The 115,192-nt window shown below is 32.3% G+C and overlaps 12 protein-coding genes, 1 long non-coding RNA gene and 1 pseudogene across 13 annotated transcripts; 5 read left to right on the forward strand and 9 right to left on the reverse strand.

The window, feature by feature from the left end:
• Positions 1–12,272: 12,272 nt before the first annotated feature.
• Positions 12,273–13,500, reverse strand: LOC110603979. The gene is made up of 2 exons (XM_021741989.2): positions 13,173–13,500; positions 12,273–13,072 (listed from the first exon to the last, which is right to left on the reverse strand). Exons 1-2 carry the CDS (start codon positions 13,338–13,340, stop codon positions 12,539–12,541), a joined length of 702 nt encoding a protein of 233 aa, XP_021597681.1. The 5' UTR covers positions 13,341–13,500; the 3' UTR covers positions 12,273–12,538.
• Positions 13,501–15,549: 2,049 nt separating this feature from the next.
• LOC110603981 lies at positions 15,550–16,366 on the reverse strand. Its single transcript, XM_021741992.2, has 2 exons — positions 16,161–16,366; positions 15,550–16,077 (listed from the first exon to the last, which is right to left on the reverse strand). The coding sequence occupies exons 1-2, from the start codon at positions 16,323–16,325 to the stop codon at positions 15,550–15,552; spliced, it is 693 nt and encodes a 230-aa protein (XP_021597684.1). The 5' UTR covers positions 16,326–16,366.
• Positions 16,367–18,653: 2,287 nt separating this feature from the next.
• LOC110603486 (trans-resveratrol di-O-methyltransferase) lies at positions 18,654–20,143 on the reverse strand. The gene is made up of 2 exons (XM_021741228.2): positions 19,190–20,143; positions 18,654–19,097 (listed from the first exon to the last, which is right to left on the reverse strand). Exons 1-2 carry the CDS (start codon positions 19,955–19,957, stop codon positions 18,795–18,797), a joined length of 1,071 nt encoding a protein of 356 aa, XP_021596920.1. The 5' UTR covers positions 19,958–20,143; the 3' UTR covers positions 18,654–18,794.
• A 1,916-nt stretch (positions 20,144–22,059) lies between these two features.
• LOC110603866 (trans-resveratrol di-O-methyltransferase) lies at positions 22,060–23,925 on the reverse strand. Its single transcript, XM_043951898.1, has 2 exons — positions 22,616–23,925; positions 22,060–22,491 (listed from the first exon to the last, which is right to left on the reverse strand). The coding sequence occupies exons 1-2, from the start codon at positions 23,384–23,386 to the stop codon at positions 22,189–22,191; spliced, it is 1,074 nt and encodes a 357-aa protein (XP_043807833.1). The 5' UTR covers positions 23,387–23,925; the 3' UTR covers positions 22,060–22,188.
• On the reverse strand, positions 23,924–24,507 carry LOC110603868 (histone H3.2). The gene has a single exon (XM_021741848.2). The coding sequence runs from the start codon at positions 24,424–24,426 to the stop codon at positions 24,016–24,018; it is 411 nt and encodes a 136-aa protein (XP_021597540.1). The 5' UTR covers positions 24,427–24,507; the 3' UTR covers positions 23,924–24,015.
• Positions 24,508–28,460: 3,953 nt separating this feature from the next.
• On the reverse strand, positions 28,461–30,263 carry LOC110603982 (annotated as a pseudogene).
• A 147-nt stretch (positions 30,264–30,410) lies between these two features.
• On the reverse strand, positions 30,411–30,981 carry LOC110603867 (histone H3.2). The gene has a single exon (XM_021741847.2). It carries the CDS (start codon positions 30,919–30,921, stop codon positions 30,511–30,513), a length of 411 nt encoding a protein of 136 aa, XP_021597539.1. The 5' UTR covers positions 30,922–30,981; the 3' UTR covers positions 30,411–30,510.
• A 6,096-nt stretch (positions 30,982–37,077) lies between these two features.
• LOC122722136 lies at positions 37,078–37,473 on the reverse strand. Its single transcript, XM_043952068.1, has one exon. It carries the CDS (start codon positions 37,471–37,473, stop codon positions 37,078–37,080), a length of 396 nt encoding a protein of 131 aa, XP_043808003.1.
• A 3,441-nt stretch (positions 37,474–40,914) lies between these two features.
• Positions 40,915–41,675, reverse strand: LOC110603983. The gene is made up of 2 exons (XM_021741993.1): positions 41,580–41,675; positions 40,915–41,520 (listed from the first exon to the last, which is right to left on the reverse strand). Exons 1-2 carry the CDS (start codon positions 41,673–41,675, stop codon positions 40,915–40,917), a joined length of 702 nt encoding a protein of 233 aa, XP_021597685.1.
• Positions 41,676–46,443: 4,768 nt separating this feature from the next.
• On the forward strand, positions 46,444–50,672 carry LOC110603722 (transcription factor VOZ1). Its single transcript, XM_021741599.2, has 5 exons — positions 46,444–46,619; positions 46,964–47,228; positions 47,604–47,753; positions 49,015–49,537; positions 49,684–50,672. Exons 2-5 carry the CDS (start codon positions 47,001–47,003, stop codon positions 50,226–50,228), a joined length of 1,446 nt encoding a protein of 481 aa, XP_021597291.1. The 5' UTR covers positions 46,444–46,619; positions 46,964–47,000; the 3' UTR covers positions 50,229–50,672.
• Positions 50,673–60,922: 10,250 nt separating this feature from the next.
• Positions 60,923–62,634, forward strand: LOC110603405 (cyanidin 3-O-galactoside 2''-O-xylosyltransferase FGGT1). Its single transcript, XM_021741129.2, has one exon. The coding sequence runs from the start codon at positions 61,030–61,032 to the stop codon at positions 62,404–62,406; it is 1,377 nt and encodes a 458-aa protein (XP_021596821.1). The 5' UTR covers positions 60,923–61,029; the 3' UTR covers positions 62,407–62,634.
• A 12,089-nt stretch (positions 62,635–74,723) lies between these two features.
• On the forward strand, positions 74,724–77,494 carry LOC110602099. Its single transcript, XM_043952069.1, has 3 exons — positions 74,724–75,536; positions 75,648–77,104; positions 77,191–77,494. Exons 1-3 carry the CDS (start codon positions 74,724–74,726, stop codon positions 77,492–77,494), a joined length of 2,574 nt encoding a protein of 857 aa, XP_043808004.1.
• An 11,470-nt stretch (positions 77,495–88,964) lies between these two features.
• On the forward strand, positions 88,965–89,432 carry LOC122722063. The gene is made up of 3 exons (XR_006348943.1): positions 88,965–89,058; positions 89,190–89,282; positions 89,367–89,432. It is a non-coding gene; the product is annotated as an uncharacterized LOC122722063 (long non-coding RNA).
• Positions 89,433–99,175: 9,743 nt separating this feature from the next.
• LOC110603032 (28 kDa heat- and acid-stable phosphoprotein) lies at positions 99,176–102,405 on the forward strand. Its single transcript, XM_021740680.2, has 8 exons — positions 99,176–99,469; positions 100,602–100,639; positions 100,818–100,898; positions 101,012–101,098; positions 101,181–101,215; positions 101,385–101,470; positions 102,009–102,074; positions 102,155–102,405. The coding sequence occupies exons 1-8, from the start codon at positions 99,403–99,405 to the stop codon at positions 102,187–102,189; spliced, it is 495 nt and encodes a 164-aa protein (XP_021596372.1). The 5' UTR covers positions 99,176–99,402; the 3' UTR covers positions 102,190–102,405.
• Positions 102,406–115,192: the final 12,787 nt, after the last annotated feature.

Below are 115,192 nucleotides of genomic sequence, written 5' to 3' on the forward strand. Positions count from 1 at the left end.
CTTATTTATGATAATCAAAACTAAATATTTCCCAAGAGGGGATTTTATAGAAGCTGTTGAAAGTACTAATCTCAGGTACGTTTGGATGAGTGTTTTGCAGGCTCTGGATCTGCTAAGGAAAGGTCTTACTTGGAGAATCAGGGATGGGCAGATTGTAAATGCATAGGGAATGCCATGGCTAAATAGGAAAGTTAATTTTTTTAAGGTAATTTTTTTCTTGGAAACACCTTGTACAGAGAGTTTAGAGGGTTTTAAGGTATCAAGTTTTATTAATAAGGATGGGTTGGGCTTACCTGGAACCTTAATCTGCTTGTTGCTCTCCCATCTCTTGCTGATGTAGAGTGCATCACTCGGCTTCCTCTTAGTATGAATCAATTGCCCGATAGACAGATTTAGCATTTCACAAACTCTGGTATGTATACTGCTAAGTTCGGGTACCATGTGCTTGTTCATTTCGACGCTAATTTCAATCAAAATGTATTATCTAGAAGATAGAAATATTTATGGCGAGTGACTATTCCTCCTAAAGTTAAGAATTTTTTGTGGTGAATTGCTCATGATATTTTACCTAGTGTTCGAACAGGAGCATACAGAGAGAGAAGAAAACATTTAAAATCTTTATTTCTGTAAAATGAGAAAAATTACAATGTCTGGAAGTTTTGCTTTCTTATATATCCCGACATGAGCACGTGACCAACACGTGAGATCACATAATACATACAAGATACAGAAGGCAAGTTTTATGTTTCACATCTCCCATTGTATATTAATAAAACGCTGCTTATTAACTAAAACGGAGCAGTTCTTTAAACTCAACACCCCCTCCTCAAGTTGAAGCCGGGAGAGGCAAAAGATTCAACTTATGTGCCAGATAGTTATGACGGCTTGCTAGGAGTCCCTTAGTGAAGATATCTGCCAATTGCTCTTGGGTAGGAAGATATCTAGGAGAAATAAAGCCTCGTTGAAGTTGGTTTCGCATAAGATGGCAGTCAATCTCGATATGCTTCGTGCACTAATGGAATACTGGACTGGCAGCAACGTGCATGGCTACTTTGCTGTCACAATGTAGAGGTATGGGCAGTTTAATGAGTACCCGCAAGTCTTGCAAAATGTAACTAATCCAAAGAAGTTCACACACAGTGTTAGCCATGGCACGGTATTCAGCTTCAGCGGAAGACTTGGAAACAGTAGTCTGTTTCTTTGTCTTCCAGGAGATGAGACAAGGTCCCAAATATATACAATACTCAGATAGAGACTTGCGAGAGTAAGTGCAAGCTGCCCAGTCAGAATCACAATAGGCACTAAGAGACAAATCATCAGTCACAGGGAAATAAAGACCCTGGTGTAAGGATCTCTTAAGGTAGCGAAGGACATGAAGAGCAGCCTCCCAATGGGGCTTTCGAGGCTTATTCATAAATTGACTTAGATGTTGGACAGCATAGCAAATGTCTGGCCTTGTTAAGTTAATGTAAAGGAGTCTACCAAGTAACCTTTTGTACATTTCAGGCTCAGAAAGAGGCTCCCCTGAGTCAGGGGTCAGATGTAACCCTTGGGGCAAGGGGGAAGATGCAGGTTTGCATTGAAGCATGCCTGCATCTTTGAGAACATCACAAATGAACTTTGTTTGGCTGATAATTGTTGCATGTGAAGATCTTGCAACTTCTAGCCCTATGAAATATTTCATAGGTCCCAAATCTTTAATGGTAAATTTTGAATGTAAGGCCATCTTGCATTTATTAATAGCATCTACAGAATTCCCAGTTAATATAACATCATCAACATATACCAGCAAGATCAAAAACACAATGTCAGTATGCTGTATGAAAAGACAGTGGTCATGAGAAGACTGCACAAAACCCAAAGTCTTAATGAAGGCTGTAAATTCAATGTTCCATTGCCTAGAAGCCTGTTTAAGGCCATATAAAGACCTTTTAAGCTGACAGACTTGACCAGGTTGGGCCTTGTAATAGCCCTGAGGAGGTACCATGTATACCTCTTCATTCAAATGCCCATGTAAGAAGGCATTATTGATGTCCAGCTAAAAAATGGGCCATTTTTTTACAGTTGCCAAGGCAATAAAAATTCTCACTGTGGTGAGTTTTGCCACGGGTGAGAATCTGTTCTTGTAATCCAGCCCCTCAATTTGGTTGTATCCTTTAGCAACCAACCGGGCTTTATACTTGTCTACTTCCCCATTAGGCTTGAACTTCACTTTATATACCCATTTACAGCCTATGGCCCTTTTATTTTTAGGCAAGCTGGTAAGAGTCCAAGTATTGTTGTTTTCTAAGGCTTGAAGCTCTTGCTCCATGGCCTCAACCCATTGAGGATCCTTGGAAGCCTGTGAGTAGGTGCAAGGCTCATGAGCCTTGTTAACATTACAAATGTAAGACCTATATGAAGGGCAAAAAGACAGAGATGTTGTTTGTAAAGGATCTACATAATCCTGCATCCAAATGGGTGGTTGTCTAGTCCTTTAAGTCCTTCTAGGTGAAGAACAGACTTGAAGTTCAGTGTTACTATGGCTTTGGTCATTGGTTCGGGTTCTCGAGCAATCAGGCTCTATTATAGGCAAAGGAAGCACATGGCCCTCACTGCTATCACTATTGTGTTTGAAGGGGAAGATGTCTTCATGGAAGACTACATCTCTACTGATAAAAAAACAGTTGTCAACAATACTGTATAGTTTGTAAGCTTTATAGGTGTTGGCATATCCTACCATAACAGCCTTAATGGCCCTTTCTTGGAATTTGTCCTTTCTTGGAATTTGTCCTTTCTACTGCCCACTGTGGTGGAATATCATAGGCATCCAAATTTCCTGAGATGGTGATAATGGGGTAAGGTTCCATAGAGCCTTTCATAGGGTGTGGTCCAATTGAATTGCTCCATTGGCATTCTATTGATGAGGTAAGTAGCTGTCAGAATGCATTCTGACCAGAATTGCACAGGGATATGGGATTGAATTTTTAGGGCTCTAGCAACGTCTAAGATGTGTCTGTGTTTTCTTTCCACAACCCCATTTTATTGGGATGTGTAGGGACAGGCCCTTTGGTGTATGATACCTTTATTTGTGAGCAAATCAGTGTAATCATGACTCAAAAACTCTTTTCCATTATCTGTTCTGATAATCTTGATGGTTGTGTTGAATTGAGTCTCAACCATACTAATGAAATGTTTAGTTATGCTAAGGGATTGACCCTTAAAATGCATCATGAAGATCCAGACAGCCCTACTATAATCATCAACAATTGTAAGAAAGAATCTAGCTCCAGTAATGGAGTTGGTCCTATATGGTCCCCATATGTCAATATGGATGAAATCAAAGGGTGGAAGCCAAAGTCTGACTTTTGGAAAAGGGAAGTCTGGCTTGTTTGGCTAAAGGGCAAACAGGATAGCAAATCAAAGTGCTATTACTAATGTTTATGCCTTTGATATGTAAGATTTTATTAGCAGAGGCATGTCCTAATCTATCATGCATATCAATCATGGTCAAAGCACATTTTTCAAGGTTCTTGCATTGCACAGAATCATCTTTATTAGAATCAATCATAGTATTTATAAGAGTATGAAGATTGACATTCTGTTCCATGATTTGATTTAAGCAATATCTAATATCAATATGAGAGAAACTCATATAATCCAGCATGAAAAGACCCTTTTGTTTCTTTTCTATTGCCACCACCTTCTTATTCAGTAGGTCCTGTATGATACAGTAGTTATAGCATATCACAAAACAGTATCCATACTTATTTATCAGTTGACTAACAGATATCAGATTGTAATGGAATTTTGGTACATACAAAACATCCTCCAAAGTTAATTGATCAAAGAGAATCAATTTTCCATAATAAGATACCTGTGTTGTGTTTCCATCAGGAAAACATACAGTTATGTGTTTGTGTAAAGGATGTAAGGAAGTGAAAGAAAGTCTATCTGAGCACATGTGATTTGTGGCTCCAGTGTCAATGATCCAAGTAACATCAATATTTAATTGAGCAGAACAATTTTCAGAAGTATTGGGCTTATTAGCAAAATCCATGAAATGAAATTCAGATTCAGTTGAGGTGCTTGGAGTTGTTGCTCCTTTCCCTTTCACCAGTTGATTAACTTCTTGCTTCAATGAACTCAACATTGAAGTTAGTTCATTAATTCTAGTTGAGGTGTCAAAGTGATCTAGAGGGTTGTCCTTTACAGATTTAGTTCCCTTGACTGTAGCCACCATTATGGTATCTTTAGAACCCCTAACTGGATGAGTTCCAGTTTTGTTCTTAGATTTGAACCAATTTGGGTACCCAATGAGTTTAAAACACCGCTCTCAAGTGTGCCCATCCATGTTACAGTGGGTGTAGTGGGCCTTCTTAGTGTCTAATTTTCTAGACCTGGTTTGACTCTGTGAGTAACTTTTATTTAGAAGCACTAGAGATTCTGAGTTGTCATTCATGGACCCTAGAACCTCCCTTTGTGATTCAAATTTAACAACCATGGAGTATGCCTTATTTACGGTTGGCAAAGGGTCCATTCCCAAGGTTTGGTCTCTTACTGACCCAAAGACCTCATTCAGTCCCATTAAAAATTGCATGAGCTTGTTACGATTGGTTATCTCAGCAATGGCTCTGGACGCCCCACACGTACAGGTGGGGAGAGTTTCCATCGAGCCAAGCTCGTCCGAGAGCCTCTTTAGCTTGGTAAAGTAAACTGAGATATAAGCATTCTCTTGAGCTATGAGGGAGATGTTTCTGTGCAACTCATAAACCATGGGTCCGTTACATTCTCCAAACCTCTCACTGATCTCTAGCACTACAAAATTTACCAGATTAATAACGGAAATTTCCGTTACTAATTATTAAAAATCCGTTACTAAAACTATTTTGTAACAGATTAGTAACAGAAAATTTCTGTTACAGTGAACCTCGTTGCTAATGCATTAGTAACGGATTTACCAATCCGTTACTAATTTAGAGTATAACAAGCTTTTGGATATCTCCCAGTGACTTGATCCATTTCCAACTCTGGCCGATTGCATATCACATTTAGGTCTGCCCTTGACTTAGCATTATCCTTTGTCTTTCCCTCAACACTCATTATAGTGTTGATTATATTTTCAAAGAAATTTTTCTCAATGTGCATTACATCAAGATTGTGCCGAATCAAATTACTTTTTCAATACGGTAAATCCCAAAAGATACTTCTTTTTCTCCAACCGCATTGCTTTGATAGACGGGAATTTATTTCAAATGCATCTTCATCTATAACTCTCTTAAACCCCAATTCGTCAATCTGTTTCAGTACTTCTTCACCAGAAATTGGTGGTTTAGCTTTCTTAATAACAGATACATTCTTCCTAAAAGCTATTTTGTTTCTTCTAAAAGAATGGCTAGGAGGTAAAAATTTACGATGATTATCAAACCATGATTGTTTACCTCCTCTTGTCAATGTGAACGCATCACTATCTTCCATGCAATAAGGACAAGCGGTCCGTCCTGCAGTGCTCCATCCAAATAACATAGCATAAGCAGGAAAATCACTTATAGTCCACAGTAAAGAAGCTCGCAAGTTGAAATTTTCTTTATTAAATGCATCATATGTTTCAACTCCATTATCCCATAAATCTTTCTGCTCAGTTACTAGGGGTTGTAAATACATATCCAACTTATCTTTTGGATTTCTAGGCCCTGGGACAAGTATAGTGAGAAACATATACTCACCTTTCATGCATAACCATGGAGGTAAGTTGTACGGTGTCAGTATGACAGGTTATAATGAATATTGCTGACCAGATTGTCCAAAGGGTTGAAAACAAGTTAATGTTCATGTTGGGCCTCTGGAATATAATTTAATTTTAGTTTTATAAGCTGAAAATATATGTAGTTAAATAAAAAAATAATTAAAATTTATTTTATACTAATTATAACAATATTATAAATTAAATTCTAGTTTTTGTAGCAATAAATATATATATATATTGCACTAAAAATTATTAGCAAAGAATTAGTATGATTGGCTATTGTTTTATGTATCTGTTGACAAAGATACTATGCTTCTTAATTTAGTTTAAAAGAATAAAAAAAATCTGAAAAAAAAATTTCATTTTATTACTTTTAAAATTTTATTCCATATTATATTAAAAAATGAAGTTATCCATTGTAAATTTATTTTTTAAAAAAAAGCACATAGCTTTGCCTTATGCTAAAAGATCATGAAACACAATACCAAATAGTTCTTGAGGCAAACAAACCAGCCAATTATGAGCAAATTTGTCTTTGGAACTGAATTTAGCTATAAACTCTGCTGCTTTATTAGCAATGCTATTGATACAAGAGAAACTGATAAAATAAAAGGAGTTAGAAAGGTGTTTTATGGCTAGAACAATGGCCTTAATATCCCAAGGGCAACTTTCTGAACAACCATTCAAAGTAGAAATTAAAATTTCCGAATCAGTTTCTAAGATAATAGATTGAAAGTTCCATTTCATACCCAACTTTAAGTCATGCAATATAGCTAGAGCTTCACTGTTAAAGAGAATCGACAGAAAAAATTAAAATCTTGATCATCAATTAACTCCTTATTATGATTCTTAATAATGGATGCAGCATATGTCTTCTAAGAGGGATCAGTCCAAGTAATATTAGAATTAACCTTCATAAATCCTTGGGAGGGAGGTCTCCACCTACCAGAATTAACCACATAACTTGCATATTGATGATTAAAAGAATTCACATGATGAGCGCTATCTAACTCTCCCAAACTTTAATTGATTATGCATGGAAATGATCTGTTGTGGGTCTGGTAGCTTATTTTAAAACATAGCTTTACATCTAGCTTTCTAAATATACCAACAAGTTAAAGCTATTATATCCAAAATGTATGGTTCAGTCTGAAAATTCTCAATAATATCATTCCACCATTGAAAAAAGTTTGAGAAGCCTACCAAATTAGACTTGTAATAACTAGAATCAGCAAGTCAGACTAGATTTGTATAGGCACACTGTCAGAAAATTCAAAAAGTCATTTAACAACTTCATTCTAAGGTTCATGTTTGGAGCTTTGAAAGAGACTTTACTATAGATTATTTTATGAGATAATTACTGTGCCAATGTGGAAGAATTCTCGATAATATCATTCCACCACAGAATTGGAATGCATATATAAAAACAAGGGTTTCAACTGCCAAGGCCAGTGGATCATACTGCATGCATAACTGCCAAGAAGCGAGCTCCGGCAGAAAGACTATAATTAGTAAAGTCTTAACACAGAAACAACAAATTTTAATTTATCATTTTTGAACTTCAGAACAGCAAAGGCTTAACGCAGACAACAAATCCAGAATAACAAGAATTGCCATTCAGCTCTATTAGGCAACAAGTCAGCAGCAATATCCTAAGCTTGTAAATCTTTTGATATCACTTCTTCCATGTCATTTTTTTTTGTCAGTTTGGTTACTGGTTTCCAAATCAAGAGAACAGATAACAATTCCAGAATAGAACAGATAGTCATAAATCCAGAGAAGAACAGAACATACAAATCGTAGGGGAATCAATCCAGAATAACAAATCCAAAACACGAGCAGATCTTGTTTTTTTTTTGGGGGAAATCCAAAACAAAGTAGAATAACAAATCCAAAACATGAGCAGAATAACAAATCCAAAATAACAAAAGTAAATCTTAAAGAATGAAAATAGAGTACCTGGAGAATGGAAAATGCAGATTTTGAAGAAGAGAATAATAAATGAGCAGTAGATGCGATGTACCGACGGGAGGGGAGGGACGACAATAGTGCCTTCAGAAGGGAAGCTGGGATGTACCGACAATGATGGAGGGAAGCTGGGATGTACCGACGATGATGGAGAAGCTGGAATGTACCGATGACGACGATAAATTTGGGCGATGTACCGACGATGATCAATTTGGGCAACGATGTCAATGGGTCCGAGTCAAATAAACTACTCAAAAAATGAAGAAATGCTTATATGTATGTATTCTTAGCGTTAAAGAGGGAAGCTGAGATTGATGGGGAGAGAATTAGGGATTTTGGGGAGAGAATTAGGGATTTTGTTAATGAAAGCTCAGAAATGTGAATAACGGGAAGGGAGAAAGAGGGAAATCCTCAAATTAGTAATTTTACTTTAGTAACGGATATAATCTGTTACTAACTGATAAGTTAGCAACGGATATTACAATCCGTTACTAAAATACGTAAACAAATTGCATTTCAGTAACGGATTTGGATATCCGTTACTATACAATGAAAATCAAAACCATTTAGTAATGGATTAGTATCCGTTATAAAAATTAGTAACGGATTTGGTAATCCGTTACTAATTTATTTCCTACACTAATATCCGTTACTAATCCGTTACTATTTAGAAACCGATATTATCCTTTACTAATTTCCATTATTGATCCGCTTTTATCTTATAGTGTAGCCAGAGATCTCTGGCCGATGTAGTGTAGATAAATCCATCCATCAGTTCTTTGGAGATGGAATTCAAGATCCAAGATGTGACCATGAAATCACATCTCTTCCATTATTCATAATCCTCAGATTCCTTACTCGGTGCCGAAACTGTTCCTTCGACAAACCCTAACTTCATCTTGGCACCCAGGGCTATCCTAACAGCCCTATTCCAAGATCAGAAGTTAGATCCTACCAGAGATGCAGAAACTAAAGTCATACCTGGATGATCGGATGATTGGAGACTCAGAGGATCTCCCATTCCTTTGTCCTTGCTTAGCCCCTTTTCGGACCCCGTACTCTGCTTTTGCTCTTTGCTACTGTTTCCAGTTCCGTCATCGCTGGATCTATCGAGGACACTCAGTAGAACTTTCATGCAGAACACAACGCGCCGCCGTGAGCCAACCCTAAGGCTCTGATACCATGTTTGAACAAGAGCATATAGAGAGAGAAGAAAAACATTTGAAATCTTTATTTTTGTAAAATGAAAAAAATTACAATGTCTGGAAGTTTTGTTTCCTTATACATCCCGACATGAGCACGTGTAGGGATGGCAACGGATCAGGTATTTTCGGGTACCCAATCCGACCGAACCCTAATAGAACGGATTTGGGTAGTTATAATCGGGTTTGGGATGGGTTCGGGTTTTAAAAATAATACCCGTTGCGGGTTCGGATTGGATTCAGATTTTATGTACAGGGTACCCACTACCCGAACCCGTTTATATAAATAATTAATTTAATATAAAAAATATATTTTATAATAATATTTATAAATTTTTTTATATATTTTTATTTAAAAATTTAAATTTAAATATACTTTAGAAATATTAGATTTTTTAAATGAAATTTATTAATGAAAAATATTTTTTATATAAATTATTAATTAAAATATATAAGATTAAATGAGTTGGGGTTTTATTCGGATAATAATAATCGGGTTTGGAACGGATTCGGATAGTTTAAATTAATTTTTAATCAGGTTCGGAACGGGTTCGAATATTACTAATATAAATCGGGTTCGGGTTCGGGTAGTTTAATTTTTACGGGTACCCTACCTGTTTACATCTCTAAACACGTGACCAACACGTGAGATCACATAATACATACAAAATACAGAATGTAAGTTTCACGTTTCACAACTCTCATTATATATTAATAAAACGCTGCGTATTAACTAAAACGGAGTAGTTCTTTAAACTCAAAACCTAGTAAAGTGAATTTAATATCTAAAGGCTTAGATGTTTCTCATGAGTGTTCTATTTGTAATGAGGTAGAGAATGATCTTAGGATGATCTTCATGTTTGATACAAGTGCCCAGTTGCTCAGCAATGCTGGGTTTGTTTGGATAACAATCAATTGTCATCTTTTCTGAATTATGTAAGTGATTTGCTCTCTTTTGTTTTTTATAGTAGTAATAATAAAATGCAGAGTAAATATTATTTGTATTGTGGAGCTTATGATATGAGAGGAATCAGAGAGTCTGAAATAGTAAAATTCAATCAACTACGCTTATTGTGGATCAGACTCTCAAGTTTTGTTATGAGTGGACCCATGTTCAAATATAAAAATACATGAAATAAATTGACTTTTAATATTTGAAATTTAAAAAATATTTTATTATTAAAAATTAATATTTTATTAAATCAGCATTTATTCAAAATTAGATACCAAATGCACGAACTTACTCGATTAAAAATTTAATAAAATTATTTAAACTGCACTCCGAGGTTTAGTCTGGTGGAAAGTGCACTCTTTTAGCCTTGTGAGGTAAAAGTTCGACTCCCCCACCCCCTATTTCAAAAAAAATAAAATAAAATAAAATAAAATTATTTAAACTTCTTTCAATAGCTGAGTGGGCTTGTTACCTTGTTTTTTGTTTTTGTGTGAATCGACTGCAATAAGGGCCCAGCTGGCAAATACAAACCCATTTGGGTATTCATTGAGTCCCACCAATGATTTGAGATGGCCCATTGTATTTTTTTTTTTTTTGAAACATAGAATGCATTAGATTAATAATTGATTTTAATATTATTAATCAAATCATACTAGAATTAAAAAATTATAATATGTTTTATATTAAAAATTAATTTAATAATAAATAACTGAACTAAATAAATATATTCTTACAAAAATTAATAAAAGATTAAAAATTTCTAGAGCTTATATTGTGACAACATATATTATTATCATAATTCATGAAAAGCGTAACATTTTGAAATATTTAATCAATAATTTTCAAAGAATATTTTGCCACGCATTTCATACACTATATATATATATATATATATATATAAATTCAATTAATAAAAAATATAATTAAAAGGTAAGAAAAATTTAATATATTTAAAGGATAAGTTTAAAGAATATTTTAACATGCAATTCCATTCACTCCATCTAGAATCAGTATAACTTGTATTCTTCAACACAGCATCTATCATTGCCTTCCAATAGCAAACTTTCTTGCTCATAGAAAAGAGGAATTTTTTATATTATCCTTTGAGTAGTTTTTTTTCCATACTCTTTAGATTTTTTTTTATTAATTAAATTTAAATAAATTTTTTTAAATAAAATGTTTTATTAATTTTTAAAACTTATTTAATTTAATGATTGTAATAAATATATCAAGAATTATCTCGACAGCAAGAAACTCTAATTATTATAAAGATACAACTAAATTTTACCAAGATGTAGATATCTTATAATATTTGGCACTTACTTGCTCAGATATCACATTTGTTGTGAATAAAATTGCACAATTCATGCATTCACAAACAATAAATTATTGGCAAGCAGTCAAGTAAATTTTTCGCTATCTAAAAGGGATGATTGAGCATGATCTTCTATTTTTTTTATTAAATATTAGTAATTTAATGGCACATTTCGATGCCGATTGGGATGGTGACAAATCGGATCGTAAAAGTACGTTTACCTAGATTGTTTATCATAAATTTAATATTATATCATGATATTCTAAAAAATAAAAGACTGTCAGCAGATCGAGTACAAACTCTAAATATCGCACACTAATCACTATAACATCCGAAATTTACTGGTTACAATGTTTATTTGGAGAGTTTCTGATAACGATTCCAAAAATATGATGCGACAATGTTGCAGCTACATACTTAACAGCAGATCTTATTTTTTACTCAAAATCAAAACATTTGGAATTATATTTTCATTTTATTCGTGATCAGGTATGTTAAAAATATCTTGTTGTGTCTTATATTCCAATGGTAGATCAAATTGCAAATGAAAGATAAACTAATGATTGTTCTTCCGATTCGTTTCCGGGAGAATTATAAGAATATATAACTATATGTTCCCAATTTAAATTGTTTGTGTATATCTTCTCATTGTACGATATTTTATATTTAAAAATTTTTAATAAAGTAAAAATAAATATGATATATAACTATTATTTTTAATAAAATAAAAATAAATATGATATATAACTATTATATAAAAATTTTCAATACCGAAGAAATATCAATCTAAAAACCTAAAGTTTATTGTCTTCAGTTTCTTTAAATTGAAAGTTTATTTTTATTAAGATTCAAGGGTTATTTAGTTTCTCAGTTCAAAGTTTTATTGAACTATTATTGTTTATCTATAAAATGATTAATAATGATATTATAATATAATTTCTTTTATTATTAAAATAAATACTAAATAATATAATACGATGATTTATCTTAAAACGGCAGTAATTTTGAAACGTAAGAATTAAGAAAATACATTAATTAGATGAAGAATAGTTGTAAGTTTATTTATCTTAATGGATGGTCATGCAAAACTTAACAAGTAATTAGCCAATTGGTAATAAACAACCACTGATTTAAAGCTACATAGACGAGTAAGAAACATTCCTTTGGTTCAGATAAAAATAAATGTTAAGATCAAAGGAGTGATATAGAAATTAGCAACAAGAATATAATTGAATTGAATAGTAATTACTTGTTTTTTCCGACTCAGATTAATAGCAAAATACCCGTGAACTGATTATTACAGAATTTTAGTTCACAGAAAACTTGATCACTTTACCATACAAAACCAAGAAGTTCTATCAACATGAACAGACACCTCAGCTAATCTCTGCAACCCTTTTGGCCATCTTGCCGCCGGGTGGCCGGTACCGGTGCAACGGAGTTGAATTGGTGTCAAGATAATGAAGGATAACGACCAAAACAACAGAAGAAACAAACATAGGTATGGGTCCAAAAAACCACAGCAACAAATCAAGAGCAAAATACAATGCTCGAAGTCCAAGTGACCAAAAATCACCTCCTTTTATGACAGCCACCTCCACCATTTTTGGAGGAACGTCACTGTCTGGTGTGCTTATGAGATAATTAGCATGTACGAAATGTCTCGCAGATTGAATAAAGCATGAGAAAGCTAGAAGAAAACAAGTGAGAAGGCTTATGTACTTGATGGACATGGTGGATGGTCTCGTGTCGCCGTAGATTATGTCACTTCTGAAAATGTTGCTGGAGTTGTTTCCGATCCAGGCTCCGATGAGTGAGCTGAGAGTTAAGGAGACTGAAGCTAAGAAAGTTGCCGCCGATGTATTGGAAGCTATTACAGTTAGAGCAATTGCAATATCTTTCTTGTCACCCTGTAAAGCAAATATCAAAGCTTGTTAAGGATCCATGCTATGGTTTCCATGTAAGAAAGAGAGACAGTGAGAGAGAGAGAGAGAGACTGTGTGTATTGACCTGCATGATTCTTACAACCCAAGCTTTTTTGTCATGGTTGTCCAGTCCCATGACAGTGGTCTGAGGGAAATTAAGGTATCTGTAGAGAAGGTAGAGGTGATAAGCAAACATGACCAGCAACCCACCAGGAACGAATATCAAATCAAGATAATCCTTATTGAAAGCCATGCTTCTCCTTTCTCTTTTTTCTTTTTCTTTCCAAGAATCAAGAGCTTTGTTCTTGGATTTTTGTTTTTATGATATAAATTTGCTGCCATAAAAGGATTTGTTGGTGGCATGAGATGGCAGATTTGACTTCTTCCATTAGGACTGCAACAACAAGTTGCAATATTTTATATCAAAGTGATAATATAGATTGAGTAGGCATTTGGACAAGAAGTTCACAAGGAGATGGTTGATGTGTTAATATATGCATTAAATCTTATGATAATTTGCAGGATTTTTGTTGGTGGTATTTAACATCAGAAAAATTAAGAATACAAAAAAAAAACAAACACTAAAAAATAATTCAAGATCGAAGGGGAACATGGTAGAGGCTCAGATATGTGATTAGAAAACGTTTAGGTAGAGCCCTTATTACTCAATCTTGGATGGATATTTTTGTAAACTGCAAACTTTCTAATCTGCATGCTCCAGTTTCAGATCATAGCCGGATCCTTTTAGAGACCAATGTATCACGGGACTATTGTTTGCCTTGGAGGTTCAGGTTTGAGAATTATTGGTTTCCTTTCCTTTTATTTTTTACTTAGTTAAAGTTGTGTGGGATGGTTCAACAGATAAGTCTATTGAGGAAAGAATAACATTATATGCGCAAAGGCTACAGGAGTGGTAAAAAACTGTTAAGGGCATTTCCGGAGGGAAGCACATCTGATCCATAAGAGGCTTGATGAGGTTCTGTGTAGGGAAGACGATGTGTCTACAACTATGGTGCAACAGTTGAAAATAGACTTGAATAAGGTGTTAACGAATGAGGAGCTATTCTGGAAGTAGAGGTTTAAAGTGTTTTGGCTAAAGGAATGTGACTTTGATATTTTTTCATGCTCATGCCTCTATGCATAAAAAAATCCAATTTTATTGAGGCTTATATAATTCGGGTGGTGTTTGGGTAACAGATAAAGCTAGTATGGAGCGTGTTGTTCTACAATATTTCAATGAATTATTTTCTAAGCTATAGCTGCTTATATTTACGTGTTACAATTAGTAAATATCAAAAAAATTTAATTTTTACCAGTTATGTGAAGATAGGAAAACAACTAAGTGATCTTTCTACTAAAACGTTAAATAGGTCTTGAATAGAATATTTTTATAATAAGTTGGACATGATAACATCAATACTCCAATTTTAAAAAAAATATTAGAGTGTGAATATAATTTATATATAATTAAAAGAGATTACATAATTATAAGTTAATTGATTAATAAAGAATTTTTAGGATTTAGCCTAAAATTCTTGTGTATCATTTATTACCAAATTTCTATTAAAAATATTTTAACCTTTAATTGAGATATATTATTACTGATGAAAGATATTTTTCTATATATTCTTAGTAAAGCTTATTGAACAAGTTTTCTTATTCTCTTGCATTGACAATTAAAATTGGATTATTAATCCATTTAATTGGAATTGAAATCATGTACCTCTACTGTTTATTTTCTTCGGATTTTATCCTAATTAATTTGTATTCATTTTCATTTAATTTAACATTATTTTATTATTAAATAATTTAAATGAAAAATCTTAACATCTTTCAGTAAAAATGGAGAAATTATAAATAAACGTAGATAACAATTATGAGTAATATAATTCATTTAAAAAATCGATAAATAAAATTAGTCGATTTTTGTTTTACTTGTTTTTTCTCATATATTAACTTATTTTTTATTACAAAATGAGAGTTTTTCTTTTTTTTTTTTAATAAGCATGGACGAGGGATATATGATAATTGCTTGTAAATAATAAAGGATGAACTTCAACTGGGTGGCGTGTGTAATAAGAAACAAGCTAAGTCAACTTAATTATACCAAAGAATATGCCAGTTAATCAACAGAATCTTGTTAAGCTTATGCCAGTTTGGTTGCTTCTAATCAAGGAAACAATACTGCCCACTCCTTAACTCTTGTACCTTAAAAAATAACTAATAATCTGCCAGAACACATGCTTCTGCAATTGCTGCTCATTACTCAATGCTCAATTCTTCCATGATTTATCAACAAGTCAATATAGAATTGGATGCAACAGACAAAAAAATATGAGCAAAATGAGATATTGTTTGATATAAACTCTAAAGTATTAAAATAATAAATTTAAAAATAGTACGCTCGCTCGCAGTAAAATATAAAAATACATAAATATTAGACTTTTATGATCTAATTAGCTCTAAATTAATATATTCTTTTGAGTTTCTTGCTCCACATAGACATTATGCAATGTAACAGTGTAAATATCATGGTAATAGAGGATTATAACCATGAGAATAGAGGAAACAAACATGGGTATTGGACCAAAAAACCAAATGACCATAATAAGAGCAAAATAAAGAGCTCTAATCCCAAACAACCAAAAATCAGCTCCTTTTATTACAGCAAACTGCAACTTCTTCACATGATTTTTCTTGTCTAGTGAACTCATGAGATAGTTTGCATGAACTAGATGCCTTGCAGCCTGAACAAAGCATGAAAAAGCAACAAGCAGACAACCTAGAAGGCTTATGTCCTTGATAAAAATGGTGAGTGAACTTGTATCACCATAAATGCTTATGCTTTGAAACATATCATTGGCTGAACTCCTCCCAAGCCATGTTCCAATAAGAGAGCAGAGAGTTAGAGAGATTGCGGCTAAGTAAGTTGCTGCTGCTGTGTTGCTTGAGATCACATTTACAGCTCTATCACAGGCTGCTTCAACACCCTGTGTATAAAGGAGATGAGCAAAATCTAAGACAAGAAGCAAAGTTTTCTAAGAAGAAAAGGAGAGAGAAGTGTTTGACCTACCACAATTGTTTGAACCCATTGTTTCTTGTCTTTGTTTTCTAGGCCAATGAATGTAGAGTCAGAATCATTGAGGTGTTTGGAAAGAAGGAAAATATGATAGGAAAATATGATCAGAAACCCACCAGGGACTAAGATCAAATCAAGGTACTCCTTGTGGAAATACATGTTCTATAATTTTCTGTGTTGTTTCATCTACTGCCAGAGAAGTTCTGAGGTTTCTGAAGTCTTGAAGTTTTCTTTGACTTCCTAATATACAAGTGCAAGCCAGGAACCTCTCAGCATATGCTTTTTTTTTTTTTATTTAACCACGTAAACTCTCAGTCTATTGTATTTAAATCCCGGCTCGCAATTGGCTCATTAAAAAAATAAATTGCTTCCATAAAAATATATTCAATTCATATGAGAGAAAAGTACTAAACTACTCATCCGTTATCAGCATATTCTTTTTCTTTAACATAATTTAATACATGTTTATGGAGAAAACGTGCATTTTTTATTTCCTGGCTGCACATGGTCTTATACAACATTTCAAAATAAATTAATGAAATAACTAAAACTCTCAGTCTGATAAAAAAAGGGCAAACAGATATATTTGTATATACGGATCTGCGTGATAGAGACAATGAGACTGTAGTAGAATGACAGTTATTCATCGTTAAAGGACAAAAGAAAAAAAGAATAAAGGGGAAGACGCGACTTCTAAAAAAAACTTAGACACTCTCTTATAAACTCTATTTTCTCTGAATTTTAGAATATCAACAATAAATCTGTAAAGAATTACTCCTGGAATAAATAAATCTCAATTATGGAATTTCAGTTTAGGTTCACCCCCCCCCCCCACCACATCTTTGCTTAAAATATTGTAGCTTCCTTTGATGTTAATTGCGCTAAACCAGCCACCATTCTTCGTGGGCTACCTTTTATTCTTCTTCTTAGACAACTGGAAATAAATAGCATAAGGTTTTTTTTTTTTTTCATCAAACATAATCTAAAAAGGCCGAAGTCCAATATAAATACAACAACACCCGGCCCTTATAGGATAGACATGCCCCGGCCTGAAAGTCTGAAGAATAGAAACTCAAAGCCTACAAACTAAAGACCTATACAAAGAATAACTCTCCTCTCCCTACAAACCTAGCACCAAAAGATTATCCAACCAAAGCAACTGCAGTCATAATTGTGGGCTGCCTTACTTTGACTTTCTTCTTCTTAGATTAGTTAACTTGGAAAAAAATTGCAGGGGATTTGGGCTTTGGAGAATCAGACTTGATCATGATCTCAATTTGATATATGAACACTAAAATTTTTTATATTCACGGCTAAAAAGGAAATTATTCGGTGTATATTCTATTGAAGAAAACTTAACTAAACCGGTTTATGAATATGTTTATTATTCATAAACATGGGAGGAAATAAGCCTAATTAGTAGAGATACATCATATGGATCGAAGCCCAACAAGCTAAAAAACCAACCAAATAGATTCAAGAAAGAATTGGGTATTTGGCTCAGACCAATATAAATCCTAAAATACCAAATAAGAATATGTTTATTTCAACCTAGTTTAAGCATCTGGTTCCACTAAACACAGCGTCGGTTCCACCATATCCGCTGCGCCGTTTGCCATTCTCAACCTCCAGGACTCGTAAGCCCATCACCAAAATTACTGAAGCACAAATTTAGGAAAAGGCGAGACATGCATGCCAAGAGAACAACACAATAGAATTAAGTAAGGCCAACAAAGTAAATCTATGCCTAAACAGAAAACTAGATGAACAAAAGAAAAACAGAACTGGTTGTAAGAACCATCAATAAACTTCAAGGAAGCCAGGAACCATAGGAGTTGAAACTCAGCGAGGCTTGGCATAACTCTTAACTTCTCACTCTCATATAGCTACAAATATGAAGGGACCTGCGTCTTCCCATAAGCAATGAATACATTTTTTAGATATCATTATCTTGCTCCCCTTAAAACTTCCTAAAACATCAACAACTGAAGTAACAGCTGAATCATATAGAAAACGTTCGATATAGACAGTGATGGAGCCAGGAGCTTTCCTTTGGTAACGCACCGGCTGCGCCGCTGCGACACCTTCATCTCTTTTCTCTTTGGTAACGTACCGGCTGCGCCGCTGCGGCACCTTCATCTCTTTTCAAAGCATTTTCTGGTTGCCGGTACGGCACGTGCCCCTTACCGTACCTTCCCTTCACCCCTGGGCATAGAGAAAAAACAACACATGCAGACATAAATGCTCACCTAAATACAAACTTGCAGAAAAATAAAATTAACTAAAATTATGTACAACGACCCACCCCACGTTGGGTAAAATTCACATTAGGAGGAGATCTCCTTTGCCCTTAGAGGCGGGGAAGGCCGAATTGCGGCGGAAAAAGAAGTCCTTGAGGGTAGGTAAAGAAAAAAAAAAGAGATAATTAATGAAAGAGACAAATAAGTGATGGAATCAACACAAAAAATTAAATGGGTCAATGTGAAGTCGAAAAATCGCATAAACTAGCGCAAAATAAAAGTCATTTTCTATGTTAAATAATTAACATAAGCATATTACAAATTATTTGCTCAACAACTTAGCAATCCTGAAGGAACAAAGGAGCACCTCATATAAAATTGTGACACCCTACGGATAAACTTCAATAATGGAGTTTAACCCACAAGTAGCTGTCATTTTATAACTACTAAATCCAGCCTGCGAGAAAAGCCTTGCCCATTCTTGCTCGTTTCTCTCTCTTCCATTGCATATAATCATCATTTGCAGGTCTGCAAACAGCTTTGTTTCTGCTAGATTACTTTCATCTTTCTTGTCATTAATCACCATTTCTACAATTATCACTTTTCCTCCCTTCTCTGAGCCTGCAATAGCTTCTCTGCATCGATTCAAAATCTTTATGCAGGCCTCGTCGCTCCAGTTATGCAGAACAGACTGCAAAGAACTCATTATCACCATCGAACACTTAAAATTTTTCCCTCAATATATTGAAGAAACAAATGGGTAATGTTATAAAATTTGTGTACCTTGATCAGAACTGCCTCTGCAGAAGGAACAGATTCAAACATGTCACCACCGACAAACTTCAAGCTTTTACTCTCTTGTATATCTGCAACAACTTGTGGGAGGTCCAAGACTGTGCATTCCATATGAGGGTATGCATCAGCAATTGCACTGGCTAGAGTTCCTGTTCCACCTCCTACATCTACCAATGAGGCAACTCCCTCAAAAATTTCCTTATGGTCCTTAACAACCAAGCTCACCAGTTGAGAATCACAGGCCATGGCCTCGTTCAAGAAATTGATAAACTCATGATTTTGCTTCCCATACTCCCAAAAATTCATTCCATGATAAGTTTCAAATGCTGTGAGCTCATTCCCATGGAAACAATCAGCAAGAGAAAACCATGGAGTTATCAGAGCGGGGTCTAAAAATGGAAGAACGGCTGCAGACAAGCTGGTGGGGCTGTCTTTGAGCAAGAGACTAGAGGAAGTTGTAAGAACATAACCTTCTTCTTCTTTATTCTCATGTACTTTGGCTGTAGCAAAGAAGCCAGAGTGCACCAGTACCCGCATAACGCGCTGCAGACAGTTAGCTTTTATCGGAGGAACTTGAAGATGAGAAGCCAGATCTGTAAGGGTAATGGGTTGGTTATGTTTGTGGATAATGTCAGGAATTCCGAGCTGAACAGCACATTTTAAAGACATGGATTCCATGTAGTGGTACATGTGTTTGTATATGTGGCATTGAGCTTGAAATAACTCATTAGTTCCAAGCTCTTGATCTAACTCCATCTCTGATGAAGTTTTCAACCTTGTTTGCTCATGAAAGTTTGGTGTTGCTGTTTCTGCTTATATAATACAATCTTGCACAGTAGAGCATAGAAAATTGAAGAACTTGGCGTAGAAAAAGAAGACATTATCTTGCGTAAGAAATAATTCTTGACTAAAAAAAATAAAAAGGTTTGAATATTTAAGGTTTTTTCTACTTTCTTATTCTGGTACATGTTTGCTTTCCTTAATTTTCCACTCCAAGATGGAGAGGTGAGTTAATATGGTTTGATCTTGAAAAAAGAACCTGCGTTTTCCTCCACCATAACATGTTTATTAAATACCCAAAGACCCAATAGCAATTTTCTTTTATTAAAATTCTTTGGTCACACCTCACACCGTTGATATGATTTTCTATAGAATGTGATGTCAAGATGAGTCGCATTGTCTTCCAGGGAAGAAATTGGGAAGAAGATCGAAGATCATAAACAAACACCCAACCCCCACCTAACTCACAACTTAGAAGGGACTAACGTAATTAATAAGCTAGATTTCTTAATATTTTTAGGTTGGTAGTCGGTTACATGGACAGGAATTCTGACATTTTGCTGATTCTTGGAGCAGCATAACTTGACTGCCAAGAAAAAATTGCAGTGTTAGAATTTTCAAGTCATTTGAATCACTAAGATGTAAGAAAGAGACTAGTCCATGTACAGCAGCAAGGTAATTTCATGACAAAATACTTCCCTAATTCTAGGCCAAATACATAATTGAATAAAAAAAGTATTCCGAGTGAGAGAAATTCTTATATCATTAATTTATTAGCCGTACATATAAGAATTTTTTTAAAATTAAAAAATTAAAAGTAGAAATTTTTTGAGGGCTACGTTAAGCTACATTCACTAGAAATTAAAAAAAATCTCTCATAAATTTTAAATATATTTTATGCCTAACTAGGATTTAACATCTAGCTTACCAGCACAATCGCCGATGGAATCTGAAATTGCCAACTCTCTGACACTTTTCTTTCCCCGTAGCAGTCTAGCCTTCCGAGGAAAAATTGATACCATTTTAAACGAAAAGACCAAATAGAAGAGGCCAAGAGATTGTTAACCCCAAAATTTGGGTATAGATTGGCAGTGGAGCTGAGAATAGCAGGGTATTATTCAAAGATGGTGGAAGACAAGCCACAAGCCGCGGATTGGCCACTGAAGAAGCAGATTTTTTTTTCTTTTTTTCGTTTGTCTAGAAGAGGCAGATTGAGCATTCGATGAGTGGAAAAATTAATTACTTGTTTCTGGTATCAATTTTTTCACACTCTGCCGCATTTTGAGAGCAGATTGGGTCATGAAAATACTAAATTGTAATTTAAAAGAAAATTATTTAAAAAAGTTATTTGATTATAATAATAAAACGAGGGTATTAATAATATTTATGTATAAAAAATTTTGTTGTGTTAATAATTTTTTTGAAGTCTTGAACTTTATAAAATATATAAAAAATTATTTTCTTAAAAAATATTTTACATAAAATAACATAGATGGAGATGGTACCATTTGGGATTTGAATTAATTATTTTAATTAAACAAAGGTTTTACCTTTTTTTCCTCTAAACCAATGACAATATAGATGGAGATCTTGTTATATAAGCAGAGCAATTTCTAAAATATAAGATAAGCAACAAAATCTGGTGATTAAATAACATATTTTTGTTTGGTAAATCTATGAATTAGTTTTAAATCCGTATTTTGGTTGGGTAAAAACAAGTCACAATCCATCAATTTCACAAAATCTATCAGTTGACATATATTTTGCTATTCTAAAATCCCTGAGGTGGGATTTTATAACATCATTCTTTTTCGATGTACGAGGTAATTTTGTAAATATTTATTTTATTTTATAGATTTTATCACTAACCAAATAAATGGGATTATGTAAATTCATTGAATTAGACAATTATAGAAAGACAAATTTTAAGTTCTTTCTATTATGAAATATACCATGGATTTGAATATTGTTAATCCAACCATGAAGCTATTATAAAAATAGCAAGGAAAATTGATTTTTTCTTTGGAAGCAAACAGTAAGACTAAAGCCCAAGCAAAGCAATCTTAACTACCAATAATGACTTCTGTTTGTAAATTCTTTTATTTCAAATAAAAATTTTGCATGACAAAGGTTCCATTGAATTCTTACAAAATTCTTGATTCCAAACAGAAGTATCAAGATTTTAAGAAATGGGTTATCTTCACCCTTCAAGGATAAACTTCAATTATGGACCTTAAACCAAGTAAGGGGGTTATCTTGTAGTGACTGAAACCTGCTTTCAAGAATAGCCCTTCCCATTCTTTCACCGTTCTTTCTTTTCCAGAACTCACGTACATCATCAGCATGTCAAAAAGGAGCTTTGTTTCTGTAAGTTCATGTCCATCTTTCTTCTCATTTATTACCAAGTCTATGACAATCACCTTTCCTCCCTCCCCTTTGCTGGAAATGGCTTCTTTGCATTTCTTCAGTATTTTCAGACATTCCTCATCACTCCAACCATGCAAAATTAACTGAGGAACATTCGTTTTCAGCATAATTTGATTAACAAAATCAATAATCATACTATAACATAGCTAGATATACATAACCAAATTTGTAGATGAACTTAATTCTTGAATAAACACAGAAGCATACCTTAAGTATGATGGCATCTGCAGAAGGGATGTGTTGAAACATATCACCTCCAACATAATTCAAGTTCTTGGTGCCTTGTAAATTGGCAATGACCTGAGGAATTTCAAGTACAGTACATTCCATATGAGGGAATCCCTCAGATATGATCCTAGCAAGTGATCCATTACCACCTCCCACATCAACCAGGGAATTCACCCCTTCAAAAATTGGCTTGCAGTCTCTAATGACCAAGTTCATCATCTGAGAATCACTGGCCATAGCTTCATTAAAAAGCTTGTTAAATTCAGGGTTCCTGCCATTATATTCCCAAAATGTCATTCCATGTGCTTTCTCAAACACAGTAACCTCATTGCCTCGGAACCAATCTCCCAAGGAATGTCCCGGAGAGACAAAATCTGGCTTGAGCAATGAATTAACAAAGGGTATCAAGGAATTGGGGTTATCCTTGACAAGTAGCTTAGAAGATGGTGTTAGAACATAAGCTTCTTGTCCTTCTTGACCATTAGGAACTCTGGTGGTAGAAAAGAATCCAGAGAACACCAGCAGACGCATTAACCGATACACACAACTGATTTTGGTTGGGTGGACGTGAAGTGCTGAGACAAGCTCAGGAAGTATGATGGGTTTGCCATGGTTGTAGATTATATCCGGTATGCCTAGCTGAACTGCACACTTGAGGGACATAGAATTCATGTAGTTGAATATGTGATTATACAAATGAACTTGAGCTTGCAGCAATTCATTTGCTCTGTTGCAATGAATGGAATCCATAACTATGAAAGCACGAAATTCCTCAAGCTCCTTCAATATGGTGTGATGGAAAGTGGGAAAACCCCCTATTTATAGAGAAAGATTGCTAATAATTGATTAAAAAAATACAATTTCATAATTACCTTTGAAAACCGAGATGAAACTTATTCGTAAAGCTGGTTAACGCCAAGGCTTCCAATTGGATAGAAGACTCTTGAATCTTGTTCATCACAAGTCTTACCATCATTTCTCCTTTTTCAACAGCAGCTAATTTCCAAGTCATTTCCTTGGATTTTGCCTAAACTGACCGGTGCTTTTAAGTTAAGACTCCCATCCAATATTATCATTAATCCCCAAATCAGAAATTGGAAAATAAGTGCAAACCATCAATTTACCAGAAACAAACTCAAAATTTTAAACAAAACATATGGAAGAAGTAAATTCGAGTTGCAGTGCGCTGATTTCTTAGTATCTCTACAATAGAGCATTGTATTGGAACTAGTTATTAGTAGAAATCAAAGCAAAATCTACCACAAGTTATAACAAATGCACAGAATCGAACGAAATCTTCAAATTTCCATTCACATCAGAAAATGCCAACATGTAACCACTAAATAGAGATCATAAACACGATCACAAATTTACTACTCTTAAGCACGCTCGCCTCTGATCCTTCTCGCTAGCTGAATATCCTTTGGCATAATAGTTACTCTCTTGGCATGAATGGCACACAGATTGGTATCCTCAAAAAGTCCGACGAGGTACGCCTCCGCCGCCTCTTGAAGAGCCGCGACGGCAGAGCTCTGAAATCTGAGATCAGTTTTAAAGTCTTGTGCGATCTCGCGGACAAGGCGTTGGAAGGGGAGTTTTCTGATGAGGAGCTCTGTGCTCTTTTGATACTTTCGGATCTCGCGAAGAGCAACGGTTCCGGGTCGGAACCTGTGCGGTTTCTTGACTCCACCTGTTGCCGGTGCGGATTTTCGGGCTGCTTTGGTTGCCAGCTGTTTTCTCGGTGCCTTTCCACCCGTGGACTTTCGCGCTGTTTGTTTGGTGCGAGCCATGGTAATCGGATCTTTTAAAAAGGAGCGGTTAAAGTTTGGAAAATTCGGGTTCTGGTTGAGTGGGGCAATACTTTAGTTTGAAAAATGGTTCGTATTTATAGGAAACGGAGAAGGCATATTGGCCGTTGGTTGAATTGGGTATCTACGGTTGATGTTGATTCAGGGGGATTGATGACGTGGTAAGGTCAATTGGCGGGGTTTGAAAAATTACGGGCGCGGGAGATTATGGATCATGCGATTCCTGTGTTTATCGACGGTCGTGACTGAATTTGGTGTAGCGTTGCAGATCCATGACGTGGCGGATTAAGTTTGAAAAATTGCCGAGAGGATGACGGCAGAAAATGAAATAAAATTGATTACATATTCGTGAATTGTGATTAAAAGATAAATCAATATAGAAAGAAAAATTCAGACGATTATAATGTCCAAAATTAAAAGATTTAAACACTTCAGGAGTGGTCAATTTCAGGTTAGACAAAATTCGTCCTCTTGACTTAAAGGTAAAATTTTATAAGTAAGTTACCGTTAACGGTTATAATTTAGCAAATTTTCTTTATATTTTTTATGACGAGATTCTGGACTAATTAGTTTGTGAAAATTTTTTATCAACGAACCGACTATAATATTACCGAATTATCAAGAAATATCATATTTATTTTCGTCTCCTTGTATAAAAGAAGAACGATTATAAAAATAAATATATGTTATTTTCTATCACCAATACTCTAAATTCTAAAAATTATATTCTTTCCCTTCAACCTACTTATTTGAGAGTCAAAGTGGCTGTCGTAGGTACCTATCATCTCACATTCTCTTTCTTGCACGTTCTTATCACATTTCAAACCCTACAGATAGAAATAGAAAAATTATTAATTTTAAATTGTATCATTCTACAGTTAGAGTAATTAGTTTCAGGATAAGTACTAGCTTAACCTCAAGTTAATTAGGAAATGTGTTAACTTATCTATAGTCGCTTGACACATAATCGCCTATAAGTAAAGCACTAAAAATTGTGTTTAGATGTCCAACTTGCATTTCATATAGAGTTATACATGCAAAGACATAGTTAAAATAAAAATGACTAGTAATAATATTTTAATATTTATAAGCTGTAATAATTAAATTATAGAAAATTCAAATAAGAAAACAGATATATTTTAAAATAAAACATCTAATATGATAAGTAGGTCGGAATCAAATTACTATCGAGAGGTGTTTAAGGGTTTCTTAATATGTTAGTTTGAGGTATTTATTAAAATCGACATATTTACCTAAATGAAATGAACTTTTAAAGGTTAAAAGTGTAATTTAGTAAGTCAATTTATAAATATTGAAAATTTAAAAACTAAATTGAAACATGTCAAAAAATTTAGTAGGTTAAAGTGAGAATATGGAAAATTTAAAAATAAATTTTAAGTTTGGTCCTCCATCTTTTTCTACTTTTTCACCTAAACTCTACATGTGTCACCTAGCCATACATGAAAGACATGACTAAATATGAAAGAAAAATGTTGTCTTCTATTTTCTCCATATTAGTTGTACCTACACAAAAAAAAATATTTTGTCTTCTTATCTTCCATTTCCATCATATTTCTCTATTAAAACAAAATTTTCATCAATGCAAAATCCTTTCCTAAATGAAATAACCAGCAAAGAAACCATAGTAAATGAGGAAAGAATGAGAGAAGTTTATGTGTTTAAGTGGTAAGTGATATAAATTGAGTAATTAAGTTAGGCAAACATATTCTTTAATATTTTCAATTAATTATATATTGTTAAATGAATTAAAATTCCTATTTTTTCTTATTCTTTGTAAAGAACAAATTCAAAAGGAGGAAAGTACATCAAAGGGAAAAGGCACAGAAAAAGAGTAATTAAGGTATATCTAAAGTTTTTGAAAAGAATTGTGCAAAAGGTTTGGTGTTTGTATAAATTTCTATTTTTCTTTTGATTTTTTTATGAATATGTAAAATTAGGAATTGGTTTTTATTGCTATAAATATTTTTTTGATTGTATGGATTTGTAATATTAATGTTGAAATGATGATTGGAATGATTAAAATAAATAGATACAACATGGGATTTAAAAACGTAAAACTGACATAATAGATTATAACAAGACAAATTTTGTTGGAAATCTCATAACTTATTGTGTAATCATTGAAATTAAGTTTAACATGTACTAAATGAAAGGTAAGACAAAAAGCTAAAACTTTTCTGAAGTAACTAAATTCTGAATCTGTAGTAATTGTATGTAAATTGCTAGTGAACCTAAATTGTTACAGAGGAGATTGTGCATCCGGAACAGTCTGTATGACTTAGACTATAAAAAGTATATCTAAAATTTTGTACAAGAAACTTAAGTTAAAATCTATATGCAAATATATGTATACGATATGTTTTGTTAGATTAAAAACAGATATCAAAACTGTACTTGTTAGAACCTGATTGGATAATTTGCAAAGAAAAATTCATAATTTAAGTTAGAAATATTAGAATTAGATGTAGTATATATTGTCAAAAATTTAAGATATAAATACACAAAATTTATGAAGAAATATAAGTTTAATTATGTCCGTAAAACATTTAGAAATTTGATATAATTTCAGACAAACAAACTTAAATCTAAATGTTGATTTAAAAGAAATTGACATGTTAGTTTTGCAATCAAATTACCTAAAAGGAATTGCCATTGATCTTATCGGAGAACTCTTTCTTTTCATTACCATACTTTAATAACTACATTGAAGCACGCATGCCTATCTTTCTTCTTCCCTTTAATTGTCTTAATCGAACAATGATTTGAAGGAGACACTTTGCCATTGTAACTACTCCCAGTTTTAATAGGTACGTTGCGCAATAAAAAAAATATAAATAAATTATTATAAAATCATATAAAATTTTAATTTATTTTAAAAATAAAAATTTTTAAAGTTAAAAATATTAAATTTTTTTATTATAAATAAAATAATGGTTAAAAAAACTAATTAAATGAAATTCTTACGAAAGTTTTAATTTCAAATAAATAGTTAATCCATTAGTCTCTTACTTTTAAGAGACGAAAAAAAGGATGAAGAATTAGTTGAAGAAGGGCAGATAGTGAATGGACGAGGGCTTTCTGGTATTTTGCACTTCAAACATTCTAAGAAGGAGGGAAGGAGACAAAACTATTCAATTCATTAATCGTGCACAATCAGGGTGAAAATTTATAATTCATCTGATATCCCCATCTATCGCACCAGGTGAAGCTTTCTTCTTTTTTGTATTTGATTCTTTTTGTCTTGGTTCTCGGATTGAGTTCTGGCTTCAACTGCAAAGATTCATGAATAATGACTGTTAAAACTAAGATTTTCCTTGTGGGAATAAAATGAAAGAAGGAATGTATAGATGCTAGTTGATTGAGGTGTCCATTCTAGTTAGGAAACAAAATGGTAAATCATAAATAATGGTTATTTATTTGGTTGGGTTAAATAAGCCAGATATTTTGAGATTCTAAAAATCCCTTACAAGAGGTGGAATTTTATAACATCATTCTTTTTCAAAGGGAATTTACAATTTTTTTTTTTTTTAAAAATACCCTTAAATTTTATGGATTTAAATTTATCGAATTAGACAATTATAAAACAATACGACGATTTGCTCCACTGATGTTTGAATTTGAAATCTCTCAATTTTGAAAACAATATCAACGTACTAAAGCCAATTGGTTATAGAACCACCAATTTTAAGTTCTATGTATTTTGACAAATTCCATGGATTTGAAAGTTGTTAATCCAAACATGTCACTAAGTTATTATGAAAATAGCAAGGAAAAATGTCTTTTTCTTTGGAAAAGAACAATAAGACTAAAGGACAAGCAAAGCAATCTTAAACTACTAATAATGGCTTAAAATTTCCAGTTTCTATCATGGGATTGTGACGCACTTACATGATTATCAAAATAAGTTAGAGCATCATCTGCCTCAATTGATCCCTTTGGGAGGCCATTGATTCTGGATCAAAAGCCATGGATAATTAGATACCTTGCAACACATTGAAGCAACAACACAAGTACAAAATCTTATTATACTAAAATTTCATTCTTGGGAAAAAAAAAAATTCAAGAACCATACAGGTCAGCACCTTGGCCTATGACATAATAGCCATGCTTTGCATTATGTAGGGGGAAATTTTATTCAAAAATCTTGCCAAGATTGTAACACATGGGTTATCTTCACTCTTTAAGGATAAACCACAATTAGGGACCTTAAACCAAGTAAAGGTGTTATTTTGTAGTGACTGAAACCTGCTTTCAGAATAGTCCTTACCGTTCTTCTCTGTCCTTTCTTTCCAGAACTCACATCATCAGCATGTCAAAAAGGAGCTTTGTTTCTGTAAGTTCATGTCCATCTTTCTTTTCATTTATCACCAAGTCTACGACAATCACCTTTCCTCCCTCCCCTTTGCTGGAAATAGCTTCTTTGCATTTCTTCAGTATTTTCAGCCATTCTTCATCACTCCAACCATGCAAAATTAACTGAAAAAACATTCATTTTCAGCATCAAGAGATAATAAAAAACAATAAACAGATATTATAAAATAGCTAACTAAACTCCAATGGAATCCAAGAATTAGCCATTGAATTACTTTTCTGTGGTACCCATGCAAGGAACCTGCTCCAAGAACCAAATTTGAAAATGAACTTAATTCTTGAATAAACACAGAAGCATACCTTAAGTATGATGGCATCTGCAGAAGGTAGGTGTTGAAACATATCACCTACAACGCAATTCAAGTTCTTGGTGCCTTTTTAAATTGGCAATGACCTGAGGAATTTCAGGTACTGTGCATTCCATATTAGGGAATCCCTCAGATATGATCCGGGCAAGCAATCCACTACCACCTTCAACATCAACCAGAGAGTTCACCCCTTCAAAAATGGCTTGCAGCCTCTAATGACTAAGTTCATCATCTGAGAACCACTGGCCATAGCTTCATTAAAAGGCTGGTTAAATTCAGGGTTTCTGTCATTACATTCCCAAAATGACATTCCATGTACTTTCTCAAACACAGTGACATTGTCGCCTCAAAACCAATCTCCCAAGGAATGTCATGGAGAAACAAAATCTGGCTTAAGCAATGAATTAACAAAGGGTGTCAAGGAATTGGTGTTATCCTGACAAGTAGCTTAGAAGATGGTGTTAGACCATAAGCTTCTTGTCCTTCTTGACCATTAGGAGCTCTGGTGGTAGAAAGAATGCAGAGAACACCAGCATAAACATTAACTGATAGACAACCGATTTTGGTTGGGTGAATGTGAAGTGCTGAGACAAGCTCAGGAAGGATGATGGATATGCCCAGCTGAACAGCACACTTGAGGGACATAGAATTCATGTAGTTAAATATGTGAATATGCAAATGAACTTGAGCTTGCAACAATTCATTTGCTCTCTTGCATGAATGGAATCCATAACTTGGAAAGCAAGAAATTCCTCAAACTCCTCCAAGATGGTGGGATGGAAAGTGGATAGGAGATCCCCTCTTTATAGCAAAAGCTTTGCTGATAATTGATTTAAAAAATATAATTTTATGATTATCTTGGAAAACCAGAGATGAAAAGTATTCATAAAGCTTGTTAACGCCAGGGCTTCCAATTGGATAGCAAGGTCTTACCATCATTTTTACTTCTTCAACGGCAGCTATTTACCTCCAGCAGCTAATTTCCAAATCCTTTCCTTGGATTTTGGCTAAAGAGACCGCTGCTTTCAGGTTAGATGCCTATCCACGATTACTATTAATACCCAAATCAGAATTTGAAAAATAAGTGCATACAATAAATTTACCAGAACCAAAATTCATAGTTTTAATTAAAACATATGAAAGAAACTAAGTAACTTCAAGTTGTAGTACAGTGATTTCTTAGTATCTCTACAAAGCATTGGATTGGAGTAGCTGTTAGTAGAAACCAAAGCAAAACCTAGCACAAGTTATCATAAATACACAGAATAGAACAAAATCTTCAGGTTTCCATTCACATCAGAACAAGCCAACAAGCCATCACTTAATAGAGATGATAATCGCTAACAAAAGTACAAATTTACTACTCTTAGGCACGCTCGCCTCTGATTCTTCTTGCGAGTTGAATATCCTTTGGCATAATAGTTACTCTCTTAGCATGAATGGCACACAAATTTGTATCCTCAAAAAGTCCAACCAGATACGCCTCCGCCGCCTCTTGAAGAGCCGCGACGGCAGAGCTCTGGAATCTGAGATCCGTTTTAAAGTCTTGTGCGATCTCGCGAACCAAGCGCTGGAAGGGAAGCTTTCTGATGAGGAGCTCCGTGCTCTTTTGGTACTTTCGGATCTCACGGAGAGCAACTGTTCCGGGTCGGAACCTGTGCGGCTTCTTAACTCCACCAGTTGCCGGGGCAGATTTTCGGGCTGCTTTGGTTGCTAGCTGCTTTCGTGGTGCCTTCCCACCCGTGGACTTTCGGGCTGTTTGCTTGGTGCGGGCCATTGTGATGGGATCGTTTGAAAAGGAGTAGTTAAAGTTTAGAAATTCGGGTTTCTGGTTGAATATAGCAATATTGGCCTGAGTTGGAATAATGGATTATATTTATAGGAGATAGAGAGGCCATAGTGGCCGTTGGTTCAATTGGGTATCTACGGTTGACGTTGATTCAGGTGGATCGATGACGTGGCAAGGTCAATTGGCGGGGTTTTAAAAATTACTGGGCGCGGGAGATTATGGATCACGCGATTCCTATGTTTATCGACGGTCACAAGTGAATATTGGTATAGCGTTGCCGATCGATGACGTGGCGGACTAAGTTTAAAAATCGCTGGCAGGATGACAGCTGGAAATGAGATAAAATGAATATAGGTAAATCTAAAGAGCGTTAAATTAATGAATATATATATATACACAAATCATTAACTGAAATTAAAAAAGCAAAAAGGAAATTGAAGATAGCAATCAATTGAGGTTCTATCTCTCATCCCATTTCAAAAACAACTACGTAATATTTGATTCACAACCCCCCTTCTTTGTAATTAGATATTCGTAAACATATAATGTAATGGATTTATTTCTATTTTTCTTTTATCTGAAATAAAAAAATTGAAATATAAATTGTGTATGATTTTATAAAAAAATTTATGAAATAAATCAATATAAATTAATGTTATATAATATGTGTTCTAAGTAAAATATAAACTATTATAGTAAGATAGAGGTTACGGTCACGTGATAGAAATCTGATAAATAAAAAATATAATTTCTTAAAAAAAAAAACTCCAACATTTTAATATTTGTCATTGACAATACAACTAGCCCCCTTCGATTAGCCGAATTTTGATATAGAATTACCATTATCAGACGTTCTATCATCTCATTTGAAATCGCGAAATTATTAATTTATTAGAAGATAATATCTCTTATCAAGTAGTCGATCACTATTATTATCAGATTTATATAAAATTTTATGTTTATTTCCATCTTTTTATAATATAAAATAAGAGCTCTCGCATAGATAAAAAATAAGTTATTTTTAATACTACACAAATTTTAAATAGTCTATTATATTTTTTTTGACTTTTGAGATACTGATTTGAGTATTAAAATAGTTACTGTGAATATCCATAATTGTCTCACTTTTTTTATAAATTTTTTCTTATAGATTTTAACCAATTATAGTAAAATTTCTTTTTAACTTACGTTGTTAATTTAATTTCAAGTATATCACAAATAAAGCAAACGAGATAATAAAAGCACATCTAGAAAGTCCAAACATAAATAATAAACACACATTTGAAAAAAAATACACATATATAAGAAAAATAAATAAAATGACAAATGTAAATAAGTTGGAAAAACAGGATCCAACTCAATTTGTCCACGTCAGTGGATATGAATTTATTGTATTTCATTGATAAAAATCATAAAGAGATAAGAATTTCTAATCTATGTATAAATGTGGGAAGGGGTAGGGGTAGGAGTGGGGAATAATTGGATTTTTAAAATTATTTTTAATTTTTTATATATTTATAATTATATATTTTATTATTTAAATAAATGTATTTTAAAGTTTATATGATTTTAAAATTGTGGAATTGTAAATTCAATATTTCTATAATTTATCTATATTTTCATATTATATATAGAAGTGGGAAGGGAGAAATAGGGATTTCTAATAATGCCTTTAAATTTTTTATTTATTTATAATAGTCTCTAATTACTTTGCAGTTTATAATTTTATTAATTAAAAAGATAATAATTTTATTATTAAATGAATTTTATAGTTAGTTAAAAAATTTTAAAATATACATATAAAAATATAATAATATTAAATTTTTTAAATAAGAATATAACTTAAATATAGTTTGTTCTTTTCTAAGTTTCATAATGAGATCACACAACTATGTATCTTCTTTTTTTTCTTTTTCACTTTTTCACTTTACTCTTCATTTAATTTTACAGCATTATAATTAAATAGTGAATTTCTAATTAATATTATTTAATTCTAGTGCTAAAGAATTAATATGTTAAAAATAATAAAAATAATTTTTATGATAAAATTATATTATAAATGATATTTTTCTTTAATATAATATAATATAATATTATGATAATAATTAAAAAAAAAATCCATCTTCCATCTCTGAACCTTTGTTATTTCGCAGTTGCAACCGCCAATTTTTTCTTCTTCTTCTTCATTGAGAAAAACATTGACTCATCACTTTCGCATTTCATTTTTGGAAATGATCCCTAAAAAATGGCAAAGCTAAGGCCAATTGGTTGTTTGCTTCAGTTATTGGCGAAAAATCGTGCACGAAAATTTAGCAACTTCAAGAAAAGCCGATTATGGTGCTGTTGCTATTGAAGCTCGGGACATTAGCCGTGAAAACGCTAAGCAAGCCAGTCGCTAGTAAGCTAAAGCAGCAAGCGGCTTTCCACCTAAAGTTCCGCCAGTTCATCATCAACATTGCTTAGGTACTAATACTCTACATCTGTATTTCATAGCATTTCATGTTCAATTCCTTTTCAATTTGTGCGGTGATTTTCAAATTGTTTAAGAAAATCACAGATTGACGACGAGAATACAAAGGCGAATCTATGGTCATGCAACTGATTTTGAGATACGCCCTTTGAATGAGGAGAAAACTGTCTAGGCTGCTGTTGATCTCATTGGAGAACTCTTTGTTTTCATGGTAGTTTTCTGTGTTGGATTGCCCCTTTTCTTTTGCTTTTTGTTGCCCTGCTTGACTATGCTTTTGTGCCTGTATCAATTGTATTTTTGTGTGCATTTGTTATATGCGATCGGCTAAATGCCCTCTGCTTAATGCTCATGTAGTTGCCTGTAGGTATAGAAGACTGCTAAAAGAATCAATAAAGTTTAAAAATAAATTATTGAGAGAAAATTATTTAATATAAATATTTTAATTAAAAGACATTGTTGTGCAAATTTTATAAAATTCATTTTATATCCCATCAAATTTGATGGGTACTGATTTTAGTTGTAATCAATTTCATAAAATTATATTTTTAAAATTAAATTTTAATTTTTATTCAAAATAAATATATAAAATATAAAATTTAATTAAACTCTACAAAAATTTAAAAATTGAAATTGAATAAAAAATAGCGTTAATGTTACCTAGTTGTTATGTGAATGTTATTTATTTTAAAACGTTAATTAGTACTATTAATAGCAATCAGTAAACACAATTAAAAAAATATAAAAATATAAAATAATTAAGTTCCACATGGCAATTAAAATCATAATAAAGCCCATTTTTTCTTGATCAACAATTTAGCATACAAATTCCCTAGAAATATGAAATAAAGTTATCTAAGTGATATATCCATCAAAACTTAGGAACAATTACAATGGCAGAGTGTCTCCTTCAATCACTGTTCTATCAAAATAATTAAATGTGAATCACAAGGGAAGAAAAAAGATAGGCAGGCATGTATGCTTCACTGTAGTTAATAAAGTATGATGATGAAAATTCCAAGAATTTAGCATCTCTAGGGACATTTCAAAAACTCATCATATGACTTATGCATAAAGACGTATCAAGCTAGAAAATTACACTAATTGTTATTGCCATTGAAATAAAGAACACAACAGCCTAGTGCCATGTCAATTGTCAATTTTTGCCTCATGAAACAATTCAGTACTAGTACAAAGATAAAATTATTTCCTTGCTACCTCCCACCGGTATATTTCCTTCTTTCTGGCTTCTGATTAGGCACTCCTTTGCACCTCAAAAATCACCCCAACCCGGTTATTTAATTAACCGAGGCGGAGACATTACATTTTATAACAATTCTCTTATTTTTACTTTAATTTATATCATGTAAATCATGGTCTTTTTTTTTTTTAATCAAAAATTCGGCAGAGTTTCCCTTGAAATATAAACTTAATTCCACCTGTGAATAGTAATATCACACTTCTATAAACTTCAACCTTAACCTCCAAACTTCTTTTAACATCAACACAATTTCAATTCAGATCAAACACTTTATAACCATCTCATTAATCTCAACACAAAAATTTATACTAATAACTCATATTTACACCAAAATTAAAATATCCAAATATATCTAATTCAAACCATATACAACTTTATCTAAAACTTTATGTACATACCATATTTCTAAAATTAACTTTATATAAAATTTATAAAATATACCCCAAGATAGTAATGATGTAACTCTGACTGGGTTGATGCAGATCTTAATTTGCTGCTACTTAGATCTACAACCTGCGCGTGGAAAAATAAATTTCTACGCGAGGAAAAATAAATTTATACGCGCTAAGCAAATTGTTTAATAGTGCTCAACTTTTTTTTTTTTTAAATAAAACATTTAAATCAAAATTCATTTATTAACGATAAATCAAACAAATGACAATAAATTATATTACAAATAATTTAAAATAATTCTAAATCATATATATATATATATAATTAAATTTTATAGTTTTTTTTTCATGTAGAAAATTTTATTTTCTCTTAATATATTTATTTATTTATTATTTTTATTTTCTTTTTAACCCCTATAAATTTAAATAGTACTATTATATATATATATATATATAATTGAATTTCATAGTCTTTTTTTTTCATGTATAAAATTTTATTTTCTTTTAATATATTTATTTATTATTTTTATTTTTATTTTGGCTCCTATAAATTTAAATAGGACTATTAAATAAGATAAACTCAAAAAAGTTTATAACTATAGCGGTAGAGCATATCGGCCGTACCTTTAGGGTACCAATCAGTATAACTGTAGTGCAGTACTGCAAGATCTGTATATGGCATGCCACACCCTTAAACTAACTTATAATTTTCATCAAACTTACTAGGGTCAGACTTTAAATAATTTATACATTTAAATATAGAGACAAAAACTTTTAATATATATAACTTTCAATTATTCAAACCGTAATACTTTATCATATTACAATTCTGCTTTTAAATATTGTCATATCATGTAAATCTATTAATTTAACTCAACTACATAAATTACAAATTCATAATTTAATCCTTAATTAATTAACTATTATTATTATTATTATTTTTCTAATCTAATATCTTTTTCTATTTATCACGATACACTATATTTCATTTCTCTTTTTCTTTTAATTTTTATTTTTATCCAACAACTTTCTTTCAACCCTAATTTAACTAATTTAAAACGTTTAACATTTAAAAAGTAGTATTCCCTATTTAGACTATTTTTTTTTGTTACTATATTTTAGCCAAATTACATTTTTAGAGACATTCCACTTGGTTCATAACTTGAGTTTCGATCAAATTATATATTAATTCCAAAATTTTCTGTTTATCAAGTTTATCATTTCTTCAAACTTTAATCATACCATATAACTAAAATATTATTCACTTGATCTAGTTCTACTAAGGTAGTAAAATTTTCAAATAAAACCTAATTAATAAATCATTGAATTTATTCAAATAAAGTTGAGCACAAACCTTAAACCTTCCAAAATCTTCCACAAACTTAAAATTTTCTAATCTTCTTTTCCTTTTTCACTCTTCCCTTCCACTTCTTCTTCATGAAAAATAAACAAATAAATCATATTAATACAATATTTCTCGTAAATATTCACATAAAAATAATAAGAAACATTCCTACATCAAATCTCCTAACATACCTTTAAATTTTCTAACACTTGTTACTGTTCACTCTCTCTCAACATTGAATTTTCTCTTTGATTTCTCGATTCTTTTCTTTAAATTCTACTTTGGAAAGGTGTTGGGAGAAAATGGGTAATTGATTGGAGGTGAAAATTTGAAGAAATTTGGTGTAGAAGAGAAAAATGGTGAATGAGAATTTCTTCTTGGTAGTTCACGGCGGAGGAAGAAAAAAAAATGGAGAATGAGTTTTCTCTTCTAGCCTTTTCTTTTCTTTCTTTTTTTTTTTTTACAAAATTTATTTGTTTAAGTGGTTATAAATGAGCCACTTGTCTTTAAATTAAAATTTAATTTATCTATCTTTTTTTTCTTTCTCTTTTTTTTTATTCTTATTCTTTTTATTTATTATTTATTATTTATTTTATTTTAATTTTGGGATGTTACAACTCTACCCCTCTTATAAAAATTTCATCTTCGAAATTTTACCTGTATTAAAGAGATGAGGATACTATATTTTCATGACATCTTTACTCTCCCAAGTTGCTTCTTCTACTTTGTGATTCCTCCACAGGGCTTTAACAAGAGGAATTCTTTTGTTTCTCAACTCTTTTATTTCTCTTGCTAGAATTTTCACAGATTCTTCATATGACCAGTTTGGCTGTACATCTACAGATTCCGCTGGGAGGACATGAGAGGGATCTGACATGTATCTTCTAAGCATAGAAACATGAAAGACATTGTGTATCTTGTCAAGTTCTGGTGGTAAGGCTAGCTTGTAGGCTACTGGTCCTACACGTTCCATAATTTCATAAGGACCGATAAACCTAGGACTCAGTTTGCCCTTTTTATCAAATCTCAGCACTTTCTTCCAAGGTGAAACTTTAAGAAATACTTTATCGCCCATTGAAAACTCTATATTCTTTTTTTTTTATCTGTATATGACTTTTGTCTGTCTGATGCTGCCTTTAACCTCTCCTTGATGATCTTAACATTTTCTTCTGTTTGTCTTATCAATTCAGGACCCACAAGCTTATCTTCACTTAGCTCTGTCCAGCATAGAGGAGTCCTGCATTTCCTCCCATACAATGCTTCATAAAGTGTCATTTTAATACTCGACTGGTAGCTGTTGTTGTAAGCGAATTCAATTAATAAAAGATACTTTTTTCAGCTTCCTTCAAATTCAATAACACAGCTCCTTAATATGTCTTCTAAGATCTGAATTACCCTTGCTGACTATCCATCTGTTTGGGGATGAAAAGTTGTATTGAAGTTCAATCTGGTACCTAAGGCTTCATGCAATTTCTCCTAAAATCTTGATGTAAACCTCGGGTCTCTGTCAGATATGATAGAGATAGGTATGCCATGCAGTCGTACTATCTCGTTTATGTACAATTCTGCTAATTTTTCAAGGGAATAATCTGTTCTGACAGGTAGAAAATGTGCAGACTTTGTCAATCTATCAACAATCACCCATACAAGATCTTTCTTTTTTGGTGTGAGTGGTAGACCAGTGACAAAATCCATATTAACTCGATTCCATTTCCATTCTAGTATAGAGATTGGTTGTAGCAAACCAGAAGGAACTCGGTGCTCTGCTTTTACCTGCCGACAGGTTAAGCATTTCGAAACAAACTCTGCTATGTCTCTTTTTATTCATAGCCACCAATAGTTTTTCTTTAGATCTTGATAGATTTTGGTACTACCAGGATGCATTGCGTATGGGCTACTATGAGCCTCTTCAAGTATACTCTTCCTTAACTCAATTATGTCTAGCACACATATTCTGTTTTGGTAATATAAGCAACCATCGGCTTTAATTTCAAACCCATTATCCTTCCCTTCATGTATTTTTCTTACCTTCACTGCAATATCCTTATCTTCCTTCTAAGCTTCCTGGACTTGTTGAAGCAAATTGGGCCTAACTTTCAATTCTGCAATAATAGCTCCATCTCTAGCTAATGTCAAGTGAGCATTCATAGCTTTTAGTGCAAGCAAATATTTTCTGCTAAGAGCATCTGCCACCACATTTGCTTTGCCAGGGTGGTAGTCAATAATACAATCATAGTCTTTTAACAACTCCATCCATCTCCTTTGTCTCAAATTTAACTCTTTTTGAGTTGGCAAGTGCTTTAGACTTTTATGATCCGTATAAATATAACACTTTTCACCATATAAGTAATGCCTCCAGATCTTTAATGCAAAGACTATGGCTGCTAATTCTAAATCATGGGTGGGATAGTTTCTTTCATGTGGCTTTAATTGCCTGGAAGCATAAGCAACAACTTTTCCATCTTGCATCAACACGCAACCAAGTCTATTGTGAGAGATATCATTATAAATCACAAAGTCCTTACCTGACACTGGTTGTGCAAGGACAGGTGCCTCTATGAGCATAGTATTTAATCGATCAAAACTGGCCTAACACTTGTCATTCCATTCGAACTTGACATTTTTCTGCAACAACTTTGTCGGTGGAGCAGCTATTTGAGAGAATCCTTTTACAAATCTTCTATAATAATCAGCTAACCCCAAAAAGCTTCTGACTTCTGTAATATTCTTGGGTGGCTTCTATGCAAGGATAATCTCTATCTTTTTGGGATCGACCCTTATTCCTTTTGTAGCTACTACATGTCCCAAAAAAAATATTTCATTCAGCCAAAATTCACATTTGCTGAATTTAGCATAAAGTTGTTTCTCCCTCAGCGTTTGTAACACAATCCTCAAGTGCCTATCATGCTCTTCTTTTATTTTTGAATAGACTAGAATGTCATCTATGAACACAACAACAAACTGGTCTAAGTAAGGGTGAAAGATACGATTCATCAAGTCCATAAATGCAGCTGGAGCATTAGTCAGTCCGAATGGCATGACAAGGAATTCATAATGCCCATATTGGGTCCTGAACGCAGTCTTTGGAATATTTGCATCCTTTATTCTGAGCTGATAATAACCTGATTTTAGGTCAATATTAGAAAAGACACCCGCTCCCTTTAGCTGATCAAATAAATCATCTATACGGGATAATGGATATTTATTTTTAATAGTCACCTTATTGAGTTGTCTGTAATCCACGCACAATCTCAGTGAACCATCCTTCTTCTTAACAAATAGCACTGGTGCACCTCAAGGAGAGATACTAGAGCGTATAAAACTCTTATCGAGTAATTCTTGTAGCTGCACTTTTAATTCTTTTAATTCTGTGGGAGCCATCCTATAGAGAGCAATTGATATGGGTGTAGTGCCTGGTACAACTTCTATGGCAAATTCTACTTCTCTTTCTAGAGGTAATCCTGACAATTCGTCTGGAAAGATGTCAGAGAAGTCACAAACAGTAGCTATATCTTGCACAATAGGTTTCTCCTTCTTAGCCTCCAAAACACAAGCTTAGTATGCCTCACGCCCCTTTCTTATCATTCTTCTGGCTGCAGTAGCAGAAATAACATTGGAGAGAAAATTTGATCTCTCACCCACAACTACTATTTCTTCACCTTCTGGTGTCTTTAGCGTGATTCTCTTCTTTCTACAGTCAACTATAACCTGGTGTCTAAACAACCAATCCATTCCTAAAATCACATCAAACTCTCGAAAAGGTAATTCAATCAAATCTCCATGAAAAATGTGACTGTGAATCAAGATTGGACAATCTTTAAATACTTTACTAACAACTACACTGTGGCCAAGAGGATTAGTTACTACTATATCCTGGTCTAGTATGTCTGCTTGTAGTTCTTTTTTATTTATGATAGGTATGCAAATATAAGAGTGTGTGGAACTAGGATCTATTAAAGCATGAACAGATCGGCCAAAGATAGAAAATATACCCATGATAACATCTGGGGCATCTTGATCCTCTCTGGCTTTGATGGCATAGGCTCTGGTAGGTGCTCTAGATTCTGGTCTATCCACAGTCTCTGACACTCTTTGACTAGAGGTACCTGTCGGCTCACTTCTACCTTTGCTTCTAGTCTTTTGTGTTACTGGTGCAGTTCTTTCTGTTGCTGGTGTTGAGGTTGTCTGCTTCTTAGGACAATCCCTCATAATGTGATCCATAGAGCCACATATGAAACAAGCTCCTGTCAACAGTCTGTAAGTACCAGTATGTCTCCTTCTGCAGTGATCGCACTCTGTTGAAAGACCTCTTCCTGAGCCTCATGAACTGGCCACAGAAGCAGTCTGTTGAACAGACCCACTTGTTAAACTCTGAGCTGATTTTTTGGCTCTACCTTTGAGACTGGCTTGATCTAGCAGGTTGAAAACTTTTTTGTCTCTTATTAGAGCCCTATGAAGCTATCATCTGTCATTGACTCTAAGTTTGACTGTAAGTCCTTTTTTGTTGACTCCTCTGTCATCTACTCTGGTCTTCTTCCGTCACTTTCTCTACATTCAAAGCTGCATTCACCAGTGTTGAAAAATCTCTGATTTGAAGGGCAACTAGAAGCATCTTGATCTTAGTGTTTAACCCTTGCTCAAATCTTTTACATTTTGCCTCCTCTGTAGGAATCATCTCCCTGGCATATTTGCTCAATCTAATAAACTCCCTTTCATACTCAGCTACTGTCATACGTCCCTGCCTCAAATAGATAAACTCTATTTTTCTCTCCTCCATATATATGTCTCCTACATATCTCTTTCTAAACTCATTCAAGAAAAACTCCCATATCCTCTGTATTGGTTGCACTGTTTGTGCCACAGTGTCCCACCATTGGTAGATTTCTTCTTTCAGTAGTGACACTGCACATACTAGACTATCTTCTGAGAAACACTGTAACTGTTGAAGCACTCTGTCTGTACTTTGCAACCAATATTCTGCTGCAGATGCAGATGCATCATCTTTCTTTCGTCCTTTAAATTCTGTAGCACCATACTTCCTCAATTTATCAATAGGCGGCCTAGCTGGTGCTGGTGCAGGAGCCGGTGGTGGAACTATAGCTGGCTGAGCTACTTCAGCTACCTGTCTGAAAATCTCTGTTAATTGCTATAATAAGACCTCATGCTCTGGCCATCTAGCACCAGGAGGAGACTGTGGCGGTACATGCCAATGGCCTCAGTCGGTACATGACTTTCTACCTCTTCTCCGACTTGAAGTTCTCTCTGTTCTTCAGTCATCTTATAATATTAAAATTCATAAAATAGATTTGTAGCAGAGTTACATCATATCTTTAATATATATGGCATGTACATATTTCTATACCTAACTATTTACCCACATAATGCCTAGAGTCGACTAAACTTGCTCTGATACCACTAAATGTAACACCCCCTACCCGGTTATTTAATTAACTGAGCCGAAGACATTACATTTTGTAACAGTTCTCTTATTTTTACTTTAATTTATATCATGTAAATCATGACCTCTTTTTTTTTTTTTTAACCGAAAATTCGGTAGAATTTTCCCTGAAATATGGACTTAATTCCACATGTAAATAGTAATATCACACTTTTATAAACTTTAACCTTAACCCCCAAACTTCTTTTAACATCAACACAATTTCAATTCAGATCAAATACTTCATAACCATCTCATTAATTTCAACACAAAAACTTATACTAATAACCCATATTTACACCAAAATTAAAATCTTCAAATATATTTAATTCAAACCATATACAACTTTATCTCTAAAACTTTATGTACATGTCATATTTTCAAAATTAACTTTATATAAAATTTACAAAATATACCCCAAAATAGTAATGATATAACTCTGCTTGGATTGATGCAGATATTGATCTACTGCTACTTGGATCTACAACCTGGTCCTACGCGCTAAGCAAATTGCTTAGTGGTGCTCAACTTCTTTTTTTTTTTTTTTTTTAAAAAAAATAAAACATTTAAATTAAAATTTATTTATTAACAATAAATCAAACAAATGACAATAAACTATATTACAAATAATTTAAAATAATTCTAAATCATATTGTTATTTCATATATATATATATATATATATATATATATATATATATATATATATAGAGTTGAATTTCATAGTCCTTTTTTTTTCATGTAGAAAATTTTATTTTCTCTTAATATATTTATTTATTTATTATTTTTATTTTTTTTAGCCCCTATAAATTTAAATGGGACTGTTAAGTCAGATAAGAAAACTATAACTGTAGGGCACAAAGTGCCAAATAACATAACTGTAGGACTCAAAAGAGTCTATAACTGTAGCGGTAGAGCATATTAGCCGTACCTGTAGAGTACTAATCAGTATAACTGTAGTACAATACTGCAAGATTTGTATATGGCATGGCACACCCTTAAACTAATTCACAATTTTCACCAAACTTACTAGGTCAGACTTTAAATAATTTATACGTTTAAACATGGGGACAAAAACTTTCAATATAGTATAACTTTCAATTATTTAAACCGTAATATTTTATCATATTACAATTCTGCTTTTAAATATTGTCCTATCATGTAAATCTATTAATTTAACTCAACTATATAAATTATAAATTCATAATTTAATCCTTAATTAATTAACTATTATTATTATTATTATTATTATTATTATTATTATTATTATTATTATTATTATTATTATTATTATTTTCTAATCTAATATCTTTTTCTATTTATCACGATACACTATATCTCATTTCTCTTTTTTTTTTAATTTTTATTTTTATCCAACAACTTTCTTTCAACCCTAATTTAACTAATTTACAACGTTTAAAAAGCAGTATTCTTTATTTAGACTAATATATATTTTTTTGTTACTATATCTTAGCCAAATTACATCCTTAAAAACATTCCACTTGGTCCTTGAGTTTTGGTCAAATTACATATTAATTCCAAAATTTTGTATTTATCAAATTTATTATTTCTTCAAATTTTAATCATGCCATATAACTAAAATATTATTCACTTGATCTAGTTCCACTAAGGTAGTAAGATTTTCAAATAAAACCTAATTAACAAATTATTGAATTTATTCAAATAAAGTTGAGCACAAACCTTAAATCTTCCAAAATCTTCCACAAACTTAAAATTTTTTAATCTTCCTTTTCTTTCCTTTCCTTTCCCTTTAGAGTTTCCACTCTTCCCTTCCACTTCTTCTTCATGAAAAAAAAATAAAATAAATCATATTAATACAATATTCCTCATAATATTTACATAAAAATGATAAAAAACATTCTAATATCAAAATCTCTAACATACCTTTAAATTTTCCAACACTTATCACGGTTCACTCTTCCTCAACCATAAATTTTCTCTTTGATTTCTCTTTTTTTCTTTAAATTCTACTTTGAAAAGGTGTCGGGAGAAAATGAATAATTGATTGGAAGTGAAAATTTGAAGAAATTTGGTGTAAAAGAGAAAAGATGGTGAATGAGAATTTCTTCTTGATAGTTCATGGCGGAGGAAGAAAAAAAAATGGAGAATGGGTTTTCTCTTCTAACCTTTTCTTTTCTTTCTTTTTTTTTTTACAAAATTTATTTGTTTAAGTGGTTACAAATAAGTCACTTGTCTTTAAATTAAAATTTAATTTATCTATTTATTTTTTCTTTCCCTTCTTTTTTTATTTTTATTTTATTTATTTATTATTTATTTTTATTTTATTTTATTTTTGGGATGTTACACCTCCCACCTATAAATGTAGAAGACTGGGGCAGCTAAGTCATTGTAAAGCTTATCTGTTCAAGTACAACGAGGGGAACAAACATATATAGCATATCAAATTCTTGTTCTTCATATAAATACCACAAATATCAATACTTTATTATCACATATATGATAAGACGCGAAGGCACAAAAATCATACAATAGCAGTAGGTAGTCAACATCTTGTTTTCACTGCTATCATCATAGTGATGATACAATAAGTAGGCATTTTGATAGATTATGCCTTTGTTATCTTTTTCCCTCAAGTAGGTATTCCATTTAGTTAACATGGTGACTAGTGAACTTCAAATAAACAAAACGTTTCTGGATTTGAAGCCTCAGGAATTCATGAAATGAGTTGTACTATACTAAGTTCAACTAAATGGTGTTCACAATCAATTGCTTTCCCATATTTCAAGATTGAGTGAAACAATAGCTTTTACCAATCCATATATGGCAGATGAAGCTGCTCTGCTGCATGTTAAATAGGCAGACACAGTTTTACACTTGACCCATTCCCTATACATATAACATGAATGAAAGGTGATGTTTTGAGATCCAGAATAAAAGAGTTTACGGTGAGTCTGTAAGTTTAGCCCGGAGAGAAAGCCGTCCCTCTTTTTTTATTCCTTTTTCTTTTGTCCGCTAATAACGTCTAATGGCCTCTCTGCTACAATGTTACCTGTTCCTATCATTCAGGTTCGTATATACGAAAGTCTCAAAACTCCCTCCATGTCAGGTATCCTTCTTGGTTTTGGGTGGTAACAATGTTGATAAGGTGCATGTATTAATCAAATGCATGTGTTGATACCAACCTTGGCTTCTCACCCTAAGTTTTTTTTTTCCTCTAATTTCGGCCGGGAATAATTCAACAATAGAATTTTAAATTTTCAGAAAATACTACAATTATACTTGTTTAATTGGTTTTTTATTTAATTTTTTAAAAAGTTGAAAGTATTAAAGAAAAATACTGTCTCTTGTTCAATTAAATTACTTTTTGGAAAATTTATCATCTAAAAAATAATTAATTTGAACTAAATAAAATCTCTGACCAAAGACATAAATAATGAAGTAAATATTAATGTTAGTTAGGATAAAACTAAGATTTGTGATTGCAGCAACCTGAATTATTGAGGAAAGATGCTGATTGTCTAGATAAATAGTGTGTGTAAGCACCTCACTAAGGTTCTCCCCACCTTTAATGGGCATCAGTGGAGGAATCTCCAAGTTGATAGTGGACCTTCCCTTTATGCCTTTCTTGCTCTACTCATCTTTCTTTCTTTCCTTTTTATTCTATTATTGTTATTATTTTATTTTTTTTAACCTCAAAACAAAAACGGATTTTTCTTCGTTTGGGATAATATTAATTGACTAATAGAGATCGGCTTGTCGACGTTGAAATTTAGGGCTATCAACTGTTATCTTTTTCATGAATTGCGTGTACTGATACGAATTTTTATAAAATTGTTGATAGTAGTAGAATCTCCTATATTTAGAGTAGGTCAGACCCGAATGAAAAAAATAAATTTAAAATTTATTAATTTTTTTTAAAGTAAATCAGGTTAGTTAACGCGTCTCAGTTTAGTCGATGAATCAAATTAGATAGACTTTACATGTGAGTTTTTTTAAAAGAAATTCAGTCTAATGATATGACAAAAAAAAAAGAGCAGATTTGATCACTCTACAGTCCTATTCGCATGCGCGCGAAAAAATTAAATGGCTATCTAATGTGGAGAGAGAGTCTAATATATTGATATATACGGATCTGAATAAAAGAGAATCACACAGTATCAAAGAAGCAACGAGACATTATTAAAAAAATAAAAAAAAAAGAATATCGTTTTTTTCATAAATTTTATTTTTTAGATTTTATGGCATCAATTATGTAACATTTATTTTTAATAAAATATAACTTTTTAATATAAATAATTTGAATCCAATTAAAGTATAATGAGACCATTTAATTTAAATAATAAAGTTAAAAATTTAACCAAAAACAGAAATATAAATTTTTTTTCTTTTATTATCATAAAAAATCTTAAACAGGGGTGAAACAGTTTATAGGCGATTACACATTCGTTTATTACCCACCAAATGAAGTTTTGCCGCGTACACAAAACGGCAGCGCAGATGACAGAGATTTAATGGATTATTTCTTTTAAATTTAATTATTATTATTTTTTTAAAAAAGAAAGGAGAAGCACAGCACAAACAGTCACTATCTCAAAATTTCCATTTTCCCAAAAGAGAGTATACTGTGTGGAAAATTAAAAGAAAAAAGCAAAAAACTTTCAGGACAAAAACATCTCTGCTTTTTGGTTCTCGAATATTTAACTTTCTCTCTGTCTTTGCAATTTCGCAGCTCTTCCTTCTTCCCTCTCCCTTTCTCTCTCTCGCTCTGTCGTTGGAGCTCGAGATTGGAAGTTGAAACCCCCTGTGAGTTTTGTTATATTGTAAATTTGATGGTTTTTTCCTTTTTTTTGGGGGGGAAGGCTAGGTAAATTTTAGTGTGGATTTTGTGCTAGTTTATCTATTTTTTTGTTATTTGAATTTTTGTAGTATCTATTTTTGGAAAAATTGAACGATTCTGTGTTTTTCCCGCTGATTTGGTGTATATTATCTTGATTGTAAGCTGACTTGGAGTTCTTCACATGCTTTTTAGTAGACATTTGGGTTTTCTTTTTGTAGCCTATTATTTTTTTAAACTGAAAATTCTCTGTGCTTTTTATGGTTTAAGCTTTGTTAAATATATGGTTTGGACTTCGGTTCTGTTATCACAGAATTTTGTTGGGAGTGAAAGGGAGGGTTGTTGTTGAAATGGGAAAAGGTTCAAAGATCAATTGCAAGTCAGCATCCCACAAGCTATTCAAGGACAAGGCCAAGAATCGTGTGGATGATCTGCAAGGAATGTTCATGGATCTGCAGTTTGCTAGGAAAGAGAGCCGCACTGTTGATGTGGCTGTCCTTGAAGAGCAAGTTCACCAGATGCTTCGTGAATGGAAAGCAGAGCTCAACGAGCCGTCTCCAGCTTCTTCTCTGCAACAAGTTAGCATTGACTATTTTAATCCCCATTTTAAGGACATGTATATTGCAAAACTTTGCTTGTGAGCTTTGTGAAGATGTGCTCATTTACGTGTATGGGTGAATTTAAAAAATGCACTTTCTTAAGTTTATTAGTAAGGGAGTATTAGAAATTAGTTTAAAACTAAATTTAACGTGCTTTAGTCCTAAAAACACCAAATAACAGGAACTTTTTCGATACCATTTAAAATAGTTCTTTTTCTGAAAAGCCCTTTTTAACCCTGAAACTGCATGACAGATAGGCCACCTGTATTGTTGTTAGGATGCTTAAGTTTGTGATGATGATGAATGGAAGTTAAGAGTTGTAACTGTGAAACTTTGATCTTTGTCGGATTATAGGGTGGAACTCTTGGGTCGTTCTCATCAGATATATACAGGTTGTTGCAACTCTGTGAGGAGCAAGATGATGCCACTAGTGCATTAGCTGCACCGAAGCCCGAGCCTAATGATCAGAGCCTGCAGATAAGGGATATTGTGGTCTTTCAGGAGGTTTGTGTTATTTCTTGTTTTATTCTTATGTGGGATTAATATAGGTTTTACTTTTTAATGATTAAGTTTAGCTTGGAGTTCTTAGATTGCTGTTGGTTTTGATGGGTTGGATCATGAAGAGCTGCACTCTGTTACTCTGTTATTAGATGACAGGATGTTGTTACATATCACTATCTGCTTCTTCATTGGTGATTGTAGAGAAAATCACTGGAGAATTTCCAGCTGGTGATTGAACATGTGAATGGTTTAAGTCAGGAAATGGCTGGAGAAAGAGGAGCTACTGTTAAATCAGTCAGAGGATGAAACATCCTGAGCTTGAACTTGGTGTAAAATTGTTATATTAGAGGTAGAAGTCTGATAATGCAGCAATTGTTGCTTGGTTATTACCAGAAGTTACTGAAATAGTTCAGTGGAGTGGATAAGAACTATACTTAATATGCGTTATTGATTTGAACCTAATCAATTTTCATGTAAAATTTTGGTGATTTGGGAAGAAATTAGATGGTGTAGGTGCAAAAAGGTTAGAAATGCAATCTTCAAATCAAACTAGAATTGCATCAAGCTACTTTTAAGTATTTCCCTGCTCAACTAGGGATATATGGTGGATTATTGATGGAACTAGTTGGTATCTCAAAAATTCTGGATCATTAACCATTCTGTTCTTCATGTTTTGTTCCATCTAGTCCGCATTGCATGTCTAGTCTGAGCATGGCTGATGTTTTTGCTGTCAATGTGCACCACTTTCTAATGTCTAGTGACATAGCTATGTTCTTGTAGCTTGAAATAAATTGGCATCTTAAATCGCTCAAAAGGTTGAAAAAATGAAGATCTTTTTTATTTTACCCTGATAAAGTTGATATTCTGTTGGCGTATTCAGATAATAAATTCCTGCAATTCATGATATGTGCTTCATTCACCAGCTTAAGGTTGTTAATTAAAATTTTATGTCAGATGTCACTTGAATAGTGGTGCATAGTTATACACCTGATTTTTCGGTTGATATGTCTTGCTTGCCTATTGATAGATAGGTTTAAATTATAAGCAACTATTGGTGTTTGTTTCTTTTTTCTTTCTTTTTCTGTGCGATATTCTTTTATCTATGGTTTTGTTTATTTTTGGAAGACTGAAAATAGATTCACTTTCTAGAAAATTTGCATGCTCAAGTGTTTGACTTTGTCATGGTTTATAATTTGATTCACTTTTGCATGTCATTAGAACTGAAAACATGATGCTTAGCAGTGATTCTGGCTTCAATCTTTAGGGATATGGTGTGAATCAGGGACAACAGGGCTGCAACTTCCCATTTGTTGATCAAGGCAAAAACCCTTCTTCAGGAGTTCATGGGATGATGGCTAGCACCATAGAAGGAGCTGGTCAGTTGGATTACCATCAGTATGATTTGTCTCAAAATTTGGAGTTGAACTTCTATGCTGGTCATAATAGCACAGATTTGTGTGTGGAGGATGGTGTGCCTCATATTTCTGGCTATCTGTCAAGTATATGTCCACCATCTGCTTTCCTGGGCCCAAAATGTGCACTTTGGGATTGTCCAAGGCCTGCTCAAGGAGGGTTGGACTTGTGTCAGAACTATTGCAGCAGCTTTCACCATGCTCTAGCATTAAATGAAGGCCCACCTGGGACAGGTCCTGTTCTTCGCCCTGGGGGCATTGGCCTAAAGGATGGTCTGCTCTTTGCTGCTCTAAGTGCAAAGGCACAAGGAAAAGATGTTGGTATTCCAGAATGTGAGGGAGCTGCAACTGCAAAATCTCCATGGAATGCACCTGGTAAGCTTATTGTATTTTTTTGCTTGGTAATCTGTAGCCTTTTCTTTTCTCTGTTCTATTTCACTGCATTTGAGACAGCATATTTATCCGACAACATGTAATATACGTTCTGAGTTGTGACAACTAATTCTCTTTTATGATTGCAGAGCTCTTTGATCTTTCAGTTCTTGAGGGTGAAACAATTAGGGAATGGATCTTTTTTGATAAGCCACGCAGAGCATTTGAGAGTGGGAATAGAAAGCAAAGGTCATTGCCAGATTACAGTGGGCGTGGTTGGCATGAATCAAGGAAGCAGGTGATGAATGAATTTGGAGGGCTGAAAAGATCTTATTATATGGATCCACAACCACTGAACACTTTTGAGTGGCATCTTTATGAATATGAGATCAACAAGTGTGATGCTTGTGCATTGTATAGATTGGAACTGAAAGCTGTTGATGGAAAGAAATGTGCCAAGGGTAAAATAACAACTGAATCAGTTGTTGATCTGCAGAAGCAAATGGTTAGACTTACTGCCGAGTTTCCCACTGATAACAAGCGGTGTGTTAAAGGAAGAACCAAGGTAAATGCTAAAGTTAGTGTTGGAAGCGTTTATGCAGCTCCAGATGGAGGGGCTCCAACAAATGAAACATTTGATTATGAGCCATGCAATTATCTTGTTGAGAATCTAGGTGACTATTATGTGAATTAATTGAAGAACCTTTGATTCCTGAGGAATGAGCTGTCTAGTTACCGTAGCTGAGGCATTATCTTATTATTGGCGGGTTGGTCTTCAGTTTTTTCATTGTTAATAACGTGGATTGAAGCCTTTTTTTGGGCTGTGAACTGTGCATAGTTCGATTTCACACTCGAATGCTGTCTTCATTACTACTGTTGTAGATGCTGGGCATATTCTAACCCAAAGATGGAGAAAAAATGGCTGTTTTTCATCAGTCCATTTTCTTTTAACTGATATGATAGGTGAACACGGGAAATCAATTCATGTTACCAGCTGCAAATCAAAGCAAAATTATCTCACCGACATTTTTGGGGTTGAGGCTTTATACTAATTTTCTGCTATGTTTCTCATGGGAGATGCAATCTTGATATGTAAAACTTCCTTCAGTATATAATATCATCTATTTAGATTGTATACTATTGCAGATAATTCTGGTATTTAAGTTAGCAGATCTATTTGCATCTTCTTGTGCTAACAAGGTTATTGAATGTTGTTTTGAGCTCTTCTACTGCCCTGCTCCTTAAAACTTTATATGATCGCAGCATCTTTGGATTCTGGGGTTTTAATATTCTGTTCATCATGAGTTCAATCTCTCCCTACCTACCAATCATAACTAACAAGTGTAAACCAACCTAGCTAAAGTGCAAGAGGCAGCGGCAGAGGCAGCTATAATCACAATGTGTCGAGCTTTTCCATTCTCATCTTTGGGTAAGGCCTTGCTCTTGACTTTGGTGGCATTGATATATTTTATTTTTGTGCATATGCCTTGAGTTGATAGTTCTGAGTCTTGGAGTTTTGGCAAGCAGGGTTTATTGAACCTGGTCGCAAGATCCACCTTCCAAACCAGATGTGTAATAGAGCTGTTGATGTCAGTCAATTCAGATGCCTTCCTTGCTTTGGCAAGGCCAGCTTAGTGAGCATACCTGATGCATTTGAATAAAGGAAGTGAAGGGTTGGGTAATATTTTACATGAAAATATGGAAAGTTATGCTGATTCTTCAGTCTATAATCCAGATGACATGGTTATTCCAAAAATTTGAAGATGCTGCTTGAGCAATCAAATTCCAAATGCAGGTACAAAATCAGATGCCATTTTATTTGGTAGCTGTAATTGCTTATCTAATTTTATATAGGACATGAACTATACTCTTAGAGATTGAACCATAAAACACAATGATTACAATGGCACTGTCAATTACTTTAACATCACAAAATGGCTAAATTTACTCTTGAGTGAAACAGCCAGATCAAAAAATACTGAATTTCATCTTTTAATACAAATTTGCCCTTAAAACATCATTGAAAAGCAAAAATAAAACTAAATAAGGCCAAATAAATTCTGAGTCTTGATAAGTGATGGTCTTATTTGACGTTTTAATAATAATTCAAGATATATATGGACCAAAAGATTTAGTACTTTTGATCCGGTTATATGGTTTAAGGGTAGATTTTGCCAAAGCCTTTTGGCAAAATGGAAATTTTTTTAGAGGGGAGGGTACCAATGAATGAATTCCAGAATTCCCGTGCTATAAAGATTCAATGCTGATATTAACTAAGCTCCTTGCAGGGCTATTTTTCTTTGTTAGTATCATGTGGTGCACACCTCTGGTAGGTCTAAAGTCTACATTGGCTGGTTTAGTTCCAACAACTGTGAGTTCGTTTTCGCGTGAATAATTTTGGTGTGATATCCGGGTGGAATTATTATTATTATTTTATAAAAAAATGCATAAAGTTCAAATTAGATCCCAACATTTATTCATTTTGTTTATAATTATCCTTAATTTGAAAGATTTAAATTTTCATTTTACGTCCAATCTTAAAATCAAATCTCAAGTTAGATCAAAGCTCATTATTAGTTAATGATTTCGGTAAAACCCAAATTCCGTAAGTAATTTCTTACTCTAGTCCTATGTTTGGTGTAATGTGATCCAATTTAATGTTATTAATCATGGTGTAGCCGATGGTTTCTTTCCTCCTCTCACTAGTTTTAAGGTGTTTAATGAGAGGCGAACATTGGATCAGATTAATTTAAAAATTAAATTGAATTAAATAAATTAAAAATTAAAAATTTATTATTTATAAAAATTAAATTGAATTGATTTTAATTAAAAATTAAATTAATTTGGTTTGATTTGATTTAATTTAATTTGATTAATTTAAATTTTTAATAAATTTTTTATTTTTTTATATTATTTTAAAATTTAATTGAAATATTTTAATGTTAATATAATTTAATTTCAAATATTATAAAAAATAATTTTAATTTTTTTTATTAAAATTAAATTAAATTGAAATAGTTAAAATTTTAAAATTTAAAATTAAATTAAAATAAAAAAATTAAATTAAAATTTTAAATTAATTTAATTTAATTAATTTTTTTAGTTTAAAATAAAGTATTCTTAACGTATTTTTTTCAGTTTAAAACAAATAACAAATAATGCTGACGTCTAGTTTAATGTGTGTGAGGCAGCTCAAGAAGGAGAAGGTGACTGTTGGGGACATCGCTAATGGTAGAGATTGCTCTTAAATTCATTCACTGAAAACGAATTGATGATTTTATATACTTCTTATTTTAAATTTTTTTATTTCATTAATATTTTAAGATTCATTAAATCAAATTTAACCTTTTATTTTAATTTATACTTTAAAATATGGATTTATTATTTTAATATTTATCTAATACTTAAACATATTATTTTAATAAATTCTTTTTTTTAGTGGTACTTAAATTAATTTAGATTCTTACTTTAAATTTTCTTTAACAAACTTCAAAATTAATTTAAATAATAAAATTATAATTTAATTTATATATGTAAAAAAATTAATCTTATTATATTTTTATATATTTTTAAAATTTCTTTAACTAATTAAAATTAATTTAAAAAATAAAATTATCATTTATTTTAAAAATTAAATTTTAAATAATAAAATTATTAATTATTTAAATAAAATACTATTGTAAATAATTTAAAGGCTTAAAGGGTATATGAAAATTTTCATTATTCCTTTTTTTACTTTTATATATAGTAAAGTAATAGATTGTCGCAAATCCAAAAAACATAGGTGCCTCCTTGTCGAAGGCTTTCTTCTACTTCTTATTCCCTTTCTCGTATTTGTTAGTGACGCCTAATAGCTTTTCCACTACAGTCACGCCAGGTCCGTACGTGCCGGAGTATCAGTTTTCTCATCTACGTCAGATGGCCATTTAATTTTTTTAGTGCGCATTCAAAAAAGGGCTGCGGTAGAACTAAGTCGATTCATTTATCATCATGTCGGATCCCTAAGCTCAAATGCGATCCGGCCCGCTGAGCATTTGGCAGCTCAAATCTGGACTAACGAACAGGCCTGCCTAAAGTTGTTCTGAATTCTGGACCTGATCTATTTTTGCAGGGTGAGAAGGTCAACAGTTATCAGATTGACTATATTTTCTCAATAAATGTAAAAGTAGAATTAAATTTACGTAGGTGAAAAAATAGTTTTTATAAGAATAAAAATTTATGAATTTAAATTTTTATAGAGAACTTAATATATTATTTTAATTATTAATTTTATAAAAAAATATAATATTTAATATATGTGATCAAATAATATTTAACGAGCTATTAATATTTAATTTTATTATATAACTAACTATTCACATTTCTATATTAAAATATATTTTTAATGAAATAATTATAATTGGTAATATTATATATAAAATTATAGGTTTTTTTCTATTTTTTAAAGTAAAATTACTGATTGTATTAATAAAATTTTATCAAATAAAAAGAAATATCATTTCAAACAAAGAGACGATTATGCATAATAAATTCTCTAGCCAAAGTATGAGCAGTAGTATTATAACAACCCATCTAATAGAAATATCAAATATAGAATTTAATAAAAATTTATAATCATTCAAAATCAAACCCATGCATAAGATAATTTAGCAAAGATACTCCTCATATGTTTGTCTAAATTCCTGCATAAGATAATTTGGTAAATATACTCCTCTTTCTTTCTCATCTCTATAGCAGAAATTATTAAAGTCTCCCGAACAAAATTACGGAAGAGAGTTTATACGAGATAAAACTTGAATAAAGTTTTAAGACTTACGTCGTCGTTACAATATCGAAAATCCATAATAATTAATAAATCTCTGTTAAACATTATCTTCCGAAATAACTGAATTAATAAAATTTGAAGAAAAATCAACCAGAGAAATAGACACATGACTCTTTCACATTAACGAAAAATCTCTTCCAATTCTTGTCTATTATGAGAAGCAACCATCAAAATATAAAAAATTACGAAAAAATCCTATACGAGAATTAAAAACTTTTATTTCTATAAAAAATAAAATGTTTGACTTGTAACTAATAACCAAATCCTTTAATGCATTAAAGTTATAGGTTTATAAATTAAAAAGTAAAAAATTTTAAATCAATTCCAATTAATACAACTCACTTTTTTTTAGAAAAAAACAGAAGTTTTTTTTTTATTTTAAATTATAAAATCTAAAAAAATAAAGAAAAATTTTGAAATAAAAAAAAAATTGCCAGTTGCCCACCTTACCATGCATGGCTTTTCAACTGATTAAACGCTAAAACTTGCCTTTTTTTGTAAGATAAATTTTAGCTTTAAACTCTGGAAATTTTTAAAAAATATATATTTTATACTTTTTGACATTTGAAAGATTAGAGGATATTTAATTTAATGATCGATTAATAGATATTAAAATAATTTAATCAAGTATTTAGTAATAATTAATAAATAATTGCTACACGAGAGTGTTGGATTTATTCTTTTCATTAAATTAATAGCCGATCATCTTCTAAATTGCTAATTTTTGTGTTTGATAACTCTTGAAAAAGAATTTTTGTATTTGATAACTCTTGGAAAAGGCCGCTGATAGGTAGCTGATTAGATGCCTTTTCAATGAGTTTTTAATTTTATTTTATTTGGACCAAATTACATTTTTAATCTTTATTAATTATTAAATTTATTATAAAAATAACTTATATATACATAAAAAAAATTAAATTTATTTTTATTGATAATCATATTTTTAAATTATATATATATATATATATTATAAGATAAATTATTAATTTTAGATTCATTTTAATAATAAATAAATTATATAATATATATTTTTATTTAGTATTTTACATTTAATCTAAATATACCTTTAAAAGAATTGATTAGACAGAAAATATTAAAAAAAATAAATTAAAGCGATGGTAATACTATCCATTATCGATTATTAAATAATTTAATAATTTAAATAATTTTTAAATTCACTTTTTCCTTTATTTAAAATAATTAATTTAAATTATTATTAAGCAGCAGCGAACTGACTTTCTAATATTATAACTGTTGTAACAGTGTATAAGTAATTTTTCATAAAAAACTTTCTTAATCACTAATATCAAAACACTAAACACTGATAGCCAAACAGAGCCTAAGTATTTTTTTTAAAAAATTACTTCATTTTTTTGAAAAAGGAAATTACTTTTTATATTTTGATAATATACCATCACTATATATAAATTTACTAATATTTTTATTTTTAAAATTAAAACTAAATAATAAAAAATAAATTATTTTCTTAATTTTTTTTAAAATATAAATTATTTTCTGTAAACTTTAACCATTCCTTACAAATTATTGCAAATTGGTCCTTAATCTCCCAATTTTTACTTGTTTGACACTCTTTCCATGGAAGAGATTTTTGTATCAAATATCATGGAAGAGAAGAAAATAAGGAATTGTGGGAAAAAGGCAATTCTAGTGAACGACGTTTGTGTTTCCTTTTTTTATTTTTTTTGAAGATAACGTTTTTGTTTCCTATACTTTAGGTTAATATTTTAATTATGAAATAATCAAAATTTAAAATATGTAAAATATTTTTATAATTAAAAAAAGAAAAAAAAATCCCATTTAGACAAAAATGCTAAATTTTTCATTATATATGAATATTCAAATACTTCAACTTTTAGATGAAATATGTTGAAATTTGGATTTTATATGGTGTTGTTGATAATTCTTTATGTAAGATAGGGTGTTAATTCATAAAAGGTGGATTTTATTTAATGTTTGCAAATATTGAAATGAGATAATTTTTTAAATTTGGATCAGTCTTAACTCACTTCAAAAATTAGATATAAGGGACACATTACCTTTCTACACAATGGATGTGGAATTCAACTATGGGGTGAGTTAGTTCTAATCCAAATTTAACATGATATCAGACTCTCTCATTCGATATTGGATTTTCTATAAATATATCACGGATTTTCTATAAATATATCACGCATCAGTAAAAATTCTGAGTATAAAAGTATTGAATTTCAAATTGATTATGAAAAGGGATAACGTGTTCTTTATATGAATTATAGACACTTTTTTTCTAAAATTAAATTTTGAATGAGATAGTCCTAAGTGAATTTAACAAATTCCTCATAGCAGCAAGCATCTTCTACAAGGTTAAAAATGAAAAACTCACTGTACGGACTTCCAACTAGAAATCAACAATTAAATATTGGCAGATCTAAACAATCTCTCTCATTAACTCAATTTTCATGAATCAATAGCTCAATAGTATATATATATATATATATTTATCTTTTTTAAATTCAAGTTTTTTTAATCATTTTTTCTTAAAATTAAAATTTATAATGTTAAAATTGCATTATTCCTTTTTTTTCCTTTTATATATTGACTATATTTTTTCGATAAATGTTAAAGTAGAATTAAATCTATGTATGTGAAAAAATAATTTTTGTAAGAATAAAAATTTATGAATTTAAATTTCTATAGAGAACTTAATATATTATTTTAATTATTAATCTTATAAAAAATATAATATTTAATATACTTGATCAAATAATAATTAACGAGCTATTAATATTTAATTTTATTATATAAATAACTATTCACATTTTTATATTAAAATATATTTTTTAATGGAATGATTATAATTGGTAATATCATATACCAAAGTTATAGGTTTATTATAAATTAAAAAGTAAAAAATCTTAATTCAATTCATATTAATACAACTCATTTTTTTAAGGGAGAAACAAGGTCTTTTTTTAAAAGGAGGGAATTATTGATTTTAAATTATAAAATCTAAAAAAATAAAGAAAAATCTTGAAATTAAAAAAAAAATTTGCCAATTGCCCACCTTACCATGCATGGCTTTTGCAACTGATTAAACGCTAAAACTTGCCCTTTTTTTTTATAAGATAAATTTTAGATTTAAACTCTGGAAATTTTTTTAAGAAAATATATTTTATATTTTCTGACATTTATTTAGAGCAATATATATTTTTATTAATTATCAAATTATATTTTTAATCTTTATTAATTATCAAATTTTCATATTAAAATAAATTGCAATATATATTACTAAACTATTTATAATTATAAAATAAATACAAATATTATAAAAATAACTTATATATACATAAAAAAATTAAATTTATTTTATTGATAATCATATTTTTAAATTTTATATATACAGAATAAATTATTAATTTTAGTCTATTTTAATAATAAATAAATTATATAATGAATAACTTTTATTCGTTATTTTACATTTAAATAGTACTAATTAAATATAATTAAATATAATTTATCAAATATTTGAGATTATTCTATTATAATTAGCAATTAACCGAAAGTAAAACTGCTGATTATATTAATAAAATTCTATCAAATAAAGATTGATATCATTCCAAATAGATAGATAATTATGTCTAATAGATTCTCTAGTTAAAGTATGAGTAGTTAAAGTAGTATTACAACGAATTCATCTAACTGAAATATTAGTTATAGAGTCTAACAAAAATTTACTATCATTCAAAATCAAATCTCTGTATAAGATAATTTGGCAAAGATATTTATTCTTTTTTCTCATCTCTCTAGTATAAACCATTAAAGTCTTCTGAACAAAATCACGAAAAAGAGTTTTTACGAGATAAAACTCGAATAAGATTTCAAAACTGACGTTGTCGTTGCGATTTTAGAAATCCATAATAACTAGTAAACCTTTATTGAATATTATATTTTGAAATAATCGAATTAATAAAATTTTAAAAAAAGTCAACTACAGAAATATACACGACTCTTCCAAATTAGCAATCGACTTAGTGTTTAGTATTTAGTGATAATCATCGGATCAGCAATTGACTATTAGTGTTTAGTATTTAGTGATAATCATGGGCGATAAGCTATTTTCAAAAGTTAAATCATATAGTCCTTAAAATCTATTAATTGCATTTCGGATAACTTTAAAATTAAAGGTGTTTTGCATATTTTAATTTTATCTTTTTATTTAAACTATATTTTGATAATGTATATAAATTTATTAATATTTTTTATTTATAAAATTAAAATTAAATAATAAAAAATAAATTATTTTATTAAAAAATATTATTTACAAAATAAAAATATTTTTTTAAATATAAATTATTTTCTTGCAAATAATCTGAAATTAAATATTAATATTTTAACCATTCCTTACAAGTTATTGCGAAATGGTCCTTAATCTCCCAATTTTTACTTGTTTGACACTCTTCCCATGGAAGAGATTTTTTTGTCAAATATCATGGAAGAGAAGAAAATAAGGAATTGTGGGAAAAAGGCAATTCTAGTGAACAACGTTTGTGTTTCCTTTTTTTTTTTTTTTTTTGAAGACAACGTTTTGTTTCCTATACTTTAGGTTAATATTTTAATTACGAAATAATCAAAATTTAAAATATGTAAAATATTTTTATAATTAAAAAAATAAAAAAAATGCTAAAATTTTCATTACATATGAATATTCAATACTAATTCTATCGTTAAATACTAATGAAACTGTAACATTATTGTCACCTTATTTTGTTCATATCAGTAAAATTTACGATACAATTAGTAAAAAATTAAAAATTTAGAGCGTAATTTAAAATTTTGAAAAAATTAAATTTTATTTTGTTATTTCTCCTAAAATTAAAATTTATAACGTTAAAATAATTTATATTGATAACCGCTGGACTTCACCGCCTCGATATAAGGTCCAGCCCATGATCGCAAGTTTAGCCCAAGGGTTGAAAGGCGTTGAAGTCTGGACCATCCGGCCTCAAGGTCGAACCTCCCGTGAGCCTCAGTCCTCTCACACCCATCTCGGTTTTGAGGCCCAGTGTGATAAGGAATAACCGGCCCGAACATCCAGCAGAATTGCTTACATGCGTACTAGGGAAGGAATTAAATAGTCGTTTAGCATGGAGCAGACGACTGGCGTTCCCTTACGTACGAATTCATATGGCAGAGACATGTGGTCCAATAATAGCAAAACCGTTATATGTTACTGGCAGATAAAAAGAAAAGAATAAAGGGAGAGAAGTACCCTCCTCTCAGACCAATCTTACTCAACCATTGTAAAATCCTATTTTCTCTTGGATCTCAGAGCATCATATATCATTATCATAATTTTATAAATTATATCAATAATTTTGATATACCAATTTATCTTAATTTAATCTTAAATTAATTCACTTTTAAATTATTTTTTTTCAAAGTTTTACTTTAATAAAGTAGAAAGTGTATGATTAATAATGTAGTTAAAAGTAAAAAGAAAAGCGATATTTAAAAAAGAAAATAATTACAACTGCTTTATTATTTTATATTCTCAGAAAGAAAACATGTGAAATGTAATTGTAAATTAATTTTAATATATATATAATTCTCTTCTTAAGAATATAACAAATAGTAAACCTACATAATAAATTGAAAAAAGGATTAGAATATGGTTTGATCGTTAAAAATCTTTAATCGATAAAAATAATAGTAGAATGCATTTACAAATAAAATTAATATAGGATTTAATTATAAAAATTTATAAAAGATTGAGTTTTTTTATATATTAACTATATTATTTATAATATTTTTAATTTATTTATATTTTTTTATAATTTTAAATAATTTAATTAATAAAATTTAAATTAATAAATTTTAAAAGATAATATAATCTAAATAAAAAATAAAATTAAAATAGCTATTAATCCATAAAACACAATCCTAATTATAAAATTTATTTAAAATACAATTTATAAATCATATATCAATTATCTATCAATTATTAGATTAAATTTTTTTTAAACAGGAAATTAAAAATTAAAATAATATTATATGAGATCTCTCATATTTATTTAAATGCACTTACCATCAAATTAAATCAGTAAATATAATTATTAAATTAAATTTAATAGTTTTAATATCTATCATGTGGATGCACTCCGAGATTTAGTTTGGTGGAAAGTACATCCTTGTAGTCTTAAGAGATCTAAGGTTCCACTCCCCTAACCCCTATTTCAAAAAAAAAAAAAAATATCTATCATGTGGATATTTAAATATTATTTTGATATTTAAGAGTAAAATCATAACAACCCAAGAACTCTATGGGAAAAAAATTTCTAATGTGGAACAATTCGGTAATAAAATTGCCACTAAAATTAGGTTCCGAGCAAGAAAAATCTAAACTAATAATAATAAAAGTAATAATTAATATTACAGATGTTCGGCGTCTAACAAGAAGAGAACTTTCAGCCACAGATGAGATAACCTTAAAAAGAAAAAGGTGAAGAAGAAGAAAATAAAATCATTATTATTATTAGATAAACAGGAAATTTAAATTTCGAATTATAAATCATAATCTTTCTGAGTGCTGATATTTAAATCTTCTTCTTGATCATGCCAAGATAAAACCTACGTTTCAGAATCTTACGAGATCAGCTACAAGACAGGAATCATGGCTGGCCACAAAAACATTCACGTAGCTATGTATCCATGGTTCGCTTTTGGCCACCTTACCTCATTTCTCCATCTCGCCAACAAGCTCGCTCAGAGAGGCCACAGAATCTCTTTCTTCCTTCCACAGAAAACCAAACCCAAGTTTGAGCCTTTCAATCATCACCCAGATCTCATCACCTTCATTCCTGTCAATGTTCCGGAGGTTGATGGCCTCCCTCCAGGCGCTGAGACAACAAACGATGTCAATTTCTCTTTGCATTCTCTTCTAATGACTGCCATGGATCTCACGAAGCCTGTCATCGAAGAATATCTCCAGGATCTCAAACCCCATTTCGTTTTCTTTGATTTCACTTATTGGTTGCCGGAAGTTTCAGGTAGGCTTGGGATAAAAGCTGTGCTTTATTGTACCATTAGTCCAGCTACCGTTGGTTACCTGATGAGCCCTGAAAGAAATCTTTTGGAGAAAAGTCGGACGGGAGATGATTTGACGAAACCTCCGGCGAGTTTCCCTCCGTCGTCGATAAAGCTGCGTGCCCATGAAGCTCGAACGCTAGCGGCCACAGCTGAAAACGAATATGGCAGCGGCATAACATTCATGGAACGCCAAATGCTTTCTTTCAATGGATCTGATGTCATCAGTTTCAAAACTTGCAGAGAGATGGAAGGCCCTTTTTGTCAATATGTTGAAAAGCAATTCGGCAAGCCAGTGATTTTGGCAGGTCCTGTTGTGCCAGAACCTCCGGATTCTGTATTAGATGAACACATTGCAGAATTCTTGGATGGATTTGAACCTGGAACTGTTGTGTTCTGTGCTTTTGGCAGTGAATGCATTCTTGCAAAAGACCAGTTTCAAGAGCTGGTATTAGGTCTAGAACTCACAGGCTTGCCATTTCTGGCAGCCCTGAAAGCACCAATCGGAGCTGAAACGATAGAGTCAGCATTGCCAGAAGGGTTTTCAGAGAGAACCAAAGGAAGAGGATGGGTTTATGGGAGTTGGATTCAGCAACAGCTGATCTTAAAACACCCATCTGTGGGATGTTTTGTGACTCATTGTGGATCTGGATCGCTATCAGAAGCCATGGTAAAAGAGTGTCAATTGGTATTGCTGCCATATGCAGGAGATCAAATCATTAACGCAAGATTGATGGGTGGAGATCTGAAAGTTGGGGTGGAGGTGGAGAAAGGAGAAGAAGATGGCTTGTTTACAAGAGATGGTGTGTGGAAAGCTGTGAAAGCTGTAACAGATGATGATAGTGAGATAGCGAAAGAGGTGAGAAGAAATCATACAAAATGGAGAGAATTTTTATCAAGCGACAAGCTTGAAGACTCTTACATTGATAGCTTTATCCAGAACTTGCATGCTTTGTTAGATTGAATGAAGATCATTGAACCCTTATATGAAATCTGCATTATCTGGAATTTGGTTTATTCAGAGGTTCCTGTGGGTGCGCCTATCTTATGTATTTTACTAAAAAAAGAAAAGAAGATTTGTGTATTTTCAAATTATCAGAATTTGGGATTTAAGATTATGCCTTATTTTAAGAATTTGCTCTAATGTAATGATATTTTTTTAGAAGGTTGGCTATGAATTTCAATTTCTTTATTAGGCTCATATCTCATATACTTCGTTTCTTTATTTTTTTCTTTGAAAATTTTTAAATGAAAGATGGGATTGCAAATATTTTTTTAAAGTATTGTCCGTGAAATAAATAGAGTTTAAGAATTTTATTATTTATAAAATTGATATTTAAAAAATTTTATATTCAAGCAATATCGTTCAGAGATATGAGAGGTAAAGTAAAATTTATCTCCTTAATGTAGAAAAATATGAGCAATAGAAATAAGAAGCTAAAAGATGAAAAAGACTTGAGTAAACAAGACTTTTATTGATAAGGACTAAACTGAAATTTTACAATCAAGCTTTCACTTTAACTTCTCTCAGCAACACACTTTCACGTTCATACAATAAGCCACCACTCAAACTTAACAATCACATACTCACTTCTACGCGTCCACGCACTCATCATCCATTAGAAAAAATCAGAGCTTTTGGAATAGAACTTGTGAAGGAGAATGTACCTGTCAAAAGAAATAAAATTATCGATGAAACCTACGATAAATTTACGACGGAAAATGATTGGTGCTTCAATGACGACTCAAATGTAAATTTACAACAGAATTAATAAAAATTAGCGATGAAATTAATTCTCTTGCTAATTATATCGCAAACTAGCAATATATTCAAAATGATTGGTGCTTAAATGACGACTCAAATGTAAATTTGCAACAGAGTTAATAAAAATTAGCGACGAAATTAATTCTCTTGCTAATTATATCGCAAAATAGCAATATATTCAAATTTCTTAAAAAATTTCCTTGAATTGTCTCATATTTGTTCCCTGCTAACCCAATAGGAATAGCAAGTAGCCCTTTGAAGATACTAAATATTACTACCATTAGTGAATATTCGGTCGATTTGACTTAAAATCGAATCGAATTGAATAAATTAAAAATCAAAATTTTAGTATTTATAAAAATTGAATCGAACTGATTTTGGTCAAAAATCAAATTGAATCTATCCGATCTTATTCAATTTGATTTGATTCGGTTTGATCAGTTTAAATTTTTAATAAAATTTTTATTTTTTATACTTTATTTTTAGTATTTTTAAATTTAATTGGAATATTTTAATCTTAATATGATCTAATCCTTCTGATGACCGCCGGACTTTCTCTACCCTGAATAAGACCGGGTCCAAGAGAATAACGCTGGCCCAAAGTCCATGAAGCCTCCCTTTAACAGATCGATCCAACATCTCAAGTCTTGATTCGGACATGCGTGCCTCCCTTTAACAGATCGATCCAACATCTCAAGTCTTGATTCGGACATGCGGGGCAAATCGAGTCGATCGCGAGCCCAGGTCCAGTGGAAAGTAATCTAGCCCAGTGATGTGACGTGAAGGAGAGTAGTTGGCCTAGTCATTTCGCAGCCCTACCCGCATACACGCTGGGGGAATTAAATGGCCGTCTGGCGTGGAGAGGGACTCTGACACATCCATACATACGGACCTGGGTGACAGGGGCATGCGACACTATAACAGAGAGACGGTTAGACATCACTAGTGGATAAAAGGAAAACAGGAGGGATGTCTTCCTCTCCGCCTAAGCTTATACAACCACTGTAAAACCTTTTTTCTAGATCTCAGAACATCACTATCTATATCATTGAAAATAATATACTATTATCACTAATAAGTTCGATTCAGTTTTTTTGATTTTTTTCTGATCAAAACTGAACCAAACTGAAATAATCGAAATTTTTGAAATTAAAAATAAAACCAAACCGAAATGAATAAAAAACTAAACTGAATTTTTAAATTAATTCAGTTCGGTCAGTTCTTTCCATTTGAACCGAATACTGCTCACTCCTAATCACCATTGCTTTGAAGACATTGCTTAATCGTCGTCCACTCTTATGTCGATCGTTCATGATTACTATGGCCTTTCTCGCTAGTAGCTGCTCAAACTCTTTTTTTTTCTTTTTACTTGGTTATTTTTGAATTTTAGGATTTTCTTTGAATCTTAGGATTTTTTTTTTTTGCAATCTTTAAATTCATCTCTTTTTACTCTTTATTTTTTTTATTTAAGATGATTTTAGTTAAAGATACATAATACAACCAGATTTTGATTAAGAGCACATGATGTAACAATGTTTTGAAGATCAAAATCTTTTTAAATCTTAGTTTATTTTTTTTTTTTGACTTTCTTCAAACTTATTCTACTCTATTTAAGATGGTTTTTATAATAAGGTTTTAACTTGTTAAATAATATTATATGTTTAGCCTATTTAAGAGGACTTGATAATAAGTTTTAATCTTATATTTAGACTCACAATAATTTTAAAAAATATTCAGTCTCATAAATAATATAAAATATTATATATTTAATCTTTTTTTTAAATGGATATTTAATCTTATAATAAGCTTGAAATAATATTACATTTTTAAATAAAATTAAATAATATTACATATTATATATTTGTCTATAAGTTATAACTTAAATAAACTATTGAGTGTGATTTTGTTTTGCTTTGTTTGCTTGCTTGAGTATTATTTGCTATCCACTGTAAATTTTTAGAAAATATTGATATTAATTTTTATGTTTATATATTTATATATTTTATGTGATGGTTGATAGTTATTAATCGCAAAATTAATAATACATGATAAGTACATTGAAAGATTGATTGATTTTTCATTTTATTATATTGTTAGGGAGGGGCGAATATTCAATCGGTTTGGTTTAAAATTGAATCGAATGGGATAAATTAAAAATTAAAATTTTAGTATTTTTAAAAATTAAACCAAATTGATTTTGAGCAAAAATTAATTTAAATCAAACCCGTCTAATTTGATTCAATTCGATTTGATTTAATCAGTTGAGTTTTTCAATGGATTTTATAATTTTACACTTTATTTTTAATGTTTTAAATTAAAGTATTTCAACTTTAGTTATAATCTAATCTCTCTATACTATCAAATATACATGCACTCATTAAAAATCACACTTTGTTTACACTTTACTTAGTACGAACACAACACTATTTATACTACACTTGTACAAATAGAAGATAGAGAAGTGAAGAGTAAAAAAGTTGTATTTAATGAAGTACAGCAGCATAGCTTTTATAGCCAAAATATAACAGATATGAAGCTACAATTAACAAAAAAAAAAAAAAAAATCATAACTAACTAAAATTGTAATACCCGGCTCGAGTCCGGCATCGGCATTCCTGTCGTCCGGTGGAATCTCGGGTGTCGGAACCCTCGAGAAGGGTAATGCATAGGTTTTCCAAGGTATTTTCACTTGTTTTCATATTTTGAAGTGTTAACAGACTTGCGTTTTGAAAGAAAAGCAACAAGGGAGAACTGCAAAGGTTCGGCCGCCGAAGGTCACTTTCGGTCGCCGAACATTGCATGGTTGCGGCTTCACGTTCGGCTGCCGAAGGTGGTCTGGCCAGCCACCTATAAAAGGGCCAAGGGTCGGTGGAAGGAGGTTATTTCTCCTCCACTTGCAGCCAGAGGTGAGTTCAGCCTCTCCCACATTGACTTTCATGTTTTCCATGCTTTTCATCAAATTGGTGACTTATGAAGGTTTTGAGCAAAAGAACCAAGTTTTGAAGCTTGGAGCTTTGGAAGAGCTTTTCTTCATATCTCCACGTTAGGATCCTTCATCCTCAAGTTGTGTAAGAGGTAAGTGAAGATCCTGAGCTTCTTTGATGATTTTGAAAGGTTTTAGGAAGTTTGTATGGGTAGTATGCATGTTTAGGTTTAGGTGAGGTTTTTGGTGATTTGTGGTGTTCAAACATGTTTAAGTGTTATGTGCTATGTTTGTTTGGGGTTTTAGGGTAGTTTTAGACCCCTTGTGCATATATATGTGTATATGCTCGTTGTGAGTAGTTGATATGCATGTTTGTAGGTTTTTGGGCAAAGTTTGCATGAAACAGAGCAGGGTTCTGCCCTTCGGGCAAAACCAGGTTCGGCCGCCGAAGGAAGGTTCGGTCGCCGAACCCCTTGTGGAGGCAGTTTCGGCTGCCAAAGGTTGCCCCCGAAAGCTAGGCTTTCGGTTTAGACAGAGACTTTCGGCCGCCGAAAGAGGGAGTTCGGCCGCCGAAAGTGTGTGAGTTTCGTCTCTGGACGAGACCTTCGGCCGCCGAAGGTGCCGCCGAACATGCATGAGTTTCGTCTCTGGAGAGGGGTTTCGGCCGCCGAACTTGCCGCCGAAAGTGCCCTGTCCAGCTTTCTTTAGCATGTTTTATGTGATGGTTTTAGGATTGTTTAGAGGGGTTTTGGGGAGTGTCTGAGAGATATTCTTGAGTGCGTTTGGTCCCTCATTTGAGTCCACCTGTGTAGGTACGGACCAGAGGAATCAGGGAAGTCAGCAGTGAGTCCAGTGTCAGAACCTGCAGAGTCAGTTCAGAGATAACTAACGGTGAGTGGACCTTAACTTAATGTTTTAATATGAGAACTGAATATTTTATCATGCGTCATGCATCATGATTATGCTATAGGGTGAGTGCATTAGTACACACAAAGATGATGCATTGCATTTATCCTTGTACTTGGCATTGCTCCTTGTACATTGTTTCTATGAGACGGCACGGACTTCGTGAGGATTCATTAGCCCTCAGAGGAAAGACCTGGAACAGCCCTACGGGGACCAGGCACAAAGACCTGGAACAGCCCTACGGGGACCAGGCACATGGTACTCCGGTACCCCAGATGAGATAGAGGGAGTTTTGATCCGTCCGGCCGAGGTGATGTGCTTATGTGTTGCATTCCATGAGAGCATGTTTTAGCACCTGTGATTTTCTTACTATTCTACTCACTGGGCTATAGTAGCTCATCCCTCTCCCCTAACTCCAGTTGTGCAGGTTCAGAGGTCAGAGAGAACAGCAGGGTACAGGAAGAGTACAGAGTCGTGTAATAGCTAGTGTGGACATGTAAATGTATATGCATAGTGTATAGAATGGTGCTTGACTTATAAGACTTGTAATCCCTTTATGGAGTCACATGATCAGTTTATGTATGTTTCTTTATTGTTGTATTCATTAGCCCTCAGAGGAAAGACCTGGAACAGCCCTACGGGGACCAGGCACATGGTACTCCGGTACCCCAGATGAGATAGAGGGAGTTTTGATCCGTCCGGCCGAGGTGATGTGCTTATGTGTTGCATTCCATGAGAGCATGTTTTAGCACCTGTGATTTTCTTACTATTCTACTCACTGGGCTATAGTAGCTCATCCCTCTCCCCTAACTCCAGTTGTGCAGGTTCAGAGGTCAGAGAGAACAGCAGGGTACAAGAAGAGTACAGAGTCGTGTAATAGCTAGTGTGGACATGTAAATGTATATGTATAGTGTATAGAATGGTGCTTGACTTATAAGACTTGTAATCCCTTTATGGAGTCACATGATCAGTTTATGTATGTTTCTTTATTGTTGTATGTTTATGAGCAAAACCAGGCTTAACATTCTGAGTTTGATCCGCCTAGCGCCATGAGGAGCTTTAGTAGGGATTAGTAGAGAACAGAGAGAGTGCATGCACAGGTTAAGCCTTGGAATGAAGAAAAGTTTTATGTGTTTTACAGAAAATGTATGATCATGTATGGAATTTCACAGGTATACAGACAGGCTAGCAGGCTTACTACGGGTCCCGGCGACCTTAAGTCGATCTGGATCCTAGTGCCGGTGGCAGTTCGGTTTCCGGGCTGTTACAAAAATATTCATATGAAATCAAGGGAATATATTTACAACTAATTGAATCAAAGTAAATATTGAAAGAGTCGGCATGTTTATCTTTGAGAAGCTGATTATATATTTAATGTTATCTTAACATGTCCCCTCAAACTGAAGATGGGCATGTTTATATTTGAGAAACAAATCATATATTTAATGTTATCTTGACATGTCCCCTCAAGCTGAAGATGAAGAACAGAGGAGATGAAGCTTGTCTCGATGATGAAGGAACAGACGAGACTCTAAAAGTTTAGTTATGATGTCCGCAATCTGATCCTGATTGAAAATAAACTTAATTTGAACTCTCTTTTGCTGAATTTGATCTCTTACAAAATTAAAATCGAATTCAATATATTTCGTCCTAATATGAAAGACGGATTAAAAGACAAGTAAATAGCCTCAATATTATCACATCAAAGGATTGCCGATAACAATAAATATCCAAGTTCACATAATAAAGACAAACAGTCAAATAATCTCAGAATTTCTTGTTTACCTTTACATCTTTTGCTAAATAAAGCTTCTTCTTCCTTTTTCAAGGAAGCCCCTAAGTTATGCTTCTTCAGAATTTCTATGCAACTAATAAATTCTCTAATTCCAATAAGGTTGGTTAGGTTGCCTAACGACATATTGCAGTAACGATAGGATTGAACTCCGGTCTCAAGCCCTGGATAATCATTCTTTTCAACCTTCCTTCATTGATTTTAGACTCTGATTTAATTTAGAAACTTCATGGAAAAGAAACTTAACTTTTGTAAAATGGCTACTTACGTAAAAAAATTCAAAATTTTTAGCTATTTTACAATTTAATTCAGGATTTTGAAAATTGATAAAATTATCTAAAATTATAAATTTTATTATAATTATATTTAAACTAAAACTTGAATGGAGAGAGCGTATCTTACTGACGTGATATGAATTATTTTATTATATTTATATGTAACGAAGATAAATGCTATTGATATAAAAAGTCCAAATTTTTTAACTATTTTGTAATTTAATCCAAAACTTTAAAAATTAATATAATTCAACTCAAAATTCTTAAATTTATCCTCTTTCACCACTAAATTTCTAAAATCCTTTTATTATACTTTATTCCTATTTGTTTAGTATAAGAAACTACAACATGACTTCTTTCTATTTTTTAGTTCTGGTTCTCTTAATTTTTTGTGTTTTAATTATTTATACTCTTAATACAATATTTGTACTTATACCTTCAAGTGCTGATTTATACTATTAAGTAATAACATAATATTAATAGCACTGTAAACAATAAGACTATAATTTCTATTTTTTATTACATTAACATGGTTTCTTATAACGAATATATTGAAATTTATTATGATGGATACCTGAAAAGATATTTAAAAAGTAAGAAATCAATAAATATGAGACTTGCTGTAATTTTTGTTGAAACTAGTGGCAAATAATTGCCCATATAAAGAAGTTAAAATTATAGCTTATTGCACCAAGACAGAAGGGGATGAAGAAAAATAAATGTAGAAATTTTGAGCACGATCTGAACAAGTACTCCATTCAATCAATAGGAGCGATAGACGGTATGTACTAAGAGTAGGGACGTAGTCAACGTGAACTGATGACTCACTGTTGCTAGGAATTTTTTCATTAAAGACCAACAATTGTAACGATCTATCCTATCACCATGAAATTTCAAAAATTAGCTAAGCCTGTCGGCCAAGATTATAGACTGGTTGAATATATCAGTATACTACGCGTGCAGCCTAAAATATTTAAGGGCATCACAAATATGTTATTGTCTCAAACTTTCAAAATTTTTAAAGATTTAGATTTTTTATACTGATATTATTTATTTATGTGATATATGAGTATAATAAAATAATCTACAATCATATTGTCATGTTAGCAAAACATACTCTCTTCAATTCAAGTTTTAAACTGGAATATAATTGCAATCACTACAAAAAAGACTATCAGCGACGGATTGTTTCGTCGCTGAAAGTCAAAAATCCGTCGCTAAAGCTTTCAGCGACGGATTTCCGACGGACTCAAATCCGTCGCTTAAAGTCATGTCGCTAATTTTTTCCGACGGATCAAAATTCCGTCGGAAAGAGTAGCGACGGATTTCTGACAGATCTGAACTCCGTTGGATAAATTTGCGACGGCTTTTCCGACGGATAATTTCGTCGGAAATTTTTGCGACGAACTAGTTCGTCGCTAAATCCGTCGGAAGTTCCTAATTCACGTGATGCATAATCCGTCACTAATCCGTCGGAAATAATTAGCAATGAAAAAGTTCCGTCGGAAATCCGTCGCTAATATTAACACATTTTAACAAATATCCTAACAAATTCATCCCTAATTCGATCACAAAAAATAATTTACTGCTTTTATTTAGATATTCTCTGTATAATCAAATAATTTATAATTAATAATCATATTTAATATGAATCAAATATCATTCATAATAATTATAATTAATGTTCATAATACTTAACAATATTCATAAAATTTAAAATAAATCCATAATATTTAACAATGTTCATAAAATTTAAAATAAATTCATAATCCTTAACAATGGTCATAAAACTTAAAATAAATCTATAATACTTAACAATGTTCATAAAATTTAAAACTAATCTATGAATTTGTTGAACCATCTGATATGAAAGTAGAAGCTGTAGTTGTATTATGCGGTGAAGATCTTTTTTTGTTCTTCAATGATTTCATCTGATCTTTTATTTGTTTTTCAATCTGCACTCGCATTTGCTCCATGTCTTCTTTCATTTTGATCTGATTTTGCTCTAATATTTGTTCAACCTCCTCTAAAGAAAACATAGTTTGAGAATGTCCTCCAGGATGAGCTGATGTACATGAGAAAGAGGTAGTTGAAGTTCCTGATTTTGCAATATCAGAAGATCCAAAACCATAAACCCTCCCTTTACTACTTCCAGAAATTTCAATCCACTTATTCAAATCAAAAGTAGACTGACTCTCACAATTGTCATTCACATTCTCAGCAATGGCACTCAAATAAGCTCCCTAAGTAAAAAAAGAAAACATAATAAATATTTCATTAACCATACACAACTAATGATAACATAACAAATAGAAGAATAATGTGATAACAATAAATAAGCAAAAAGTAACTTACATCAACTCGTCGTGATTTTCCATCAATGAAAACACCTTGACTCCCCTTTTTTGTGTGAGTGGCACGAAATAGTTCAAGTTGAGTTGGTTGCCTACCTAACTTCTTTGCCTACAAAAAAGAAATAATCACACAACATAAGATGCACAAATAATTTCTAACCATCTATATAAAAACATAATTGTATAAATAAAAGTAAGAAACAAAAGAGTTATACCAGTCTATTCTCATGAACCTCCAATTTTATTGAACCACCAGAGTGTTTCGTAATAGTCCCATCTTTTTCTATGTTTCTATTTGCTTTACCAGCTTCTAATTTCTTTCTCCACTCTGGTGTACTCCAATATGCAACAAGTTCATTCCATATCTCTGCCTCCATCCAATCTGGTCCTAAATTGTATAGATAAGCAACATCTGTCTTCTTGTGCTTGCGCAACAATTCGCTCCTAACTCTATTAAGAATGTCTCGCAGTCTTTCTTTACCTACTTTTTTCCAAGCAATTCGAACCATATTTTCTTCACTCTCATCCCATATATATCGACTCTACAAATAATAATCAGTGTTATGTAAATTTAATAAACTTAAAATGCATATTAGAAATTTTAGAATATAAGTTGTATTTACCCGAAAAAGTCCGAAGAGCTCGTCTTTTGTCTTTAAAGGTATTTCTGATCAAATTTTCCATGGAGCAGTGTAGCGCATCTTAGTGTCATTAGTGATTGATCTAGTAACTGTGGAATCTAAAAAACTACAATATTTTTATATATAATGAGTAGTTGTAAGTAATAATACATATTAAATCAATAGCAAAAAGTTGTATATGACTTACACATTTCCTTTAAATCTAATCAATTGTCGATCAGACGGGTTTGATGGGATAGGATGTCCCAAGTTCGGACCTCTAGTTCGAACTGATGATGATGAAGATGCTTTTGCTTGCCCCTGTAATGCTTGTGGAGTGTGATCCAGTGTTTCTTCTTGCACCTGTACTGCCTCATCTGTTTCATTTATAGAGAGCTGCTGACTATGTCCTCTACCTTTAGATGATACTGCTCTTCGAGGCATCTGAAAAAAATAATAGCAACCAAAAATTCTTTAATAGCAACCAAAAATTCTTTAATAGCAACCAAAAATTCTTTAACAACATGAGATCCGCCACCACTACAAAAAAAAGGGTCTATACCGGCGTTCAAGTAGCGGTGGTTTTAAGGAGCATCTCTATAAACTTCTTGATACCTATTAGTAGCATTAGGTAGCAGCGTACACTATAACCGCCGCTAGATAACGGCCAAAAAATTATGCCAGACGGCGGTCTATAATTTTCTTTTTTTTTTTTTGGCTTGGCGGGATGAGTTTTCGCGCTATGTCAAAAAAAAGTGATGAGTTTTCGCGGTACTTTTTTTTTCAGCTCTAATAATTAATATTACTGAATAAAATAATATTATTTTGAGTGAAAAACCCTTGAACTGAAAAAGCAAAATAAACCCTTAACACAAAATTGAAACCGATTGAACTGCCACCACCATCGAACGTCTCTGTAATTCACCACGAGCAAGAGAGTCTTCTTCAACCACCACTAAAAGCCGACCCTCATTCACCACTTATCTTACTTTCATTATCTGCTTCAAATTCTTCCATCTAACCTAACGCAGAAATCATCACTATAAATCCACGTCCATTGCTTAAGCTATAAAGGTATTTGTGCTTCTAGATTCTCCAATCTTTTTATCTGTGAGTTAGGTTTTATGGTTTTATTTTTAGATTATTGAGTTAATTATTGATTTTGATGCCTTTGCCTTTATCTTATGTTCAAGTTTTGGCTTTAGAATCCCTAAAATTTTTGGCGTCGAGTACAATTTCGGAACTGATCAACCAAAATTAAGTTTGAGTTTCACCTTTTGCTTCTATATTTTGACGGTAATTCTCTCAATTTTATTTATAATCTTTCGCATGTTTGTTACTTGGTATCTGATTTTGTTTTATGTTTTTGCTTAGAATTTAATTTGATTTTATGAGATTTGTTGGTTTGCTTTATCGGTGTTGAAAAATAGGTGTGAACAAATGTGTTCTCTACTTTTTAGTTGTATATACAAAAACTAAAATTTACTATAGCTAAGAACACAACAAAATTATAGCATTTAAATTAAAAAGTATAATTAATAAAGTACAAAAACATGGGGATTGATTTTGTCGGGTTCAAACCAATTATGTACACCCATAGTCTGTTTCTTGTACTTCTCATCACCTAATGACTAGTTTAGTAAGGATATCAATAAAAATATATCAGATCTTTAAGGAGAAGCTCATCCAAAATGACAAACTAGTTGATTCAATTAAGATCAAGTATTTGGAGCTCCTCATAATTAAATTCCCAACACTTAGTCCTTTAATATCATATTGGTTTTCGTTTCCATTATTAACATGTAACTAAAGGTCTACTTAGAAACAGCTTGAACTCATGCTTTGCATTACTCTGTTTTTCTTGTTTTGTTGAAAACTTGTAGTTCTGTGGTTGCTTTTTCTCTTAAGCAACTTTAAGTTGTACGTCCCTTTATTTAATAAAATCTTTTTGTATGTAAAATAATAATAATAATAATAATAAAATTATATCAGATGTGCTGCAGTAGCTTACAGATGCAGAACCTTATCTTTGTTTCAACATGCAATGTCTTTTTAGAGGTTTATCAGTTTACAGGTTGCATTAGATTGTATTAAGCTTAACTTTCCCTTCTTTTCTAACATATCTAGGCAATGATAGCTTTTGGAGTAATTAGAGCTTAATTATGTGTTTGTTTTTTATTGCTTAATGTATTTTTAAATTAAAAGTGTGGCTTACATAAAGTTCACGTGTTATAAAGTATGTTTTTTAAAATAATAATAAATTAATAATAGGTAAAACAATCCAACTAAGGCAGTTGTAGTATGCTAGTTCACACATGTTTTCATTTTTTATTGTAATTTATTTACTACTATTATTCATAGAGTTTTAATACTACAAATTCAATTATTGAAAGATAATATTAAACTAAAAAAAGACTATAAAGCCCAATAAAATAATTCAAGCATTAGGTTTAAATTAATAAAAAATAATATTAAATTAAAAAATAATAAATTTAATTCTTTGTCCTTTGTTTATAAATTTACATTTGTTAAATGAAATGTAGTAATACATTATTTTTTTTGCTTCGTACACTTTAATGAAAATTAATTATGTGATTCTGAATTTTTATTTAGGTATTGTCATTTTTGACAAAAAAAATATTACAAATGGATAAGAGTTGGTTAAATCAGCCTAGATTTACTACTGCTTATAAGGATGGGGTTCGAGATTTTCTTCAATTTGCCATGCGTAATGCTTTTAGTAATGGAAAAATAATGTGTCCATGTATTCGGTGTGTTAATTGTTCACAACAAACTCTTGAAATTGTTAGAGAGCACTTAATTTGTGATGGTTTTATGAGGGGATACACTACTTGGATATTACATGGGGAGGAGTTACCTTCTAATATGGGTGATACATCTTGTCCTTTAGATATTTCCCATAGAAATGAAATTGAACATGTTCCCAGTCCTCATACCTTAAATCCTCCTAGGTTACGCGATAATATGGTAGAGTTATTGCAGGATGCCTTGCGTGATAATCTTCCATCTATTAATGACACGCTAATGGACGCAAATGTCATAAAAACTAGCTTAGGAGATGGCATTGAGGAGCCCCAAAATAATCCAATTGGTAATGAGCAATTAGATGAAACATCAAATAGAGAAACTAGTGATATTCATAAATTTTTAAAAGAAGTGGATGTAGAGTTATATCCAGGGTGTAAGAACTTTTCTAAACTTTCATTTCTGATTCATTTATACCACCTAAAATGCTTGAATGGATGGACAGGAAAATCATTTGGTATGCTTCTTGAGTTACTAATAGATGCATTTCCTGATGGAACAACTTTATCCAAATCTGTTTATGAATCCAAAAAAATAATTCAAGCATTAGGTTTAAATTACGAGAAAATCCACTCTTGTGAACATGATTGTATGTTATTTTGGGGTGAGAATAAGGATGAGGAATCTTGTAAAGTTTGTGGATCTTCACGATGGAAAATAAATAAAGGGAATAATGAGAGTAATAAAACAAATAAAAAGCCGGTTAAAGTATTGCGTTACTTTCCATTAATTCCAAGACTACAGCGGATATATGCTTCTGCTGAAACCGCTAAGGAAATGAGGTGGCATGAAGATGGACGTAATAAGGATGGATTATTAAGGCATCCTGCAGATGGAGAAGCTTGGAAGGCTTTTGATGCTCGTTATCCTGATTTCTCTTCGGAGCCACGTAATGTGAGGCTTGGTTTGTGTAGTGATGGTTTTAGTCCTTTTGGAATAATGTCCACTAGTCATAGCACATGGCCGGTTGTACTAATTCCTTACAACACTCCACCATGGATTTACATGAAACAATCTTCATTTATCTTATCAATGATTATTCCAGGAAAAAACAGTCCTGGGAATGATATTGATATTTATTTACAGCCTTTGATTTCTGAATTAAAAGAATTATGGAGTGGTGTCTCAACTTTTGATTCTTTTAAGAAAGAAAGGTTTTCTTTGCGTGCTGCTTTGATGTGGACATTAAATGATTTGCCTGCCTTAGCAATGTTGTCTGGTTGGAGCACTAAAGGAAAATTTGCATGTCCTTGTTGTGCTTCGTCCACTAGTTCAATATGGCTAAATAATAGCAAGAAACAATGTTACATGGGTCATCGTAGGTGGCTACCCGAGGATCATATATTTCGTAAACAAGCTGAATTTTTTGATGCCACTGAAGAGTTACGGGTAGCTCCTATAAGAGCGAATGGTAGTGATGTGTTGAATCAATTAGATAGAATTCAACATACATATGGCAAGCAATCAAAAATGAAAAAGAGGAAGAAAAGGTCTAATGAAGGAAATGATGATTCATTAATAGGGTGGAAGAAGAGAAGCATTTTTTTTGAATTACCATATTGGCAACATAACTTGCTACGCCACAATCTAGATGTTATGCACATTGAGAAGAATGTGTGTGATAATTTTCTAGACACTTTCTTGAATGTGGCTGGTAAATCAAAAGACAACTTGAATGCTCGCCTTGATTTGGAGGAATTGGGCATTAGGAGTGAATTGCATGCCCAAAATTGTCCAAATGGTAAACATAGATTGCCTCCAGCCTCTTTTACATTAACAAAAAGAGAGAAAAATATCCTATGTGGTGTTTTACAAAATGTTAAAATGCCTGATGGTTATGCTTCCAATATTTCAAGGTGTGTTAGAATGAACGAGAATAAAGTTGTGAATCTTAAAAGTCATGATTGCCATATTTTGATTAAATACTTGCTTCCAGTGGCATTAAAATCATGTAGTCCATCAAAAGAAGTTATTTCAATTGTCATCGAAGTAGCTTCTTTCTTCAGATCAATATGTTCGAAGGTGATAGATAGTAAAAATCTTGATAAAATTCAAAATCAAATCATACTGACACTTTGCAAGTTGGAGAAAACTTTTCTTCCATCATTCTTTACTATCATACCTCATTTAATGATTCATTTGGTGGAAGAAGCTAGAATGGGTGGTCCAGTGCAATACAGATGGATGTATCCCTTAGAAAGGTACTTACATACATTATGTTTATATTTCATTTTTATTAATTTCTTTCTCAATGTTTGCACAATTATAATTTTTCATTTGATTATAGGTCATTTGTAATTTTAAAATCAATGGTACGTAATAAAGCCCAACCTGAGGGATCGATTGCTGAAGGATATGTAGCTGAAGAGTGTTTAACATTTTGTTCAAGGTATCTTCAAGGGGTTGAGTCTAGATTCAATCGTCCCTTAAGAAACCCCGATCCACCAAATGAAAATGTTAGATACTTGTTTTCTAGTTTAGGTAAACCAATAGGAAAAGGTGAGAATGTCATTTTAGATGATTTATCATTGATACAAGCACATCGTTATGTGTTACGCCATTCTGATGCAATAGAGCCATTTCGTCAGTAAGTATATTCACACATCTCTTGATATATTTAGTTATTTAACATTTTAAATAGATAAATATTTCATTAATTTTTTTATTGAATGTAGAGAGTTTATTGATTTTGAAAAAAGAAGACGTAGACGAGGTACACGTCTTGACAATAGTGCTATATATAAACTACTGAATGAAAAGTTTCATGATTGGTTTCGAAATAGGGTAAGACTAATTTGCTTGCTTTATCATGTTATGAAAATTATTTAATTTCTTTTATATTAATATATTATATCTTATATTTAGGTTTTGGCAAATTCTGATTCATCCATCGCAGATGATATTTTGAGCATTGGTAGAGGTCCTAATAATGTTGTCAGGAGATTCTCTGGCTATATAATTAATGGAATTAGATTCCATACTTTATCACGAGAGGATCAACAATTGACACAAAAAAGTGGGGTTGTTAACACACCAGAAACTGGAGGGTTGGAATATTTTGGGAGATTAACTGATATTATTGAGTTAAATTATTTTGATAATTTTAAGGTGGTTTTATTTAGGTGTGATTGGTATGATATTCATCATCCTGCTGGAATTAAGTGTGATGAATTTGGATTCACCCTTGTAAATTTCTCTCGCTTGATCCATACTGGCGAGAAGGCAAATGATGATCCTTATGTATTCTCTTTCCAAGTTCAACAAGTATTTTATGTGCAGGATCCTAATAGTCCTAATTGGCATATAGTTGATCAAGCATAAATTAGCCGCATTTTTATTATCCTTTTTATTGCTTATTTACACATTTTTTAGTTTAATTTATGGTTTTTATCTTGTTTTTACAGAAAAGGAAGAAATTGGAAAATTGGAGAAAAAGTGCAGAAAATTGACAGAAAAGTGATTGGGTCAGTGATTTGCCCAAAACACTCAAATCACCGGGCAAATCACTTTGACAGCAGAAACCTGGAGGCAACAGGCAGAAGTGATATGGGCAGTGATTTGCCCAAGACACTCGAAGACACTGGCCAAATCACTCGCAGAAGACAGAGAGCAGAAAACTGGACTGACTCACAGAAAAGTGATTGGGTCAGTGATTTGCCCAATCACTTGAAGAAACTGGTCAAATCACCGGGCAAATCACTTTGACAGCAGAAACTGACAGCAGAGCGGGAAATTGGGCAGAAAACAGAAATCTGAATTTTCAGATGTCCAAATCCAACCCAATCACTACCAACATAAAATCAAGAGCCACGAAAGAGCTTCTCATCCAAGGAATTCCAATTGCAATTAAATTCAACATCAAAAGAGGAGTCAAACACCAAATCAAAAAGGGATTTCAAAACCCTAGATAGATAGAATTCTTCAGCTATAAAAGGAGAGCCTCCAAACCAGCAAAGGCATCTTCTGATCATCTCTCAGCTTCAGAAACTCTCCAGAAACGCAGCAATCTCTTCTTTCTTTTCTTTTGTGATTTTGTCCACCATGAGTGGCTAAACACTTTCCTTTCTAGTTGAAGTTGGAAAATTCAGATTTGTGATGAATTGGGAGATTTAAATCTCCATTGTTAAACTTCTATTTATTTTCAATATTTATGCAATTTGATCTTTCTATAATTGTTGCTTTGCTTTTAGAATCAATTTAGGCCTATTGCTTTTAATTGCTTGAGTAACAATTGTTTGAATAATTTAAGTCCGTAATTGCTTATATTATTTGAACACAAATTTAATCAAGTTGCATGATCTAAACTTGACTACGCGGTTGGCAAGGTTAGAATTAGGTTTCTCTAAGTCTTAATGCAGTTAACAGTTGTTCGATGCCAAAGGCCCCAAGGACGTTCCTTGGCAACTTGTTAACTAGTGTTTGATTAGCGAACGTTTCCTAATCAAACTAGAACTAAGGAAGAATTTGGATTGTGAGAAGCGTCTTCCACATCCTAAACTAATTTATTGAGATAAATAGGAGTATTAAAGAATCAATGATCAATTCTAAACAATCTAAAATAGATCCATACTTCAACTAGAAGCTTTTCTCTTATTGATTTACTCATCTTTAAATTATTGCTTTCTTTTGTTATTTAGTGTTAATCCATCAACTCAAAACCCCCCTCTTTTAATTACTTGTTATTTACTTGACCTAGTCATTATTAGGAAAATCATTGGTGTCAATTCCCTGTGGTTCGACCCTATTGCCACTATCTACAAGTTTATTGTTGATTGTTTAATAGGTTTATTTTTGACGGCTTCGACAACCGCTTATCAAAAATTGGCGCCGTTGCCGGGGAATTGATTTAAACTAATGTATTTTCCTTTTATGATCAGGGCTGATCGTAAAGAAGTTCTTCTTTACGATCCAGAAATTGAACACACTGCCAAGACCTTACAAGCATGGCTACGGTAAGTATGTCTTTTCTCTCTTTTCAAATTTTTGAACTAACCTCTATTGTGAGAAATTATAGTCAAGCTCGACAAGTTCAACAACTTCAACAAGCACATGCATTTGAAGGATTCTATGGACAGCCAAGACATAATCCCTACCTTGACACATACAATACAGGTTGGGGAGACAATCTGAACTATGGCTATGCTAGGACAGACCACTACCATGACTACCAAAGAGATCTGCAATATAATCCAGGTTGGAGGGACCATCCAAATTTCAACTATGCAAGGGGAAATCAATATCCAAGCTACCAGCAAAGGAATCAAGCTCAAGCTGCACCTCAGAACCCCAATGCACCTCTTGAAGAGATTGTGAAGAATTTAGCAAATACAGTGCAAAGTCTTGAGAAACAAGTGAGCCAAGTGGCCACTTCAATGAGCAAATTTGAGTCTCAAGGGAAGCTACCCTCCCAAACTGAGATAAATCCAAGACAAAATGTTAGTGCCATCACATTGAGGAGTGGAAAAGAGTTGCAAGACAATGGGGTTGAAAAATTGCAAAAACAGGCCATGGAAGAAATTCTGCCAGAAAGTGATCAGGGCAGTGATTTGCCCAATTCACTAGTAGAAACTGACCCGATCGCTGGGCAAATTGAGCTGTCCAGCAGTGATTTGCCCAAATCACCAGAGAAGGCAGAGAGTGATCTGCCCAAATCAACAGACCAGGCAGAATCCAGTCAAAGGCAAAAACAGCAACTTATGGAGAAATTCAAGGTACCTCCTCCCTTCCCAAAGAGATTTGCAAGATCCCAAAAGGAGAAAGAGGAAAAAGAGATATTGGAGACACTTCGCAAAGTGGAAATCAACATACCCCTACTTGATGCTATCAAACAAATACCAAGGTATGCTAAATTTCTCAAAGAGCTATGCACCAATAGGAGGAAACTTGCTGAACATAAAAAGGTAAGTGTGGGGGAGTGTGTCTCAGCTGTCATTCAAAGGAAACTTCCCACCAAATGCAAGGATAGAGGAATGTTTGCCATTTCATGCAAAATAGGCAACATAGGAATAAAGAAGGCCATGTGTGACCTTGGAGCTTCAATAAATGTCATGCCTCTTTCTATTTTTAACTTGTTGAATGCAGGTACACTCAAGGGCACCAGCATTATGATCCAATTGGCTGATCGATCTATTGTCTACCCCAAGGGAGTACTAGAAGATGTGTTGGTGCAAGTGGACCAATTAGTCTTTCCAGCAGATTTTTATGTTATTGACATGGAGGAAGACAAGGGAAAAATCACCTCTGATATCCTACTTGGAAGACCATTCTTAAGTACAGCAAGAACTAAAATTGATGTGCATGATGGCACATTGACTATGGAGTTTGAAGGGGAAGTTATCAAATTTAATATTTATGATGCCATGAAATTCCCCAATGATGTTTCTCCTGTTTATGGCCTTGATGTTATTGATGATTTAAGTCAAGAAATTTTTGATTTTGATCAAGAAAATTTACTTTATGATGGTCTTTGCAGGAAAGGAGAAGTGGACAGCAACATCACTGAAGCAGAAAAAACAGCAGACTGCTGTAACTTGCTGGATGTGGGTGATTTGCCCAGTGATTTGCCCAGATCACCAGATAATCTGCTCAAATCACAGACCAAATCACTGGAGCAGATAGACTTGACAGACAGTGATTTGCCCAGATCACCAGATAATCTGCCCAAATCACAGCCCAAATCAGACAGCAAACAGCAGAAATCAGCACAAACAGCAACTGCACCAGAACTGAAACCATTGCCCAGCCACCTCAAATATGCCTACTTGGGAGCTGGAAATTCACTTCCAGCAATTATTTCTAACCAGCTCAGCCAATAAGAAGAGGAAAAGCTCCTTAATCTGTTGAGGAAGCACAAGAAAGCAATTGGGTGGACCTTGGAGGACATAAAAGGCACCTCAAGACCATTCGGTGGAGGCTCAAGACAGGATGCAGCACATGGAAAGCATGTTGCAGCTGCTGGTTCAACATTTTCTGCCCACAGACCAGCCACGACAGTGATTTGACCAGTGATTTGCCCAAATCACCTGCTCAAATCACCCACATCCCAGGCAGTCCCTTTCCTTCTCCTTATTAATTTTTTCATATTTATGTTTAAACATTGAGGACAATGTTTAGGATAGGTGTGGGGGTATTTGCTGTTAGGTTTAGGTTATATTTTTTCCGTTTACATTATCTTTTTGCTTTCTTTTTATTTCTTTTTGCATCTTTTTGCCCCATAAACACACACCAAAATTTTTTCACACATTTTTTTCACTTTTTGCACACACACACACAGAATTTTGACTTAGCTTTTGCTCTACTCAGCATAGATAACAAGGTTAAAAAAGCTTTCTATCTCATGACCCCATTGATTTTCCACCCCTTTAAGCCTAAATTGAATCAATTATAGTGTGCTACCTTCACTTAGGGAGTTTTTCTCTTGAATTGAATCCTCAAATTTGCTAAGGTCAAGGGAAATAAAAACACAAATACATGCAAACACAAAGTTAGTGTAACTCCTTATGAGCTGATTTGCCCAAACTATCATAAAAAACCAGCATAAAGCACAAATCATAAACTTGTTCCAATGGTTTAAGACTATGAACTGAGCCTAATAGCCACTTGGAGAAGTGACTGACTGAGTAACCGGGGGTGTATCACCCATGTACACAATCGCGTAAAAAGGTCAGTGACTTTTCCAAGCAAATAAGTTTCGATGGTCTAGTGATAGGCGGTTGTCGAAGCCGTCAAAAATAAACCTATTAAACAATCAACAATAAACTTGTAGATAGTGGCAATAGGGTCGAACCACAGGGAATTGACACCAATGATTTTCCTAATAATGACTAGGTCAAGTAAATAACAAGTAATTAAAAGAGGGGGGTTTTGATTTGATGATTAAATAGCAAAAGAAAGCAATAATTTAAATAGATGAGAATTTCAATGAGAAAGAGATTCTAGTTGAAGTGTGAGTCTAATTCAGCTTGTTCAGAATTGATCATTGATTATTAAAGACTCCTATTTGATTTCAATAAATTAGTTTTGGTTGTGGAAGACGCTTCTCACAATCCAAATTTCTCCTTAGTTCTAGTTTGATTAGGAAACGTTCGCTAATCAAACACTAATCAACAAGTTGCCAAGGAACGTCCTTGGGGCATTGTAGCATCGAACAACTGTTGATTGCATTAAGACTTAGAGAAACCCAATTCTATCCTTGCCAACCGCGTGGTCAAGTTTAGATTATACAAACTGATTAAAAGTGTATTTGAACAATCTAAGCAATTACGGACCTAAACCATTCAAACAATATTACTTAAGCAATTTAAAAGCAATGGGCCCTTATTGATTCTAAAAGCAAAGTAATGTTTATAAAAAAGATCAGATTGCATAAATATTGAAACAAACAAGAGTTCAACAATGGAGTATTAAACCTCCCAATTCATCACAAATCTGAATATTCTCAACTTCAACTAGAAAATAAGGAAATTAGCCACTCATGGTGGACTAAATACACAAAAGATGGAAAAGAAAAGAAAATAGAAGAGCTGCAGAATTTCTGGCGTGAGGAAGAGGAAGCTCAATAGCTGATCAGATGATAATGCCCTTGCTGGTTTTGAGACTACCCTTTTATAGCTGAAGAATTGTCTAGGGTTTTGAAATCCCTTTTTGATTTGATGTTGGACTCCTCTTTTGATGTTGAATTTGATTGCAATTAGATTTCCTTGGATGAGAAGTTCTTTCGTGGCTCTTGGATAAGTGTTGGTAGTGATTGGATTGGATTTGGACTTCTGAAAATTCGGATTTCTGTTTGCTGTCCATTTTCCCGCTCTGCTGTAATTTTCTGCTATCAAAGTGATTTGCCCGGCGATTTGACCAGTTTCTTGGGCAAATCACTGGGCAAATCGCTTCTCTGTGAGTCAGTCCTCTATGCCTCTGCGAGTGATTTGGCCAGTGATTCTCGATTGTCTTGGTCAAATCGCTTGCCCATGTCACTGCTGTCTGTTGCCTCTGGGTATCTGTTTTAGCTTGATCTGGGCAGTGATTGGAGCAGATTTTTGGGCAAATCACTGGGCAAATCATCCTTTTGCAAATTTTCTGCACTTTTTCTCCCATTTTCCAGATTCTTCCTTTTCTGTAAAAACAAGATAAAAACCATAAATTAAACTAGAAAATGTGTAAATAAGCAATAAAAGAGATAATAAAAATGTGGCTAAATTGTGCTTGATCATCTAGACTATGAACAGAGCTAGTAGCCACTTGAACAAGTGACTAACTGAGTAACCGGGGGTGTATCACCCATGTACACAATCGCGTAAAAAGGTTAGTGACTTTTTCAGGCAAGGATAAGAATAAGTGCTGTTGAAAATAAAAATAAAAATAAAAAGGAAGAAAGAAGAAAAGGGGCAAGTCACTCCTAGGGGCTGCACTAAACCTAACATAAAAGAATAAGCATGATTGAGTCAAAAACCTTTCTCTTGACCATGGTAGGTGAAAGGAAACAAGGAAAGGAGAGGACGACCTTGGTGCATGTACTCTATACTGTGATACTTCAGCTTAGGAGTCTAGGGGGGGCTGATTAAGTGGTACTTAGGCTCAAAGGAAAAAGGAACTTGATTAACTAAGTTATTTGTTGCTTGAGGACAAGCAAAAAGCTAGGTGTGGGGGTATTTGATCAAGCATAAATTAGCCGCATTTTTATTATCCTTTTTATTGCTTATTTACACATTTTTTAGTTTAATTTATGGTTTTTATCTTGTTTTTACAGAAAAGGAAGAAATTGAAAAATTGGAGAAAAAGTGCAGAAAATTGACAGAAAAGTGATTGGGTCAGTGATTTGCCCATAACACTCAAATCATCGAGCAAATCACTTTGACAGCAGAAACCTGGAGGCAACAGGCAGAAGTGATATGGGTAGTGATTTGCCCAAGACACTCGAAGACACTGGCCAAATCACTCGCAGAAGACAGAGAGCAGAAAACTGGACTGACTCACAGAAAAGTGATTGGGTCAGTGATTTGCCCAATCACTTGAAGAAACTGGTCAAATCACCGGGCAAATCACTTTGACAGCAGAAACTGACAGCAGAGCGGGAAATTGGACAGAAAACAGAAATCTGAATTTTCAGATGTCCAAATCCAACCCAATCACTACCAACATAAAACCAAGAGCCACGAAAGAGCTTCTCATCCAAGGAATTCCAATTGCAATTAAATTCAACATCAAAAGAGGAGTCAAACACCAAATCAAAAAGGGATTTCAAAACCCTAGATAGATAGAATTCTTCAGCTATAAAAGGAGAGCCTCCAAACCAGCAAAGGCATCTTCTGATCATCTCTCAGCTTCAGAAACTCTCCAGAAACGCAGCAATCTCTTCTTTTCTTTTCTTTTGTGATTTTGTCCACCATGAGTGGCTAAACACTTTCCTTTCTAGTTGAAGTTGGAAAATTCAGATTTGTGATGAATTGGGAGATTTAAATCTCCATTGTTAAACTTCTATTTATTTTCAATATTTATGCAATTTGATCTTTCTATAATTGTTGCTTTGTGATCAAGCATAATTTAGCCACATTTTTATTATATTTATTACTGTTTATTTACACATTTTTCTAGCTTAATTTGTGTTTTTGTTATGTTTTTACAGAAAAGGAAGAAATTGGGAAGTTAGAGAAAAAGTGAAGAAAAAGCTGGAAAAGTGATTGGGTCGGAGTGATTTGGCCAAATCACTCGCAGAAACTGGCCAAATCACTCGCAGAGACAGAGACAGAAACTGGACTGAATCCCAGAAAGCGATTGGGGCAGATTGGGCAAGTGATTTGCCCAAATCACTCGCAGAAACTGCCCAAATCACCTTGACAGCAGAAGTTGACAGCAGAGCGGGAAAAGTGCAGAAATTAGAAATTCGAATTATCAGAAGTCCAAATCTAACTCAATCACTACCAACATAATTCCAGGAGCCACGAGACAATTTCTCACCTAAGGAATTCCTTTTACAATTAAAATCCACATCCAAAGAGGAATCAAAGACCAAGTCAAGAAGGGATTTCAAAACCCTAGATGGATGAGATTCTCCAACTATAAAAGAGCAACCTCCAAACCAGCAAAGGCATCTCTTTCAGCATCTGCCATTCTCGGAAATTCTCCAGCAACACAGCAGAAACTTTCCTTCTTTCTTTTCTTCTTTATTTTTGTATTTTAGTCACCATGAGTGGCTAAATTCATTATTTTCTAGTTGAAGTTGAGAATATTCAGATTTGTGATGAATTGGGAGGTTTAATACTCCATTGTTGAACTCTTGCTTGTTTCAATATTTATGCAATCAGATCTTTTCCATAATTATTACTTTGCTTTTAGAATCAATAAGGGCCCATTGCTTTTAAATTGCTTAAGTGATAAATTGTTTGAATGATTTAGGTCCGTAATTGCTTAAATTGTTTGAACATAAATATAATCAGTTGCATAACCTAGCCTTGACCACGCGGTTGGCAAGGATAGAATTGGGTTTCTCTAAGTCTTAATGTGATCAACGGTTGTTCGATGCTAAATGCCCCAAGGACGTTCCTTGGCAACTTGTTGATCAGTGTTTGATTAGCGAACGTTTCCTAATCAAACTAGAACTAAGGAGGAATTTGGATTGTAAGAAGCGTCTTCCACAACCAAAACTGATTTATTGAAATCAAATAGGAGTCTTTAATAATCAATGATCAATTCTGAACAAACTGAATTAGGCTCACACTTCAGCTAGAATCTCTTTCCCATTGATATTCTCACTTATTTAAATTATTGTTCTCTTTTGTTTTTAGCTTTTAACACATCAAAACAAATCCCCCTCTTTTACTTACTTGTTATTACTTGCCTTAGTCATTATTAGGAAGATACTTGGTGTCAATTCCCTGTGGTTCGACCCTATTGCCACTATCTACAAGTTTATTGTTGATTGATAATAGGTTTATTTTTTACGGCTTCGACAACCGCCTATCAAAAATTGGCGCCGTTGCCGGGGATTTGATTTAAACTAACGTATTTTCCCTTTATGACCAGGTCTGGCCGTAAAGACACTCTTCTTTACGACCCTGAGATTGAAAAAACTGCCAAGCACTTAAGGAAGCAAGCAAATTTGAGGAACCAAGCCTCAAAAGCATCTTCATCAGCAACACCATCTCACAGAGCTGTTGCTACACCTGCTGATTTTTCTGCACCAGCAAATTCACCTACTTCTACACCAGCTGAAGCACTTGCTGTCACATCTGCCCCTGCTGCAGAAATCTTTGCACCAGCAGACTCTCCTACGACCACTACTGCATTTGAACCTGATACCCGATTCCAGGTTATGGCAGAAAATCCAGCAATGGCAGCACCACCTGCTGCCCATGTAGAAGCTGAAATACAAGCTGGAAACGTGCCCATCCAAGCACCCCAGCCACGGGAAAGAACTCTCGGAGAGTTAGCTGAACCAACAGGAGATCAAGCACCCTTATGCATTGAATATCCCCTATTGACAGCACCATTCGAGCTAAGGACAGGACTGATTCATCTCCTTCCTAAATTCAGAGGCCTAGAAAATGAAGATCCTCACAAGCATTTGAAGGCATTCCACGTTGTGTGCTCAACCATGAGACCCCAAGGCATTCCAGAAGACGATATCAAGCTTAGAGCCTTCCCTTTTTCCCTTGAAGACTATGCCAAAGAATGGCTATTCTACTTGCCACCCGGATCCATCACATCATGGGCTGATATGGTAAGAGTATTCTTGAGAAAATTCTTTCCAACCTCAAAAGCCATAGGCATCCGTCGGGAAATAAGCGGCATAAAGCAAAAGCACTCTGAAGGCTTGTATGAGTATTGGGAAAGGTTCAAAAAGTTGTGCACAAGCTGCCCTCGGCATGATATTTCTGACCAATCTCTCATTGAGTACTTCTATGGAGGTTTGCTACCCTCAGAGAGAAAATTTACAAGTTTATTGGTTCGACCCTATTGCCACTATCTACAAGTTTATTGTTGATTGTTTAATAGGTTTATTTTTGACGGCTTCGACAACCGCTTATCAATAGTTATAAAGGTTACACCTCGAGACTTGTATGACATGGGCAAAGATGAAGAAGTAGATGATTCTACTGATATTATAAATGACATTAGTCATTTTACAAGTTTTGAGGGAAACCCACAGTGGGTCAGGGATGATGTAGGGGAAGAAGATATTATTTATGTGTAAATTATATTCAAGATTTTAAATTTTATTATTTATTAAAGGATTTTTTTTTTAAATTACCATGATTTTATTTTCACTTGTATGTTATTTATATGCAGAATATTGTATGTAAACTTATATTTTTGATTTCTTAATAGCATAGACAATGTCTCAAAGAAGTAGAAGTATTCTAGGTTTGAGAACAGTGCGAACTAGTTCAGAAACTTAGGAGCAAGTGGAAGGCGATCAACAAACAAATGACCGACCCAACACACAAGCTTATGAAAATGACGACTTGGAAATGATTGGTAATTGTATCTATTAAAATTAAATGAATAGTGACCATGTCTCTGCTTTCTACTGCTGTCATGGGTACTGTATTCTGTTTCAGATATTTAATTGTTATTATGAGTTTTTTTAGAATTAATTGATTTAATTTTAATTAAGATGGAAATTGTAATCGATTTAAAAAACGAGAAGAACTGTGATGAAAAGCATTTGGAATATGGATACAAATGAGAAGATCGTCATCGGAGTAGACGAATTTGGTACTCCTTGGACAAAAGAAGCTGCTGCCCTTACTTCCTTTCTAGGAGTTATTGCAAAAAATGGACAACTTGCACCCATATCCATAAGAAAATGGAATGATAAAGCATTTTCTACATTTAAAAAGAAGATGTTGGACATTGTCAAGGTATTACTTTTCTAAATTCAACTTTAATATATGTTAAAGTTAAAATTTTATTGTATAATTATTTATTTCATGTGTACATCTATTTTCAGCAAAGGTTTTCATATCCTTCGAGTCAGGCAACCGATGATTGGATTTTAAAGTCATTGAACAAAAAATGGAGAGATTATAAAGGTGACTTGAAGCAAGAAAATTATGGTCTATCAAAGACAAAGGATGAAATCATAGAAAATGCACCTGAGGGTGTTATGGAAGATCAATGGGCAACCCTTGTAAATTCATGGTTCACTGAGAAGAGTCAGGTAAATACTTAGATGCTAGTCTTCTTCTTTTATATACATATATATATATACATATATATATATATATATATTAAAGTCTACTTATTAGAATTAAGTTTCTTTTTTCTATTGTGAATTTATATTTTTTTCAGAAGTTAAGTGAGATTAACAAAGCAAATGCAAAGAAGAAGAAAAATGCACATACTTGTGGAAGAAAAAGCTTTGCAAGGAAAAAATTTGAAATGGTATGAGTAGTTAGAGTGAATTTTAAAATTGCATATACTATTGTTTATATTTTGTTATAATAGATTGAACCATTTGATTGATAGATTGATGAAAATGGACAAGTGCCTGATAGATTGACTCTTTATGAAGAAACTCACAAGAGAAAGGATTGAACTTATATTGATGATGAAGTTAGACAACTGATTGTACGTATAATTTATTTTAGAATTTGTATTTAATAATTATAAATTCTTCTACTTATTCAAATTATTATTTTTTAGGAAAAAGCTCGTGCTCTAATAAGTGAAAGAAGTCAAGATGCTTCAATTGATTCATCTGAATTGAATGAACAAGTTTTTCAAGAAGTTATGGGAGAAGAACACAATGGTAGGGTGAGCGGTGTTGGATTTGGTCCTACTCCAACTAGTTATTATGGTAGAAAGAGAGCAAGAAATGAATCTTCGGATTTTGTCCAATCCAAAAAAATTGAATTTCTTGAGAAGCAATTGGAAGAAGTGACTAAAAATTATGACACAGTAACAACAACTTTAAATGGTTTGAAAGCATGGATTTCCAAGACATTTCCTGGTGCTCTAGAGGTATTTATAATCTTTTGCAACTTTATCTTTGGTTATATAATATTTAGGCTATTTAATTGTAGGTGTCTTGATTTTTGGGTATTGAAGTATAAAATTTGAAATGCAGTAATCAAGATAAGTAATTGGTATTATTTTGATAGTGATATTGGTTGAAAATGTGAACTACACGTGATAGTTGAGAAGATTTATTATTATTATTATTGGCTTGGCAAATTTCATTCATTCTTACAGTGTAATATTTTATTCTCTCTAGTATTGAAATTAAATATTATTATTGTTATTTACAGGAAATTAATGAGGAAGCAATTAATCAAGATCATTGTTCTCCAAACAATATTTCATCACACTCAAGTCATAACCCAGGTCATAACCCAGGAGATGATATCTAGATGGTTAGCTTTTAAAATTATTTGAAATTTAGTCATCTGCTTTTGACACATTGACTTAGGATTTTTTTAAGAAAAGTAGTTCTTTTGGCCAATTGAATTCATAGTGTTTTTGAAAAGCAGAAACAGTTATTATTGGGTAAATTTTATTGCACATTAATGAAATAGACTTCTTTTTTTAAATGCTTGTTATGTACATTTTCTAACTTATTTGATATATGTATTTAAATTGGTTCTTTTTTCATTTGATGAAGGAAATGATTCCATTAAAAAAATTGGTATATAACACATAGTCATTATAACCCTCCTTCAATTTTTAGTGGCAAATTAGCCCACAACACTAATGAAATATATAAAGTAATAGTTTGGAAAATACAAGGAAAAAAAAAAGCCAATATATGCAGGATCAAAATTTTGGCACGGAAAAAAATTTTGTTGCAAAATTGTATTAGAGGCGGTTCACGTTCGGCCGGTAAATACACTACTACAAATTGTTTGGCGGCAAATACAAAAACCAGTTATGAATGATAATAGAGGCGGTTTACAACCGCCGGTAAGCCCATCGCTACGACATTTTTGCCTGCAAATATGGATTCAGTTACAAATGCGACGTAGAGGCGTAATAGACCGCCGCTAAAATGACCGCTGCTACGGGAATCACCTACCCCGTCGGACCAACAAACTGCCGCTACGTTGTAGAGACGGTGGCATTGCCGGCGGTTGTTCGACGGTTCCTCTAACCGCCGCTACTGATTGTAGGGGCGGTTATAACCGCCGCCGTAGGCCTAAAAAACCGCCGGTATAGACCCTTTTTTTTGTAGTGCACTAACTTTACATACTCCATTTGCTGCTCTTTTTATTTTTTGGTAGAGAATAACAGCAAAAAATTTTGCTGCAATTCAATCAGATTGGCAACAGTATCAAATGGAAGATTTACTTGTTGTAACGAAATTTTATTGCAAATTGCAGCAATGTAATGCAAATGTTTCTTTAGAAGAAAAAAAAAATTTTGAACAGCCAATTGAAAAAATAAATGAAGTTATTTTTAACTTTTTTTAAAAAATATTAATAATATAATTAATTAATATTTAATTATTATGACTTATAAATATTGGTGTTCAATAAATGAAACTGTTGAGGAAAAAAATCATAAAAACTCTAAATAATTTTAAAATACTTTTTTCAAAAAGCACTTTCAGTTTTCCAACTAAAATTCCACATGGAACTTTGCATGCAACACAAAATTGATATTCCCAAGGTTCATCTTTTCAAGCTTTTCTTCCTCTACACGCACCCAGTCGATCAACATAAGCTGTTACTTACCTTCACATTAATTTCAATTATGATACACATGGCATGGGACTTCAAGCCAGACATCAATACATAAGATACATGTGTGGATGTGATCATACGTAGGTCTAACAACTCCACAACTTAATGTCAACTGCTGCTGCTTTCATTTTTCCTAGTTTTAGTTGCTAACTGCTCTCATAGGATCTATTGATGGGTGGGTGGTGTAATGGTCAAGAAACTTGACTTCAATCATCAAAAGCACATGCACCTCCACAACAGCAGAATATCAACATCAATTCCTGAATTTTCTCTCAACTGAGATTATCATTAATCTTTAATTCATAAGTTTTGCAGATAAGCAACATCTCAGGTTTTAATATATGGACAGTTCTTAATTTGACAACTGATATATTCAACACTTGGCATGCAAACCATGAAATGAATCTTCGAATCGAGCCACAGAAGGCAATGAAAATCAATAGTTCATAAATCCATGTTGCAAGATAAGAACGAAATGAATAAGCCTTACTTGAATGCGTAAAAAACAAAGACGAATATATACTAGTTAAACATAATCACAAATGATCTCCATAAGCACACACATCATGCTGCACAAATTTTTTGCAAGTTGGTATAATGTTATAGTATAATTAAGCAACATTACTAAGTATAGCAGTCTGCACATCATAGTTTCCGAATAACAAGATGAAGCATGCTTCTTTTTCATTCTTATTCCTAGGAATTGAACTTTTTTGAGCGATATTGCTGAGTATAGTAGCAAGCGCATCACAGTTTTCGATTAATAAGGCCAGATTCAAAATAAATGGAAGATGTTTGAGCTTACCATGACAGCTTGAATCTATGTTATGAAGCGAAATTCACCAAGTGATCCTAGCCAAATCAATAGCTGCATATAAACAGAGCATAGATGAAGATAACACACATATCATATAGTATATGCAGAAGACATATTAGAGTTGGAAACTTTACAGTTCTCCAAAATAATGGAACATGGAAAATCTCACCCCTCCATAATCTCCTCCAAAAAGAAATAGACATACAAGAAGAAAAATCTTAAGGACTAGAGTGCATGTCCATGACATTGCAGTACCATGCATGTTAAACGCATACCTAAAATTTCACAGAAGACACCCCTGCATTTGTTATCACATGCCCAATAAAGATCTTAGGGATTGAGAGAGGAGAGAGGCGCCGACGGATAAAGGGAGAGAGGGAAGCAATTAGGGATAGAGAGGGAGAGACGGAGAGAGGGAGAGAGGCGCCGACGGATAGAGGGAGAGAGGGAAGCAATTAGGGATAGAGAGGGAGAGAGGGCGCCGACGGGGAGAGACGGATAGAGAGGGAGAGAGGGCGCCGACAGGTAGAGACGGATAGAGAGGGAGAGAAGGCGCCGACGGGGAGAGACGGATAGAGAGGGAGAGACGGATAGAGGGCGAGATAAAAAAAGAAATTAGGGATTAGGTTTTTTTTTATATATATATTATTCTCATTTTCTGACGGATTAGCGACGGAATAAATTTCGTCGCTAATATTTTTAAAATCCGTCGCTAATTCGTCAAAAATATAAAAATGAAGTATTTGTCGCTGATCCGTCGCTAAATCTGTCGCTAACTTTTTTTTTTCCGACGGATCAGAATTCCGTCGCTAAATCTATCGCTGATAGTCATTTTTTTGTAGTGAATAAAATTTATAATTTTAAAAATTTTATCAACTTTTAAAATTTTAAATTAAATTATAAAATAGTGAAAATTTTTAAAATTTTCATATAAATAGGCCTTTGTAAAATAATCACTTATTGTTATTTTCTTTTGTGAGGTAGACATGAGCTCATTTTCCAATAGTTCCTTGTGAATAAAGCGGCACAAGTATCCCTTATCTCTTTAGGTGACTTTGAATCTTTAATGTATTCCAGCAAGTCATACTTCACATAGGTCTTAGTGCAAACAAGGCCTTCCCTGTTTTGATCACCTATGCTTCTTTCTCTTTGTCATCTGTAGGTGGTGTTATTTTAGCTCCATCAATAAGGGCTAAGCCTCCATAAATTATAGCCTTGTAAATAAGAATGCATATAAGTGAGCTTTGTCGCTTTTTCTCACATGCACTGGAGTGAGCAGTATTCAATGTAAATTAAAAAAGTTGATCGAACTAAATTAATTTAAAATTTTAATTCAATTTTTTATTCATTTCGATTTGGTTCGATTTTTAATTTAAAAAATTTCGATTATTTCGATTCGGTTTGATTTTTAATTTCAAAAATTTTGGTTATTTCAATTCGATTCGATTTTGATAAAAAAAAAATTAAAAAATCGAACCGATTAGTGATAATAATATATTATTTTCAATAATATATAGAGATTAGATCAGGTTAAAAAAATTTCAATTAAATTTTAAAATTTTAAAAATAAAATATTAAAAATAAAAAATTATTAAAAATTCAAATTGATCAAATCGAATCAAACCGAATCAGATCAGTTCAGTTTGATTCAATTTTTATAAATATCAAAATTTTAATTTTTAATTTATTCAATTTAATTCAATTTTAAATCGAACCGACCGAATGGTGAGCCCTAACTATATTATCAATAATGGTTTCAAATTGAGTTAATTCAAAGGGTAGAAAAGTAATTTAATCAAAAATGCATTAAATGCTATAAATATTTTTATATTTAAAACCTTATTAGCCATTTAAATTGCGAAAATTTTAAGCCATTTTTTTAATTCTAATTATTGTCTTTCTTCAATTTATAAAATATATAATTTGCCTTTTCACATTTTATGTTATTTTATTTCTTAATTTTAATTTAATTTTATTTATTTTTTAAATTTTTAAATGATAAAATAACTTAATTTATAGAATTAGTATATAATATTCATGCGGCTGCACATCACAAAAATTAAATTATTTAATAATTAAAATTAAAGTGATTCTCACTTACTTTATAGAAATTAAATTATTTAAAATTTAAAAATTAAAAAAAATAAATAAGATAATAAGATAACTTTTCGTGAAAAGGTAGGAAATCAAATTATGCATTTGGCCATTTAATATCCACCTACCAATCAACGAACCTGAATATTTATTTATTATATTCCATTCTTCCCATAATTCCATTCATCCCATAATTTTTATCTATCATACTTTTCCACATATATTAAAAAATATTTTTTTATTAATTTTTTAATTATGTATATTTTAAATATATCAAATTTTATTAAATATTAAAAAATATTTTGAGAAATTTTTTGAAAATAAAATAAAATAAAATTAAAATAATCAATTTATATATTATTATAGTCTAAAAAAAATAGATAATAATTTTAGAATAACTAAAAAAATAAAAATAATTTTCAGAGGTATAATAGTTCAATAACTAAAAATAAAATAATAAATAAAAGTACATTTTAAGAACGATAGTTAATAAAGAAGATTTTAAAAACTCTCCTAACCAAGATATACTCATGCATATGATTTTCTTGTTGTTCTTCTACTATTCTTGCAGTCCGGGAAAAAAAAAGTATTGATATTGATCCTGCATATGGTTTCTATTGCTGCTTCGTGTTGCTGCAAGTTGGAAGATATGGTTGTCGATGTGGTGGCTGCTCTCCTTCACTACAAAAATCTGTCGAAATAGTAACAGATATTAGTAACGGATTTAAATCCGTTACTAATTTATAACGGATTAGTAACGGATTTTATATTCCGTTATTAATTTTTATTATTTAGTAACAGATTAACAATCCGTTACTAAATCTGTTACTTAATAAAATTATTTATAAATTTAATAACGGATTTTGAGATCCGTTATAAATCCGTTACTAAATTAGCTAAAAATTAGTAACAGATTTCAATCCGTTAATAAATTTGTTACTAAATCGGTTACTAAATAAATAAATTAAATAAATAAAATAGTAACGGATTTAATAACGGAATGCAATATATTATATAATTAGTAACGGATTTAGTAACGGATTTAATCCGTTACTATTTTTTTAATAAAAAAATCGATTTTTTATTTTTTTAAAATTCCAAATTTTCTTTTTAAGTTTAGTAACGGATTTAGTCCGTTACTAAATCCGTTACTAATCTAAAAATTAGTAACGGATTAAGAAATCCGTTACTAAAATTTGGAGAATAATACTGCCTTTTTATTTTAGTTCGCCCGCGTTTTTTTTTTTAAATTTAGTAACGGATTAAATCTGTTACTAAATCCGTTACTAATTCGCGTATTTATACACTCACCCATTTTATCTCCCTTCACTTCATTCATTTTCTTTCTCCCCATTTTATTTCCCTTTCATTTCATTCATTTTCTTTCTCCTCTTCTCTCCTCATTTCTTCATTTCTCCCTTATCTTTTTTTTTTCTTAATTATTAACTCCAATTTTTTTTTCATTTTCTTTCATTTCCTTTAATTTTCTCTTCAATTTTCTTTCATTTCCTTTCATTTCCTTCAATTTTCTCTTCAATTTTCTTTCATTATTGATCTTTCTTTTATCACTTGATTTTTGTTTTATTTTCTCTCATATTTTTTTCTTTCATTTTCTTTTATTTTCTTTCATTTTCTCTTCCACTTTCTATCATTTTCCCTTCCTTTTTCTTTCATTATTCATTCATTTACTTTCTTTTCTCTCATATATATACTCTAACCTTTGTTTTTACATTCTTTTGTATATCTTCATTTTCTCTTTATTTTTCTTCATTTTTTCTTCATCTTTCTCTCATTTTCTTTCTTTTTTCTATTTTTTGCTTCCTTTTTTCTCATTTCCTTTAATTTTCCCTTTTTTCTTATTTGCTCTTCATTTTTATCATTATTTTCTTTTATTTTCTTTCTTTTGTTATTTTCTCTTTTATATCTCATTTTTTTCTATTCTCTCACTTTTTTTCTTTTTTTAAATTTTCTCATGTAATTTTATAATAATTTTCTCATAAAATTAATAAAATTTAAAATATTAAAGTTAATATTTAATATAAAATACAATGAAAAAATTAATAGTTTACCATAATTAAATTATTATCTAATGTAAAATATAATGAAATAAATTAATTCCATTTAAAAAAAAAGAAATAAATTAATAATTTAATATAATTTTTAAAATTAACAATGGATTTAATAACGGAATATAAATTTAAAATATTTTTTTTATTTTTTATTTTATTAAATTAGTAACGGATTAGTAACGGATTTCTATCCGTTACTAAATTTAGTAACGGATGCAATTTATTTATATATTTTTAATTTTATTAAATTAGTAACGGATTTGAAATCCGTTACTAAATTTCATTACAAATCCGTTACTAAATCCGTTACTAAATCAGTAACGGATTGTTAATCGGTTACTATTGCATTAGCAACGAGGTTCATAGTAACGGATGTAAATCCGTTACTAATCCGTTACTAAACTGGTTAGTAACGGATTTTTCATTGATTAGTAACGGATAGTAACGGATTAGTAACGGATTTTTCATTGATTAGTAACGGAAAAATCCGTTACTAATCCGGAAAAATCTTGTAGTGCTTGGGTTAGGTTTGAGTTTATTGATTTTTTTATTCTATTTTTGTGCATTTGGGCATTGATATAAGTTGTAACGCTCTACTTATATTCTATGGACTAGTTAGGCCTTTTTAATGATAGTTACCTTTGAAGAAAAAAAAAAGTTGGGGGAAGGGAAAGAGGGAAGAAAAGGATATTTATGCCATGTTTAATTTTTTATCCCATAAACAACAAGAAGTGCAAACACCATCTAAAAGTAATATGGAACGATCCTTGGAAAGCAACCAAGCAATCTCAAGCAACCCTGTAACTATTGGAAAAGGACAACAGTCGCCACAATATCCAGGTATGCAAAGAGAAGAAAAAAAAAAATCACAAACTTGGACAGTAGCAGATCACGGGAAAGGAAAGGGAAAGAAGAAGAAGAGATTAAGTAAAAGTAAGAGAAACAAACTTGGACAGTAGCTAGTAAGCTTTCCTCCTATTCTCTTCTTCTTTTTCTCTTTCTAGGTGGCTGAAAAGCTCAATAAAAGTAAAAGGGCAAAGAGACTTTTGAACTACTTAATGTGCGTCTTGCGCTAGGTTGAAATTGCCCTCATGAGCTGCAAGGCATAGGACTGTAAGACTCGCTTTTAATAATTATGGTATAAATTTAGAAGAAGCAAAATATATATTTAAAAAGGTTTAAATTCAATATAATTATAGTAAACTATGATTTAAGTAAAATTAGATTTAGTAAAAATATAATTTAATTTATTAAATTTAAACTCATTAAATTTGTATTCAGTTAGATATATATAAAATCAATTTTCTAAATAGAAGGGGCTACTGGGATTGCTGTATCGGGTGGATTAGTGATAATGGGTGGTTTGTTTGTTTGTTTGTTTGTTCTAGGTTGGATGAACTGTGGTGGGCTTTTTAGTTTTTATGGTTTAGTTTCTTGGCCCGTGGGCCATGCAAAATATAGCATATTATAATAATAAATTAAATTTAGTCCAAACGCAGTTGAATTATTATAATATTAATTTTTCAATTTCAATTTTTTAAATCAATTTAAAAGAATAGAAGCCATCGACACCACTTCATATATATTATAATTAATTTTAAATTTAAATTAAAATTACAAAATATTATAGTGAATAAAGAATAATATATATTATTATTAATATAATCACTTATTAGTAATTATATGTATAAGTTTACTTCTTATTTATAACTTTTTTTTATATTATATTTAGATATAGTAATGTATTGGCCAAGTATTCAACATCCTGTTCAAATCCCTTCAAATTATAGTATTTAAATTTGTTACACTATAAAAAATTATTGAAGTTGCACATTTACTAAAAATTTAAATTTTTAATAGTGGTAAGCGCTTGATTCTATAATTGTATAATAGTCAAGATTATGAATTTTATTTTAGAAAGTTTTAGAAAATAGAATTATTAGCCAAGTTGACCGGCAATCTACTTAGATCCCTTCAAATCATGGCACTTAGACTTTCTAGACCATAAAAACTTTTGACATGATAAAATAAATTATAAAAATAAAAAATATTTTAAGTTTTCATTAGATATTAGATAAATTTTGTTTTAATGAATAAAAATAAATAAATTTCTGATTTTTAGTTAGTTTTTTCAGAAAATGGATCAATATTGATTATTTTTTGAAATATAAATTTGTCGTTCTTTATAAAAATAAAAAAAATTACTTATTTTTTATTATAAATCAATGAAAAGCTTTAAAATATCAAAGTTATGAAAATAAATTTAGTTATTTTTTATAAAATATTTATTTTAGATGCCTCTCATTGCTTTTTTTTTACGCATATATATCATGGATATAGATATAAATAAAAATAGATTATTAATAAATAGATAAATAAAGATATAACATCAAATTGATAACACAAAATTTATTTTTAAAATAAAATTTAGTTTCACAATTTATTTAAAATCCTATTAATAAAATTAATGAAATTTAAAAGAAAATAAATTATTATTTTATCTTCATATTGAAATGAAGGGTAATTTCCTAGTGTACGGATTAAATATTGGCCGGTTGATAATGGATTGACACGTGTAAGAATAAATTTCCATCTCTTCTGATCTATCGGTGTACATGATTGCACCGGATTACACCACACGCTAGTCGAATTCTTATTTCATTGTTTTTCCTTTCTCGACTAGGACTAGGGTTTTTCGATTCAGTACAAATATCAGGAAAAACCCGTTTTTCTTCCGTAGAGGAATAGAAGCTGCTTCTTGATTAGCTTAGCACCTCTTCCGCTCATCGTATTCAAACAGCCAATTCACTCTTCCCTTTCTGTTAGTTTATCCGGCGGTCGTGATGGGAAGAGGAAAGTTCAAGGGCAAGCCCACCGGTCAGCGCCACTTTTCCACTCCTGAAGAGATGCGTAAGCCGTCGGAAACTTCTCTTTTCTCGTTTTTTGTTTTCTCCGTTACTTTTTTCCTAGAAAATACACAATTGAGCAAGGGAATGTGAAATTCTTATGGTGGTTCAAGGTTTCTGCTGATAAATTGCAAAAAATTTACTTTTGGATTCTGAATTCAACATATTATACCAGAGGATTAGGGTTTCTTGTTCTAAATTCATGTATCATTCTTGGTTCTTAAATGCATATTGCCCGAGCAATTGGGATTCTGTAGCATAGGTATCTCTAGTTCTTTTTACTAAAAAGGAAAAAGTAATACAGTTTGATATCATCGTTGCTTTGGATATCAAATTAACTTACTACTATTGCTATCTGGCTTAAATTGGGTTTTTTAGTGTTGGGATTATTTTTGCCGTTAACTACACTACTTAATATCGTGTTGTAATTATTGGAATTAATAGTCAACAACTGGCTATAATGCTTTTAATCTTAGTTGCAGAAATCTTTTCCATTGAGATGTTATGTGAAACTGTGACTCTGCCTATAGGAATCTGTCTGAGTAATAACTATTAGCTTTGATGAAGAAAAACTGTAGGAACATACTTTCTCAGAGGTGCTACAGCATTGCGATAGAGGTTCAAACATTTAACTTCCACTGCTTAGAAATTTTAGTTTTTTTGTATGAAAAATGAGTATGTCTAGCCTTATTGAATAAGTGCGAGACCTACAAGTTCCAATGGTCTCCACTGTAGTAGGAAAAAAAAAGTTTAGTGTGAATGTACTTACTGATTTTGTATCAAGTGGAACAGACAGAAAAAGTAGAGTTGCAGTATTTATTTCAGATATGTAGTACTGCTTTTCAAATATCTAGTTCCATAACTGTTCCAATTTTAGATATCTATTTTTATTCAGTTGAGCTGTAACTTTTCAGTTTCCTTACTCGCCTTTTCCACGTTTCCTTTCATAGCTGTATATAAGGCAAAACTGTTGTTATTACTGATTTATTAATGAGACTCACTTTTCTGTAAAATATGTGATAGTTTGAGCTAAATTTATTCTCTTTTTCAGTAGATGATTTTTCTTGAACTTTGAGAATATAGATGCGACTATATGGACTGAGCTTAAACTTTTCCTTTGTGATGTGTGATTGCAGTCGCCGGCACCTCCTCGCGTCCTCGTACCTTTAAAAAGGTCTCTCTTTCTCTCTCTCTCTCTCAATCACACACACACAGAGTCTCTTTGCCATGATATAATGTCATAGTTCAAACATTTAATTGAACTATTTATCTGAGTTTATTTTTCTTTTTACATGTATCTTTGCAAAATTCAATATCCATATTACCATGTAAGCAATCTTTCTTATTCTTAGCAAGAAGCTGAATACGAAGATGAACAACCCGAAGAAGTATCTGGAGAGGAGTCTGAAGAAGAATCTGATGATGAACCTGATGTGAGTGAACATTTATCTGTCATTATAATATTTATTTTGATATATTTTGCATTGGTCTATAGGAATGACTCATCTATTTGAAAATCACTGGTGTTTCTTTTGTAATTTTTTAGCAAAAGCGGAAGGGAACTCAAGGTATTATTCAGATTGAAAATCCTAATCTGGCAAAGCCAAAGAATGTGAAAGCTAGAGATATTGATGTAAGTTTCAAATATATTGTTGTTGGCATATTATGATGATTGTGTTCTGTCTGGAAGTAATTCTGTCTTTTTTCTTTTGCAGATTGGGAAAACTACTGAGCTTTCCAGACGTGAAAGGTTGGTAAATGCTCATTTTGTTCCTTCATGGGGACTGCTTACTTTCAACCAAAGAGATAATGCTCTTTGCTAGCAGTACTAGTATCCAGAAACTGGGATTGAAACCTAGTACTCATTATGTATGTGAATAAATGTTATTTGACTTCCAGCTTGTATCTATTGTTGGCAGGGAAGAATTGGAGAAACAAAGAGCTCATGAGCGATACATGAGGCTGCAAGAACAAGGAAAAACAGAACAAGCAAGAAAAGACTTAGGCATGTGTTTGCATTTTATTTTCCCTGTATTTGCCCTTTTCTCCTTCCCTTCTTTTGTGTGTGTGTGTGTGTGTTCAGAGTTGGAACTATGTCAGAGAGATGATTTTGATGATAAGAATTTTGAACCATGAAATAGATATAGTTTGGTGGCCAATTTAACTTTTGACATTTTAGTGTTCCATGATATCACCTAGTGTGATAATTTGGATTACTGTGTTTTATGTGCACACATAATCATCTCTTTCGGTGATAGTTTGTCTGAAAATTTAAGGAAATTGTTCTGGTTAAAACTAACACGTCAAGGTAAAAGAAGTATTCATGAGGGTATTATAGATGGTTAGCATGCTTGTGATGTGTTCTGTTGGTAGTGACATTCGTGCTCCTATCCAATTAATATATACTTACCCCTGATGATTCTGCTATTTATATCATGTCCCTTATCTGCTCATGGAATTGAATTCAGCTTCCTGTTAGGTTATTATTATTATTATTTTGGGATCGTTATCATGCTTCCTAACTTCCGTTCTTTTTCATTCAGAGCGTTTGAGTCTCATACGTCAGCAGAGGGCAGAAGCTGCTAGAAAGCGAGAAGAAGAAAAGGCTGGTAATGTTCATAGTTTCTTACAAACTATTCTGTGTCCTATATATGATATCACAAAATTGACAAATGTTGTATTTGTACAGCAAAAGAGCAGAAGAAGGCTGAAGCACGGAAATGATTTTCCAGAAAATGTCGTTCCAAACAAGCAGTACTCTCTATAAAACTAGTGGATTTGGTAGTTTAGTGCCCTCCATAAATACTGGAGAACATGGTTGTTGTCTTATAATTGTTGGAATAGTGTTGCCAACTAAAGTTTCTTCCTTAAATTTACACAATTGATTATGTTGTTATGTCTTGAAGAGAAATAGATTTCTGGTGTGTTTAGAATTCTTTATTTTCTTTTAGTACACAAATGCTTTATATTACTAGTATTGGGATGTTCCGTCCGAGCAATTGAAATCAATTTTTGGTTCTTTTATGTTGTAACATTCGTGTTCAATGTTGTCGACCCAAAAGGGATTTGAATAAAAAAATTTTTTTTTTTAAAAGCAAAAATATTAATTGTATTAATAAAATTTCATTAAATAAAGATATCATCTTAAATAAAGAGTATAATTAAGAGACGATTATATTCGATAGATTCTTTAGCCAAAATATGAATAGAGTTTAACAAAAATTTACAATCATTCAAAATTAAATTTCTGTATAAGATAATTTGACAAATATGACAAATATATTCTTGTATAAAATAATTTGATAAATATACTCTCATGTCTTGAGTATAAATGAGTTTCTATTAGATAAAATTCGAATAAGGTTTTATGACTGACGACGTTGTTGTGATTTTGAAAATTCATAATAACTAGTAAATTTTCATTGAACATTATCATCCGAAACAACCGAATTAATAAAATTTGAAGAAAAACCAACCACACAGACATGACTCATGTGTCTCTTCCAGGTTAACTAAATGCCTCATCTCAATCGTTGTCTATTGGCTGAAAAACAACTATCAAAATATAAAAAATTATGAAAAAATTTCACACGAGAACTAAAAGTTTTTATTTCCATCAAAAATAAAATGTCCGACTTGTAGCTAGTAATCAAATCTTTCAATATATTAACTGTCCGAGAATTGCCGCCATAAATTTGTCAAAGAGATCTGTATATTTTAAAAATTGATTGGATTGTATTTGAGAAACATCTCATCATACAGAAATCATAAATGACGATTGGGATATCTCTGAAACTCTTAATAGGGACAACAACATCTTCTTCTTCATCGATAGTCAATTGACGCAGATCGTTTTTTATGGGAAAAAAGAAATTACGTTTAAAAAAAGAAAAAGACGAGAATATCGAATCACAAAAAAACTACAGAAAAAAACTTGCGCTGAAAATTAATTTTTTGAGAAGGGCTTGAATAAAAAATATTTAAATGTTAAATGAATCAATTTTTTTTTCTTAAAAAACGACTGATTTAATCGTAGAAAACTATAATTTCATTTAATAAAAATATCATCAATTGTAAATTTATTTAGAAAAACATTAATCTTTAAAAATTTTGTAATTTCACCTGAATTGAAATTTTGGCAATTAAACTCGGTACTTTCCGAAAAATAAAAAACTCGGTACTTATGGTTCATGCGGTCGGCAATTAAAAATTTCAACTAATGCAAGCAAACTAAAAATCAAAGCAAAAATAAACTCAAAAAGTAAAAATTCAGAAATATGCACCCCCACACCTAAATCATGCATTGTCCTCAATGTATAGGAAATATTAAAATGCAAAAGAAACTGAGTACTCCCCTGGGTGTGGTGTGCATAGTGCGATCCACTTGATCAAGGCTCAAGTAATTGGAGAAGGGAAGAGAGTCCCAACTGTATTGAGCAAAAAGTGTAGCACTCTTTTTGATTTGGTCATAGCCCATCCTACTTTTTCCATGTACTCATGAAGTAACATGATTAGCTTCTCCTCTTTCAGATGAGGTGTGCCTCTAGCCCTTATGTTTGCATTTTTGAGCACTTCCAACTTCAATTGATATTTCTCCATGGGTGGCTGCAATTTGGCATTAAGTTCAGGCAAAATAAATTCTACCTTATCTGGAGGTTTGGGCAGACATTGATCTGCATGCTCCTTTGGTTTGGGCCATTGGAGTACCATTTGTTCCTCCTGGGCATGGACTGTTTGCATTGAAAGGATGAAAGGAGTTTCAGTTTCCTCCTTCTGCATAGGACCTAACTGAGGTGGAAGACTGATTTGTGTTGGAAGCTGAAAGGCCGTGCCTGAGAGGATTTCAGGTACTCCTTCTTGCACAAGATTGATCTGCAAATTCTCCTGAAGAGGTGCAACAGACCTCTCTTCAGTCTGTGCTTGGCTGCAGTCCACTTGTTGGATGCAACAGTCAGTTTCTTTCAATTCTGGCTCTTTCTGAGTCTCTTCCCTGCAAGGATCAGTGTTTAGCATATCATCTTTTATATCAAAAATATCTTTGTTCAAACAATCAATGATATCTAAATTATCAACAAGTTCTGTTTGATCTGTTTGTTGGGACAAACAGTATTCTGGTTGTGTTTCTTCAGCAACTTGTACTTGCCAACTTTCATCATCATCCCATACATCTTGAAGCTCTTCCTCTCTTCTTAACATGGTTGCATTCATTGACGCAGTCAGCTGTCTTATGTCCTGTCGTACGCTTTGCATAGATGTGGTCATTTGGCCTAGGTCTTGTCGCACGCCTTGCATGGTGTTCACCATTGTTTCCATCATCTTTTCAAGGTGTTGGTAAGGATTTGGAGGTTCTGGTTGGACTTGATATCCTTGATAATCCTGGTAGTTGTTAGCCTCAGCATAGCCATAGTTTGGTTGGTCTCCCCAATATGGACTGTATGTGTCATGGTAGGGATCATGTCTTGGTTGTTCATAGAATCTTTCATATGTATGTACTTGTTGGTCATACTCATAACGTGTAGGACATTGATCAGTTGGGTGGCCTACATATGAATAGATCCCACATGGTCTTGGTGGCTGAAAGCGTTGAGCTCGACCTATGACATAGCTATCCACAAGAGAGGTTAGTTTTGAAATTCGAGAATCAAAATCAGATGTACTTACCTCATCCATGATTTTGGAATCTTAAGGAAGAATGTCCTTGAGTGCAGATTTGGCCATGAAAGAAAAATAAACAAGTTAGATCAATTCCCCGGCAACGGCGCCAATTTTTGACTTGCGGTTGTCGAAGCCGGTCAAAAATAACCTTTCTGGTTATCAACAATTTACAACTGCAGATAGTGGTGAAAGGATCGAATTCACAGGGAATTGAAGACTTACCTATTTTCCTTATCAAGACCAATAAAATAAACTGAAATAAAAATAAACTGCAAAAGAAGAAAACTGAAAACGAGATAAACTGAAACGAGATAAAACTGAAACGAGATAAAACTGAAAACGAGATAAACTGAAAACGAGATAAACTGAAAACGAGATAAACTGAAACGAGATAAAACTGAAATGAGATAAAATTGAAAGAGAAATAAACGGAAAGCAAAATAAACTAAAACGAGATAAAACTAAAACCAACTAAACTGTAAGTAAAATGGGGGGTTTTGAGATTGATTTAATTAATCTAAAACTGAAAGCAATAAAAATAAGGCAAATAATAAAAATAAAGAGAAATAAATATTAAGAAAGATCTAGTTGAAGAATTGGATCCACTTTAGTTGTTGGGATTGATCATTGACACTTAGTTTCCTTTGTGTTGATTCAATAGATTAGTTATGGAGATGGAAGACGCTTCTCACCACCATTATCTCTCCTTATGATTAAACCAATTAGGGAACGTCCTCTAATTAATTACTAATTAACAAATTGCCAAGGAACGTCCTTGGACCTTAGGCATCAAAACAATTGTCAATTGCATTAAGAAATAGAGAGATCCAATCATAACTACCCAAACGTATGGAGATAACGCTAGATCATACAATTTTCTTGGGTTTTATTCCAAGTGTTCTTATATAAGAATAATCTAAGCAATTACGGACTTAAATCATCCAAACTAACATATTATTACTTTGCAATCAAGAATCAACGTAGATCTAAACAACAAAGTAATATTGAAATCAAGCATGAAATTGCATAAATATTGAACAACCAAAAGTTAAACAATGTTTGATCAAGTCTCCCAATCCATAAAACAACCAAAGTATCACCTAATCTTAAACTAGAATAAAAGATTTCAGCCTCTCATGGCTGAAACAAAACCAAAAATAAAAGAAAAGAAGAAAGGTAGAAGAAGAGATGTGAATTTCGTAGGTGTCTCCCAAGGGGAGCTTAAGGGACATGTAGAGGCTCCTTATGTGGCTTTTTATAGTTGAAAAGTGTTGCCCTAGGTCATACTTACTGCCCAAGAGGTATTTTCTGCCCAAATCGCGCTTTTCGGCTTCAGAAGGAAGGCTGCGCGAAAATGCACTGCGGAAGGAAGTTGGTGCGCGCGGTTTGGTCTCAGAAAGGGAAGGAGGCGCAGATTATGCTTCCTAAATAAGTTTAGATGCTGATCTTACTTCCTAATTAGTGTAGAGGCTGCCCAAGGTGCTGCCCATGTGCAACTTGCTGCCCAAGTTGTTGCAGAAAAGGAAGGTGGCGCGCCGATGGCTCTCAGGAGAGGAAAGCGCGCAGATTGTTTCTGAATAGGAAGGATGCACGAATTTTGATCTTCAAAGGGGAAGATATGCTTATCCATACATTCCTTTTTAGGTGGAGCCTCTTTTGAAATTTGAATATTGAATGCAGAAGAGGAAGAGCATCTCTTTGAGATCTTACTGCCTAAATAGGAAGATATGACTGCTGCAGTGTGTGCACATCTTTGAACAAGGAAAGAAAGATCTGCGATTTGGATTTCAAATAATCTTCTGACTGAGCTTTCCTTGTTTGCTTTTGCTTATGCACTTTCCTCATTTGAAAACTTTCCTTTTCTGAAAACTTTCCTTATTTGGCACTTTTTAGCAGTTTTAAGAGCATTTTCTCCAGATTGTCTCTTTACACCTAATATCTGCAAAACATAATTAAAATCACAAAATTAAGTAGAAAAGATGTAAAAAGATGAAAATAAACATCAAGAACATAATGATAAAATGGACTAAAATATGCTCTATCAATGATGGTGTATAGTTGTGTGCCCTTGATAATTTAATTGATACTTTTCTTTTAATTTAACGCCAATCGATAAAAATTGAAGCATGTGCGGTAATTTATATTTATATTTTAAATTTTAAATTATAAAACTAATTAATTTTAGTTTGTTATATCACATTCAGAATATTAAATTAAATTTAAAAAAAATAATAGTAAATTATAATATAAATTTTAAAATTTTATTTGATTAATAAAAATTTTAAAAATGTATTTTTCTTATTTTATTAATTTTTTTTATAGATCTCAATATTTAACCTTAATTCTCACTTTGTTATATATATCGTGGATTAATTTTAAAATATTAAAAATAAAATTTTATAAATATATATTATTTTATTTAATATAATATTATTAATATGAAGCAGAGTTTTTTATTTATAAAAAATATATATAATTTATTAATATTAATTACAAAAATTTTAAAAAATATTTTAATATATAATATTTATATGTAATAAAAATTTATTTATAATAAATATAAGATATAATCACTTTTTTAACATAAAATTTAAATTAAGAGATTATATTTTTATTAATATAAAATTTAAAAATTATATAATAATTTATCATTAATTTTTATATTCAATTTATTTTTTTTCACTATAAGTGAATAATATTAAAAAAGTTTGTAAATATAAATATAAATATAAATTAATTAAAATAAAAAGTTTGATTTTCTTTTTCAAACTTTAATTTAATATAGAATTGTGACTTTTTGAAAGTTACGGACTAATACTCCCGTATAAATAAAATTCAAAAACATAGAGACTCAAGATTTCAGTGTCAAGTCCTAAAGACGATCTAGCTCCCAATACACCTACCTAAGAAGCCAAATTTCAAATTCAGCACTCAAAGGTGGAATCTCTAAATTCGACCCTCAGATGCTGAATCCCTAGATTCAGCACTCAAAGGGCTAAACTGATTTCAGATTCATCCATGAAATCGAATTTCAAATTCGGCCAAGTTGAACCCTTAGATTCAGCATTCAATGGTAAATTTCGATTTGGCAATGAAAAGCGAAACCCTTGGATTCGATACTCAAGGCCAAATCCCAAATTCAGCTATGAAAAGTTGAATTTTTAAATTCGACACTCAAGGCCGAATCCTTCGATTTTGGTATCAAATCTAAAATCAAATCTCCGAAAATATAACTCATTTCAAGTGATGAAAAAATGACTTAGAGTTAATATCCACGATGAACTCTGAAAAAAATTTTAATTTTATTAAAAGACAAAGATCATGAGAATTTATAAGAAGAAGCATTTCGGATACGTATAAAGAACTCAAGTAATTTCTCTCATAGTCTTGTTATTATATATTAGCTAATGGCTTAAGTATCGGAGAGATTGCCAAACTAATTCACCCGATATTCATTTTGCTCTTGTAAGTTCATATTCGGTGTCTCAAACCGGGAAGGAGACCAGAACAACATCCTTAGTGCCGTTTGTAGGAACCAAGGAAAAAAAACCATTTTGTAATCTTGTAAAATAAAATAAATAAATAAATAAATTTTTGTAATTGTTGTTTCTGTCTCCCATAATGATATCTGACCCATTATCCTTAAATTCATCACCACCAACAACATGAATCATCCCAAAGGTAATTAAACCACTATTACTAAAAAATTTCCCAACTAGGAAAGCGTCAAGGTAGCACAACATGATAACTCCTTATCTAGAGAGTAATTTCTAGAGAAATTGAGGGTTATGTGAGCGGAGCTCCATTGAAGGGAGGGACTCGATAACCCTTTAGGCATTCAGAATCTAAGGGAAGCTAAAGATGTCGCGAGTGAAAAGCACACGAGAAATCGACGGAGAGTAGAGGGTTGGCCCTTGGATATAGCTTGGGCAATGGAGAGCACTCGTAGTTAGATGCTAGATTATTGGATACAATGAAAAGAATCCAAAGGGAGTATCAGTATGAAGATTTTGGTGTCGAATATGCTTTCCCTTTATCAGTCAAAATATTAGCCAAACCTTTTCATCCCAAATTTAAACTCCTAAACCTAGACAAGTACAATGGAAAATTTGATCCCAGAAGCCACTTAACCAACTTTCGCACAACAATATTGCTTTAAGATATTAACGACCTTATCCTATGTGGAGTCTTCCTTTCCACTTTAACCAGACAAGCTCAAAAATGGTACCAACACCTCCCACCACATTCAATTCACAATTTCAAGCAATTAGTCCAAAATTTCAAACAGTGATTCATCTCCTGCATTCCTTCCAAGAAGTTGTCATCAGACCTACAGAAAGTCAAACAGAATGAATCACTTTGGAGTTATGTTGACAGATTCAACATTGAGCCCATTCAGGTGGACAACTTGAACATTGAAACAATACGTGAAGTAATTAAGAAAGAATGTAGGAATTCAAAGTTCATAGAGTCCTTCATAAAAAATTCTACTCGAGACTATTTCCAATTGATGGAGAAGATACGGAAATACATTATGCTAGATGACGAAAGACAATCCCTAAAGATATAGAAAAAGTAAGAAAGGAGACCATATTACAATACAAAGGGAGGAATCCCATTCGAGAAGAATAAGGGTTACGAAGCAAAGGACAAGGATATGTATAAAGTAAAAGTCTTGATGTGGATATAGAAAAATAAGGAGCAGATTAAGTACCCAAAATAGTTGAAACCTTAAAAGGCAATAAAAAGAGACAAAGACAAATATTGTGACTTCCATAAAGATTATAGCTACACCAGTGAGGAATGTAGGTACCTTAAGAATGAGATCGAAAGGCTAATCCATCAGGGATATTTGAAACATTTCGATCTTGTTTGGTTGGGGTAACTTAACTATGGAACTTCAAGTTTCCAAGAAATACCAAAATCATGTTTGTTTGATTGTCAATTTTTTCTTGACTTTCTAAGAAGTCGGATGACTTTCTTCCTTTGATGCAGGGGAAGTAAATTACTTTCCATAATCCAGCTAAGCTACTTCCTGAGAAGTTCACTTCCTAGGAAGTAATCTTTTTGAACCAAACGAGGCATTTGTTCGATAATGGTAACAAATAACCATCTTGGAAAAGAAAAACATCTCCCATAAAGAAACGAAGATGAAGAGCCAATATGGACAATCAACATAATTGTCGAAGGCCCAAAGCAAGCCAAATTAGGAAGAACCCTTTCAAGTCACCAAAGTGGTTCGATTAGGAGCTTATAAAATCACTGGATGGCAAAACAAAACCAAGCACATGGAATTTTTTTAATTTGAGAAAATTCTATCAGTAAATACTTCTCTACTAAAGTCCGCAAGGCGATAGGATTGTCAAGGATAACCTAAAAGGCAATTCATTGCCAAAGTCTACAAAGCGATAAGATTGTCAAGAACAACCTAAAAGGCAATTTGTTACCAAGATCTGTAAGGTGAAAGGATCGTCAAGGACAACCTTAAAGGCAATTCATTGCCAAAGTCTGCAAAGAGACAGGATCGTCAAGGACAATCTGAAAGGCCATTCATGCCAAAGTCTGCAAGGTGATAGGATCGTTAAGGACAACAGTAATGATACTCCCGTATAAATAAAACTCGAAAATACACAAATCGATACCCATGGGTTTGATATAAAAAAAAATTCAAGATTTTCGGTGCAAGTCTTAAAGAGGACCCGACTCTCAGTACTCTGACCTAAGAAGTCGAATCCTTCAAAGGATTCAACCATGAAAACCCGAATTAGGGGTGAGCAGTATTCGGTTCAAACCGAAAAAACCGACCGAACCGAATTGATTTAAAATTTTGGTTCGGTTTTTTATATATTTCGGTTCGGTTCGGTTTTTAATTTCAGAAATTTCAGTTATTTCGGTTCGGTTCGGTTTTGATAAAAAAAAAACCGAAAAAACCGAACCGAACCGATTAGTGATAATAATATATTTTTTCAATAATATAGAGAAATTAAATCATATTAAAATTAAAATATTTTAATTAAATTTTAAAATATTAAAAATAAAGTGTAAAAAATAAAAAAATTATTAAAAATCGAAACCGATCAAACCGAACCGAACCGAACTGAATCAGACCGGTTCGGTTCGATTCGGTTTCTGATCAAAATCGGTTCGGTTCGGTTTTTATAAACACTAAAATTTCAGTTTTCGGTTTTTTCAGTTCGGTTCGGTTTTGAACCGAACCGACCGAATGCTCACCCCTAACCCGAATACCTAGATTCGGCACTCAAAGGCCGAATCCCGAATTTGACACTCAAAGGCCGAATCTCTATATTCAGCACTCAAAGGCCAAATCTCGAATTCGGCGCTCAAAGACTGAATCTCTGGATTCGGCCATGAAAAGTTGAACCCTTGGATTCGACACTCAAAGAAGAATCACGGATTCAAGAAGGATTCGATCCTCAAAGCCGAATTCTTTGGCCTTGGTATCAATCTAAGATCAAATCTTCGAAAATACAACCCACTGCAAGTGACAAAAAAAATTTATTAGAGTCTATACCTACAATGAACTCTGAAAAGAATCTCAATTTTATTAAAAGACAAAGATCATGAGAACCTATAAAGAGAATCTAAGGTACGTCTAAAGGATTCAAGTAATTTCTCTCATACCCTTATTATCATATATCAGCTATTGATTTAAGTATTAGAAAGATTGTCAAGCCAATCCATTCGGTATTCTCTTTACTCTTACAGGTTCATATTCAACGTCTCAAACCTTGAAAAGAGATTAGAACATCACCAATAAATGAAAAATACAGAAAAAACAATTATATTGCATCGTAACGAAGTAGTGTACACTTACGGGTTCGAAGTCTGCTTAGGAATAAGAAATTAAATTAAAATATTAGCAACGTTTTAGTTTGGCTTGTTAGTGTTTTGATTTTAGTTTTGTTTTTATTTAGTTTTAATTTAATTTTAGTTTGAAACGTGATTTTAATTAGTTTTATTTTAGTTTTGATATGATTTTTTTATTGCCATTCTTCAATTAACTTTAAAAACAAATCGTATTTTTCTCCTGAATTATATAACAATATCCAATTCTATTCAAAATTAAGTTTTCCATCAAATTTGTCTACAAGATTAAATTTGTCATTTTTTATGATAAAATATTAAAATAAAGATTTTTTAATTTTTTGGGACCCCAAAATGGATCGTCACTGGCTCTAGGATTCAGGTCGACTTAAGGCCGCCAGAACCCGTAGCAAGCCTGCTATCCTCTCTGTGTACCTGTAAATCTCATACATGATCAAACATAATCTGTGAAAAAATAAAAACTCTGTTCGCTGTACCAGGGTTTAACCTGTGCATGCACTATCTCAGTACCCTGTACTCTGTACCCCTGACTAGAGCTTGCTCTAGATGGGTTGTATCATACCTGTCCAAAATGCTGACTAAGGAAGGCACAAGAGCTGGCTGGCCAACTCAGCTTCGGCAGCCGAATCGCATGCAAAACCATGCAACATTCGGGGGCCGAATCTGACCTTCGGAAGCCGAACATTGGGCACTTTCGGCGGCCGAACTTACCTTCGGCAGCCGAACTTGACAAAAGTCTCCATAGACTTTTCTCTTCAAAACACATATCCTTTCAACTTGAACACCGTAAACCAAAATATAACATGTAAGACAACATAATGCCTACCTTCCGATAGAAGTCCAACACCCCGGATTCCACCAGACGACAGGAATTCCGGTGCCGGATTCTCGCCGGGTATTACATTTTTAATAAGGGTAATTTACGATTTAGTCCCTGGGTATTGCCATTATTAACAAGTCAATCCCTGTATTTTCAGAAACCTATTAAAACGTCCTTATGTTTTCTCTCCGTCAACGAAATAGTCCTTCTGTCTATTTTTACCGTTAAAAATATAGTAAAAGACTAAATTACCCCCAATTATTTTTCTCCTTCTCCTCCTTCCTTTTCTTCTTCATTAATTCTTCTTCCTTTTGCTTCTTCTTCTTCTGCTTCTTCTTCTTCAGCTTCTGTTTTTTCTCCTTCTTCTTCTGCTTCTTCTCCTTTTTCTTCTTTTGCTTCTTTTTCTTCTTTTTCTTCTTTATCTTCTTCTTCTTCTTCTCATTCTTCTCCTTCTTCTTCTTCTTTTTCTTCTTTTTCTTCTTTCTCTCCTTCTTCTTCTTCTTCTCCTTCTTCTTCTTCTTCTCCTTCTTCTTCTTCTTCTCCTTCTTCTTCTTCTTCTTCTTTTTCGGAGGAGGAGGAGGAGGAGGAGGAGGAGGAAGAGGAAAGAAAAGATAGGGACTATTTTGTTGATAAAAAGAAACAATAAGGATGTTTTAATAGATCTGAGAAAAGATAGGGACTATTTCGTTGACAAAAAGAAACAATAAGGACGTTTTAATATATTTCTAAAAATATAGGGAGAGACGATTTCGTTGACAGAAAGAAACGATGAGGAGGGACTATTTCATTGACTTAAATAAACGATAAGGATGTTTTAATAGATGTGAGAAAAGATAGGGACTATTTCATTGATGGAAAAAAATAATAAGGACGTTTTAATAGATATGAAAAAAGATAAAAATATTTTAATAGATTTTTGAAAATGTAAGGACTAACTTGTTAATAATTACAATATACAAGGACTAAATAAATGGTTTTATTTGAGGGTAAAATTGGATTTTAAAAATTTTCTCTCCTCCTTTATCTAATTTTAACGGAAAATAGGACGGAAGGACTATTTCGTTGACGGAAATAAAACATAAGGACGTTTTAATAGGTTTCTGAAAATACAGGGACTGACTTATTAATAATGGCAATACCCAGGGACTAAATCGTAAATTACCCTTTTAATAATAAACTATTCATTTTATATTTAGTATTAAAATTTATTATCATCATTAAAATAATAATTAATTATTTACTGATCTCAACTAAAATATATATAAAAAAAAATCGAATGAATTTAATTTAATTCGATTAATCGGTTTTGCTTTGTTTCTAATTCCCCACAGATTAATCAATAATTTCAACTATTCAACATTTATAATTAGCCAGAAGTCAACTATAGGTTAGTTATTCACTCATCTTTCAGTGGTATGAATTATAACCTTTGGTCCTATTAACATATGTAACTTGGGAAATCTTGAAGCTTCTTTTCAGCGCTCATATTCTTTGGTTCCTCCTTTGTTTTATATGTGAAGTGCATTTTGCTTTATTCTTAAATTAGCATTATGTTCCACTAAAATTAGCACTTTACAACTTTCTTCGGAAGGTTAAGGTGATCATCCTGTTGGATGTTTGTAACAAAACATGAATTACACTAAAGAAACAAAGGTGCCACTTCTAAATTTCATACACATTCTCATATATTCTAGTTCGCTGTTACCCTCTATTTGAAATCAATAATTTTTTGAGAATTCAATTTAATTAATTTTTATTCTATCAATTTCCACTTCTTTTTAAGTTAAAAATTCATTTTAAAATAAATTAAAATAACGATTTTGTAAGAATTCATTTGACGTCTTTTTTATAAGGGAAATTATAAAAAAATACTGTATAATTTTATCAATTTTTTAATGTTTATGGTTCAATTTGTATTAAAATCGTACTTGTAGTATCATACTGTTAGCAAATACGACAATATTTATATATCGTCAGAAATATTGATATAAAAATTATATAATGAGATATTAAATCAATACAAATTGAATAACAAATTCTGATATGAAAACAATTGAAATTACAATATATTTTTCTATACTTTTTTTTAATTAATAATTATATTTTACTTGTTATATCAGTATTATTTAACGGTGTTAGAAAATTATTTTTATTTGCTAACAGCACAATACCACATGTATTATTTTAATACAAATTGAATTATAAATGGCTAAATTGAATTATAAATTCTGAAATGAAAATTAATGAAGTCATATGATATTTTTTATATTTTTTCCTATTTTATAAAATGTATCGTTTCAAACAAAGCATAAAAGTCTAGTTTTTTGTCCAGTTAGGCAGTATTATGCGTCTCTTCTCGTTTCCTTTTATAAATTTCTTTATCTTACTTAAAAGATTATGGTAGTT

The sequence above is a fragment of the Manihot esculenta genome, chromosome 16, assembly GCF_001659605.2.
Source record: "Manihot esculenta cultivar AM560-2 chromosome 16, M.esculenta_v8, whole genome shotgun sequence".
NCBI classification, from domain to species: Eukaryota; Viridiplantae; Streptophyta; class Magnoliopsida; order Malpighiales; family Euphorbiaceae; genus Manihot; species Manihot esculenta.

Excerpts from the sequence above, each read along its gene's own strand:
- LOC110603979 (XM_021741989.2), bottom strand. The coding sequence starts at position 13,340 with ATGGCTTTCAATAAGGATTATCTTGATTTGATATTCGTTCCTGGTGGG. Across the intron at positions 13,073-13,172 it reads GGGTTGTAAGAATCATGCAG|GGTGACAAGAAAGATATTGC; the intron begins GTCAATACACAC and ends TTTGCTTTACAG.
- LOC110603981 (XM_021741992.2), bottom strand. The coding sequence starts at position 16,325 with ATGTATTTCCACAAGGAGTACCTTGATTTGATCTTAGTCCCTGGTGGG. Across the intron at positions 16,078-16,160 it reads AATGGGTTCAAACAATTGTG|GGTGTTGAAGCAGCCTGTGA; the intron begins GTAGGTCAAACA and ends CTTTATACACAG.
- LOC110603486 (XM_021741228.2), bottom strand. The coding sequence starts at position 19,957 with ATGGAGTTAGATCAAGAGCTTGGAACTAATGAGTTATTTCAAGCTCAA. Across the intron at positions 19,098-19,189 it reads CAGAGGCAGTTCTGATCAAG|TCTGTTCTGCATAACTGGAG; the intron begins GTACACAAATTT and ends AGTTCTTTGCAG.
- LOC110603866 (XM_043951898.1), bottom strand. The coding sequence starts at position 23,386 with ATGGATTCCATTCATTGCAACAGAGCAAATGAATTGCTGCAAGCTCAA. Across the intron at positions 22,492-22,615 it reads CAGATGCCATCATACTTAAG|TTAATTTTGCATGGTTGGAG; the intron begins GTATGCTTCTGT and ends AATGTTCCTCAG.
- LOC110603868 (XM_021741848.2), bottom strand. The coding sequence starts at position 24,426 with ATGGCTCGCACCAAACAAACAGCGCGAAAGTCCACGGGTGGAAAGGCA.
- LOC110603867 (XM_021741847.2), bottom strand. The coding sequence starts at position 30,921 with ATGGCCCGCACCAAGCAAACAGCCCGAAAGTCCACGGGTGGGAAGGCA.
- LOC122722136 (XM_043952068.1), bottom strand. The coding sequence starts at position 37,473 with ATGGGCGATAAAGTATTTCTTAAAGTTTCACCTTGGAAGAAAGTGCTG.
- LOC110603983 (XM_021741993.1), bottom strand. The coding sequence starts at position 41,675 with ATGACTGAAGAACAGAGAGAACTTCAAGTCGGAGAAGAGGTAGAAAGT. Across the intron at positions 41,521-41,579 it reads ACCGCCACAGTCTCCTCCTG|GTAGCTGAAGTAGCTCAGCC; the intron begins GTGCTAGATGGC and ends ATTTTCAGACAG.
- LOC110603722 (XM_021741599.2), top strand. The coding sequence starts at position 47,001 with ATGGGAAAAGGTTCAAAGATCAATTGCAAGTCAGCATCCCACAAGCTA. Across the intron at positions 47,229-47,603 it reads CAGCTTCTTCTCTGCAACAA|GGTGGAACTCTTGGGTCGTT; the intron begins GTTAGCATTGAC and ends GTCGGATTATAG. Across the intron at positions 49,538-49,683 it reads ATCTCCATGGAATGCACCTG|AGCTCTTTGATCTTTCAGTT; the intron begins GTAAGCTTATTG and ends TTATGATTGCAG.
- LOC110603405 (XM_021741129.2), top strand. The coding sequence starts at position 61,030 with ATGGCTGGCCACAAAAACATTCACGTAGCTATGTATCCATGGTTCGCT.
- LOC110602099 (XM_043952069.1), top strand. The coding sequence starts at position 74,724 with ATGGATAAGAGTTGGTTAAATCAGCCTAGATTTACTACTGCTTATAAG. Across the intron at positions 75,537-75,647 it reads AGGATGAGGAATCTTGTAAA|CGGATATATGCTTCTGCTGA; the intron begins GTTTGTGGATCT and ends CCAAGACTACAG. Across the intron at positions 77,105-77,190 it reads TGGATGTATCCCTTAGAAAG|GTCATTTGTAATTTTAAAAT; the intron begins GTACTTACATAC and ends ATTTGATTATAG.
- LOC110603032 (XM_021740680.2), top strand. The coding sequence starts at position 99,403 with ATGGGAAGAGGAAAGTTCAAGGGCAAGCCCACCGGTCAGCGCCACTTT. Across the intron at positions 101,099-101,180 it reads TGAAAGCTAGAGATATTGAT|ATTGGGAAAACTACTGAGCT; the intron begins GTAAGTTTCAAA and ends TTTCTTTTGCAG. Across the intron at positions 101,471-102,008 it reads ACAAGCAAGAAAAGACTTAG|AGCGTTTGAGTCTCATACGT; the intron begins GCATGTGTTTGC and ends TTTTTCATTCAG.